Source organism: Carassius gibelio, chromosome A3 (genome assembly GCF_023724105.1).
Source record: "Carassius gibelio isolate Cgi1373 ecotype wild population from Czech Republic chromosome A3, carGib1.2-hapl.c, whole genome shotgun sequence".
NCBI lineage: Eukaryota > Metazoa > Chordata > Actinopteri > Cypriniformes > Cyprinidae > Carassius > Carassius gibelio.
The window spans coordinates 18,996,456-19,118,351 of record NC_068373.1 but is presented as its reverse complement, the minus strand read 5'-3'; the positions used below and the strand labels follow the sequence as shown (position 1 = coordinate 19,118,351).

Here is a 121,896-nt window from a genome sequence, read left to right as displayed (position 1 = left end):
CAATAGGTGCAGAGGACTGCCAGGGATGGATACGCCATGCAAGGAGGTATTTCCCTCGGTGCATTGCAAGGGAAAACATTCAATGCGATGTTGATGAGAACCTGTGGCATAATCGTCAAGAACGAATGGACTAAATGTGAAAGATAAAATGTATATATCTTTCTTTTCTTTTTAAAAAAAAAAGGTATTTCCACCCATAAGTTTCCTTTTGTAGCTTTTTTTCCCCAGTATCCATTTGAGTTTGTAAAGTATCATATTTCATATTGATGGCTGCATTTTGTATTTTGTAGTCCATTGTGTAATGATTGATTGAAAGAATGAATTAATTTGATCACAAGTTGTGGTGTTTGATGGAAATATTTGCTTATGTTGCATGTTTTAAATGTTTTGTGAGTGTTAGAGAATTTTGCTAACAAAATGAGTCATTTGGGCCATTGAGCTTCAGTTTTATCCTGTGTGTTAACGGTTTTGAAAATGTAATGTCAGAGTGGGCAAATGTGTTTAAGCAATCGAGAAAAACTGTATTGTATAAGTGTCAGTGTAATAGAAAAAAATAACCCCTGCCATTGAGTCTATGCCAGATTGGAATCAGTTGTGGTTGGCCCAATTTACACAACATAAATTGTTTTTGAACTGATATCATCGCAGAAGCAGAGGTTTTTATACTGTATCTAAGGTTTGGAAAATTTTTTTTGCTATTGTGGGATGTTGTGTGTTAACATTTGTAAATACTACAAAAACGATCCATAATTTTGTTGGGAGGTATAGCTTGTCTGTTCAGAAAATGTAAGCATTGTGGAAATGTGTTCAATGACTCCATATTGTGTGAAAACGACATGAAATGTGTGAATGGTATGGCCACAATAGACAGAAGCTGTGCTAATTGTGTTTAGAGTTTTGAAAATGTGACAACTGCTTGGACAAATGCTTGTTAGCGACTGAAAAAACTGTAATATCTCAAGTGTGGTGAACATGCACACAGGCACACACACACATGTATATTTTTTGTGAAAAGTGGGGGCATCCCATAGGCGTAATGGTTTTTATACTGTAGAAACTGTATATTCTATCGCCCTTCACCAACCCTACCCCTAAACCTAACCCTCACAGGAAACTTTGTGCATTTTTACTTTCTCAAAAAATAAATAAATAAATAATTCTGTATGGTTTATAAGCGTTTTGAAAAATGGGGACATGGGTTATGTCCTCATAAGTCACCCTCTCCTTGTAATACCTGTGTCATACCAATGTCATTATTCAGAGTTGTGTCCTGATATGTCACACACACACACACAGGAACCAGGCAAAAAAAACACAGGTTTTCAATTTCAATATCTGTATTACAAATATAACATCTTACATATTCTCCCATAAGTACATCAATAAGCTATAACTTTAATGGTTTGTCTAGTGTCTTATCCAGTATCTACTGTATGTGTTTGTGGCTTCCAAGACCTTGCATCCTTTATCCCTGGAGCTGACCTCGAAGTCATAAACTGTTCGGCTGGCAATTAAGCAGACACTCAGTGCCTTTAAGCTAGCCAAATTCTCCCTCTAAATCACCTCGCGCTCACCCCACGCTCCACGGTGTCAACTGATATATGCCTTTTATTTCTCTTTTTGATAATTGTCCGATCGATATGCGGCAGCTTTACTTTACGGAGCGAACGGGTCTCGGACAACATTATGGGACAGCACTATCGGGCAGCCACACGGTGAGTATAAAATGAAGGCTAGTGTCACTAAGCCCAATCAAAACACTGCAACTATTCACCTCACAGAGACAGCACCGCTACACACAGCACTAAAGAGGTTAGGATCTGTACAAGAGTAGGCAGAACAGATCAATCCAGCTCCGCTTATTCAGGAGAGAGGCTATTGATTTATGTGTATCTAATCTCAAAATCGTTTCATTATTGGTTTCACAAGGGATCTCGGACATATGAAGATGTTTACATACTTAAAAAATTAATAAAAAATTAATAAAAATCAACCAAGATGATGCAAAGGACAAATTACAAGCCATTTATGTGTAGTGATAATAAATCTGAACATGCAAAACCTTAATAACGGTACGCTTTTATCTTTTAAATGAATGAGAAGAGAGCTAAGAAATACATGTTTGCTTTTTTTCATAAAGTGCTTAGTTACATTATTTACACAAAGCCTATGAGTCATCGGTGCACATAGGTGGCAGACTCGAATCACATTGCTATATATGACTGATCTATACCAAGCGTTCGGAAAAGCAAGTATGATTTTTCTGTGATTGAAAACCAGTCTTTTCACCTGAATGATAGATATATCCAAAAGTATCATGCCTAGAGGATAAACAAACTATTGCAATCATGCAAATTAAGCATTTGAAATCACAGGGATGCTGAAGTCCCTTGCAAAACGGCACATTGTGTTTCCTACACGGTGCATAGATACATAGTTAGGTACTATCTGAATTCTGTATTGCAAGACGGCGTCAGCTGCGTTTGATCTATCCGGCTGTTTCTAATCCTCATCGTCGAGGATACTGAAATATGAACTAGTAGCTTTACAAATCTCCACTCTCCCCAAAGCCAGTGATATGAATCCTTCCTGAAATGCAGCATTATGAATGATAATGACATTTTCACTTTGCAACCATCTTGACATTTTCTTTTTTCTTCTTCCCTCTCCCAGAATGTCACAATAGTGAGGACACTTCTGCCAGGGATTCAGCACTTCGCACAGGCTGCACGGGAGCGCCGGCTCAAGTCATGCGTGGGAGGTAATAATATTTTGGTATAATGGGTTAAAGCCAGTGAATTAAACATTAGCTCAGCTCAAATAGAGACCAAACAGGGGGAAAAATAATGAACCGCAAATAAATAATTGAGAGCGGCATTGTTGTTTTTCAAATTGCTCACTCGGGGTTAGTCGTGTTTGTTCCTCGTTTGTTGCATAGGCCACGTTTACCGTCATATAAACAATGAATACTGTCTCGTAAAGCTGGGGGGTTACTGGCTTTCCTGAAAGAGGGAAATATTTGAACAGGTTGTCTGAATTCTGGCCCCGTGGAAACATGTCCAAATACCTCACAGCTATATGCTGAGACGATCCACCTGAGCCCTTTGGTAAAATCCTGTTAAGGTAATACGAGTGAGCTTCCACGACCCTGAGCATACATGTCACACACATACAGGCAGACAGAGAGATACACCAGCAGCAGTCTCTAGTACGCTTGCTCGATTAACCCTGAGCAGGATTGACATACTCCGGGTTGGTGTAGGAGAACCCCAGGAACTCGTCCTGGTCCAGATTCATGATAAACAGCTTGTCGGTGGGCGTGAGATCGAGGGCCATTTTAGTGAACTCCCGGTCAAAGTTGCAAGTATCTCGACTGTTTCGCTGGAAAAGAGAAAGAAGAGAGGTGTTTAGAATAATATATACAACTTTAAAGTCTTCAGATCTTAAAGGGATAGTTCACCTAAAAATGCCAATTCTGTCATTATATACTTCTCCACATGTCGTTCCAAACCTGTTTGATGTCATTGGTTTCTAGTGAAACACAATGGAAGACATTTTTGAAGAATCTTAATGCAGCTTTTGCCATATGGCCATATCTGCCAAGCTCCAAAGAGCACCATTTAAAGGTATCACTCATATTGTCCAAGTCTAATCAGATAGCAATAACATCAAACATCATTTTCAGGTAACAAAATTATGTTATTATGTCAGATCTCCACTGTAGATGCCGTAGTTGATTTGAGAACTTTTTAAAGGAGTCTCTTATTCTCACCAAGGCTGAATTTATTTGATCAAAAATACAGTATAAACTGTAACAATATTTCACTAAATTATTAATATAATTACAATTTAAAACAGTTTTTTTTTAAAAAATGTAATTTATTCCTGTGATGCAAAGCTGAATTTTTTCTTCGGTGTCATATGATCCTTCTGAAATCACATGCTGATTTCCTGCTAAAGAAACATTTCTTATTATCTATTGTGCTGCTTAATATTTTTGATTGAAAAATAAAATCATAAAATATAAACATACCAATTTAAATATCTAAATAAATAAATATATACATATGCAATGAATGTATAAATATAAACATTTGTAAATATATTCTTAATAAAAATACAAGCATATGGCCTTGGATTAAGTAAATAAAGACAGAATGTTCATTTTCGGCTGAACTGTCCCTTAAAAAAACCACAAGGATCCACATTAAATAAGAAGCTGAAAAGAAGACTCAAAGCCCAGCTGTGTATAAAGGCTGAAGAGGAATTATGTGCCAAAGAAGAAGGGATTCCACTTCAGGAGAAGACGCTATAACACCCAAGCACTTAAAAAGACGCCCAGGCCACTGATGAGACTCATATCTCACTGACAGTCCCCATCCAGAGCTGCTGTGGGAGACGGCTCACTGCATTGACACACTGTGTGCTACCGTTTCTTTTATGAGATGCTAAAGCGTAGGCACTGCTGGCCTTTCTTTTTTACTCTATATGCCTCTCTCTCTCAGTCTCTCTCTGCAAGAGGAGTCTAAATGAAAGGGGCAGACGGTTTGTTAGGCCCACAGGCCTGTTCTTACTGGGAGAATTCCTCTCTGCTGCGCTACTGCTGCTGTGGCCTTGTGTGCCAGTGCGCCCGAGGGAAGAGCCAGCCTGGCTTAGAGGACACACACATTCAAAAACACTGAGTGGGAGGACGGCAAGGGAGAGAGAAGACTACAAGAAAGAAAAGAAGGAGGTAAGGTGGGTCGAAGTAAGCTAAGCTAAAGAGGGACGGAGGGAATATTACAGAAGGTGTGGAAGAGATGGAGAGGATGGAGAGAAAAAAACAGAGGGAAAAGGAGAGAGGATTGGGCCTTCTCTGGGGCTAGATATTGTTAATGCACTGCTTGGCAATGTAAATCCATGAAAGCAGAGGAAATGCTAGCTAGTGTGGGGGGGAAGGGTTGCACTCAATATGCTAAGCATCAATGGAGCAAGAAAGCCTCGGCGATGCAAATACTGAGTACCAATTCACAGATGTACACAAAGTGCTAAGCAATGTTGTCTTGTAGAAAAGTGTTTGATATATGATAGTGGGGCTGTCATCTTAAACTATGGGGGAGAAAAAAAAACATATTTCTGAATAAATACCACTACAATCCTGTGTTCGGTAAATTCAATATGGAAGCCCGTTTCTGCCTCAGAGTAATATAAATAAAAAATACAGTAAAAAGTAACAGATTTTCTCATACAGTTTGGTTCTCACAATTGCAACTTTGTATCTCTAGCTTGTGTTCTCATACTTGCATCTTTACATCTGAGCAATGTGACTTTCTAATAATTGTGCATTCCTTTCTCAAACTTGTGACTTTTTCTCATCATTTCAGCCTTTTACCCTACAATTGTGACAATTTCTCATAAATGCGCTTTCACACCTCACTATTGTTACTGTTTTTTTTCATAATTTTGGCTTTATATCTCAAGGTTGTTACGGTTTCTTATTATTGCAACTTCATATCTCATCATTATTTTGCCTATTTCACACATAACTGCATTCTTATCTTGAAACTGTGACTTCTCATAACTGCAACGTAATATTTGACTGCAACTGCAAATTCATGACTGTGACATCATTTCTCACTGTTGCCACTATCAACTACGATTTTGTCACAGTTATGACTATTTCTCATAATTGTGCCTTCATACTTCTTGTAATATCAACTTTATATCTCACAATGGCTACTTCTGGTAACTGCAACTTTATATCTGACAACTCTTACTTTATTCAGAATAATTGCAAGACCAACAGTATAATTGATACATGCAACTAAAATGTATTTAGATATTTTTTTTTTTTACTCTGAGGAAGAAATGGGATTACGTAAGTCAGCATGACTCTACTTACTTTCTTATTGCATGTTCCTGGTTGTATGTAAACAGTTCATCAGTGGACATTATTCTGCACCAAAATATTTTTAGTTTCATAATCTCTAATCAAAATGCAATAACTTGCTCTTATTCTGAAATTAGGTTCCCTTTTTATTGCCAACGCTGCAAGTTTTTCTGGTGGAATATCCTGTTTCACTTGAAAATATGTCACATTCTGGAAGTAAAATTGCTTGCACATGGCAATTCACATTAACTTTTAGATATTAACAGAAACACAGAGAATAGTCATGGTGGCCCAATAAAAATAAGTTTGCTACCCTTTTTCACAAATTAATCACAGTCTGTTGGATGTCTGCTTGGATAATAAAACCAAAAAGGCTGTCTTGGAAAAAACAATGCAGTTAAGTTATTATTTCCACCTTAAAAATTAAATTTTGATTAATGGTGGGCCTGAGGGAATTGTGGGAAGTGCAAGAGTTTTTTTTTAGGTAGAATAACACTCAGTATTAAAGAAACATTCAGGAAATATTGAAGGCAATAAACCAAAAACAAAAGGCAGTCTGATCTCTTTTTTCAAGGCAATGAACACAGCAACTTTAAAATGACAAAGAACAGGGACAAGTCGCTTTCAGGTGAGCAAGACAGAGAGGGATGAGAGTGCTGTCAAAGCACAGCGAAAAGGATTTACAAACAACCAGGACCATAGATGTATACAGTAGAAGACATAGGACTCCAAATATCCATATGCAGATCACATCAAACATGAGAAAACTGGAGGGAGAGAGACGGTCCAGAAGAGCGTCTGAAATCTCCTGGCACCCCACACATGGATAAACACAGACCCAGACAGGAAAAAGACAGGAAGAAGATATATGATACAACAACAGAAGCGCATTTCCTACCTTATGTCCATTTGCTGGTTCAAGCACACCACAGCACAGCGAAGCACACAAGCCACAACTCCAGAGTGATGGCCACTAGATTACCTGGGCTCTCAAGAGCCAAACAGTTCAGAGAAAAATGGCACTGGACATTGGCAGGGAAACCTCTGGACTGTAGGTCAACGCAGAATGACTAGTTTTAATTCTAGTAATTGTCCAACAGAGTTAATGAGCCTATAAATCTGCCCATTGTTGCATGGATCCATGTAAATGCGTGATACACTTTATGATACAGTGGGGTTCAAAAAGTCTGACAGCCCACAAGCCTGGGATGCACATTTTTATTTAACTCTAGAAATAAATAAAAAGTTTCTGAATTTTGAAAATGTAAAAATAAACATATGGATGAATAATATAACAATAAAAAACAAGAACATCTAATTCTAATAAAATAGAAAAATATTTAAATAAAAAATTGTAATCAGGAAATATATAAATAATTAAATTAAAAATTAATCTAGTATCAAGTTTCAGAATTTTAAAACTTAAATGCATTAATAATATACCAAAAAATATAAAAAAAATATTATAGTAGAATGTATATAATATAATATATTGAATGGCATAAAAAAGCAAACAAACAACAAAAATACAATTTTACACTATTTTTAGGTTAAATAAAAAATATTTTCACTTATATCATAGTCTTCAAAGCCCTAAAATATTACATTACAATTCACATCACTCATAAATCCACATTAAGATACCTAAATTGGCAATTGACCATTAGAGGTATGCTGGCACAGGTGTAGTGCTGGGTACCAGGAACTGAAAAAATGTGTAAACATCAGAATGGATATAACAGATCAAAGAGCGTAAAAAGAACATCCAACAAAATATTTGTCATCCTGAAGCATCACTAAATGATAAATGACACTAATTAGAGATGAATGATGGTCCAAAATGGTCTCAGTTGACAGGAATATCCATGCTAGCTTGCCATGCTGATGCAGGCCAGTGCCATTCTGTGTTGATTAGATACAGGTCTGTTTGACAAGATGAGATTGGCACGGGCGCACTGAGCAGTTCAGTTCCCATAAACAGGCTATGATACACGTGGACATAAGATAGTGGTGGATTATGGAGGAACAAGGGACTTCGGCACATTGAGAATATCACGATGAGACGTTTTTCAGCAGAGTCCATCTGAATTTATCGCCCATGGTTTCATATAACAGAGATAGGGTTCGAGATGCATGCTGTACCAAAATACCAGAAGGGAACGATAATAATAATAATAATAATAAAAAGCTCTCTGGAAAGAGAGAAAAGATGAGAGACACCCTGCTTTAAATCCAAGGTGTTCAACTTGCCAGGCTTTAATTCCGATCGTGATTCTGTAATTTTGTGCGATACTAAGGCACAGAGCTTTCTATACAGGAGCGGATTAGCAGCGAGCTGATGTCAGCGCAAGAAGAGAACAGCAGTATCAAACGCTGACCTGTTTTCAACTGATAAGCCGCACACACTTTGTGCTAACCGACTCGTTTAATTTGAGGCTGCGACATTCAGAATTAATTAATAATCTTATACTTGAGCGCCAGACTCAACTGTGTACTGCATATATGCAAAAACTAGTTTGAAAGATTTCTGAGACTATGCTGATTTTTACGGTGCTACTTACATAAGCAGGCCAACCAGCACTCCAATTTTCACAATGAATGCGAGCAGCACGTTTAATAAGGCATATAAAGCATCTCTCTAGTTTTCACCCACACCTATGTATGTTCTTCCTATATGTAATTGGCTGAATGGTGGTGGAACAGGATGAAATGTTCTCATGTTAAGTGGCAGGCATGAAATATGCAGAGCTTAGCGTGGGCACGTGCTGCGCACCGTCCAAGTTGGTTTTATACAGCGATGCTATAAGCAAATTGACAAGACTTCCTCTGCCATGCGGTTCAGAAACACATACAAATAATGATATATGTGATTGAATAAAATGTCACATCAGGGTTTTAGAAAAGAAAACCATCTTTTGTGTTTCCAGAGTTCATATTGCAGGTATGCTTGAATTTCAAGGTTATACACACTAAAAAAAAAAGTGCAGTAAGGGAAACAACGCAAAACCAAACAAATTGATTTTTCAAGTTTTATTTAAATGCATACTTGTGTGTGTGTTTTTTTTTTTGTTGTTGTTGTAGAAAATACTTTGGCACAAGAAAAGCATTGAGGATGTATGAAGCAAAGCACACAGAAAGGTCAAGAGCACTTCCTAAAACATTATAGTTCTCTGTAATTCATGCACAGAGCTTCTATGCACATTTTATGGTATAGAAAACACAAAAATCTTTTTATCTACAATACTGACCACATAGAATTCATAACATTCAAGAACATTTGACACATTTTATTTGCTTATATTATTTTAAGACACTTAAAAAATATGTCATAGCCCTACACTAAACTGCTTGCTATATTTTTGGCAGAAATGACAAATGCACATTTTATTTGTTGTATTTTGTTTTTGTTTTAACCAAAAGTGTCTTATCCGGCAAACAACATTTTTCTACAACATATCTGGAAGCCTCATATGAGAAGCCATTTTAGAGAGGTTATCCCTTCCCTGAAATCCTATGATGAAGATATGATATGAAGCCCCAGTGGTTTCCAATAAAAGCCACTGGCCGCTAGTCAGCACGGATAACCGCTCCGGGAACTCTGATGTCTGAGAAGATCTGACCCGTTTCTGTAGATGTGTGGCTCTTGTGGCCTTTCCAGTTCCATTTAGTGATACGGTATCTGTTCCACACAGGGACTTCGCTGCTGTTACCACCAACATAAACAGTGCTCACGTTTCTAGATCTACTGTCGTATCAATCGTATCGTATCGTATCGTATCATGTAATTTCAATTATGACACCGTATTAATGCAATGACCAGCCTGTGGTGTACCAATTAACACAACAACAGATAGCTTCAACGGACCCCTATTGTCACCTATGAGCAATGTTTACATGCTTGAAATGTTTTATTTCCAAAGCCACACCGTCTAATTGTGCTGCAAATTATCCGTCGTCTTTATATCCTGTTCTTCTCCTCGCCTTTAAACGCTGTGGTATTCTTTCAGGTTTTTCACGTACCAAGTTTCAGCATAATATAATGCGGCGGGTCTCTATTGATAAGCTTCAAGATGGAATCATTCAAGTGAAGTGAAGCTGTATCAATGCATCCCAACTAGATTAATTTGCTCATACACAAGCTCTTCGATGAAATCCAGGATATAATTCTGAGATATTCCCCATGGGTGACTACTCATATCTTTGTCTTCGTAAACCCCAATATTGTTGAAAAATGGTTCTTGGAGATTTCAGATCGTACCCATTAAAAAACATACATATCTAACAGTAATATATGGCCGATGGGTCTTTTAAAGGTTATTGGCTTCAACGCTAGTTCGTTTCTGATATTAGCACTTGTTCTCTCGTCCTGTCTCTAACTGTAATTGTCTCAAGCAGGAGGTAGTTGATATTTAATGTGCCTGTCAAATACCTCTCGATAAAATCCGGCTGACCTTTAAGCAGAAGTCAAGCGTTAAACAAGGAAGAGTCAACGGGAACCATCACAGGAGTCATGCTTCCTGCACATGGGTGAATGTTTGATGATGGTGTAAGATGATCAGGCAAAAAAAGCAGATCACTACCACAATCAGGCACAACCATTAAGCTCTACTGGCCCATACATACATACACGCAAACTGGATAAAAGCATCCTAAAAAGTCAGATTTACTCATGCTTCCAAAAAGAAAAAAAAGAAAAACTTTGGTCAATTTGTGTTATGTACTTGTCTGTACAATGCATGTCAGAGATTAAAACAAGACTAAGGTTCACTACAGAGCTAACTAATGACATATGTATCATAAAAGTTCGGGCAAAACGTCATGCAAAAACCTTTCGAGTTTGCATTCTTTTTGAAACAGGCAAAATGGTTTGACTATAAAATTAGCAGAATATCACAGTCACAGGCTTTAAAAGGAGAGCGACGATAGCCATTATGCATGTCATATGCGATTCATGCACCTTTAGTGCAAATGGCTGAATCTGAACACCGAAGCTGCCCGAAACACACATATCTGAGGACAGTTAAAAAGAGAGCTATGCAATACACACCACATTCCGGAAAGCTGTAGAGTACAAATAGTATAAAGACAGCCTTTAGATCTGAACGTTCCTCCAGCATGGATACACTCAATGGGATGTTGTGAAAGTCGCAGCGACCTTCAGGCTAATCTAGGAATATCAAAGTTTCGCATGCATATGTATATCGATGGTTTAGTTTCAGTGCATGGCTGTTTATATACATACACGCGCCCGTTTTACGGAGTGTATGATACATAAACGAAGAGGTGTGATGAAGAGGGGGTTAGATGGAGGGTTGGGTTAGTTTTAGAGGGTCGCCCTTAACTCTGGGCTTCCATGGCAGGGTATTCAGGGTTTATGAAGGAAAAGCCCTCAAACTCGTCTTGGTCGAGATTCATGATGACCTCCTGGTCTGGAGGGGTGAGAACCGGTGGATGGCGGGTGAAAAAGCGGTCAAAGTTCTCTGCATCCCGGCCACACTGCAGGAGGGAGAGAAGAACAAGAGAGGCATGTAATGGATGGGGGGATGATGAACATGGTCATAAAGACAAAAGCAGAACGTAAAAAAGAGAACAAATAAAAGTATGGGAATGGATGTGAATGTAAGGGCTGTGACAGGTGCTGTAGATTACTGAACAGCAGTACTGAATACATGAATGAATATCCTGTGGAATAGACCAGCATACTGTAGGCCCCTACACTTTACACTCTTAAAAATAAAGGTTCCAAAAGGGGATTTTCAAAGGGATTCCATAGAAGAACCATTTTCCCCAAAGAACTTTTTAGTGGACAGATCTTAAAATAATATTTTTTTTTTTGTAAATGACTAACTTTTTCAACTAAAATTTACATTTTGTGCAATGGAAAGCTTCCATGGATGTTAAAGGTAATTCATGGAATCATAAATGCCAAAAAAGAATCTTTATTTATAATAGTATACCCAAAAAAATAGAAGTCTGTCATGATGATGTAATTCCAAAGCTATATATAAAAAAAAAAAAAAAAAAAAAAAAAAACAATAAAACAATAAAACAAAAGCACCATAAAATAATCATACACGTGATCCATACAACTTCAGTGACGTTAAAGCCATATGAACGCAATTGCATATGAACCCATTATTCACTGAAAATCTTGACTTCATTGAAAATACTTTGAGAAGCAATGATGTCTGATTCATATATAAATAATCATTTCAGTCAGATATTTTATTTATTTTTGAAGAAAATAGAGGACAGTAGAAAACTGACAGGCTCACTGACTCAAATATCTGTTTGCAGTGGTTACCAGCTCACTGGAGTGGAAGATTATCAGTGATGACTTCAGTCTGTTCATCAAGCCATCATACTGCATCCGAAGCCATATGTAATATAGTGCATGGGTCGTATATTATTTATGGTGCTTTTGCATTTTTAATTTTTTCCCAAAGCTTCAAGATTCAGTCACCTTTCACTGCAATAGCATTGAAAATAGCAAACAGAACATTATTCAAAATTCTTATGCATTCCACAAAAAAGAAAAAAATATGAAATGATAACAGAATTAAACCTTTTAGGTAAACTGATCTGGTCTAGATCTGGTCTGGATCTAATGAAGCACAATGACCAGCATTTTTTTCACTGGTCCACACATAATTCGAATTGGAAAAAGCCTAAAGCTGGTCTTTCCATCATGGCATTGGGTGTTAACTTGGAAAATACGAATTCATGGAGACGTGTGTGAGACCTTAACACTCATACTGATGCAGAAATATGTTCCAGATGTCAATGGCATGTTAGGGTGTCTTTCATGATGCTTTTTAAAACAACAACAACAGCAGCAGCATTAATGCCACCACAAACAAATACGCTTCATTTCAAATGTCAGCTTTTGAAATTCCAATGTTCCAGTGACATTTAAATAGCTCACGCATCATAATGGTAAGAAACTGGTTAGCCCACGCAAGTGAATCTGTAAATGAGACTGAAACCCTTTGCACCGTTCACACATGCGGACACCTTTACATGGAGAGCATTGTTCAGTGGCAGTTCAGTAAGATATCAAAACTCACCTTTTGCAGCCCGTCATGTAATATTCATGAACAGGACTCAAGCAAAGTCAAAACATCTGAATATTCCAAACCTGGCCAGTTCTCTACCTCTGGCCCATGTTGAGATATCTCTGCCTCCTCACCTCTGGCAAACAATGCTGTCGGAGCAGCCACAGTGAAAGAGGAAAAATCTGGCAAGTGGTGAAAAATTAGAGCCGAGACAGCTCACAATATGATGCATATTACAATCCATGTGTCACAGTTCAACACATGCATTATTTAATAACAACATATTGTGAATGCATATTTTGTGATATAGTGTAATACTATGCAGTCATTAGCGAAAAATCAACACCAGTATTGTAGATCAGATATTATGTGCATGGATCAAACATATTATATACAGACCCACTGCACAGGACAAAATCACAAGCTTATGCAATAGACAATTATGCACAATGGATTAATTCCACAGGTGGTGCATGAACTAATGTGAATAAATTATAATTAATCCAATGTGCTCACTTCTCACCTCAGTGTGAGACATAGACTACCGTTCAGAAGATAAGATTTTAATAATGCTTTTGAAAGAAGTCTCTTATGCTTATCAAGGCCGCAATTATTTGAACAAAAAACTGTTATATTATTACAATTTAAAATAACTGTTTTCAATTATATTTTACAGTTTATCTTGTTGGTGTGATGATAAAGCAGAATTTTCAGCACCTTTGCTCCAGTTTTCAGTGTCACACGATCCTTCAGAAATCATTCTAATATGCTGAGATTTGTCATGTCTTACTATTGACATTTGCGCTGCTAATTACTTATATTCTTATTTATATACATCACACACATTTACATACATATTTAAAAATAAGATTGCAAAAAAAAAGTTAAATGATTGCTTATCTCATCCTTAAATACAGCCTGTACCTGAATTCTAGGTAAACAGAAGCATTAGTAAGTCCAAACCCTTCAAATAGACCCTCCTTACGCCACTGGGCAGCCCAACAAAAGCTTGAGCCTTTAAAAGCCCCATACAGCATGAAATGACCTCATTTTCTTGACTGTACCATTAGCCCAGAATCCTTAGCTGTACCTGGCAGCAAACACAATAGCTTTAGATCTGGCTCTGCATTTTCAGCAAGAGGCATCTGACTAGCATGTGAACGATTTACAACCAATGCATCTTAAAAAAGACAAGAGACGCAATCAAAGTTCAAACTTTCTTGGCAAGTTCACTCGCTACCTCTAAATACTAAACAGCCACGCACACACACACACACACACACACACACATGCAGAGAGTGACAGACAGTGAGAGCACTGAGGCATAACGTCTGTGTGTGGGAACCATTAAATCACTCCACGCAGCATCTGTGTACCTCTGTACCACCTGACCCCTATCATCCCGCCTCAGATGCATTAGTATTTCCAAACGTGATCAGGGGAGGATCTGCCCACTTGCCGCCATATATGTGCCCTATGCCATCTAGGCAAGTGAACCCACTGAGAACCCGTCTCTCGTCAGCCCCTGAAAATTGAGGGAAAAGCTTTTTGGTGTACTCTTAAAATCACCTGTCCACAGTCATTATCATCAGGGGGCCACATTTACTGTTAACAGTCCTTGCTATTAAAGACACACATTTGACAAGCGGCTTGACTGAAGACTGCTGTTAAACACTGCCCATTTAAAACTCTCTCTCTCTCTCACAAGTGTCCATCGCTCAGTGACGCAGACCTTTTCTCTCTGACACACACTCTGCTTTTATTTGTGAGAAAAAGTGTTTTCCCTCAGCTCGCTCATATCTCTGAGTGACTGTGGATGTGGATGAAGAGAGAGGGAATGAAAGCGAGAATAATATTCTTTAAAGCAAAAGCTTTGGAGCATCACGCCCACATAGAACACTGTTGTCATTTCTGACTACGACATGCTCTCCAACCTTCACTCTGAGCAAAGCCTGTTCCAAATGGAGTCTTCTTCTCTAGAGCAACCAGACATCACATATGCATGCACACACATGTTTTATTTTTATTTTAAATTAATGCTAGTTTACATTCACCAAGGTTGCGGTAATATTGTAAAAAATTATTACAATTCTAAATAACTGTTTTCAGATTTAATATAGTGAACGTGTAATTTATTCTTGTGATTCAAAGCTGAATTTTCAGCAGTTATTACTCCAGTCTTTAGTGTCATATGATCCTTCAGATATTATTCTAATATGCAGAGCCGATGCTCGGGAAGCATTTGTTATTATAATCAATGTTAACAACAGTTTTGCTGCTTAATGTTTTCGTGTAAACGATGATACATTTTTTTCAGGATTGTTTGATGAATTGAAAAACATAAATAAAATATATAAATATAAACCGAATCAAAATTATAATTAAGCTAATTTTAGAATTATGAATGATATTTAAATTGACAGAAAAATTATATTTTTAAAAGTTATGTCCATCTAATTGTATCTAAAACAAATTCCTTACAATTAGATTCTATTTGTTAAAAGCTTTGAAATGTATTTAAAGCTAGCAATACAAATTGGGTTAGGAATATTCTTCCAAAAATAACCATATCGATCACTGAAGATTATAAATAACCACTGATGTCTTACCTCACATACTGGCATAATGACCTGGTCCTTGTTGTTTTGTTTTTTTTTGGAGCACAACTGCATTTCCTCTCGTTCACTTTTACTTTCACTGTACAGAAAAGAACAGAACTATCTTCTCACTCCATGAAACCGCTTTTTTACTGTTTTTTCTTCTTTCTGCATTTTTACTGGTGATCATCAAAATCAACACCAGTATTTACTAGCATGGAAGCCTTCTGGTATAACCTGACTTTTCATGATGAATCTGTCACTCTCCTCACCTGGCTTTGATCCCTTTTCACCTCCACCCATCACTCCTCTGTTCCAGCATGAGCGGAGCATGATGGACAGTGTGTGTAAATGAAAGGGTGAGGTTAAGATGACTGTGTCCAATCTTCCCTGACATACAGAACGTGCCGGGTGACATACAGGAAGTGAGAGTGAGCGGTGCTGGCAGCAAAGAGACTGTCAGCATTCAGAGAGCCGGCCTCCCATGGCTAGCACACGCGAGCCACCGCTGGCGGTCTCGTACCGCACAGGCAACAACAGTCCATCTGCTGCAGATAGAGCCAGAGGCGTTCCACCTAGAGCTGGCGTGCATCCCAAGCAACAAATCAACTTCACTTCTCACCTGCCACCAGATAATTCACCAGCACCAGCAGAGAAATGAAGAGCTCCGTATGGCAGCCCTCCCGTCGTTCTGCTCCAAACCCGAGCTGTATAGTCACTCTGATGTTTCGAGGCCTGCGTCCCTCTTCGCATCCCCTGGGTCCGATTCCCTAATCCACCACATCGCAGTGATCCCTTGTCAGACAGTGCTGTCATGCTTAATTTCAGAGCCGCAGGCTGTGATGTGTAGAGGTACATGCCATCCAAATCCTATGTCAGACTACCGTGTTTCCCAGCAAAGTGAGATCTGGGCAAGGAGGAATGGGGCAGATTCTAGGGAACTGTCCTCAATGACCAGCCTCTGCCTTCAGCTCTTTAATTACAGGTTCTGGATCTTCAACGCACATAATAGCTTTGAAAACCATACCTAGTTAGCTTCCCTACTTACATAGGCTGCCTCCTTCGAAGGTTACACAAATATTGTATTTTCTGTGTAATTCTTTTTAATTTATTTTTTATTATAAGTTTATTTGGATGCTTCTGTTTTATATATTATGTCTGCCATAATTCGCTGATTTAAACGTATTATTATTATTGATTTTTAAATTTTCCACCTGATTTCACCCCAAAATTAATCATTAATATTTCACACTGTATATTAGTTTGTTTGGATGCCATGGTCATTGAAAATGTTATTGTTAATTTTATTGAAAATATTTGGCACAAAATTAGGGCTGCTCAATAATGGCAAAAATCATAATCATGGTTATTTTGGTCTATATTGTAATCATGATTATTTAACACGATTATGAGGGAGCCATATGACCAAAACTTTATACAAGTGATTTATTTAAAATATAGTGATAAATATCAAATATCTGTTTCCTGTAAATAAGGTTGCTACGACATCTACATTGCAGAGGCCAGCGGAATTTCAAACAAACTAAAAAAGTCCTCAAAATTATTGAAAATAATTAAACTGTCAGAAATAAAATCAAATACAACAAAATAAAAAGATACAAATGAAACAAACTGTGCTTTAATGTTTTTTTTATGCAAGAATCAAGCAGTATGATTATTTCATTTATTCACTATACTATTTAAAGTCTCATTTCAGTTTTAGTTTGGCTCTGATGTGTATTTATTGCAGTTTATATGAAAAGGTTCATGTAGCGTTGTACAACCTCCTACAGAAATGAATAATCAAATGTAAAATAAAAAATAGCCCGCTGTCACTTCAAGAGCCGCATGGAGGCTACAGTATATCTCTTCGTAAGGAGCAGCACAAGTTCTCTTTCACGCTTTTAAAAACATGAATAAATATACTTTGATAAATCAAGCAGGTCCCCAAATGTCACGTTACATGATTTTATTGATTTGCATGGGAAAGTGTGATTTTATGCAAAAAATGAAATCGCAGAGCTGCAAAAGGGGGCGGAATGGGGCACAATAATCATTTTATATTGATTATTGTATTTTCATAATCATTGGAGGCCAAAATTGAAATCAAATCATTTTTTCGATTAATTGCACAGCCCTAGACAAAACAGAGTTTTTAATATTGGCTTTATTGGATACTGTTATGGTGAGAAATCACACCAAATGATTCTGTTGAATAAAGTACTTTATTGAATCAAACTGAATCGCAAACTATTTTTGACATTCCTGCAAAACAGTTGGGCTGTTAGATCAAGGATTTATCAGTAATATTTTTAGTGGGGCACAGCAATATTTTACTGGGGCTCATAAAAAGGTGTCATAGCATAAAAACAACGACATGTATTGGGCAGAAATTTCAGTGTATCCATAACATAAAATTTGTAATTATTATATACATTAAAGGTAAGCGAGAACATATTACAGCAATTCTGGCCTCCCTTCACTGGCTCCCTGTTCATTTTATAATGGATTTTAAGTTTAGTTTTACTATTTAATTCTCTAAATGGACTGGCACCAAGATATCTTTATGATTTAATACAGTTGCGTAATCCATCAAGAGCACTCTGAGCATTTACTTTTGGTAGAAGAGTAGGGGGAACCGTGCCTTTGCAGTGGCAGCTCCAAATATCTGGAATAATCTGCTCCTCCATGTTAGGCAGGTCCAAACACTTTCTGCTTTTAAATCTAGTCTTTGGCATTTATCACAATATGATAGATGATTGTTTTGGTCTTGTGTTTTTCTTTTATTGATTATGCTTGTGTAGCACTTTGGTAAAACACGTTGTTTTTTAATCATGCTGGTTGCAGAGCATTCTGGTATTGCTTTTGACTTTGGACCGTGCTTATGACACCTTAAAATGCTGCTCACAAATGCCTCTTACTAAGTTTTGGAATAGAGCTAATGTCGTCTGCATAACGTGAGTCTCATTCAGATCATAATTGCCTGAGTTTGTATATCAGAGTTATTTGAATGTCCATCAAGCATGTGGCCATCGTCACGAAGAGGGTCTAAAAATCATCCGTCTTTCTGCTCAGCTAATGACACCAGCACACAAACATCCATCTGCTGCTACACAGGCAGCCAACACCGCATGAACACTCCTAATCACACACACCTGAACAGTGAGCTAATGTACCTCACTGCTGTTTCACAGCATAAGTAAGCCTGAAAACTGGGAACAGACTTACAGAATTTCAGGAACTGACACACTTGCTCACCAATGATCCTATGCAGTGAATGGGTGCCATCAGAATGAGATTCCAAACAACTGTGAAAAACATCACAATAATCTCCAAGTAAGTCTAGTCCATCATATCTTGTGAAGTGTAAATCTGTGTGTTTTCGCTTGTAAATAGTGCTTGATCTGTGCATATTTCTCTCCTGATTCAGATGACATGATGTTTTCACTGGAGAAAGCATTATTATGGAGAAATATTTTTGCTGGAAGCAATGGTCTGAAAATGTCTCGATTGACTTCTTTATTACACTTGATCTTCACAAGATGCTAGCTGATGGACTGGAGAGGTGTAGTCCAAACAAGTTTTTATGAGCTCTCTGAACTCTCATTCTGACGGCACCCATTCACTGCAGAGGATCCATAGGTGATCAAGTGAAGTAATGCTAAATTTCTCCAAATCTGTTCCAAAGAGGAAACAAACTTATCTACATCTTGGATGGCCTGAGAGAAAATAATAAAAACATTTGGGTGAACTATTCCTTTAAATTATTGTAGAAAATATTGTAAAATATTGTTTTTTTACTGAATTACAATATATGGTAGCATTGTGTTACAACTGATTAAGAGACAAGCAAGAACCATGTTTCATGTCAAAAACATTTTCTCAACCATTGGAAACCTGTTTGAAAACATAGTTTTTACTATTCTGTTTAGTGACACTAGTGGTGCAGTAATTTTGCCTCTGCCACTTCAACTACAAGTAAAAAAAAATCTTAAAAGGAAAAAAGTAAATCTTAATATTTTATGGTGAACATGAAGTAAACAGCAGCAATGAACTCGGTTTTCTAAAATCAACTAGACAATCTGTTCTCAATAAATGCACCCAGACCTCAACACCAGGGAGGCGCTGCAGGAAGAAGATCATGTTTAACAGGCCAGTCTAAGTCCGAGCGGGAGGTCAGGAGGGTCAGTGTGGAGGGAAGCAGTATGCAGCACAGTACTGCCTGGACACTGCCTGCTCCATCTGACAGTGCTCTCTCTCTCTCTCTCTCTCTCTCTCACACACACACACACAAAGAGACGCAAGAGAAGCTGTACTCATTAAGGTTCTGACTGAGGCTGACAAACAACACATCTCAGCTCGGCCGGAGCCCTGGCGCACACACTTCTGACACGTCTAAGATGCTACTGTGCCTCTTGCTGTGGTGTGTAGAGATACACCAAGCTGACCTTGCTTCAGCAGCTTAAGACCAAGAAGCTGTGCTTGACTACAGCCGACTACAAACTAACACATGTGTTCTGTACCCGTGTGAGAGGATTTATAGCTGTCTATATCAGCAGCTATCAATTGTATATATATATATTTGTCATTCAAAAGGAGAAACCGAAACAAGGATATACAAGATATACGCAGATATACTTAACGTAAACAAAGATGCGCTTGCTTACCATTTTGAATATCAGTTATGTTGATAACTTCATTTTAAGTGGCTCATGTTTTTATGAAAATATTTGCACACTCACTCTCGCCGACAGACTTCTGCAAAACTGCTGCCAACGTGAGGAACACACCAAAAACTAGCACACTCGTCGACAGGCTTTAAGAAGGACATAAAGATACTTCATTATACCTACTGTTCTCCACAGCCCTGAAAGTTTGGCTTGTCTTCTGTAACACAGTACAGCAGAATTTGACTACTTTGACACTGTCTTCAAAAACTATGTCCAGTCGGCCAGCTTGAGCTTGAGCTGTTACAGGTCGCTTAATGTGATTTACACAAGAAAGTCATTATCCTGGATCAACATCCTTTGCTGGTCCTGAGACAACATTCCTATTAACCAATCACAGCCCTCTTGCTTTAAGATTGGGTTTCTAGACTGCAGGGTTGGGTGGAATTCAGAATTTAAGAAAAAATTATTTTGAATGACATGAAGGATTTACTGTTGCAATTCAATGAAACAATAGTGTGTTGAATTTCACTTATTCCTATACAATAAATAATACACATTTGGTGACAAAACCTAAATGATTACATAATTAATGAGCAACAATGCTAACTGAAATTTTTGTTTTTACTTTTACTTTTTCTAATGTCTACCAACTTTATTTAAATAACTAAACAGATCTTAATGTTGCCATTAAAAACAAACAAAAATAAATAAGCCCACCACTACTTACCTCAAATTACCAATCTTTTAACTATATAACATATTTATATAATATTGTAGAAACGGTAGTGTTCTAGAAAAGATGCTCTTTCGCCATAAAAATAAAAGTGAATTAAGTTAAAGTTTATTTAATATAATGATTAACATATAAACATATATGTAAGTGTTTACAGTTGACATTTCAAGTACCTGTCCATAATTTAATATTTCTAGAAATATCCTGTATGTTGTATGAACATGATAATGAGCAATTCATACTAAGAAATGTATAACAAATTACACCAATAGCAGTTGTATTTTTGGAATTGAATTCCATTTCAATTCTACTTCCTGAAATTCAAATTATAATTCAGTTTAAATAGATGGAATCAAGTGAGGTTGAGGTTGGATTAGAAATAGTGGTGAGGGTTAGTGTTAAGGTAAATGAAGAATTCATATAGGATTAAGAATAACAGAAGGGTTATGTTTGTTGACAGGAATGTTTTTCCAGAAGCAACAAAGTATGTCAATGCAATGGTGTCTTTTTTTGATAAATCATGTCATGCATTATGTGTTACGTATCGGGCTGAAAAAAAAAAATAGAAAGACAATGAAACTCAAATTTAGACTCAAGTCTGAAATAACCACCAGGGTTTACAGCAACACGCAAGGAGTGAATGCAAGTTAGAGAGAGAGAATATGTGTGTGTGATAGAGGTGAGGTGGCTGGCTTGACTTACGGCTTTTGGTTTAAATGGTGGCTGAACTTCCTTGTTCTCCAGCTTCTCCCAATCCATGTAACGGAAAAAGCCGTGTTCCCTGATGTCTCGCTCACCCTCGGGACCGCAGCCCAGACGCTTGCCTGGGTGTTTGGTCATCAACTGAAACAGAGAGGACAACACAACGGTGAGAGGACCACTGGTATTTAGTATGGCTGTCAATCGATAAAAAATTCTAAATAAATGCATAATACACAGAATAATGAATCAAGTTAATCACAATTAATAGCATATCATCTATATTTTCGGACAACAGACTTGCCTTACATTACAGGATGAGCAATATTAGTTTCCACGTTGTTACAGAATTTATGTAAAACATTTTCATTTACATATTGTAAATAATATACAAGTGTACACTACATTAATGTGTCACACTAAGAACCCAAATATTAAGTTCAAAATACAGCCAGGGTGCCTGCTTGCCATACTTCAGTAGTGTTTGCTCAATCATTTTCTTTTATGGGTCAAAAATGCATTAACATTCCTGGAGGGGGTAAAACTAAATCCACAGAAAAATGAGAATGTCATTACATTTATTTTTTTTTTAAGGTCAAATAATTTTTACTTTGCCGTTTCAGCACAACTTCCTCCGCACACCCCTTTCTCTCTCTTTTTCCCCTTCACCAACAGCTGTTTTATTCCCCAGCAGAACATGCTATGTTGAATATAACAAAATCGTTTGGCTATTTTATTCCAGTGAGTGACTTTAGCGTGTGTAGGAGAGATTAGGCGAGGGGAAAAGCTCAACAACTTGCCGCTTTTTCTTCAGCGCCTCAGTGCGCATGAAAAATTGATGGCAGCAGAGAAAGTCTTCCAGGCTTTTGTAAGGCATAGGTGGAGGTGGTGGTGGAGGAGGGGGGAGATGAAGGTCTCCGCTGACTCTGAGCCTTAACCCTCACTGGATCAGGAAAGGACTGGTCTGCCCTGGCAAACCCTGACCCTCCATGCCTTCTGGCACCTGATGGCGCTTTGCAAAGAGCTGTGTGCTCCACTGCCCTCTGAAGCTTTGTCATCATTGTCATCATTAATGTGTACAGCACAGGCCATCTATCTATCCACCTACCCATTCATTCATCCATCCATTCATCATATCTAATTATCTATGTTCCTTCCATCTGTCTGTTTATCCGTCCATCCATCCATCCATCCATCAATTTCAGCATGTTTCTGTTTCTGTACAGCTGACTGCTCATATTTCACAGCTGTCCTGCTCTGAACGTCAGCGCTTCAGTGTAATCTGACAGCATGATTCAGGAGAGGCTCTAGAGGCCGAACGGAGCCAAAAACACAAGTGACCTGCAGCATCGGAGTCAAGTCAATTGCTTTATCTCTCCCTCCTGACCCTCTTCAGCTCACTACACACAAGTGTGGCAGGAGTGCTCTTCAGAGAATTCAGCACTGATGCTCTTAAACTTTAACTCGGAGTTAGTGGCGGTGGCTTGGTTGGCTACATGAAAGACAGACAGCCATAGACACCTATGGGAATTCATGCCTCATCACTGTCCTGTCAAACAAACCTAAGATGATTCATGACCGCAGGGCGAATCTTAAAATAAATGTTTATTGAACTTCCATGGCTATTCTATACTTTCATGGTTATTGGATAAGAATTCATATTGGATAATCATTATAGCATGATTGCAGTGATTTTGTTAGCATGTGAATCATATATATATATATATATATATATATATATATATATATATATATATATATATATATATATAGTATAAGTAAGTAATATAAAAATGACTTTTTACTCTGAAGACTTTTTAGAGTAAACCATTCGGGTGCTCATACTTGTTGCAATAACCAATCAAACATCCTTGTTGCTAGGTAACGCATAATGATGCGTGTATAAAACTCCAGTCGGTGTCATTAAATGCACACCAATAAAATATTATAAATCTACAAAATCTGCAAACAACTATCCCAAAAAATATGATTTTACTTATTATTTTTTTTAGATGGAAAAACTGGAAGTTTTTTTTTTTATTGCATTATTGGACGCAAGGTGCATTCTCCTCACTTGAGAATGTGAATGATGTAAATGGCAGATTCCAGCAGTGTCTTCTACTTAATGAGGCAAACTCAATAAACAGCACAAATAAAAAGACAAAAGATCTGTCTCCTCTTTTAAATTAGCTACGTGCACCATGTTCTACACTCAGATGGCTTGACAGATGGTTTGAGATACCATTGCACTGTTAGTGTATGGTTACAGGCTCTTACACAATAAAGCATATGCAAAGCGAAAGAGGAAAGGAGCCGGAGAAAGAAAGTGAGCGAGAGTCTGTGTGCGAGCTCTAGATTGGCCTTAGTCATGGGGTATCAGTCTGTATCAGGCGTGCGTCCCAAGCCTCTCTCGGTGGTGTGCTGGGCTGTGTTCCATATCAAAGAACCACAGCATCCCACTTTAATCCTCCCATATCAGAGCTGTACACTCCATCAACACTGATAATACTCTTCAATTAGCACTCAGAGCACCGCAGTAGCACATATCTGCTGTTACTGCTGCTGCACGAGCGCTTCCTGCAGTACGCCATCCTCTGCCTCTGTCAGCTTCATTAAACGAGTCCTTAAACGCATCCAGCAGCTTTCAGCTTCTTTAGCATCCTCAGATGCTGTGTTTCAAAATGCAGTGAGCTTTTTATCTGTACTTGCCAAAATGTGCAGTGATGGTCCCATAGCATAATTATGGTCTGAACCTTTATGCACTAACAGACACTTTTATCTTTGCATTGCATTCAAACATATTTTATCAGTGAATTACCTGGGAATTGAACTCAAGGGATTGGTGTTACTATGCCATTCTCTACTGTCTCAAGTAGAGGAACACTTTTTTTTCTTAATTTGGGATTAGGAATTTGTTTTTAGTTTATTTTAAAGAAATGTATACTTTTGTTTATCAAGAATTAAATTAGGATTACATTGATCAAAAGTTACAGAGCACATATAATATTGTCAATATTATGATATAATGTTACAAACGATTTCAAATAAATGCTGTTCTTTTGAACTTTCATCAAAGAATCCTGACAAAATTGTCAGAAATGTTTCCACAAAATATAAAAAAAATTGAAATTAAATTGAATTGAAAAAAATAACTGTTTTCTACACTGATAACGATAATAAATGTTTCTTAAGCATCAAATCAGCATATCAGAATGATTTCTGAAGGATCATGTGACACTGAAGACTGGAGTAATGGCTGCCGAAAATTCAAAAGAATAAATTATATTTTAAAATACATTACAATAGAAAGTGGTTCTTATGAATTGTAACAATATTACTGTTTTTATGGTAATTTTGATCCAATGAATACTTAATGAGTATCAAGACATTCTTTAAAAAAAAATAAAACATTCTTACCGAACCCACATTTTATAGTGTATACAATGGTAATAAATGTTCACGGAATTAATTTGCCATTTAAGACTGTCATGGTATTACCATGGTACCTTGGTAAGCTATTTCTTAGCAGGAGAATGTCCAAATGAAATATCAAACGCTAAATGCTATCAAACGATAGCAACCTTTTGACTCTCCTTGCTACGGTCTTCAAGATATGAGCCATTACTTTTGTGTATGTCACTCAGAAAAAAACATCAACTTTAGTGAGGCAAAAATGCCCTCAGGGCTTAAAGGGTTAATACACTCACTGTGCTGTTCTCTGCAATCTGTCGATGCAAGCGTCACAAATGAATATTCCCTCAGCTGATGTTCTGAGCATAAAAGCCTACATCCCCTAAAACTAAAACCCCAGGCTCTACAGAAGCGAAGGGGAGGATTTCTTCTGCTTTTTTATGGCAGAATAAGGCATCAACATTTTGATTACGACAGGTTCAATTTATCCATCTGTCCTCTGAAAGTCACAAGGCCAGACTAAATTAATCATTCAATTACTGTGCTGGAAGAACGATTGATCCGCTTGGTTAAGGGAAATACCTCATTTATATTGCATGGCTCCATTGTCGCTTTCCCGGCAGGGCGGGTGGCAGCGCCCCTCGCCTAAAGCCGTGCTTGTCCAAACTTACAGGATTTTCCAATCGGTCTTAAATGCCAAGAATTCATTTAGTATTCCTGCTCTATTTTAGGAGATTGTTGAGGAAAGAGGCCTCCAGGATCTGACACACTTCCTGAACTGCAGAATTAAGCTATCAGAGAAGTTTTGCAAGCATCTTATGAGACTGAACTCGTCAAGACAATGAGCTCTGCAGACAAACTGAGGAGAAGACAGAGGCAGGATAAGTCAAGCAGAAGGGACGAGGGTCTATATCTATTTTGTAAAATAGCCCAAAACGAAAGAATGGAGAAAAGAGAGGCAGGAGGAGGGAACAGAGGGAGGAGGGGAAGGGGGCTTTTGTGTATCATGCTTTACCCAGCAGCATGCTGCATTTTCATGAAGCCAGTCAAAGAGGGTTAGCATTCAGATTCTAAACACAGAGGGTTGATTTATTATTTAATGTTCACATTAGCATGAATGTATTAGTGTGCAGGTCCCTCTGGATACACCTGCTCTCACATCTCTCTATATTCCAGAACTGGTTGTCCTCCCAATACCAAAGATTTCCATTGTCCTAACTTTAACAAAATGGGTCACCAGGCAGCATGCTAGCTAGAAGAGCATCAAAGTCCAGCGAAAACTGACTTGTCACATTTCAACCCAAAATCAAATGGGAAAAAGTCAAATTAAATTATGCTTTCTGTACAATTTCTATGGGTTGAGACTTTATTTGCATGCCAAATCTAGCAGCTTTATTGTACATATATATTACTGTAGTCGTCCTCTGTAATACTGGTAATTACACATATATTACACATATATCTACGTAATGCTTTAGCACAATTTTACGCAGCACAACAAATACTCCCATGATGTATAAACAATGTACTGTATATTTGAAATAATGTATATTTTTTTCATTATGTGAACTTGGGCAATAAAACACTTAAAAATGCAATTATTTGTTTTGTTTTTTTTGCATCATGGTAATGAAAACAGGGAAACTGACAATAACGCCACAATGCAAAAGAAAATCTTTAACTTTAAAATGATGTGATCACAAAAGCCTGTTTCTTTTCATTTTAAGATATTATTTTCATTATAAAGTACAGATTCAAATTAGTAATAATTATTATTCTACGCCTCCCATGATATGCTCTCACGCTCCACACACAATCCGCTTGCATCCATTCATGTGCTGGGTTGAGATGAAGAGGTGATCCCGTCTGGTAGTGTGATTTATATAGTGTTCTTTCTAATCATATATGGGGTCATATAATCACCCAGCAGACCCAGACACTTTTACTCTGAGTACTGGCAACATGTCAGGAGCGCCGGAATGCACTAAAAAGTGCAGGTACTCTAAAGGCTAAGTAACGGCCCACTGCAAGCACAGAGTATGGGTGTGTGTATTGTAGGAGCTAGACTTGTATGATAAAGTGTGACAAATAGTAGTGGTTTCCCAATTTTCAGGGGAATATTTACACCCCTACCCCTTGACACTCAAGGGACAAGGCGAAGGTGTAGGTGAAGGGGTATAAAATAGAATTGGGATTGGGCCTAAGAATGTACCCATGCACAAGCCTGGCTTTCATTCTTCTACAAAGCTTTTTTCTCCTGTTCTCAGCAGCCATATGCTCCACTCTGGCACAGCAGTGACAAGTAGAAGAACAGAAACATGCAAAGAATAAGCAAATAAAAGACAGCTCCCTTTCAAGCCCTTTTTTAGGGAATACATTATACTATTGACTAAGATGCCCCAGTCATTCTGCGGCTTTTGTCTTGTTTTGCTAGGGCAAAAAAAAAAACCATATACAAACAAACAAACTCTAAAAAAAACATTCATCCATTCAAAACCAGCCTAGCCATGCTCCAGTAAAAGCTGGCAACTAACAGTGCTGAGCTCCTGGGTCCTGCACACAGCCAGGAGTCATTGGCATTCCAACTAAGTGCTGTCTAAGGCTGTGTGTTTGTGTGTTTTTATCTACAGGAGAGAAGATCTCTCAAATAAAGAATAAGATCATGTGTACGCGCTGCTTATCTTCCCAGCACTCGAGTCTGAAGCAGCACTGGCCTCGTTATAACAAAAGACGGAGTGAATGGAAGATAGACATGGAGAGAGCCTTTTTAAAAGAGCCTTTACGTGATTATTGATAGGATAGGTCAGAGGCTGTGGTATTTTTTCAAAGCTGCTGAGAGCAAACTGCAATGACCACTGCTGCTTTTTTTTTACTTTTTACTTTTTTCATTGAAAGCCACTTACAGTAGCTCAGGACAAGTAATGATTTGTTAGCATGACCCTGTTGGTAGGTGTTATAAATACACCATTTTGCTGCATCTTTCTCTCCTTAAAAGGTGGCATGTTTTCTGATAAAATAAAACTAATGCCAGTCCCAATGGTAATGATTTTTTATGTTTTTGAAAGAAGTCTGTTTTAAATCATTGGAAACAATGATGCATTTATTTGCTCAAAATACAATAAATATGCTACTGAAATGCTATAACAATGTTACAACAATTTAAAATAAATATTTTCTATGTTGAAATATTTGAAAATATAATTGGTTCCTGGTATGGCAAAGCTGAATTTTCCGTCTTCAGTGTCACATGATCTTTCAGAAATCACTATAATATGTTGATTTGCTGTTCAAGAGTTTTTTTTACTCTCAAAACACAGTCTTATATAAGCATTTTTAATCTTAAAAAGATACTTTAAAGTCTTTAAAGTGTTCATAGATTTTTTTCTTTTGTTTTTTAGCCTACATTTGGCCAAAATCTAGAAAAGATGATGCTGTCTTGGATGTGACTAAGCGCGGGGGGTTAAGATAAGCTACCAGATTTTTTTTGTTTTCTTTTTGAGTAAAAAAACCGTTGTACTTTATTATTATTATTAGCCTATTATAACCAAAGAAAATTGTAAAAAAAAAAAAAAAAAAAAAAAAAAAAACATTATTAACTGGTATTTCTTCTTCTCAAACAGTTTTGAAACTGTAATAATGCAGAGGAACACAGGAACAGAAATGCTGAAAAATCGATTCTCCAAAAAAAAAGTGATTTCAAGCCCTGAACATTATTGAATGATAATCATCATCATCATCATAACCAAATTGTGTTTGACATGTTCTTGCAGTGTGAGACAGGATGGACATTGTTTGAGGAATGTGATGTATACTGGTTGCTCACCCCTTTGCAGATAGCCACAGCTTCCTTGGACATGGATTTAGGATAGGACACATGGTGCTCCATGATGGACTGAAACAGCTCATCCTCATCCTCACCATCAAATGGGGGCTTTGGAAAGAGATAAAGAGAGAAGAGGCCGAGAACATGAGAGGACGATGCTGTTTGGTCGACAACATTAACATGGATTATATCTCATTTGCTTGCAATTTTCCTATTTGTATCCCTTTAACAGGACATTTGAAAGTCATCAACATGAAACTGCCTTTTGTTTAAGTCTTGTTTGTTTAGCGGAGACTAGAAAAGAGAATTACAACTTCCTTTTGTCATGATAGCTCAGCAGTAGCAGTCCCCACTGGAAACAATTCAGACTTTTTTTTTTTTCTCCAGCGTTCAATGCTTGAGTTGTTTCAGAATGATTCATAAATAATTGACTGAGCCCGATAGGCATGAAATACTTGCCGTTCGTCTCGGGAGATTTGCAGAACGTAATTAATAAAAACTGACCTTGAGATAGCAAGAGGTGATTTACTGCAAGCAGCAGAGAGGAAATGAAACGGAGCGAATGAGAGAAGGCACAAACCCCTGACTTGGGCCTTCTTGATCTGGGTTATAATAATTCTTACCTGCCCAGCCAGCATCTCATAGAGCAGAACTCCAAAAGCCCACCAGTCCACTGACTTCCCATAAGGCTGGTAAGCGATGATCTGAAACAGACACATTCATGGGTGAGACTCCAAGGAAAACTGTAAATATTAATATCAATCCCAACGTGCACTCTGTCAAAAGTTCCAGAAATGTTTATAGTGTTTTCAAAATGAGTTACAAGGTGTTTTATGTACTGTACAGACACAATACGAAACAAGCAGTTTGAAGACTTGATGAACTCAAATTCCTTCACTCTTACAGTATGTTGTGTCTTGGATTAGGAGTGTGTTGTTGATATGAATCCATCTTGGAGCAGTACCATCTGGTGTTCGGAGAGATGAGCGTGAGGTATCTAATTAATGTAACTCTCTACTGCATGAGTAGACACTGCCTCTGGGTAACAAACCCATTTTCTCCAATACTAGCTCATGATGTATATGAGCTAGCAATACAATGGTTAATACTGAATGGATGACTTTTAATAAAACAATATTTATGTTATGTAAGGTTAGATGAACTTAAATCAGTCAATGTGGATATGTGTGAGACCGTGTGCAGGGACAGTAGTGAAAGTCCTGGTAGATGTGCAAACATCCACTAATCTCCTGTCTCATCCAACACTTGAGCACTCAGAACCCTTTTGGAGCACTCACCTCAGGGGCGATGTAGTCAGGGGTCCCACAGAAGGTCTTGGTGGTGATTCCTTCAACCATGTTCTCCTTGCACATGCCAAAGTCAGCAATTTTGATATGACCCTCCACGTCCAACATGACGTTATCCAACTTTAGATCTCTGATGTACAAAGATTTGAGAGGAGTCAGTGGAGAACACGAACAAGCAAGAACAAGGAACAACTGTGAGAAGAGAGGCTTTCATGGCCAATGATGTGCGAGTATGTATTAAAAAAGAAAAATAAATGAATAAAAATGTTTTCAATCTGAAAAGCTATTTAATCATCTTTCTCAAGTTGTGAAACTAGTCCAGCAATGCAGACCAAATAGCCAAAAAGAAAAGTGTTTAAATCATTGAAATATTCACTTGCTCTTTTTATTTCGCCAGCAGAATCATCCCAAGAACACCTCATTATACTGGCAAACCCTAGCAGCTTCATAAAGAGAAGCACAGATTGATGAAGGAGAAAAAAGTGCTATGTAAAGAATGAGTGTTCTCTGTTTGTATGGTGGAAAAATGTGGTGGAGGATTACAGGCCACCATCCAGGTGCTCACTCGCTACACTGGTACAATTGAAAAAATAAAAAATGCTATTATGTAATGCAAGGAAACACAAGACAATACAATACACTTTACTTTTTTGTAAAGTTGCATGTCATGTTTAATTAATCACACCACAAGATGTCTAATGTTTTTTGTGCACTAAAAAATTCTGGAAAGACTTATTGTATTGTCAATGTTTCAACTGGCTGAATGATCGTCTCTCAGTTAAACAACAGTACAATAAATTGAACGGACAGTACTTCCATCCCTCAAGGCCTTTTTTTTTTAGATTGCATCAAACTGAATACAGCATCGACTAAGTTCAATTGCTCTGTGTAAGCAAGTGTGTTTTGGTGTGTGTTGCTCTGGAAGCAAATTGTCTAATATCACAGCACCTCTAAAGACCCTTGTGGTGGCCATATTGAGCAGTCAATTGTTATCATGAAGACTCTTCTCACTTGTGTGATTGAAATGTTAGTTGCTGTCTGTGCTTCACTCACCTGTATATAATACCTTTCAAATGCAGGAAGAACAAGCCTATGGCAATTTCTGCAGCATAGAACCTAAACACACACACACACATTCGAATCAATATGAACATCTGAGCACAGGAAATGAATCCATTTAGTTGGTTTTCTTGGACAATCTTCATGGCCAGAAGTCTGGGCCAGGTGGTCATTACCAAAAAATAAACTGTCTTATCAGCGTGTCGACTGTCCAGTCAGTCCTGACTGTCCACTGATTGTTGCAGACATCTGTCTAACAAATAATATAACAGTCTGATAGAGGTGTGTTTTCTGCTGAGAGCCTGGAAACTGGAGCAAAGAGAGATAAAGCAAACCAGATATCTGTTATTAATACAAGCATGCAGTAATCTTTTATTTATCAGGTGGCGTGTTTGTCTGTTCTATATTTTAGAGTAACATTTGAAGAGAATTAGCATTCGTGTTGAATGACTAATGCAGCTGGGGGTGGAGCAGGAAACCGAGTCAGATTATATCAAAAGAGAACTTCTGTTTCCAGGCCACAGCAGCTACCAGCCTCTGGATATCACCATTCAGAGAGAGAGAAAGATAGAGGTGATTTCACTCAACATTTGCAACACTTTCACATAAATTCAGCACAAACCATTCACTAACAACCTGCAATCAGGCACTAAAGACACTGGAACAGAGCTGTATATCAGTTAGTATATCAATTACTTCACTGTCATTCTTTTCAAACATGCTTCCTTTCTTTGGGGGTCTCTTAAATGCCACCTAAAGGTATCAGTTATCAATTTATTAGTTAAAAAAATTATAAAAAATGATTAATGCATTATTTTACTGTTACATTTAAGATTTTAATCATGCATTATATAAAGAGGTCAAAATGGCAATTGATGTATTAAATGTACTTTTTTGTTACACTAAACATTTTAAATAAACAGCTGTACGTATATTTGCTAATTTGAAAAGCGGTTATTTTTATATTATGATCAGGGCCATAACTGGGGTTTTGGGAGGCCCCGGTGAAGGCTGTACCAGTGGGCCATGTTTGAAACGGTGTAATTTGTATGTTCGTTCTGTTTATTTATTTGTGCTGTTTGCACAATGTTTACGTTTTGTCAAGTTTGTAGGTGTCCAGGTACAGAAACTGAATAATACAATGTAATATAGCACTGCATAGTCTTCGCTTTAAAAATGTTATATACAATCAAACCAAAATGTATCCAGACATTTCTCACAGTTTATTTGCTATAGTTTAGAAAATGATAATAAAATATGACAAGAACTCAAAGTTAAACTGTCAGAACAAACTAATCTTGATAATGTCAGATAACTTTGATAAAAAGGTTTGTAATGGATTACAATCAACCAAAACATCAGACAAATGTTAGTCTGACAATATTTTCACAACTATCAATACTTTGTTGACCAATTACCAAACAATGCTTAATTTGGTTCAGTCTGTGTTGTGTAAAGGTTGCATTTGCAATTCAGGAAAAAAACACGTAAGCAAAACATGCTGAGGTCAAAGTGTCTGAATAATTTTTTGTCCCAATAGTTTTTTATTTCACTATTAGAACACTGTATGAAGTGTTCTAATAGTTATAGTGTCCTGCAGCTTAAAAAAAAAAATCAAAAATTATATCTGCTGTCTGAATAATTGTTGGTTTGACTGTGGATTAATTCTTATTAAAACTACAAAGTAATTCAGTCAAGAGCAGTGAGTGATTTTCTTTCTTTCAATTTCTTGAATTTGGATTAACATTACAGCAGCTAGTAGCTAAATTAGGCATGGTCACTTTAAGAGACACTGAATGCATCAAAAATCCCACTAAACACTGGACGTCGAATTATAGATCATGTCTATAATAGGTCCGTCAGTCCATGACCATTTCTGAACATCTATTCGGTGTCCAAACTAGGTCCACTATTTGGACATCCAACTATGACCTAACTTGGACGTCATCTTGACATTCAACATTTGGCCTTTGAACTGGGTAATTTTTGGACGTCATTTGGACGTCTATAACAGGTGCAGGAAATTTACATGATTAATATGTAATTTTTTTTTATAGGGCCTATCAACATGATTACATGAAGAGTTAAGATGCAAAAGCCTCTTAGTGTCATCTGAAATTTTCTTCTAGAATGATCATTTTTATCAAGCTTGTATATTTAAGTTCAATAATAAGTGAAAGTACTCTACTATACAGGCTTTATAAAAATGTATAAAATTATAGTTCAGAAAATAGTTTCATGGTAGCATGTTTTAGGCCTATCCTCCTTATTTCTAATTTAAAAAGAACCAACAGCAGCTAAAGGACAGGCAAGGACAACTATCTATCAAGGGCTTTGGATTTCAACCAAAGAGACAAAAACAGTCAACATCACTCTGATTGGTCGAGGCAGCACATCATCATAACCCAAGCAGTAAATGCCACTCTGATTGGACGAGGCAGCACATCATCATAACCCAAGTAGTAAATGCCACTCTGATTGGACGAGGCAAAACGATGCATTTCGATGAATTTCGCGCGAGTGTTCAATCATTGCAAAATGGCAGCACAGTTTTTCAGCCTGCATCACTGGTGAATTTATTTTTTAGTAAAGAAGAAAATGATGATACTGAATTGTGATTTTTTTCTGTTGTTATATCTGTAGTGTTGTATGTAGTCCCATGTTTCCAGAGTGTGCAGGACATGTTTTCTTGGCCAGTTCATTTTCCTGTAGCTTTGTTTGACTAACAGCTAGTTAAATAACTGGAGATGCATACGAAGATGTAATGCATTTCCTGTTGAAACTAGAAGTTGAGGCAAAACTACAGGAAAATTTACTGGCACAGAAAACATGTCCTCCACCCTCTGGAAACATGGGACCACGGTTATAGAAGTTATAAAAACGACGTCCAAAATAAGTTTAAATTTGATGTTGAAAAGACATCCACAAACGACCACATTTGGACTATAAATAGCGCTTACATGGAGGTCCCACAGACGTCAACATTAGACGTGCGAAAGACATTGAAAAAAGACGTTGCCTGGCGTTACAAAACAATCCCTTCAATGGACCGAATATGCACGTTCAAAAATTACATGAAAAAGATGTCACTCCGATGTCACATTGCGCAGTGGGATAATACACATCTGATTTTTTTCTCAACTGTTTACTTTCACCTAAGATTTTTAACATACTTTCCGAGATGGGTATTTTGACATATTTTGTATGTATTTGTCAGTACAAGAGCAAAAAGAGCTTTCGTGACGACACACAGTAGTGGTCTGTCAGCTGACCTGATTGTCTTTTTAGGCTGGCCTCAGCCAGACGGTTGAGATCACCGGTGGCCCCCCTCAGCCGTGGGCCGCTATAATTATCACCACCTTTCACCCTACTAGCGACAATTACTATAATTGTTTCATTCAACTTCACTTTAAATATTTTAAATGCACAGTTGTAAACGTCTATTTATTTGTCAGTTTTAAGTGGTTACTTTTATAATAATTACAGTTTTTTGTTTTTTACATAAAACGATGTTTACAAAATTTTGAAATAAACAGTTGTTAATACTGTACATATCTTTATTTGTCAGTTTTAAAAGGTAATAGTTTAATTTTAATTACTGTATGTTACATTCAACAACTTTTTAAAACATTAAATAGTTTTAAATTAAAAATAACTTAATTTACATTTTTATTTCTTGAATTAAAACATTGATAATTGATTTCTTTCTTAAAATTTTAAGCAGTATTCACAATACTCCATACATTTCTATGTAAATCAGGTTCATTCACAAAACTCAGTAATTGTCTGGCACATTTAACACTGTGTTATTACCATCTGTGCTAATAGTCACTAAATGGCTTCTCGTTTAAGACGAGACGTTTGTGTACATTTTGTGCATAGCAAATTATGGCTATACATGCATATACTGAGAAAACAAGGGAGGAGGTGCAAAGTAACAAGAAAATAATAATTGTCTCTTAGAATCAATACGACTGAATCTCATTATATCATAATACAAGCAAATCCTGAAGCACTGTGTTCCATAACCATTGTGGACTTTTGCATCTGGAAACCTGGATCTATTCCATCACCAACAGCTACAAAGTGCTGCAACTGTTCCACATCCTCCTCCCTGGCACTGGGCGCTCATAATCAACCTGACCTTTGAACTGCACTGAGCTCCATACCCAACACAATGACAACGCTGCACTCCTCCACAGAGACAGGCTAATTCTTTATGATAAAGGGCAGACAGCAAGCTGAAAGCAGAGCAAATAGACATGAAGCTTGTTAGATGTGGAAACAGAGTGTGGTTTTGAGAGGAGATTACCGCAAAGGTCAGCTCAGTCATCTACTGCCAAAGAGCCGCCCATACAGAGATCACCCTCAAACGCCTGTCTGTTTGCTGATAGTTCTTTCTTTCTTTCTTCAAATTAGTTACAGGGTGGCTCACAGGAATTTCAGCTTGGATGTGATCACTTTACTGAACTCAGGCATCAGACTATGTCAGACAGTCACTTGTAACGTGCTTTGTGAATGCAAAATGAAGTCTGAGTTCACTTTATTAGTAAGAGAACAAGTCTTATTTTAAATGCAAAAAAATATATAAAAAATACAATAATAATAATTATATGAATTCTATATATCCTCTTATTCATCTGCCTCAACTCAATACCTCATCAAACAACAGGGAGGAGAGATGAATAGATGAATAAAGTGCTACAGGGAAGACTTATTCTTGTAGGCCAAAGACACCGAAATGAGTTAGCATTTTAGCACTTCCAGGTGCATTGTCCCAAAAGTCAACAGGTTTTTAAAATCTATTTATGTTTAAATGCTTGAAGTACAGTCTGTGGTCTGTGGCTAGGTTGCAAAAAACTTTATTAACATAACATTAAATTTTCAAGAAGTGCTTGGTTGGCCTACAGAAATATGACATCACTGCAGCACTCTATAGAGCTGCAGAAATACTGCAAAAAAAAAAAAAAAGAAGTGTGAAAGAGAAAGTTAGAGATGGGCGAAACAGGTTGACCTGGCCTTCGTACACCTAATTATGAATTATGCTGAGTAGACAGCTCATATCTCCAACAGGAGGGCACTGAGGAAGAGGAAGAGAAAAAGCATCAGCAGCAGCAACAGTGGGTCAAACTACTTTGAGGTCACTTTGAAGTGACAACACAGCACAGCGGGAAACTCTTTCTGCCCTACGAAATGTCCCTCCTTTCCACCCATCATCCAATTGGGCAATAACAAGGAGAGCACCTGTTCATTCTACAGAGTGTGTTAGCTGGATAAATTCAACCACATTCACATTACACGAACTGACACGTATTGGTGAGCTCATCATGAACCAATCAATGTGCTCATCGATGAACTAATCGGTGAGCTCATGGTGAAATAATCAGCTAACTGATTGAAAGCTTGTCTGTGAGTTCAACTGTGTCAGTAACATTAGCCATTCATCTGATTTTGTATTGATGAATCTGAAAATGCCACATCTTTGCAGTGTGGCCACTATGCAGAGACAAAGATGAGAGCTTTACTCACACAGCATGGGGTTCCTTAAACTTGCCGACCTGCTGGATATGATACATGAGATCCCCACCACTGATGTATTCCATGACAAAGTACAGGCGGTCCTGTAGATACACAGAGACAGGAGGGTAAGAGACAAACACAGGACAGGTGAGAAAAAAATGACAAAGAGTAAGACGGTTGAAGTCGCTTGCAACACAGAGCCGTTCTAGAAGTTTATTTAAGTTTATTTTATTACTGTGGGGTCAAATGAGTGTAAAATAAATTTTGGAATAAAATAGGACGGAATAGTTTAGTACCAATTCAATTACGGTTTCTTAATGATTTCTTTAGTACAACAGAACGGTTTATTTTGAATTGGACATGACAAAAGTAATATACGGCAATTCAATTGTGGGGGAAGTCGTGGCCTAATGGTTAGAGAGTCGGACTAGCAATCGAAGGGTTGTGAGTTCGAGTCTCGGGCCGGCAGGAGTTGTAGGTGGGGGGAGTGCATGTACAGTGCTCTCCGCTCTCAATACCACGACTTAGGTGCCCTTGAGCAACGCACCGAATCCCCAGGCGCCGAAGCATATATGGTTGCCCACTGCTCTGTGTGTGTGTACACTGCTGTGTGTGTGCACTTTGGATGGGTTAAAGCAGAGCACGAATTCTGGGTATGGGTCACCATACTTGGCTGTATGTCACATCACTTTTTTCACTTTCAGCAACTGCTGAGCATTCTATTTGTGGTTGACTAAAAATCTGATCTGTCATAAATCACCCAGGAACTGGATTTCACTTAATGTTTTTTATTCACTAAAATATGACATATAGAAGTCATTGATTTGGGCATGTTGTATCTTTTGGGTTCATTAAAAAAAGAGTCAACTCAAAGGAGTCATTCATTTGGGTTTTTGACAGAACATGTCTGTTTCAGCGAAAATACAAATTCAGGAAACAGACTACAACAGACAAGTTGTATATTTTTTACCCGCTGCAAGAATATTTACTTTTAGTGACACAACTCTATATTACATTTTTAACATCCACAAACACACACACACACACGTGCACATCCACACACTAATACACAAAACAAATCCCAGGGCCAAAATCCGAAGATCAAAACACGCTGGACGTCTTCATATCTGCAAGTTTCAGCCACATTTTCCCTGGGCTCCATTTTATTGCCTTTCTTCCGGTAATGATGAGGCTTATTTTGCATCAGTTGCGGGTAGTGTAATTTCCTGCAGTAGTGGTGGTGGTGATGTGTGTGTGTGTGTGTGTGTGATGGTCAGGGGTATTAGAGTCAGGGAGGATTAAGAGACTGAAAGTGATGAAGAGTGTGAGGGGGAGACGGACTGCTATGCAGCAGTGCTTAAAGGAGGTCCCATCACTGTCAGGCAGGAAAGAGTCTTTACCTCACTCCACTACACACCAACTACCTAAAGCCCTACGACTTCAACACATCAGCATACACACACACACACACACATATGACTAACTCCCCATTATAGGCTTGAGGATAATCTACATGACTGCAGCTGTTTGGCTGTCAAATACCTCCTGTGACTGATCCCCCTCCATAAAGAAATCCCCTCCCAACACCCCACTCGAATATCTTGGAGCTAACCAGGCTTTATTTGCATTTAACGAATGCATGAGCGAAGGAGGAGATGATTTAGTGACGTAGCTTCGTTTGAGATCCAATGCATTTCCAGAAAAATCAGGCATAAGAGCTTCGGCTGTGTGACGTCACAACCTTTTCCTCCCCCGGAGTCTCCTCGGTTTCTGACTCGGTCCTCTCTATCCTTTAACTCTCACTTCCTCTCTCGATTTCTCCATCTCTCGCTATCTTGCTGTCGGTGACAGGGGCTCATGCGGTGCTCAGTAGGATGTTGAGAGATGGCGATGCTGCCTGTCACAGATCTGCTGTGGCCACCTATGAGTGTGTGGCGCGCTGCCCCCCGTGAGCATGTCACATTCCCATGACCACACACACACACACACACACACACACAAATCAATGTTGTCAATGTACGAATGACTGCAGTCTCTAAGCTGCTTGTGGGGGATGGGGAGGGATGAATTCAAGTGTGTGTCTGTGTGTGAGTTTGTATGTGTGTTTGGTCATGTGCTACAGTTAAAAGAACACAAAGTGACATGAGCCCAGGCTTAAGCTTATGTCAGAGGATATACATTGAGAAGAGAGGAGCAAAAAGAGATGAGTTGAGAAGAAAAAGTGAGGTGACAAGATGCTATGAATGAAGAACAGGAGAAGAGACGAGATGAGATTAAATGAGATGAGACAAGATGAGGATGAAGAAAGGAGAGGAGATAATATGAGATATGAGAAGAAGATAAAAGCAGATTAGAGGAGAACAGAAGAGGAGAGAAGGGAGAAAAGAAAAGACGACGAGGAGAGGAGAGCAAAAGAGATGACATGAGAAAAAAAGAGGCGAGATTCGTCTACATGAAACATGGAGTGAAGATCAAAATAAACAACATGAAATGAGAAGAGAGCGGCAAAGGCAAAGAGCAGAGAAATTAAGAGGAGGGAATGAGGTAAGAAGAGCAATAGAGATGACATGAGATGAAAGAAGGTGAGATGAATCTATGACATGAAATGAGATGACAGCAGAAGAGACAAGACGAGACGAGGTGAGAAGAGATGAGACAGGAAGCTGCAGTACCATGGTCTGAAAGCAGGAGTGCAGCTGAGTGAGGAAGGGTGGTTTTCCTGCCAAGGCCAACACTCGCTTCTCCACCATAGTGCATTCTACATCATCATCCTGGATCACCACATCCTTCTTCAGGATCTTTATGGCAAACAGATCATCACCTCCCTTTCTCTCGGCCAGCATCACCTAAAAAAGACAAACAGATTGAGAGAGAGACAGAAAGAGAGCGTGAAGGTTTCAGGGATGTTCACAGTTATGTAACCAAACACACAATTGAAGCATTTGAGTGAACTAGCAGGAGGAGATGAGCAAAGCAACACTGTAACACATCACATGAGCTTCATTTATTAGCAGAAGATAGACTGGCCTTTGACTGTGGATTAAGACAGTAGCGTTTACACTCATTCTTCGCATGTTTAGGGCATGTTAGGCCAGAGAAGATAGCTGCAGTTGAGGCACAGATGATATAAAAGACAAAGAGAAATGATGGACAGAAGAGATGAAGCTCTCGCACACACGTGAAGACAATAAGGAGCAGATCTGAGTGTGGCACAACGGCATGGTGAAGGAAATCTTGAGTGACGGGAGGGCAGATTTTAATTATGCTCATTTTTAGTATTGAGCCTGAAGGCGCATGTACTACAGAGAAAAGACAACCAGAGAGAGAGGGATAAAAATTGAAGAAAAAGAGAGAGAGAAAGTTCAAAGAGTAAAGTAAAAAGACTGCACTGAGTCAAAGAGCAATAGAACTGGAGGAAGATTAAATAAATAAGTGAAAGATTAATATCATAAACATTAAAAAGTATAACTATTTATATATATAACACAATTTATTTAACATACATTTTTATGACAATTAAAAGAAAAATAAATAAATAAATTAATTAATTAATTAAAACATAACTATAATCACAAGTATAATTCCACTTAACACAGAACAGTCAAGTCATTCAAAAACATTTCCAGTAATATTGAAACATCTGTTAAAACATCTGTTACCATACAAACATAGATGACCTAGATGAATGAAATTAAACGCTGATTTCAATCAATACCATTTAAAGGAAAACAAATACAACACTCTAAGCTTTGAGTTTTGCACGGTAGTGCTCGACTTACTACAGTATATTACATCCATATGCAAATGAAGTTTTTTTTTTTTTCAGTAGCATGACAGTAGTGCAACCATTTTCAAAACTGTGTCTCTTTTCCAATAACAAGCTACTTTTTTCAATTAATGGCAGCGTAGCACGACAAGGGAGTAAACAAACTCTCTCTTCTAAAATATCCTCTCTCTCTCTCTCTCATATATATATATATCTAGTGCCAGAAAATCTGATTCTTTGCAGTGAATTTGTTCATGTAAATAAACCAATTAAAAAAAATTATTAACCAATTTGAGCTCCCATGTGGCGTTTTAGGATGTTTTATATATACTGTACATCAATTTGATGTTTTTCAGGTTGTGGAAAGAGTAGCTTGACTGTAGCATAACTATTTACATATGTGTATCTTGTAGTTTGGAAAGCTACAGATTCAAATGAGCTCCTCAACACTTATGCGTGTGTGTGTGATGAATTTAAACCCAATCCAATATGCCTGAAACAGCCACAGTACTTCTTGTCACCAAACCAATAGCGCTTCATCAGTGTGTGAAGCATTTCTCAAATACCCTCCCTCATTCTGCGGCAAGGTCACAGAGAAAAACCTGACGGAGGAAAACTAATGCTTGAAGAAACTTTATGGACATTCTGGCTCTGCCATTTAGCTTTCTCTTGAAAATAAATGCACATATTGAAATGAGCAGAGTTATTTCAGTGTAAAGACAGCCCCAGATGGACATCTTGTGACTGGCAATGGGAAAAGAGAAGCGATTCACTTCAACATTACAGAGGACACCATCTGCTACTTTACACCCTAACACACACACACACACACACACACACACACACACACACACACACACTACTCTGGCAGAATAGCAAGCAGGTCATATCCATTCCAACGCATTCATTACCGTTGCATACCTGTTTAGAAAAACTCACATCGAACCAAAGATACACGACTGCACACAGTGCTCCAAAGTCTCAAGGACATTGTCAGTAAGTGCAGCCACACAAAAGTATCTGCTGGGCCCTGGATGAGAACTGCTCTAGGACCAGCATATTCAAGGACAGATACTGATCAATGATCATGTCTCAAACTGAGGTCTGCTTCGAACTCATAATCCCAACTGGACTGAAAGTGCACATCTGTCAGCTTCTGAAGCTCCCTCTGCTGAAGGCTCATCATCATGGAATCTACAGTCTTTTTGACAAAACACCATTTTTTTTAATCACTGAGAGCAATATCAACACTGCCAATCTCCCATTTACTATTCTAAAATATATATTTTCATAGGATCTTGGTCTTTTTTCCAATAAAAGTACCTCAACATCGCTAAAAACAAGAAAAAATACCTGAGAAGCAAAACTGCGTAAGATATTAAGACGATAAAGGGATAGTTTTGGGTGAGCTATCCCTTTAAGTTAAAATTTCCTTAGTAAATTGTAAAATCTTCTTTTTTTAAAGTGAAAATATAACAGAAGTAACAACAACAAGTAATGACATTTTGATTAAACATTACAACCACACAAATTATTTTAAATGATGAAGCATGAATGGATGAAGCATTCACAATAAATTCTATAGCATGTATTTAGAAAACAGTTTTTTTAATGCTTTCTTTTAACCTCACTTACTTTTTTTTATCTCTAAAAAAACTCTGCCAATCGTAAGGCTTCTCTTTTAAAGTTTTCATGTTCATTTTCAAACAGTTAAAATTGAACAATTACTTATGATTCAGTGAGGGAGTCAGAAATGACGATTCACTGACTGATGGAGTCTGATTCAAACTGATAACTGACAGGCAAGTTTAAGGCGAATTCTTTAATATTTTTGACTGCTTCATTAGAAAGAACTGCGTCTTTTTTCGTTTTTTTCTTAAATCAGACATCACAGCTTGTGTTATGCTTACTGTTGCCTACACCGGAATGAGGCAAGAAATCAAGGTCTTAATATCATATGAAGAGTTAATAAATCCATTTTGATTAATTTGAGAAAAAAAAATTGTTTCCTTTACCAGAAGGCAAGAAGAGATAAACACTATTTTCTGTTTCAAACTCTCACATAGACGGTTTAGGCTATAAAAACATGCAAAATTTAAATCCTGGTTTTGATTTTCAAAGATTTATTATAAAATTTTATTATTATTTTTCCCAAAATGCAATTACAGCAATAAAATAAAATGTAATCATGAACAAGAACATGAGCAACAATATCACATTAAACCACAGAAATTACAAAATGATATTTCTCTTACATTCAGCTTCCAGAAGAGCATTCATCTTTGCCATGTTACATTCATTTAGTTGACAAGTGCTATGTGCTGTATTAATAAAAACATAAATGGCATTAATAAAAACACTAACACTGACAAGCCATGCAATATCAGTGATCTACGGCTCTGTGTATTAAATTAATCTGAATAATTTCCATCTGAAAGCACGTGATGGAGATTTACCGGTACTATTAATCAAAGAACCGGCTTTGCTGACTATATGGGCATGACAATCACATGTAATTTTTCGTGCAGCCCTTGTTAGTTGATCACAAAGTACAAAGTAGTCGAGAAAAACTAGGATGCAGGGTGTATTCAGAGTGCCACCATTACTGTCTAGAGTGCATGGAATGGTGCGCTGTGATTGGTTGAGAGGATATATCGCATTCTGCAAAAAAGGGAGACTGGCGTTTGTCGTGGTTTTTAAAATTTTAAACTGACTTTTCAATACTGACCAGATATAATACTGATTTTGGCGGAAACTCATATGATGCTGCTAAAAATAATATTATCTGGTGTAATAAAATGTGTTTATCTAGTTTAAGGTAAAAAAAAAAAAAACACGTTATTTTCCACATAATGTACATTATTGTTTCTCCTCAATGCCCTGCCTTCTGACACACGTAGATTTTTACAAAGCTCTGGTCTGCTCTGATTGGGCAGCTATCCAGTGTGTTGTTATTGGCCGAATACCTCAAGCGTGTGCTGGAAATGTTACGGCCCATAACATATTGTGATGCCCTGTCCAGCCGGAGCGACAAGACATAAACAAACAAACAAACAAACAAAAACATTATAAATGTGATATAAACATGATTTCTAGTCGTGTCCTCTTTTGGAAGGCCAATCAAAGTAGTTTCGTTTTCTCAATGAAACAGCATCACACAACACGACCTTGAGTAAGCAGAGGCAGCTGGCTATGAGAACGCGTGGGCGGCAGATTCTACGAATGACCGTAGATGCAAATCTTCCCACACAGTGATGTAGACATGTGGGGGTGTGTTTGAATGAGCCATTTTAGGGGGGTGTGGATGAGTCTTAACTTTTATAAAAAATATCTCTTTGAATTTGAGAAAGGAAAAAATTGAAATCGCATCATATTACCCCTTTAAAATGGTTTAAATTGCATTTTGGAACCAAACTCTTCATTTGCTTAAGGATCTGTCAAAATTTTCACTGGAAAACAAATACCCATTAAATCACTATTTGTTTTCAGAATGCAAGTTCTGGCAGACTTCAGCACGGACCTTGCTCTCTGAACACAAATCTATGAGCCTGCAGAGAACCTCAGAGTCACGCACAGACATTTGTTTGGTAGCCTCTGAGAATGAAGATGCAGCACTGAAATGGACAGGTCAGTCTGTCAGATGCAACAGAGAGGCTGACATTTCATTTGTGGTGATGTGGACGACATCAAACAGTCTTGGCTAATGATGCTGACAGAGGTCTAGCACTACACATCAACATATCAATATCATTTTAAAATCCTGTTGCCATGGCAACTGGCAGCAACTGGAACATGAGCCCACTCACCCTCCTATTTCCCCTCTCTCTGTCTTTTAGCCTGCGCTCCAGTAATCTTAGTTGTTTAGAGTGACCTCACGGTGAGACTACCTGCTGCTTCAAGCACCAGTGAGGGAAAGAACAGGGCGAGAGTTACCTTTCCAAAGCTGCCCTTGCCCAACACCATGAGAAAATTGAAGTCGGACAGTTTCATGCGGTCCCGGTTGCCATTGCTGTCAAATTTGGAGATGGTGTTGGAGGAAGAGCCTTCTATTTTGCTGGGACCAATTTTAGCTCTCTGTAGGGAAAGAGCAAAAGGAGACAGTAAGCTGGTGTTAGAGCGGGGTCAGAGACAACACAGACACGTTTGTTTTTCTAGCACTCTGGCGACTTTCATTTGACTGAGCTAATGATATTTTATTAAATCCTACTCCAAAAACCAACATTACAGAAACCTACACTCTCAGACAAAAAGAGAAAAAAAGTATAGAAGCTGTCCCCGGGGCAGTGCCCTTTGAAAAGGCATGAATCTGTACCATTTAGGTACCCCTTGACGGTAAATAAGGTACAGAGGTGTACTTTTCGAAAGAGTATTGCCCCTGTGAAAGCTTTAGTATTTTTTTTTTTCTGAGAGTGTAGAGACACACCAATATTAAATTTCTGGCTTGCATTCTTTGCAATAAGCTGATAATTATTTTCATGTTATGGCTGTAAACAGATAAAGGACAATATTAGAAATACTATAATATACTGTCTAAATAAACACAATGACTACTTAAAAGCAAGTTAATTTAGGCATCACAACTTTACAATATTCAGTATGAGAAATGAATATTGATTTTGATTATATTTAATAGTGTTAATCTTGAATATAAGCCAATAACTAATAAAATATACTATTAATTCCTAAAATATAAATGCATTAAAAAAAGACCAACATTTTTTATATATGTTGGTATATAATACTGATAAAATAAAAATATTTAATATTGGCCTACTGTGGTACACATATTGCACCAATTTGTACATAAAAAGTATTTTTGGGTTCACGGATTCAGTTAACAAATCATTACAAGTTGTATATACACATACTGTATATTGTACAGAAACTTGTTAGCATTTTTAGATTTTCATCAAGACATTTACTGTTTATTAAAAGCTAAGCACATTCTCCATGACTCAAGCTAATGGCTTTCATTTTTAGTCTTTAACTAGCTGACAGCGACAACTAAGCCTCAACATTACTGCAGCATATGCACTTGTGAAATAAGCTTCAAACTTTGAAATCTAGCCGTCTTGTCTTCATATATGCACACAGGTGGATGCTGCACACTGGTGGTGGATGAGGAGATACCCCCTGACAATGTAAAGCACTTCGAGTGCCTAGAAAAGTGCTATATAAATGTGAATAATAATAATAATTATTATTACTTTCTTAAAGTTTGAGAGAGCAGCAATAAGGAAAGACCAATGGAATAGTGAAAGAGCAAAAGAGTGCAAGTATACAGTGGGGAATTGGAAAGCATGAGCAAATACAAACATAACTGCTCCATATGTATACCCAACCACCATTACATCTATATTTCTAGTCTTTTTCTTATTTTCCGCCGATCGTTTAATGGTCTACAAAATGAAGGTGATTTCAGGGTTTACTATCCTTGTGGGGACAGTTATGCCACAGCCTGACATGACTGACATCTATTGTTTGTTTCTCTCTGTTGGTTGCTGAATTTCTTAAGCAGGTCCATTCATCACATCCCTGCTAAATCAGTCAAAAACACGGTTCAGCAAGCGTTGGGTAAACCTGTCATCCAGACTGCAGATTAAGCCATTTTTGGCTATTGTGTGCATGTGTGGAAAAGACAGCATGTGTCTATAATACAAAGAGAAACATTAAATATGTTTTTGGCAGCATTTGTAAAACAGCTCTAAAGTGTTTGTTAGACACAGAGGAAGTGGGTGTGTGTCGGTTAAACTGTGGCAGTTTGTGTGTGTGTATCTCTCGCTCTCTCTAGGTGAACGTTTAGTTTCTGGCAAGCATCTCACTGCCCAAGCTGGCATGCTACCGAATAACAGACGGCCTGTGTAAATGTCTGTGGTTCCTTCTGTATTAAGTGTGTGTGCGGTCACAGGGCACAGTCATTAGGCCCCGTCGGCTGCAAACTGAGGGGAAGTGTCCTGCCGATTTTCCTTGTTCACCAACATTCTCCTTCACAGTCCACTGAGAACTGATCCATTATCTACAGCTGTGAGCCAATCACACCTACAGCAGCCTAGCAACAGGTCACACATGCACGCGCACACACACACACACACACACACACACAGTCTCACACACACAAATGCACTAAAAGCTTTTCTCATTCACGAGACATATAAACACAGCGCTTGGGCTGACACACAAAACACAACAAGGATTACAAGACTCCGGACTTATTTAGCTTTTTATGCACTGCAGACACTGTTTTAACTGGTATCTCTCTTATTTAATTCAGATATCTGTTTTATAAAAAATGGTTTTTTATTTAAATATCTATGTATGTTTTTACCTAACATTATTATTACATTATTATAAGTTGTAGATGTAATAAGAATAGCTCACCTCTCTTTTAAATATCTGCTCTGCTTGAATATATATATATTCTGTTTATATATATATATATATATATATATATATATATATTCTGTTTATATATATATATATATATATATATATATATATATATATATAAAATAAATTTCTTTAAATATCTGCCATTTTAAATATTTATCTAAATATCTATTATTTGTATAAATATGTATTTAAATATGTCTATGTTTTATTAGAATATTCATTTAAAATAGGGCTTTATATGAGTGATTTATTTAAATAAAGTGATACATATCAAATATGTATTTTCTGTAAATAAGGTTGCTTTGACATCTACATTGCAGAGACCAGTGGAATTTCAAACAACCAAAAAGTCCACAAAATTATTGACAATTATTGAAAATAATTAAACTGTCAGTAATAAAAACAAAGGGTTAATAACAATAGAATAAAAATATACAAATGAAACAAACTGTGCTTTAATGTTTATTTTATGCAAGTCTCAAGCAGTTTACAGCCTACTACAGAAATGAATAATCAAATTTAAAATAAAACAGCAGTCTTCACTGTAAGAATTAAACTTTTTTTGTTTCTTAAAGCTACAAAATTCCTTCACTCAAGAGCAGTGTGTGATTATTTATCTTTTGTTGTTTGATTAATAAGCACACAGTCGCAGCAGGAAAAAAGCCCGCTGTTACTGTAAGAGCCGCACGGATCCAAATGACCATAACACACGTATTTTCATTCTCAACTCTTTACATTCATTTATTACATGACCGACGAAGGTATACACGATTAATCACTAAGCACAGCATTTTGACACATTTTTGTGTGTATTTGAGCTAAAAGAAGACTTTACATGTCTGTGTTCCGTTCCGTCAAGCGCATATCTCTATTCCTGAGGAGCAACGAAAGTTTTCTTTCATGCTTTTAAAAACATGAATAAATATACTTTTATAAATAAAGCATGTCCCATTATGCAAATGTCACATAACATGATTTTACTGATTTGCACGGGAAACTGGGCTTTTATGGAGGAACGAAAGCGCAGCGCTGCAAAAAGGGGGCGGAATGGGGCGCAATAATCGCTTTATCAGCCCTTATTTGCAACATATCGGTTTCTTTTCTTTTTTTTATATATATTAGCTTTATATCCATTTTTATTCAAATATCTGTATATGTTATAACAATTTTTGTTAAAAATCTATTATTTAAATTAATAAATAATTTGTTTATTTATTTATTTATTTTTACATAATTAGTGAATATAAAATAAAATGTGATTTTTCACCTTTAAAGAGATACTCCACCCAAAATGAACATTTCTGTCTCTCGACATCACCTTAGTGCCATTTTGTAGAATATCCGCTGAATGCAAGCAGCTTACACAAAGTATTGTTGTTGCTTTAAAACGTTACATTTGAACCACTGATGGCAGATGGACTATTCTGACGATGTTGAACTTGGCCGTCTATGAGACAGTCACAAGCCTCCCGGTTTTCATCCAAAAATATCTTAAATTGTGTTCCAAAGATGAACAAAACTTTCACAGGTTTGAAACGACATGGGGGTAAGTGATTAATGACAACTATTTTATTTTGGGGTGGAGTATCCCTTTAATTGATGGGTCAGAACTGATAGGAAACAACAGAAGGGATGTTATCTAGAACCTATCCAAGTAAGATTTTATGTAAATGCCACCCTCCAACATGTCAGAGTATGTGTTTTGTCCACTGTCTCTGAAAAAACTTGTATTATATTATTTGTTAATTTCAACCCACCATTTTATGCAGTTCACACACATTTCTTAAATTGCACATGCCACTGAGATCCTGTGATATTTACAGAAGGTGACTGTAATTAAAAATACGCTGAGCTGATTTCAATTCCGACACCTTTACAATCATTCCAAATGAATTTCTGCATTTCTCTCACTTTTCCCATGATTCCATTACTATTTTCCAGCAGAATGCATGTGTAGGATTGCCTGGGTCCCTTCGGCCCATCCTACACGTGCCTGTCTCGCTGCCCTCTCTCTCACAGCCTTTTGGAGTACATTCAATTTTAATTTCCAAACTGCTGCCATATTGTGAGGCTGGCAAGCAGCTCAGTCTAGCATAGAATTACATTAACCCACTCCCTACTGTTCAGACGCCACACTTCACACTGTCCCTGCAGACAAACACACGGCCCAGTGCTCAGCCTCACTCACACATCTCTGCCTCTTTTTCTAGCTGTCTGCTTCCCTTTATCTCATTTAAAGCGGTCATTATTTACCCACCTTCATGACATCCCAAACCTGCATGACTGACTCGGTCTGTAGAACATAAAATGAGAAATTTAGAAAAATGTGCTGGCTGCCCCTTTTCAAAAGTGACAATGAATAGGGACGGAAGTCATCAAGCTTTTAAAAGCACTCAAAAGTATCTTAAAACCAGATGACTCGTGTGCTATATACTGAATAGCACAAACTTGAAGCAGTCATTCAATGAAAACATTGGTCAAAGGTTTTTATAAAATATTTATTTTCTGAAAGATTATTGCTGGCTGTTACTTGAAATGCTCTGGCTCTATTTTGGTGTGTTCCTCACACTACCATAACACTTTAGAAGATTTTGAAAATACTGCATGTCATATGTTCCATTTTTATGATCCTTTTATGAGGATTTGTCTCCATTTTGAACCATTTTGAAGGGTCCAGTTCCTATTCTTAGCAAATAGAAAAGAGCAACCAGCACATTATTCAAAATTTCTCCTTTTGCCCTCCACAGGAGAAAAGATAGGGACACAAGTTTGGAACAAAATGAGGGTGAGCACGTGATGACAGAATCTTCATTTGTGGCTTACAATCCCTCTAATCTTCATACCTCATAGAGTTTTTCCCCATCTCTCACTCTGAATGTTGTGGTTCTGTAGATATGTGGGCAGGGACTGCGGCCTCTGGGGAAAAGCCATCTGAGAAGCTCTGTCTCAGCGCCAAAACCACGAGTTGAGTGGCGGCATTGATCTCTGCACACGCATACACACACACATACCATAAAAATGCTCTCCACCTCCTACTCCTCCATCGATTGCTGGGCGTGAACGAGCGATTAGCTCTGTAGCCAACTAAGAGCCTCATCACTGGACCAAGGCAGTGTTTCTTTTGTAAAAGACAAACAATTCAGCCATATTCTGTTCAGCATAAAACCAATGCACACACACTCACACAGACATACAGCATCAACCGCTCTGCCCGACGACCCAGTGGCGACAACTTTTATTTGTCTGATCCAGAATAGACAGGAAGGATGCTAGAGAGGAGGATAGCGAATGAGAAGGGAGGGATAAAAAGGAATGGAGACAAATGCTAATGTGGGTAGATTTCCACTGAGCTGAATGCGTCGCTTTCACCGCGCTTCACTGCACACAAATACCGTCATTTCTGCACGGCAGTGTGGAGGGTGGAGTGAGAAAGAAGAAAAAAATAATGAGCTAAACAGTGACAGGAAGTCATTTGTTCATTGTGGTGAGATGTAGAGGGAGGTGGTCACGTCTTGACAGGTCAAATTACAGGTGAATAAGAGTTGAGGAGATGCTATCAACAGGAGGACGGCTATTAGAAGAGACGACTTAACTGATCTGATCACACCCTCTGACACACACACACATACAGAAAAACAATGTTGAAAATGAACAAAAGGTGTCTGAACAGAAATGCTGAAATATGTGGAAATACCATACTTTAAAAAGAGATGTATTTATTGGTGTGTTATGTCTTATTATGTCGTATTATGTCGCTAACACTTTACAATAAGGTTCCATTAGTTATTGTTGGTTAATGTATTAACTAATATGAACAAACAATGAACAATACATTTATTACAGTATTTATTCATCTTTGATAATGTTGGTTAATAGAAAAAAATATAGTTGATCGTTGTTAGTTCATGTAAATTCACAGTGCATTAACTAATGTTAACAAGCACAACTTTTGATTTTAATAATGCATTAGTAAATGTTGAAACTAACATTAACTGAGATTAATAAAAGCGGTATCTGTATTGTTCATGTTTAGCTCAATCGTTTTAGTTTTATAAATATTTAGTGTACCTATATATTGCTCTAAAAGTTTGGATTTCACTATAAGTTTCAAAGTGGTGTTTTGGACAATATTACGCTTTTTGTGTATAAATGAATAGTAACTTGCTATCGTTTATCATATTGCTATATAATAGTTCTTCATTTTGATAATATAATACACTGGTTTTGATATGATGATATATGATATGATATTATATATGATATGATATATGATATTTGATATGATATATGATATAATATGATGATATATGATATGATATGATAGATATATATATGATATGATATATGACATGATATGATTATATATGATACAATACAATACTCTTTTGCTAATAAAATGATAATTATTTCTACAATATAATATCTAATATATTGCCCCTATGAGTAGCTTAGTTGGTGACTTTTTGTGATTAACTTGTAGTGTGGTAAACAACTTTATGAACAGTTCTTAACTTTATGTTAATGAGTGTGCAGCTTTGTCAAAATACAGTTTGAAAGTAAGTAATTTGTGCGAGAAACTTCTACTTGAATAATGTAAAGGATTTGGATAAAAAAAAAAAAAAGTATGTCGCGTTATTGACCCCTGGGCACGTCCATGGAAAATTTTTTATCCATATAAAGCAGGAGTTGATCCAAAATGAGTGTGAGATAATGAGTCATCTCCCCATCTCTGTTTTCATGCTGAGCCAAATCTGGCTATAGCCCATGACGCAGGAACAAAAGTTGACATGAGGCTACAGCTCTGAGCGTTTCGTGATGTGGGCGCTCTGGTCCTACAGCACAGGAACAGGAGTGACCAGCACTGTGTTACTAACACTGATCCTGAGGGAGGCCTGCTGGTCAGTCTGTGTGCGCAAGTGTGATGGAGCTGCTGGCAGGTAGCTTGATTTAGCCTCGGCCGTAATGAGCTCAATATGAGTGCCAACAGGCCAATCCTTTATCTGCCCCCTCTGCCCTGACTGCAAAGACCCCATAGCAAGGAACTGACTCGCTAACCTTTCCTACATCTCCTGTCCTGATGCTCTCAAATAGAGCCTAAGCATTTTCCCCTCACAACCACTCAGTCTCAAAGCATATAGGAATGCTGCGTTATTCATTCTTAGCCGGCAACAATCGAACAGCATACAACTGAGCAAGACACCAGATGTGATGCTGATCTATGAGAGAATTACTCAAAAGCTATACTGCCTACAGAGCCAGTGTTTTAAGGCATAACAGACACAAAGGCTGCTCCATAATTCCAAAACAACTTTATTATATTGCCTTGTAAGTTTGAGTTTATGTAGTAATAATAAAAGTAGTAGTAGTAGTAGTAGTAGTAGTAGTAATAATAATAGTTTGACATAATCAAAATAAATAGTTATAAATAGTTTTAGTTTACAAATAAACTAAAAATAAAGTTATTATGACTATTAACAATTTATTTTTACATATCCCAACAAAGACTATTATTATTTTATTATTGTTATTTTGTGATGTTTAAAATTATGTTTAAAAAAGTACAATAAAAAATAAGAGTTTTGTTAAAATAGGTGTGTGTAATATGTGTAATATGTAAAAAATAAATAAACTGTTAATATAATATTAATACCAATAATAATTACTAGTACTATTATTATTTTGCAATACTGAAATCAAGTTACTTGAAAAAGTGCACATTTGTTTTTATAGTAATATCAAATTATAAAATGTATACAATTATATAATTGTATTATTTATATAATATTATACAATTTGTCTATAGAGCTGTAAGGTTTTCAAATGAGTCTTGAAAGCGTTATAATTTATTTTACAATAATACTCCTACTAATAATAAACTCTGGGTTTAAAACAAACATTTCTGGGTTATTTGGCAACCCAGCGCTGGGTAAATGTTGGACAGAACACATGCTGGGTTAATTACATTTTATACATTATCCCATTTGCTGGGTTGTTTTTTGAAATGGTGCTGGGTCAGTCAACCTACTGAATGTTTTTTCATTTTAAATCATAAAAATGCACTCTTTTACCATCATAAAATCTTCAAAAACATTTTAGGACATTTAGGCCAGTTTCAATTGGTTTGGCACAGGCTACCCAACATTGGGTTACACTGACCCAGCACTGGGTAGGTATGTGAGGGGGTTGACTTAAACTGATGAGTTAAGAAGTTTTTCCGACATGATGTGTGAAATCAGCCCACCAGATGAGATACAGATTGACCATTTCTCACATTTTGCATTATGCATCACACCATGTGTAGGAAAACTGCCAGCTCAGACACAAACACCCACTCCGTGCTGCTCTGAGCTTAGCATTGGGCTGTTCATAAATAATACCATCATGCTCTGGGTCCACAGCTGGGTCTGCCCGCGGGACCGTTTGAATTATGCAGAGACTTGCACAGTTTGTGCCCCTTCATACACACACACAAACACAAAAAGCATCCAACATACATGCCACACACATCACATGCATCCCCCGACTGGCACAAACTGACTGTCGAGACCATTTCACCAAACAAACTTATTGGGAACCATGTCTGAACTACTAGCCACTGTATGCTCTCAAAAGAAACAGGAAACCAGAGGAAACATTAGGAGACATTAAACTTTGCCCGAAACAATCAGTGGTGAAAAAAGGCCAGGGATCAAGAGCTTCGTGCTGGTACCTCTCAGTCAGATGTATTCTGTATTCAAATTGGGACGTGTGGAGCAGAATGCAGGTTGACATGAGTGTGATTACTCTAGGAGGATGCTGGGATTTGCCAATGTGTTATTTATGCCAGAATTGTCAGTGAGTGATATATGCTTCATGCACAAAGACCTCTCTCTCTCTTTCACTTTACCTGCTCACACCCAGTTAGGAGAGTCAAATTAAATTAAAATCAAAATTGGCTCTATTTCCTTTTTTGGTGTTTTTCTTTTTTTTTTTACATTTCTGGTCTTATTAGGCATGATTCAAGTGCATGTTATTCAAATTGTTGAAATTTTTGTCTCCGTAATATTTTATCCAAATATAATAACTAACTTTACTAAATTTGCCAAAATTGACATTCCTCTTACGTTTCAAACTCCAACCACCTGACTCCATTCTGTAAAATAGAAATAATGACTTTGATGTTGATTTTAATCGTATGCAGAAAAAAGAAAAGAATTCCACAGCCCCAGTACTGTACATGAGTACAAGAAACAAAACAGTGCCAGTGATGGAAAAAGAAAAACATAAAACAAAATCAAATTTACAAAACTAATATAAAACCAAAACACAAAACAAACCAAAACCAAAACAAACAGGAAAACTATCACAAATAAACAAAACAAAGCAAAAAACACAAAATGAAACCCAACACAAAAACAAATAATCCAAACACAAAATGAAACAAAAAACAAAACAAAACAAACAAAAAAACTTAACTAAAACAGCACTGTTCTCTAGGGGCTTATCTTTTGTTAAATAAAATGAAACTAATGTTTACTTGTGTGTGCATACATACACTATATATGTATGCAAATACAAACACATAATTTCTGACACACCCAAAAAAGCAGGTGAACACACATACTCTCACCTCAAACTTTTGCCGGAGTTCCTCATTGCCTTCTTCACCTTCAGGTGGGACAGGAACATTGAAGTACTCGCCCTCTTCCTGACTGAGCAGCTTAAACCTGCATGTGTGTGTGTGTGCATGTGTTTGACAGACAGAAAATAAGGGACAGTTTGGTTAGTGCAGTATCACATATGCTTCAGAAACAGAGACATTAAATCCTCTGATAATGGTTCCATCTGGCCACTATTGGAATTGCACACTTCCCTGAAATGGCACATTTTGTCAAATTACCTCAGCTCATTTAAACCATTCATACACTTACAGTTTCCCTCTCAGCTGGGAAGACCTTGACTATGATCATTCGTGAAGAGGAATCCAACCGGGTGGAGATGCCCCCCAATCAGCTTTCAAATGTCTGAGGGACAGCATGATGCCTCATCTCATATTTAGCTCTTCTAACATCTGTGCTTCCAGATAGCAAAAAATCAGCTTCCTGTTTAACGGTGTGAGGTGACCATTGCTGGGATCCGACGAGATGACATGTTCAAAAATCAACAGACCTAGAGCAGCACGCTGGGTTTCCACATCCTTTATTGCTACTGATGTGATAGGAGGCCCTGTGTTCATCTTGCCTCTGGTCTGCGTGGGTGTGTGTGTGTGTTTATGACTGCAGATGAGTCATGGCTGCAGTACTCCCCCCCCCCCCCCCCAACACTCCTTCCTTCCACATCTAGACCTCCAGAGGCTTTAGTGTGTGTGAGCATCATCCTCATCACATTCACAGAAAACGGAAAGCGCAGAAGAATGGCAGTTAGCATGAAAAGATCTTATAGTCTATATGTTGGTCAGAGACTTTTATGAGTCATAGTCATGGCCATGGGCAGTTAATGATCACTACATGCAGAATAGAGGTCATAAATGAGCTCACAGTGACTTTCAAAAGTGTTCAACCTAGACTTAATATCATCAAATTAATATGCATGAGCCAAAGACAGTATATATAGTTGAAAACACAGTTTTACTTTTGCCAAGCTATAATATTTCTTTAATTATCAATTAATCCAGATATCTGAATAGAGCTGAAATGTCAGCAATTTAATATCAAGATACAATTAAAAATAAAATGAAGAAAATTATTTAAACAATTAAATTAATCAACAGTCAACTGATTAACTATTTATTTAAAAAGTGTAGAGGTTTGAATATCTAATATAATATAAGGAAAAAAGAATGTATAATTCATACAAGTACTGTTATCTGACACCGGAGTGTTGCAAATAAATGAAAAATAAAAAAAATATATTTGTTTTATATCCTGAACATTAAAAAACAATAACAAAGACTTCCTGTTCTCAATCCCAGTTCTCAGACTCTATGTCCTTTTGCAAACATGATTGAGTGTTGTGCTGAGACAGTGACAGCTTTGACAATGAGATTGTGATCAGTATGTCCTGACTGAAGCTCCACTGGGGAGCTGAAACATCTCGCCTCTAATCTAACACTGTGCTTTTCTGTCAGGTGGCAGGAAGCAGCCATCGCGGTCAAAAAAAGAGGCCCATAACTGCTACAAATCCTCTGAAACACCCTCAAAAAACACGTACACGCATCTCATCCAACCATCTGATAAAAGTCACATCTGTAGAGCGAAACACACAGAGAGAGGAGACACTAGCTGCAGTAGCCAGTGGGGATGTGTACTGTCAGCACAACCACTGAAATATCAAAACTAAAAATAAGAAACAAAAACATAAAACGAGTTGACTTCACTTTCTTTGTGTTTCCATTGTGAACACACTGTACTAGTCAATACATTTATGCTTGAAAACGGTCTCTTCAAACAGGAGTCATAAGGCAAGCTGAACGTTATTTTAAGGTTAGCATAACATTTTGAAAAGCATTATTTGGACCTTATCTGTAATTCACTGAAGATTAACTTTATGGTTATTATTATTATTAAATAGTGGGTTGTACTCCTGAATAGATGTAAACTTAATAGCATACGTATTTTAACAGTAAGAAATAAACAAATACATTTTTTCCATATACCACTACTTCTTTGCCAAGTATTTATGTTCATAAACAGTTTATGTAAATTTTAATCTTTCACCGCCTTCTTTAGCTTGCAAAAAAGTTGTCTGTCCCTATGTTCTGTTCAGCTGCTTTGGAACAATATTAATAGTAAAAATACTATTTAAAAAAATTGATTCATTTAATGTAATTATTTATATTATTAATAAATTGTATATATTTATAAAATTATAAATGTAATACCAAATACATATTTTCTTCATATTATTCTAATAATCTGTTTTGGCTTTAATATTAGAACCAAAAAGTTTATTGTTTATTAATATTGTTCTCACATAGTATAAATACGCATTTAAAATCTGCATTTAAATTCAAGGAAAGGGATCTTTTGCAATGAGAGCATTATATTTGGGGTTCCTTGGCATATAAAAACCCCACTGCAGAAATTAATATATTTTGAACATGCCTTTTCATAAAGTGATCTCATGACTGTGGGAATTATCTGTTAGCTGGGAAAGAACTACTAGACACTTCAATCACTAGATACTTGTACTGACTAGACAAAATAACTGACAGAGAGAGAACATGAAGGAGAGAGCAAAGGCTTCTGTGAAAGTGGGTCTGACCTTTCTCTTTTAACTCAGTTCTGTCAAATTACCTGCACGTTTATGCATTCACTGCGGCCTCATGACAAGAGATGTGTTTAGAGGTGTTCGAGAAGGGATGGGACTGTGTGTGTGTGTGTGTGTGTGTGAGCGGAGAGCTCTTAGATGAAGAGCACTACTGAAGAGGGAGAAAAGACAGGCTGAGGACTTCTGAAAGAGCAGTAGGGACGGCTGAACCAGACGTGTACAGACTGCTGCATGTCTGTGAATTCCAGTGATATGTAATGCGGTTTAGTTGACACAAACCTTTTAATATTAGCGTGTACACAATCTATTTGAACGTGGGGACTTGCTCATTTTTATTGATGTATATATATATATATATATATGTGTGTGTGTGTGTCAGTAGGTCTCCTCACCATCCGTCCACCCCTTGCTTCTGAAGCTCCGAGATGCCGAAAGACAGAGAGCCCATAAAGTCGTTCCGGCTGGTCAAGTCCCAGTCCCAGATCTCCACAGACAGCCTGCGGTCCTTGTCAGACTCCTTCAGATTACTGTAAGACACAGAGCGCAGGAGGGAGGAGGACAGAGACAAAGAAATCAAGCTCAGCATTTGATTCTGCATTTCTCATTCAAACAAATGACTGCTCTTTCGGCTGTGCTACTGATAAAGCTTCCATACAATGTGAAGGTCTCGTTCCACGTGGGATTCAGGCAGCACTTGATGGTCTTGGTCTTTTGTTTGCTCTCGCTCTTGGGGTCAGGGATGAGTTTTAGTTTGACGTAGGGGTCAGAGAGGCCATTGGGGTCCATGGGCACCAGGTTCTTCGCCTCTTTAACTGTAACAGAATAAATCAGACACATAAGGACCAAGATTTCCCTACTTTCACTCTGCATAGTGTGCAATCAATGCCAAGTGAACCTTTACATTAAATAAAAACATACTACAGCCTGCATCAAATTTTTGTTGGAGTTTTGATCAAATACATATTACAGTTAAGCACTGTTTGTGTTATGCATAAAAAGCAACAATGCAAAGTTATTTTCCTGCCTTCTAATACTGTTGAAGTGTCAGTTTAAGAAGCATTTCATTCTTTGGACCTACTGATTGTGCAAAGCACCATATTCAAGAACAAGGATATGTTGACTGACTGAATGAGACGTTCGTTCAAGTGGACGTCAATCTCACAATTAAAATGATCAAAATATGTTACTCAAACTCATCATTTACTTATTTACTCAACTGTTGATGACTTTTTGATACGCTACCATTCAAAGGTTTTTATAAAATAGAATACTTTTAGCAAAACACACATTAAATTGGTCAAAAGAGACATGCACTTGTTATTAATTTATTATGTTAATACTGAAACAGTTACTTTAAATTGTAAGAATATTTCATCAAATAAATGCAGCCGTAGCAAGATATTGAGACCGGATTCAGTCTTAAACAACTCCATGTTAGTGGATTTACAAAACAAATCAATGATTCACTCATAACACGCATAAAAAACTTGCTCAGTTGTCATCATCTCCTGATAATTCATCAATCCTGCAAAAAGAATATCTAAACTAACCAGTGAATGAATTGTTGAACTGATTTAAAAGAGAAAAAAAAGTCACTGGATTTAATCAAAGTTACTTAAATTTAAAAAATACTTTATATAATTTATATAAATATTAAATAAAACAAATCTTTCTATTTAGAAAACATATTTTTGGAAATATATTGATATTATAATAAATACCAACACAATTCTCATGTAATTTAATCATATTTTTGGGAGGTCAAGATCTTTTTACTAGAAAAATGAAAAGATATTGAATTACAAGAAAGTTCTGTTTAGGATGACATTGTCTGATAAAATCTTTACTGCTCAAAAACAATAACTAGAGACCCTAGACGCGAGTGAATAGCTGTCATACATTTATACTTGCATCTTATGAGCCCTCATGGCCTTGTGGGGCTATGAATGCACACACACTATCCCAGTAATTGGGGTTGACCTCAGCACTTGACCAGGACAACAATTAATGCTGGAGGATGCTGTGGCCTTGTGATTTGTGGCTAGTGTAATTTCCATAATGAGTGGTGTGTGAAGGTAGGCTTAGCTGTTCATTAAGACAGCGGTGTACTGCAGCACGAAGACGGGAAGAGAGAGACCGCTTCTGCGTGAACCGTTGTGCTCACGAAGCAGGGTTTATTTCTCCAGCTAATAAATGTTATGCACAACATGTTCGTTCTGAAAGCCCTCCACACAGAGCAATTAAGAAAGCGAGATCACTGACCATGTAAGGATATTTGCATGAAGATATCAAAAGCTTTGACCTACAAGATACACTCAGTTTTGTGGCTCAGAGATGTGGGAAGCTCATTATGTTGATTAAAAAATACTGATCTCATTTACATAGTAGCGTATAACACAGTTGATCAATCAAACAGTCACAGGTGTAAAAGACTGTAGGAATATAATTAATGTTTTTGCAAATAATTAAACAGCACTGCCCTCTCTAGGTGAAAAATAGCACTGCAACTCAATAGCAAATGGTCTTCTGAAGAGATCCAGAACTGACTGGAACCATTAAAGGGATAGTTGATTAGTTAACAGAAGCTGATTTAATGGCAAGATTTAAGGCTTCGTTCACAAAATGAAGCTGCATAACAAGAACTGACAACAACGCAAATCATGGTCACCCAGTTTGCCTCACTATTATTTATCAACCTGCAAGTGCTCCGGTGGTCAAATCGAGTGCGAGTGTGAGAAAGATGAGGTGGAAAGGACCTTTTAAAGGCAGAGCGGCCGCCCCATTTCCATCCAGGTATTGGTCAATTCATTAGCTTTAAGTGACAGGTCTTAGAAATGCACGACAGGAAGTGGCCTCATTCATCTTACTGTACGCTCAGCCGATCTGCGGCACTGTCGCGTGACATTAAATTATAAAGGACAGCGTGATGGATTAAAAATGTCTTTTGCGCTCAGGGCTGTCTGCGCCTCGGTTCTTTACATGGTGCAGCTCAGCTCATTAGCCGCTAGCGAGCTAAAGGCTGTTAGTCAGTTCTAAGGGAAAATGGGAGCTGAGGCTCGCGGGGTGAAATGGCCCTGGATTGAGCTTGAAAAGAGGGACGCATGGCTGAATATAGAGCAGTGTGTTGAGGCTAATGTCACATACACACACCCGCTGCTACACAGATCCAGGCCTACAGCCTCCAGAAAGCATTAAAGTGATAGCTCTGTACGCACCCTCACGTCGTTGCAAAACAGTATGACTCTCTTTCTTCTGTGGAACACAAAACAAGATATTTAGAAGAAAGCTTCTGTGTTTTTTATTCCACATAATGAAAGTCAATGGGGTTCAATGTTTTGGACTTTTAAATAAAAAAATAAAAAATATATCTCCTTTTGTGTTCTGTCCAGAAGAAAAAAAGTGTTTATACAGGTTTGGAACAACATGAGGGCGAGTCTCTGACAGATTTTTCATTTTTGGGTCATCAATTCTTTTAACGGTACTTTGATAAATCTTCTCTTCCAGAAATCTCATTTAACTGAGCTCATCTTCTGCTCCGAAAGTACGACTAAGCGGAACTTTAGAACCAAATTAGAACCAAGTGCAAATTCCTCATGGATATAACGTTTTATATCATAGATATAATAACAATTAAGTGGAAATTCATCATGGATATAATTTAATAAACTGTTTGAAAAGCTATTATCATATAAAATAATCTGTGTAGAGGGTTTACAAAGGGTCAAGATAAAGGGATAAATCACACAAAAAATGACAATTCTTTCATGACGTTCCAAACCTTTTTTTTTTTCTCATTTGGAACACAAATTGATAATATTGAAGAATCTTTAAACTACATTTTCCAAAAAGCGCTATAATCGCATTATTAAACATAATTAATGTCTCCTGGAATCATACAACAGCTCTGTATACGAACAGACTAAAATGTAAAGTTTACACATGCTCTCAAATCAAACATTTGCAGGCCACCAGGTGTCAATGTCATGAAGTGCAACTGTTTTTTGTTTGATTTGATAGCAACGTTAATGTTTGATGAAGTGAATAATGAACTATGAATTGTTGGTATATGGAAACAGATGAGTGAAGACTCTTCAAAACAAATTCAACTTCTGTTTTCCAGTAGAAAGACAGCATACAGTTTGGGAACTATTGTGTGAACTATCATTGAGTGAACAAGCGCAGAGTCTTTGCTCAGTCGGTTTGTGCTAAGAGAATGAGAATAACGCCCTCTGCTGGACACTGAAAGCATCACCATATTTACAGTCCTGGTTGCAACTAAAGACGGTTACCTCAGTGTGCTTGTGTTTTTGTTTTGGAGGCGTGTTTGCACTGATGTCAAAGAGAGACAGGAAGACTTGGTGTGCTTTCTTGTGTTGCCATGGACACGTGTAACATAATACAGGTTTACAAGAATTTCACAATGAGCTGGAATGCACTTTATCACTGTCACAAACTGCGTTTTAGACATCAGGGCTATTTTGTTGTTCTTTGTCTCCTTTTCTTACTGCTGTCATACATTTTAGATTTTTAGCTTTTAACTTTTTACATGGACTAGACCAGTGGTTCCCAAAGGTTTTCAACTCGCGGCCCACACAAACAAAAACACATGTTTGCACGGCCCACTGCTTTTGTCTTGACAGACAATACACAATTTGAAAGCTTAATATCTATAACCTGTTTGTGCTCAGATTACTACAGCAATCCTGTAATTACAGATATATATATATATATTTTTTGATTATGCTCAAGAACATTGGCCTAGCAGTCAATGCTTGTGTTTAGACACATGAGACTATGAGGTTATGCTAATGTAAAATGAAACAAACTTTTTTTTATTTTTGGTTATTTTGGTTATTTTTTAAGTCTGCATAATGCAATATTACATATACGTCTGTCACACCACAGAAAAAAAATATTTACTAACCAGCCAAATTTTAATGAAAAAAAAAAAAAAACACAAGGTATATAAAATAAGTATCAAAATCTTGAAAAATAAGCAGTATTCTCTGCTCTCAGATGCTGGGGGTGTGTCTGATGTCAGCACTGAAACCACACCCACTCACGGGAAAACTGCCATCTCTCTCAACTGTCAAATAGTGCTACAACCTGAATGGATGCTCCCTCTAGATAGTTAATTTACATAAGGTGACCGAGCTGCTTTGTAAATTATCGCAACTAGGTAGACAAAGGCAAAGCTAGCTAGCTAACTGTAAGCTGTAATAACTAAAGGTAATGACAGTAACTCATATTTAGTGGGCAAACCACTAATGCTAATGTGCTCTATTTATTAGGAGTGTGCGGCTTGAAGCGGCGCTGTGCAGACCGATCAGTGTTTAAAGTGGGGATCTAATGCTATTATAATGCATCTAATGCATACTGAGTTATTTACATTGTTAAACAGTTACATTCTCATGCTAAACACGGCCAAAGTTCATTTCTGTGCCAAATACACTCCTTCCGGGTTCGAATACGTTTCTGAAAGTGTTTTTCAGGCTTGGCTCTTCATGACGTCACAGAGAGCATAATTCCTTGTACGGGCACTTCTCCCGGAAGAGCGTGTGTACACAGGAAATAGAGCGAGAGCGCGCACTCCTCACCATGCTTGATTTGGGTTCAGGGAGTCGTCACAGCACTGCACAGGACTTGATTGAGAAGAATGTCTCCAAAGAAGTGTGTTTTTGGATGTGAGGGAAAGATAACCTTGTTCAGCTTCCCAATGAAGAAAATTTTCTGTTTTGTTGCCAATCGACCTGTGACTATTAAGCTCCGCCCATGGCACACCTCCAGGATCTTGGATGTTTTCAGAGAGAATCATAAAGCTGTATCTTTCTATTATAAATCTCATAAAACTAAAGTGTGACGAGTGGGGCAGGGCCGAGAGCTGTGGGAACGGAGCGAGGCCGTTGCAGTGACACCTGCTCCACTCACTCACGTCTCGAGTCCCACGGAGGAGATCGGAAGGATATAAAAGAGGAGCGACGACAGTGAAGGACGAGAGAGGACCAGGCCTGTTTTGTGTTTTGCTTTTGTTTGTGCGTGACAATCATCCGCGAGGGGCTGTCGCGCTGTTTTGTGTTTATTTTATTATTAAAGCTTCATTTTGATTGTCCGTCGGTTCCCGCCTCCTTCTTCTCGTGATGATGAAGTTTGTATACTGTTACATAAAGACTCTTCAGAAATATGAAGGAATCAATGCTACTATAAAGCCACTCCAGATTAACATAAGATTGGTGAAAATGTAAGTTTTGTGTCTCAAAGTATCACAAAAGCGATTGGAAAGCAAAAGGAGAAAAACTATTTTACGTCCCCACAATTCAGTGCTACATAATTCACACTTCTTCATCACTTGTTTCAGCAATGCATTTCTAACATTTATAATGTGTTGAGAAACAATTCTCTGAATTGCCTTTACACAGACTTTAAAAGCAGCTGGGTATTTCCATTACAATAAGCACCTGTTCAAAAGCCCTGCAATGGTGCATACAAGTCTAAACATATCCTAGCTTTGGATTCACCACTAGGAGGAATCAGACACAAGGAAATTCCCACAAGACTCGAGAGCAGCACACTTCATGCCTCAACTGAAAGTATTCATGCAAGATTTGCCTTTAAAGTGCATTTTTGGCTGTTCTTCAAGGGTCAAACGAAGGCATGTGTGTGGTAACGAGAGGTTCAGGATCCACCAGCGAGTGGTGCACGGTTTAGGAAGGCGTGAGTGAGTGTTTGCTTCCATGCACATGTGTGCAGCAGTGATGTGTGTGAGTGGGCAGCGGTGACTCACTGCTGACGGTGAGCACATTGTTCTTGATCTCTGCGGTGATTTGGATGCGGCCCCTCCTCTCAGTGTGGTCAGTCCCACACAGACTCGGCACGTTGGCCACACAGCGCTTATGGATGTTCATCAAGCAGTCTGCATGGAGGGAGACAAAAAGGGGGAGAGATGTTAACCCACAACCCCAACTTACAGATGCACATTGTATAAAAGATGAGACATGAATCTATATATGTGTGACCTTTTAAAAGCTAGACGGAAAGGGAAAGTGTTTTCCTTCTACCAAAGACCTGTTGAGCAAATTCTGTAACTATGAATGGCAGCTCCGCAATGACTCATAAGTCTCCTACCAACATGTAGACTGCATCAAATGTATCCTTTGCAAGTAAAGGCAATCCCTGAAAGCAAATTTAAAGCGACGTTTTTATAGACCTAATTTTATCCAGGAGAGATGCATTAAATTGATCAAAAGTGACAGAAATGTATTCCAAAAAAAAAAAAAAACTAAAATTACTTTTTATGAAATTTTGAACGAAACTAGTAAGCAGAACAATTGTTTTCAATGCTGATCATAAATAAATTCACTGAGCACAAAATCAGCGAATTACAATGACTTCTAAAGCATAATGTGACACTGAAGACTGGTATAATTGTTGAAAATTGTCATCAAATTAACAAATATAAAAATATACATAAAAAAGAAAACATTTAATTTTTTATTAAAATCTCTCAAAATATTGCTGTTTTTACTCTTTTTTTTTTTTTTTTTTTTTTTGTTAAATACAGTTTGGTGAAACTTTTTTTGTATCTTATTTATGCCTAAAGGTGACTATTACTACCTTCAAGTTACATAAGTGTACATACAGATAAACGGGTAGCACTTTATTTTACAGTCCTGTTCCTCATGTACATACTATGTACTTATTATAGTAATTACAATAACTATGTAATAACTAGGTACTAACCCTGAACCTACCCCTAATCCTAACCCTACCCCATGTAGTTACCTTGTGTTACCAGAACTTTCTTAGATAAATACACTGCAAGTACACTATAAGTACATGTTTGTACACGTACTGTAAAATAAAGTGCAACCGATAAATGGTACATATAATTTTTTTTTTTAAAAAGGTCAAAGGCAAAGAGACAAATTCTGCATTATTATTATTTATTTGAATTTTTTTTCTGATACCAAATTGCACATTGTATATTTCAGTTGCTGTCCTAGAAGATTCCTGCTATGTATGCAATAGACCGGAAGCTGAATTTTGAAAGAAAGGAACAGTGTTTTATGGTTCTATGATCTGACCAGGAACAAACGAGTCTCCCCTGCTAAAAACATCACCAGCATGTGTGTTTTGGATGCTAGTAAACTTCTTATCAAGCGAGGCCATCCAGCTCCATCAGAAATAAATAGGCTGCTTGACTACTCTACAGTAAACTGATCATTACAGCAGTAGCAAAGATGCTAATCACAGTTATGATGCTTTTGTTGCGTTGGAGGCCCCAAGCCAAAGAGAAGCAGGTGGACTCAACATAAGTTTACATATCAAATAGCCAAACATGAACATGACTGTGAAACAAGCAAACACCCAAGAACACACTCACACACACTGTACTCCGTCGTGCACTGCAGCACTTCTCCACAGTTCAGTCAGAAGTGTGACAGTGCAAGCCATAGCTGGAGTGTAAACAGTGTAGAGGGCCCCAGAGAAGACGATGCACACATTGGAAACTAAACAGAGGTAATTATAGCTCTCCCTGTCTGCAACCAGAACAATTTGTGTCATGTTTCAGGTGAAGATGCTAAGCGCCTCATCTTTACACCACCTGTCTGCTCACTTGCCTACCTGCCTGTCATGCATTAATAAGAGTAAAGAGCTGCTGGAAAATATGCTGTTATGTCAATGAATATTTTTTAGCCAACAATCAGGTATGTGGTGGTGAATATCTGTGCCCCGGAGGCTTGGACAGTTGCTAAGTGAACATTTTGAATTTTTTATGTATTGGACACTGGATAAGAGGTAGATGACTGTGAGATGGAAAATCTCTTTTTAGTCAGGTACTTTGTTAGCGGGACTTCATACGGCCTGGTTATGTTCCCAGGATATTCGTCTCGCAGGGATCACCCAACCATTATACTAGGGTTGCATGGTATACAGTACAAATGGTATCATAAAAAACATTATGGGTAGTAACACGCATTTTGAATTTAAACAAAGTGCAGCTATTCAGTACAATTTGGCAGTTCAAATTGTATGTGTGACGTAAAATGGGAACGCTGATGTTAAGTTAATGGTGTCTGTATGCATCAATGCATGATTTGAGAATGAAAAGGTTCAATGCATTTATTATAGAACTTATAGAATAATTGATTATCATTCCCATAATATGTGGGTCAATGTGCCGATGCAGGTATTAAAATAGATGCAGAGCATATGAGACTGGGAAAAAGAAAGTTCATGCTGCCTGCACTACCGTTCAGAAGTTTGGAGTTGGGAAGATTTTTTTGTGTGTTTTTGAAAGAAGTCTCTTAAACTCACTAAGCCTGCATTTTTATGAGTAACCAAAGAGCAACCAAATGTGCAGGTGCAGTTCACAGAGCAGTATATATACACCATCTGAGGACCAGCTTTCAGTCAGTAGTGTTCGGTGTCAGAATGGGAAAAGCTGGCGATTTATCACAGTTTAATAAAGGACACAGTTCACCACAGCCTTCTGCGTATGGGCCTGTGTAGCTGACGACCCAGGTGGGTCCCCTTGCTAACTGCACACCATTGCCAAGATCCCAAGATCATCGAGATTGAATCGCAACAGATTGATATCAACAGAGGCTATGGCACCTGGATTTACTTTTGGGCAGACACTGGCCGGTTATGCTGTTGGGACACTTTAGGCACCATTATATCATTACAGAAGTGAAGTGACGTTATATTCAGCCAAGTATGGTGACCCATACTCAGAATTCGTGCTCTGCATTTAACCCATCCAAAGTGCACACACACAGAGCAGTGAACACACACACACTGTGAACACACACCCGGAGCAGTGGGCCGGCCTTCATGCTGCGGCACCCGGGGAGCAGTTGGGGGTTTGATGCCTTGCTCAAGGGCACCTAAGTCCTGGTATTGAAGGTGGAGAGAGCACTGTACATGCACAACATTAACAACATTAAGTGCCCTGGATTCGAACCCATGACCTCAGAAGCTCAGAACCAAGGGCTTAACAGACTGCACCACTGAGTCGCTATTAGCACAGTTCCTGGCAGCTGTCAGGTATCCAAAACATTATTGCAGACCAAGTGCACACACTGATGGCAACTGTGTTCCCTGCCAGTGATGGACATTACCAACAGGATAATGCAATGTAGGCTCATTCGAAATACGTGCCTCTAAATACATTTCTGCAAAACTGAAACCCACTTACACATGAATCGCTGCAGTTTCCAGTTAAGAATAAACACTGGAGACAATAAAACTCCAACAAATTTTATTACTTTTCACACAAAGTATGATTTCAGGTCCACAGTTTTGATTAATAAAGCCTATTTCTCGCACAATTACTTGAGGAATATTATGTTATATATTCAAAACAATTTTAGCATCCTGCGAGATATCAAAACTGATACTTTTGAACATTAGCATCACATATCCAGCTTCATATGTATGGGGTTTCATATTCAGTAGGTTTGTTCGGTAGCTAACGCAGTAGCTAACGCAGTATGGCGTTGCACTTACGGTAAGTGGTGAAGAGCTCCGGTAAGAATCCCGTGAAACTATTCTTCGACAAAAGAATTAATAGTTAACACTGTCGGGTAGGTTTAGGGTTGTGTTTGATGTAGGGGATATTTCCAACATTATAGATCATTAACTTTTAGCGACAGTTATATACAGATATTTGAATTATGAACCGCCACAATACATAAGATATGTAATAAAAAGACAGCATTGTGTGCCTATATCAGCGTAAAAAAACATGCGAGAGTCACGTATTGAACGTATTGTTTTAACGCCACTCACTGGACATTTCACTTTGAAACTGCCGGGAAACATGCAGTAAGGTACGTAATAATGTTGCAGAAATGTATCTAGAGGCACGTATTTTGAATGAGCCTGGGTTGGGATAATGCGCCATGCCACACTGCCAGAACGTTCAAGGAGTGGTTCGAGGTGGTTCCAAACTCATCTAATCAAACATTTGTGGTTTGACTTCGAAAAGCGGATTTGTGCTCCATCACCACCACTCTGCAATGTATGGGATCTGAAGGACCTGCTGTTGACATTAATGTACCACATACCCCAAGAGACCTATAGCCACCTCGTTCAATTTAAAACCTCCTCACGTGGCCACTGTTTTGTGGGCTAAAGGAGGTCCCACAGGTTATTAGATGGATGGTCACAATGTTATGGCTCATCGGTGTGTAACATATAGAAAACTGTTCTTTTGAATTGTTTTTGATCATATAAATGCAACCTTGGTGAGTGGTGTATATTAATATAATTTAGTCCTGTGATGGGAAAGCTGAATTTTCAGCAGTCATTACTCCAGTTTTCAGTGTCACTTGATCCTTCAGAAAACCTTTCTAATGTGTTGAATTACTTGCTCATGAAACATTATTATCAAATGCTGAAAACTGTTTTTTTCTCTCTCTCTCTCCAAGATTCTATGATGAATAAAGTAAAAAACAAATCAGCATTTGTCACTTTTTGATCAATTTAATGCACCCTTGCTGAATAAAAGTACACATTTCTTTAATTTAAAAAAACGTACTGACTTCAAACCTTTGTAGTTTATCGGTTTCCCTTTGAACAAAATAATTTAGTTTTTGTTATTTACTATAATATTCCAGTACATACGTTTAAACTGTTAATTCTATGATCCCACTTGATTTAAATTGCACCTATTCTGACAGATTCAGTTTATTAAATGTTCCTGTAACAAAATGCAACTCTCTTTATCTTAATTAATATGCTAAATCACAAAGAGATTCATAAAGAACCTGCAGCAGGGGCTGGTATCAGACCGAATCCTAAATTTTGATATCCAGCCAACCCTACAACATCTACACCAAAACAAGAACTTGCACTCTTGCACTTTGAAACTATCAAAGTATGTAAAAACTTTTTTTCAAAAGGTTGATTGGTTGATTATGTGTTATTGAGCGCCTGAGTGGAAATCAAGGAAAGTGAGAGATACCCACGGTCACATCTCATGCCCTGGTGGATGAGTCCATACAGCAGAGAGCCGCAGTGGTCACAGAAGGTGGGGCTGGAGTACGTGTGGACCTTGAACTTGTGCTTACTGCGCGGGTCCTTCAGAAAGACACAAAAAGAGAGCAGTCAGCCACATTAGCCTTAAATAAGCATTACCAAAAATAACCTGGGAGTTAATGCAATAACTCAAATACACAGTGCAAAAATTCCTAAAGGGGAAGTACATTTGAAACAAGCAGAAGAGAAATTAGTCGGGTGTATTCACGGTCACAGAGGAATTAAAACAGGTATTTTACATGGTAAAAGCACAGGTGTGGCAAGGAGAAGTGAGAAAGAAATGTAGCTCATAGCTTTACAATATTTAAATGCTAACTTTTTTTGCTACTGTTAAAAAGAAGGAAACGGAAATCAGAATGTAAAAAAAAAAAACGGTTTAAAAGCAGTTGGATTGTGTGTACAACACATTTCAAACTACAGATGTGCAATAGGAAATACTGTATTATATAAATGTATAAATACAACCACCATTGAAAAGTAAGATTTCAGTAAGGCAAGACAAATATTTTCAACAAGCATGCATTAAATTATTAAAAAGTAACAGACTTTTACATTATCACACACACAAAACTTTTTTTAATTGAACTTAATTATGTTTTTTTATCTTTTCATCACAATTTCATCCATTTATCAAATAATTATTTTTAAAAACTATATACCATATATATATATATATATATATATATATATATATATATATATATATATACAGTATATATACCATCGGTTTTCACAAGAATATTTAGTTCATAAAAATCTATTATATAGAATAAAATCATATAATAATAATAATAATAGCAATTTACATTATATACATCATAAACATAATATTAAAATACTTTAATCGTATATAGATTATATAATGATGCAGTACGACACCGGAGTGATACTGGATCGCCAGGTCAGTAGGGCACTGCCAGTCAGCTGAAATACTGGCACACCAGAATACCCTTCATGTTCGCCTCCCCCAAAGTGATTCATCCATTATTCATTTAGCAGGGACTCTTTTATGATTTTCTATTCATAAGAAGCGGTTTTAATATTCTCCCTCTGAATACAGCTCATGGTAGCATTGACACTTACACACAAAGAGAGCAGCTTCCACACGGCCTGTGTCCTGGGCGCACAGAAGCACCCCGGTGAGCATATGCAGCACACACAAAGCCCACAGGACTGTGTTACATACTCTTACAGAAGAGGAATACGCAATGAGAAGAGGTCAGAGTCTCACATCCAAGAGCACACCGTGTAGGGAAGCAGAGGTGATGAAATGATAGAGGGAGTAGGTGGAAGAGACGAGAGTGAGAAAGAGAGTAAGGCTACATGATAATATTAAAAGAAAAATCACAGTAAGTACTTGCAAAGGGGTCAAAGTTTGGCAAAGCCCGTTAGCCTCTGCTAGTGCATACTGCAACTACATGCTCTCCAGGCTAAAAGTGTTTTTATTCATTGAAGGCCATTTAAAAACAGCCATTTATTCTGGGAAATGCTTTTGCATGCATACATTTGCCTTACTATTATAATTAGGGCTGGGAAATATGGCCAAACAAATTATCTCAATACAAAATTGACTATCAGTCGATATAGATAATTCCCGCTCCATTTCAAATCTTTATTTATTTCAAGTTAAAAGGTTAAAACGTTTATTGTGGTTTTAAATGACTTTTTACAGTCAGAATACTTTTCCAGTCATTTTTCCTTAACAAAACAAATATCTGCATGTTCTAAAGAGAGATAATTTTTTTTTTTTTTGGTTTCTTAGAAACGCACATTTGACAGTAGCTTGAGTGGACAGTAGTAGTAGCTTAAGTTAGGACGCAGATGTAAATTTATATTCATTATCAAATTAAATTATTATTACTGTTTGAGTTTTATTTAAATTAACCATTGGTCTTTTGCATACATTTTGATCATTATAACCACAGTTAAAATCATACATGCTCAGTACCATGGTAAAAATGTAACTATATGGTTTCTAAGTATTTGTGTGAAAACAGTAGTCTAAATACATTAAGTATAAATTCACAAACACTATAACTTAATCACAGAAAATACTGTAATTATCAGAAACAGAATCAGAGCTTTATTGCCAGGTATGTTTACACATATGTTCACATAATTTGTTTTGTTGACAATCTTCCACAGCACAAACCGACAGTGACAAGCCACAGATAATAAAAATAATAAATATAGAATTAGTAAACTGGAAAAAATATATACATTATATATATTTATATACAAAAATGTACATTATATTCAACATTTATCGAACTCTTGTTATTATTTTATTAAGGAAATCATTGTTTTATCGCCAGGCCCTAATTCTAATAATAATAATGATTTTCTATTTCATTTTTTTTTTTTTTACTCCAGTCTTCAGTGTCTGATTGTGCTGCTTATTATTTTTGTGGAAACCCTGATATATTATTTTTTCAAGATTCTTTGATGAATAGAAAACACAAAAGAATAGCATTTGCTTGTGATGGAAATAAGGGATGCACGATCATGATTTTATTTTGCAGATTCTGATACCGATTTTTTTACAAGCAAACTGGCCGATTCCGATACCGATTTCCGATTTTTTTTTATCTTTAAGCAACAAACAAGAAATAAGGAAAGTGTGCATACACAAGATGTTTTTTTTTCTTTATTTAATAGGCCAAACTGGCTTTTGGCTATTGAAAACAATAACCGTAACCATCTGAAATAAACGGCAATAACTGCGAAGTAAGTAGCCTACATTCAATACAAACATAGATGGTATAGACATCAGCATTTAGCTTTTGTTTTTGAATTGGGTTGAAACTACAGAGAATTGGCCTTAAATTAAAAGATTAACTCTCTGTAACCAAATTAAAGGCAACAACTGCATAGTTCTTAAGTCCAATCAACACACATTCAATAAGAGGTTTCTTAATCAGCATTCAGTATTTTAGTTTTTAAATTTGGTTTTAAATTTTAAAAAGGTCTTTACCAGTTAGACAATAAAAGTATGCTATATAAATACTTTATTCCAAAATGTTAAAATCAAATAATGTTGATGCGAATAAAACAAAGATGCAAAGTGTTAATAGATGTGAATCATTACCCTAAAATGTTTTAATTGGATGAATGAAACACTTTTTTTCAGTGTGCTACAGCAGGAGATTTTTTTTTAATTAAATTAAGTCGATGTAATTTTAAGGTAAAATAAAAATAATCATCCTATACAGAACTGATGATTACTTCTGTCATGTATGTCGTCTATGCAAGTTCTACTTAACAAAAAAACAAAAACAAAAAAAAACATTTCAGTTTTGTCACAGTTGAGTCCTTTTCGTTTCTCATCCAACACGCGAGAAGTTGAGCTGAACATCACTTCACTGTCTCTGCTTGTGCAGGGACAGGTACAGAACACTCGCAGCTTCAGTGCGCGCAGGAAAGGGACTCATATTTTGTGCGCCAGTACAACAACGGCTGTTCGCTTCCTGTTATTTGTGCCTCAGACATGTAGCTCTGCACTTCCAGATTTCGAAATACTTCCCAAATGACATAGCGAATGATTACAATGTAGTTTGTGCACGCGGACGCACTTCCGGAAAAATTGGACCAAAAACCGGCCGATTGCCGATCTCGTATTTTAAGGAAAAACCGTCCGGTTCCGATTTATGGCCGGTCAATCGGTGCATCCCTAATGGAAATATTTTGTAAGATTATAGACTAAATATTTAAATCAAAGTAAGTTAAGATTGTCCATTTAATGCATCCTTCCTTGCTGAATAAAAGCACTAATTTCTATAAAAATACAAAATCTTCCTGACCCCAAACTTAATTACATATTACTTGTTAGTTTATCATTGCTTGAAAACAATATGTTTGTTTTTGGCCTAATTATTATACACTTCAAATGTGTGACAAAACTACTACTACTCAACCAAATCATGCAGCACGGGCCGATTCTGTGCAACATCCAGTGGATATATTTTCTGTATTTCACCAGACCAATTGTGAAAATATCAATTTGGATAGCACTTTACAAACAATCAAACCTTAGCAACTCATTAAACAATATAAACAGCACTGAGCAAACCACAAAACCTACTTGACCACCCAGTGGGCAATTTGGACAGAAATATGCAAACCGCTAGAGCAGTGCACTTTCAAAGCTCAATGGAAAGCAGTTAAGTGCTTAATTCAAATTATATTAACCATCCCAGACATATTAAACAACATTGAACAAGCTTTTGGAAACAGAAGATGTCAGGGCCTCTGTGAATTATGGACCAATAATAAGTAAATTTTCTTCTTGTGTTTGCCGGCAAATGTTACAACCAACGTCAAATGTTTTGCCGGCAAATGTTAAATGCACTGAGATGTACGTAGCCCATGAGTTTATTTAGAAAATGCATGCTTTGCAACTCAATACTTTGCAACTCAAATACAATATTTCATATTTTTTCCAGGTACACTTACTACAAAAGGGTACTACAAAAACAGTATCTGTTACGTATAACTGAGCGGAACTACATATTTTCAAAATCATATTTTAAGTGTGTTGAGTAAATTACCATTCAAATAACCTTTTGTAGAATATTTCAAAAGTTCTGGTCTATAGAATTAACTTCAATGGAGTCTAAGACAATTGTTTTATTTATATTTATTTTTTTATTTTTGAGTGAACTATGCCTTTAAAAAAAAGCCCTCACATGAATAGATTTTCTAGCATTCAGAAACGGTTCATAATCGAGATACTGGTGGACCTCATGGCACCACAAACAATTTGCAGCAGCACAGAGAACAATATGACGTGCTCATCTCTGTGAAGGTCCATTCAAACCAATGAAGGCACATCAGAAGAGGGCTGTGAAATGCAGAGTATGTGCAGATGTGAAGGGCCTTTTGTAGACTCATCTGAATAGTCTGATGACAATGTCACCCCTGTAGCGCTGGCCCTTGCGACAAAACACAGATTCACTCATAATAAAGAGAACAGACACAGTATAATTCATTTGTATTATAATTCCCTGTCAACCAATACAGATGGGACACAGTGAGCAGCATACAAACAATAACAAACAACGAAAGCCGGTAGATGAAATTAAGCCCAACATATGGGTGCCTGGCCAAACAGAGATCCACAGACAGGATAATCAACAAGTGACAGAGTCAAATAAAATCATAGCACCATCTTTGTGCAACTAGTATTTTTAATTTATTACAAAAACATTTAATTCCCAATTGTATATATATTTAACTACACAGTATTATACAAACAACCCGTCAGTTTTGTAGCTGATTTCAGGTCTTATTATCTGTATGGGGGCATTCAATCCCCAATAATTTAAGCACAACCTGAGCCACACACTTTTTTTTTTTTTTTAAATGACCAAACAAGACAATTTTCAATATTCAATATTATAATTATAAATCCTATACTATGTGCTTCAGACAACTTCATAAACAAAACCATGCACTGGACAAGGTTTTCTTTTGTCTGTTCTTTTTAAATGACTCCAACAAACATGCATCCTTTTGCACAAAGCAATCTGAGACATTTTACAGTTCGCCCCCCACTGTGGTTTGTAGATCAACCTCTATACAAGTCACAGACTGGTAGACTGAAAAAGAGCTCAGCTTGTGGTTGCAGAGAAAAGATCTTTAAGAGATCTTTTAATATTTTCCACCGTTATGTGCGATCACATAAAAAGAGTGAGAAAAAGGCCATAACCACCATAGGCACAACCCCCGAATATTCAGATTAGTGCTCAAAAAATTCAGATTTATACAAACACAGATAGGTTTATTCTTATTACAAACTGAATATGTTACATCCTGAAGTGTGACAAAGTGAAATGAAGCTTCTTCAGAGTGGGGGAGTGGTGTGTTTGGATTGGCTGAACTTGTCATGCAAGAAGTTCACAGTTCCCTCAGACTAATGCAGGTGTTTGGGAAACCAAGAAAACCCCCCACAAAGCTGTTCACAGGAAACAGCAAGTGTTACACAGGAAAGCCACAGATTAAACTGTGACATATCAAGCAGCTTGTTTGACAACTGAGTACTCTCCTGTCACACCCCTCTAGAAACTCCATCACTAAAAGCTCTTTCATAAGTAAGTGCCTTAAAATACGATTCATTTGTCTCCTTGTACAATAAAAATGGCTGGCTCATGGTTTTATATAAATATATTTGACTAAATCAAATCAAATCACAAACTTAAACTTGCCCCTGTATAAATGATGCAAAAAAAATTTTTTAGCACCCTTCAAAGGGTCAAAGTTAATCAGTTTGTACTCTGAATGGTGCATTGAAATGCTTAAAGTTTTCTTTTCTCTTTAGAGTGTTGCAAGCTGTTTGTGCATAGATAAGATCCCTAAAGTTGCATAGACTAAAGTCTCAACAAGCCCAAAGATATATTCTTTAGAAAAATTAAGACTCGCCTTCCAAAAACAGCTAATTTACCCACCCCCACGTCTACGTCACTGTTGTGGGAAGATTATCATAACACTGCCCAAATGTTCAATAAAAGAAAAAAGGCATGACTTTGATTCTCGCTGTAGTATTGTAACAGCCGCCTTGTTGTGGAGATGCTGTGTGTTTCATTGTGAAAGGGAAACTACTTTGTTTGGCCTTCCAAAAGAGGACACAACTAGAAACTAGTGGTTAAGTTGAGAACTGTTCAACTCAAATATTCAGATGTGTGCTGCAAATTTTACGAATGACTTTTTCCTGAAGGCTGTTCACAAAGGTTGTTTCTATAAAGTGGGGCAATTCCAACTTTGCAAGGAAGTTTGGTGCTTCTGACTCACAGACTGTAAGTACGTTTTCATATTTAAAGAATTTGCCACTGATGATTCAAACGTGAGCTTTGAGCAGTGTAGAGTAGCGCTTGCTGTTTGTAGTTTCTCCAATTACAAATGCAGACATGGTTTTATGTTTATGCGGTGTGATACACAACGTGTAAAAAGACAGTATAAGTCATTATAATCAGTAATTATGTCCTCACTGGATGCCAGGGGCGTAGCAAGCTTTTCAAAAGTGTGGGGGATGGATGTGGTTTGTTTATAAACAATAAAAATAAAAAAACGCTGAATACAGTGACAGAGGGGTACAAAATGCAGGGCTTAAAGTTTGGCTGAAAAAAAAATGATCCTACATTAAAAAAAAAAAATTAGAAAAGGGGAGAAAAAAAAAACGCCCACACAGAGCTTTTTCTCTGGTGGTATAAATAATGTAACAATTTACTGTTTTTAAACATTAAAATAATATACATTTTTTTTTCATAATTCTTCAACAGGTAGGCAAACAATGTCATCATTTCTCACTTTTTTCTACTCAACAGGTAACATTACAATCAAACACTCAGTAAGTATCCACAAAAGTATTCAGCTAATCAACAAACAATGCTCAAAATATCAAAATCAGTTGCACTGGCAATGAACCCATAAATACACTGCTTAACAATGCCAGTTTGTCCACCCTCCTTGGCAATTCCCTGCCTTCTTCATCACAGTTATGTTATACATTGCATGCCACATAACGTTACATAACCAAATTTAGCTAGCTGCTGAACAATATCCCAATAATATAAATTAGCATTAGTCTAAAAAACGAAATATAATACCGAAAACACTCGACATGTCAACAAAAACGATAACAGAACATCTTCCCAATCCCAAACTCTTCCCGCCTAGGTTCCCGCCTCCTCAGCACGAGCTGACCAATAACACCCCAAGAGAGGCGGGACTTAAGGCAGAACAGCCAATCATCAGCCGGTCAGGCTCAAAGCAGGTGTCATGAGAGGGAGGGGGGAGGAGGCAGCCGCGGCGAGCGCAGACACAGAGCGGCCAGAGAAACGGAGGAGCGACTGTAGTAAGGTGTTTGTGCAAAACTGCGGAAAAACTGCAGAAAACGTGTGGGTGTTGAACCCTCTCACCGGGAAAAGTGTGGGTGTTAAAACACCCACATCCCCCACGGGTGCGACGCCCCTGCTGGATGCAACAAATGCCACATTTGTAATGGGTTTTATTGGTTTTGTCTCGTCACAACGGGACGCACAGCATCACAGTATGTTAAGGGGTGTAACACTTCCGTCACACGCTTGAGGCATTTGGCCAATCACAATGCACTGGATAGCTTGCCAATCAGCATACACCTCACTTTTCAGAACAATGAGCTTTGTAAAAATGTACATGTTTCAGAAAGGTGGGGCATAGAGGAGCAACAATAATGTATAGTATGTATGTGTAAAATAATGTTTTTTTTTTAACCTTAAAACACATAAACACAATGCATTACACCAAACACACCAAATAATGTTCTTTTTAGCAACGTCATATGATCCCTTTAAGATACCATGCCTCACTCCATAGTCTAATGCAGGGGTTTTCAACCTGTGAGGCGGCTCCTGTCAAGGGGGGCGTGAGCATCAGTTAATTCAGACATTCCCTTGAGGATTTATGAATATGAGTTAGCAAATCTTTAGCCATCCACTAGGGGGCAATCTGACTCCCACTGCTAGTCGACAGGTAGAGCAGAGTTGGCTCGAGTATCAGTCACGCTTATTGACAGTGTACGATGATTTAAGTTCAGCCATCACATTGAATCAGGTAAACTGGTTATATATTTATGTTTCAGTATAATTTCGCACACTATACCAGGGGCGATTCTAAACTCTTTTTAGGTGGGTTTCAGCCCCACCATCTGTCAACTTAGACCCTAAAAACGGTCTTAACGATCAGGCCAGTGTTGCTTCCTCAAAGTTTTTCATTGTCACGTGTTTTAAGCCTTGTCAGTTTAAACACTGAAGTAATTTTAAGACATTTTAGCCCAAGACATCTCAATGCAGTACTCACGTGCTGTGATAAAGCTGTTCTTATGGCGTTATTTTTTGGACAAATGTCGAGAGCGCATTATTGTAACGCGAAAGCACAGATTTTATTTGTTCTCGCACAAAACCGGACACGTGAGGCATGGAAATGGCAAAAACTGCATACAAAACTAAATACAAAAAAAAAAGAAAGATATAGTAAAACAAAGTACCTACAATAACCAATTTATGTTAAAACAAAAATACAACAATAAAAAAATACCAATGGTTGTCTTGACAAGTCTCCTTGTAAGCGCAGTCAGTTGTTTTAGGTGAACGTAAACAAGTAAAGAAAATGTTAAATTTATGTGTAACAGATCCGTGCATTTCTTACATAAATAATACTAATGAAAAAGCGTGAATGAAATTAGACAAACTTGGGGGGGGGGGGGGGGCGCATTTCCTAAAAGGTTGAAAACCCCTGGTCTTATGCACTGAGCAACACTGATGTGAGTCATTAGAAAGGACCTTAATACTTGATAATCATCTCACCTAAGCTACCGTAAATTGTGTACAAATGCTATTATGTCTGTCATAGAGGAAAACGCTGCTGTTTTTCTACAAAGCAACAAAGATTCTTTTCAGAGAGAGCGCATGCACAATCCTCCCACTTAAATGCTTCTATCACACAGCGCACTGAGTCATCCAATAATCAGTACTGAATAAGAAGATGCAGGCAGTTCTGTACAAAAAGAGTTCAAATGGAAGACGGAAGGCAGAGGAGACGCAATAGAAATATAGAGCCCTCGCACCCGGTGGCCTTCAGAGGGTTCCCATGGTGATGGCCAAAGCCCAATGCCCAGCAACAGGCTAGTACCTGTCACAGCAAGAGTTCATGATGCGTCTGGCTAAAGGACAAAAATATACACTTGAGCAAGCCGAACATTTCTGTGTGAAGACATACAAACACATACTTTCACACTTCCATTTCCTCTTTTTCTCCAACTACTGCACTATTTATGAGGCATGTTTTACTTCAGTAGCAGCTGTAGATTATGATCGTGTCGAAGACGGGGGTTTTGGGTAGCATTTATCACAGTTGTCAGTACCACTGAGTTATGCAAAGTGCAGTTTCTGTGGTTTGCTACAAGAAAGAGTCATGACCAAAAAGTTGAAGGTTACAGTTGATCATGCAATAGTAATAATTCTAAAAATAATATGTTTTATTTATATAGTGCCATTCAAAAACCCAAGGATGATTAACAAAGTTGATCGATAACATGAACATAAATACAAATATATAGTTACATGATCAAACAATTCATAAGACAGAGGTCTTATAGTGTACAAGATTATAATTAATAACAATAAATGTAAAATAATCTCAATTATTACATACTAAATGTACACGTAATAAAAAAATATGAAACTAAAATAAAAAAATAAAAAAAATAATGGATGCACATTTTTAGCTGAGCATTATCAGAATTGTCCAATAATGACTTAAAATGTTGACACAAATAACAAGTTAAGTTTACTGCGTTTAAGGTAAGTTTGCACAATTGAATTAAGTAAACTGAACAAATTTCTATTTACATTGTATATATAATAAACGGTAATAATACACAATAATTTGGTCTGAGGGACAGTGATGTGGTCAAATGGATTTTTCACACACAGACATGTTTGCTTTTTAATGCTTTGTGACAAGCAAACAGCCACACTCCTCAGCAACAGAGTGACGTTTGGTTTCTCCTTGAAACTGCTCTTTAAATAACTGCACATATTGCATACTGCATATTCACACAGAGAACAGCACATCCAAACAAACAGCTTACATTTGAATACACTTCTACGCTCTTTATACCTTCATGCCTACAAGCATAAAAGGTAAATCATCCAATCAGAGAAAAGTGTGACTGGTGCAGGAAACATGTTTATGCAAATGCCTGGCTGGCCTTATTAAATCAGCGCCTCATGGGAGCATGCAACCAGTGTGAGAGGGGTATTTATAGATATCACCCACCTCTGGTAGAGCATGTGGGCGCATCCATGACTATCCCAGCGGGATTTCACATAATGACAGTGGGGAGTGGGAGGTGGGGTGGAAATTTCTAGAAAGGGTTAAGTTTTGTGAATGGAAGAAGATGAAAAGAGAGCCTAAGGGGGTCTTTATGTGTTTCTCAAAAACATTTATTCAGCTCACAATATTTCCAAACCGGTTATGGTACAGGTAGTTATTGATCTATAAATTGTTATGTGAATAAATATATATACACACACAGTGCCCTCCATAAGTATTGGAACAGTAAAGACAAAATTGATTTCTCTGCTGTGGAGTCAATACATTTGAAATCATCAATATCACATTTTATTATCAGGTCTTTCTACACACACATGTTTTACCAAATAAAAAGCACAGCACTTTTAGACTTCATCCCACTATTTGATGTGAGCATACGTATTGGAACAGATGAATTTAAGGCAGATGTAAAAGATTGCAAGCTAATGTTTAGTTGCAGATCCCTTGCATGCAATCAGAGCAGTGAGTCTGCAACCCATAGACATCACCTGACTCTTGGTCTTATGCTTTGAAATGCTTTTCCCCAGTCTTTAATGCAGCCAATTCCAACTGTTGCTTGTTTTGGGGAGTTTCTGTCTTTAGTCTCCTCTTCAGCTGGTGAAATTAAAGTTCAATCGGATTTAAATCTGGAGATTGACTCGGGCAATCAAAGACTTTACATTCCTTTGCCCTGATAAAGTCCTTGACTGAACTGGCAGGATGTTTTGGGTCATTGTCCTGATCCAATATGAAGTGCTTTCTAATGAGTTCGGTGGCATTTTCTTGAATATTGGTAGCCAAGATGATTTTGTACCCTTCCAAATTCATTCTGCTACTGCCTTCATACATTAAGTCATCATTAAAATGAAAAGGTCCTGTTCTAGAGTACAGACCCATGCCATGCACTCACCAGCCACTTTATTAGGTACACCTGTTCAATTGCTTGGTAACACAAATTGCTTCAATAGTAGTGTATTGAGCACTTTTTTCATTTAAAAGTAGGCATACTGCTATATAAACAAAAGTAATAACATGGTTTGGTTTGCAAACGGTTAAACAAATAAGGCGATTTTTAAAGCAGTGTTCCTTTTACATAATAGCAGTTAAAATGTTTATTTTAGCCTAAATTTCAACTTATAGCATTAATGTTATTAAATTAAATATAAAACAAGCCATTTGTCACTACCAGGACATTAACGCTTTTATAGAAAATATTTTATAGTTTGTTATAGAAAAAACTGTTATGCTCAGAGACCAGAGCCTCGATCATAACATTATAACAAGCAGCTTCCTATTAGAGACCTGCATGATCGCGGAACCCATTGCAGGGGAGTGCGGCACTGGACAACACTTGATGGGTGGATAGAGACTTGTGTGTGCAGGATGCGGGAGAATAATTAGGGTGTGCTGACACTAGGTTATCTTAACCATGCCAGAGCACATTTGGCCCCCAAAGCCTGGTTTGTTTGGAAGAGGTGGGCAAGAGTGCGGTTCAGTTATATATAGATCAGTGAGTGTTAGCGCTAGCAGAGCATGAGTGCAGCTGATACGTGCTGCATGACTGTGCGAATATTTCTGAGTGGCAAAAGCAATAGATTTGTAAAGAAATATATTGTGAGAGGGACGTGTGTTACCATGTCCCATATGACTCAAAATAATAAAACAAAATGTTAACAAAACGATTCACTCTACTGTGTTGAGCGAGAGTTTTTTTCTGCTGTCTTCACATGCTATCAGAAACTTCCTATTTCCAACTTATAAAGTCATGATTACAAGCTCGTTGCGTTCTTTTCTTTTGGTTTGTGAATGTTGATGCTTAGCCTAAATAAGTGGATTGAAAGCATCCCCTCCTGTCACCCGTGGTTTGTCTGTATGTGTATAGTTTGTACGTTTTCATTGTGTTTGTGGGTGTGGGTATAATGTATACACATACATATGAAATACATAAATACATATTTATAAATATAATTTAAACTTTAACAAATAAAACATTTAAACTTAACGTGAACTTTTACAAATTATTAATAACTATATACTAATATGTATTACATTTATTTACATTTATTTAATAGATTAATGTATTAGACTGACAGCCCTAAATCCTTCACTTTTCAGAAATCTCCATTTTAATTGCTTGTGTTTATTTTGTTAGAAATGGCTTGACCTCTGTAGGGACAGGGCATTTTTTTGTGTGTATATATGTATACATATATATGTTTGTGTGCTTGTATACATCTCCACTGTTGCTCATGCCAGACAGGCAGCAATGCAGCTAACAAGCTCTGCTCTTGTGGCAAACGACAGCACTGGAACAAATGGCTTGTCTACTGGAGCCAATTATTCCAGTGAAGCTGTGTGTCTCTGTCTGTAACATTTTTAAGAGGTGACAATCATAAAGATAAACTGGGAAACTCTTTCTCACTATTTGACAATGCCTTATGTGCAACATAACCTGACCACAGCAATGCTAATATATCATTGATTTCAATTATTTATTAAGAAAGTGAATTGATCAAACATGAGAGTGAGGGCTGAGATTTAGATTGAGAAAAAAAGGTAGATATTAAATATGGGTGTTAAACACCCTTGATCGAAGGTGCTAAAACCCTTACTGATCCAAGCCAACAGTCCTTGTCACATTTGACAAATTCCCTTTATTGCAAAAAAACAGATTATGGAATATGACTTGCAAGCAAAAGCAAACATAGGCTCACATGACTATGAACCCACCTAAAGTCTGGTTTGGTCTGGTTTTTGTTGCACAACTGAGTTTCAATCCGATATAGAGTTCTTATGATGTGAATGAGAGTTTAATGAGACTACCGGTACAGAAATCCCTTGGTGAACGTCTAATTAGCCCAGTTCTATAATTGAAGCCTAAAACGAGCCTCTTCGAAAACATCTTTGAGTTCGCCTTGCTTGGCTGTCTTTGACATTGACTATATTTATACCTACAATCCCCTTTAGTTGCTCTGCTGAGACTACCTAGTAGATTTACACAGGAAAAAAACTAATGACAATGTCACAAGGCCAAGGCTTCATCAAAAAGAAATCGAGGCTAGATTAATGACACGCCGATGTCTAGAGCGCACATGGTTTTGGCGGCACTTTTAGAGCGGTGGAGAACAAACGTGAAAACAGAATTAAGCGTGAACCTCATCAAAGTGGCTCTGGAGGAAGATGAAAGGGTGCATTTCTTCTGCATGAAGGAGATGAATGGCGAGGCTTCTTCGAGAAGTGGTGGGACAGCGCCAGATCACTAATGTGGATTGAGGCATGGAAATATGCTAACGACATCCCAGCAACGTTCTCCATTTTAGATCACTCTGAATCCCTTTGAGGAGCGTCTGCCAGCCGTGTCATATTGCCTGGTCCTGCTGGGCACACTGTGTAAATATTAAAGTATTCTAGGCAGGGGAGCCGACCCAGGACTTCTAGTGTGCTCCTCTGAGAACTAGGGATTCACGATCATGATTTTTCATGGCCAATTCCGATACCGATTTTTTTACAAGCAAACTGGCCGATTCCGATACCAGTTTCCGATGTTTTTTTTTTTTAATCTTTAAGCAACAAATAAGAAAGAAGAAAATTGCGCATAAACAAGATGTTTATTTGGTTTTTAATAGGCCAAACTGGCTTTTGGCTATTGAAAACAATAACCATAACCATCTGAAATCAACAGCAGTAACGGTCCAGTAAGTAGCCTGCATTCAATACAAACATAGATGGTACAGACATCAGCATTTAGATTTTGTTTTTGAATTGGGTTGAAACTACATAGAACTGGCCTTAAATTAAAAGATTAACTGTAACCATGTGAAAATAAAGGCAACAACTGCATAGTTCTACAATCCAAACAACACAATCAACACACATTCAAAGATGTTTCTTAATGAGCATTCAGTATTTGTTTTAGTTTTTAAATTTGGTTTTAAATTAAAAAAAGGTCCTAACCAGTGAGTCTAAATAATAGTATGCTATATAAATAAATGATTCCAAAGTGTTTAAATCAAATGATGTTGGTGCGAATAAAACAAAGATGCAAAGTGTTTCATTCATCCAATAAAAAAAAAAAAAATTCAAAATACTACCACACAATTGACATGATAGCAAATGATTACAATGTAGTGTGTGCACGCGGGCACACTTCCGGAAAAATCAGCCAAAAAAGGACCAAAAACCGGCCGATTGCCGATCGCGTATTTTAAGCAAAAACCGTCCAGTTCCGATTTATGGCCAGTCAACCCGTGCACCCCTACTGAGAACTGAAGGTACGTTTGACTGAGGGAAGGAAGCTGTGAAGGACTATCAAGTCTGCAAGGCACTTTTGAGAATGTGAAAGAATACAGCATCTTATCTCACGGCAGAGCAGTCTAGTTCACTGACAAGCTACGTAATATCACGTTCATTATCGCAGATGAATCACCTTTGATAATGAACACGATATTGCGTAGCTTGTCAGTGATCTGTGTTCTGTATATTAAATGGTGCTCCATTTGAAAACAAGTGATGGCGATTTAGCGTTATCAGGTAACCGGCTTTACTGACAATCACATGCGATATATTGCCCATCCCTAAAATGAAGGCTGAAGCACAAAACAGTTCCCATATATGGTTTATATGGTTTTACTGATGTAGGTAACATAAGTAGTGTGTGCTGAAAATTCACCTTTACCATCACCTTCAAAATGTCATCAAAATGTTGCATTTTAAAATAGTATTGTTAATTACATTGTAATAACATTTAACAATGTAATTTTGTAGCATAAGTCTATGTGACCCTGGACCACAAGCCCAGTCATAAGGGTAAATTTTTCAAAATGTAGACTTAGACATAATCTGAAAGCTGAATAAATATGCTTTTTTTTAGGTTTGTTAGGACAGGACAATATTTGACCGAGATAAAAACTATTTGAAAATCTGGAGTCTGAGGGTGCAGAAAAATCTAAATATTATGAAAATCACCTTTAAAGTTTTCCAAATTAAGTTCTTAGCAATACATATTACTAATCAAAAATTAATATATTGATTTGATATATTTACAGTAGGAAACTTACAAAATATTTTAATGGAACATGATCTTTACTTAATATCCTAATGATTTTTAAAAGATAAAAGAAAAATCTAAGATTTTGACCCATACAGTGTATTTTTGGCTATTGACTTAAGACTGGTTTTGTCCTCCAGGGTCACATATATTACATTTACTTTCCCATGAGGCCAAAGGAGAAGAGTCATGCATGCATAAATAGCAGAGCATATAGCCCATGATAATGATAATATCACGATACACGATACACAATTGTGCGACAACCGATATATTGCTAGACAATCCTATAATGATACATTACGATATATAAATATGAAAACAAAATGCCTTTTAAAAAGTTAAGAGCAGGTTTTCTCTCTTTATTCAAGTACAAACTGCTGAAAAATGTTTTTTTTAATTCTGTAATCATTTACTTTTAAAACTTTTATCACTTTAAGAGCTGCATGCATCTAATATACAACTGTTTACATTCACTTTAGACATAACTTGCTGTGTTTATAAATAAACCATGTGTGTTTTTGACAGTATTAGCACACTCAGACGTGAAAGATAACTTAGTCCAGTAATCCGGTGCTATTTGACAGGCTTTTTAGTGTGCGCGCGCACATGCTCAAAAATAGAGCATGTCAAAACAGCAGACAAATGAAATGTTTCACTGGCAAGACATTAAAACACATTCAAATAATACAGTTCTTGCATATGGCATACTCTTTGTTGATTTTGTTTGTCCCATCAATGGTATGAAAGCTGAAGTGGGTCCAGACTTTGGACTTCTACATGGATGGGGGATCTATGATTTGTCCACCAGTCTGTTAAAAAACTATTTTTCTTAGGTTAGTTAACTTATGTTCACATTTCCCTCATTCGTGTGTGGAGCACCACTTTAAAGTAGTGATGCTGGGAGCAGGGAAATCTGTTAAGAGCACCTTATTTCATTAATTAAAATATCAATATTTAGCTCCAAAATATTATTTATCATATCGCATTGAGAAGGACAATGATATATTGCTCTATATCGATATTTTATGGGGGTTTTTTATTCATATGCCTATTGATTTCTGGATGATGCAGTAAAATGATTGCTTGCTATGGTTTTGCCGTGAGAGTTTTGTTCACAATTCAGATTTTCTTTTTATGTAACCCCTGGTGAAAAATGCTAGTTTAGACAAACAGAGCAGGGCCTGAATTTCGTTTTTTAAACTGGGGGGGAATTCCCCCCTTACATGGGTCACATGGGGGGGATCTAAAGATTATGGGGGGGAGAATAACTTTTGATGCATCGGTCTAATTTAATCATGTTCATTTATTAATATCTACAGATTTGTATGCATGAATTGTGCATTTCCAGTTCTCAAATCAGTTAACAAAAAAAAAAAAAAAAAAAAACTTTATACAAAATACATCATGCTCTTCAAATTGACATTAAGACCTCTGTTTAAACTAGGCCTATGCTATATATTAATGTCTATTTCAGTTCATGTGTTTCAGTTCAGTTCAATTCTTTGCTTTTTTTTTAAACTTTTGATATTGATATCGTAAATTGATATTAAGAACTCAGTTTAAACTATAAGTATTTATGTCTTTCATACATTTCAGTTCTATTTCAGTCATTTTTTTCCATTTCTTTTTTTCATGTGACTTATTCTAAGTTTCTCATCTGTCTCCTCATCTTCATTTCTTTCCATTTGATGATGGTTCTGTTGAAGTCAAACTGCTCAAGGGAAGGTCCAAGCTCTGAAATGATCATTAGATTTGTGAGACTTGTATTATTCAGTGAATTTCTGAATTTAGTTTTGATCCTGTTTTGTGTGCTGAATCCACGTTCACACGACACACTCGCTACTGGTATGACCATGGCTGTCTGAATGAGTTTCTTCATTTCAGTGAAAACTTTTTTCTTTGGATCGTGATCTGCATCATCCGAACTTGTCTTTCGCTTCAGCCAAGGGTCCATATTTAATTAAACTACTACGCTAACCAAACAATTCATTGTCTGTGGCCGTGTTTGTGCGCGCGGGAAATATGCTGCGCATAATTAATAGAAAACAAGGGGAAACGCGCAGTCACATGCTCAAACAAGTGGAAAGCTCGGGCGCGCGGGCCGCAGTCTCATTTCCACAAGCGCTTGCACTCTCGTGGCGTCTGTCGTTGCCATGCAACCAACTGCGCTCTCCATGATGACAAGAAGGATCAGCAAAATATTAATTGATTTCTAGCCCTTGCGTTAACTTTATTACTAGATATATTTATAGATATATTTATGGAGATGAAAAATAATAAAGTACAGCTATGATCAGCTGTTCGGCCGAGCATTCAATGTTGTGACGCTGTAAGCTGATCAGTTGGTTCGTTGCTGCCGCGCTCTATCACTCGCACACCATAAAGAGCAAAATGTTTTTTAATGTTTCAGTTTCGTTATTACAACGACAATTTGGAAGCGGATAATTTCTTCACAAACAGCTCATTTTGACTCAAAATGTTAGAATGCTGCACCTACACTTGATAGTGTGAATAAGATCAGCGCAACGCAGACCCGCTGCATTGACAGCGTGAAACATGATCTGTCTACAGCAGCCAGGGCTCCGCCGTTTACTGTCTATGAGCTCAGCGCTGAGACAGAAAATGCCGGTCCAGCGCTGATTGAGGAATTAAATTCGAAAATAAAAGACAATTTGACATATTTTTTCTCGCATCTGTGAATTTATTTTTTAATCATTTGCTCTGAGATGAAGCAAATATATTTGTGCGGGAATTTCTCGCACTATAAAAGCTAACCTTGCGGGAATGGTTTAAATTATGCGCAATCCCCGCATTCCCGCACCGAAATTCAAGCCCTGCAGAGAATCGAGAAGTGGCTGAGAGTGAAGCAGAAATGTATTTTTCATAATTACACCGATTCAAAGAGCAAAGCCATTTCCCGTAACTGCACAGCCCCATTCATTCCCCCTCCTGTTCCTGTGTGTAGTAATTGTAATGATGTGATTGAGCTGGCATTCTACGTTCACTCTTAACCACAATAACAAAAAAGAGCTCTGGGCCCCCGTGTGGACGTGCTTCCTGTAGCTCTCACTATAGACTGGGTAATTTGTTGATTTAAATGGTTGTATAACTCAGGGGCCAGAGACAAAATTAGCAAAAAAGAAGACGACTCCAGGAGGAAATCTGAAGCGGAGAGGGTTATCGTCATCTAACACACTTACAAAGAGAAGGAGAGACAAAAAGCAGATGAGTGGAGAAAGGAACGAAATAGAAGAGATTTTTGTACTCACATCTGATGCAGGACCCTTATCTGCTCCGGGACAGGAGAAGGTGACGAATTCATGGCAACGCTTGTGCACCACAAAGCAGCAGACTGAGAGAAGGAAGAAGAGAGAAACAGACAGATTAGATAAACAGTGAGAATCAGAGCTCATGCCGCTGACAGACATTCATCTACTATGACAAAGATCCTATTTGATTTCATGTCAGTCCGCTTGACACAACCTGAGCCAACACCCAACACCCCTCACATACATTGCATCACAATATAGCACTTTATGAGGCCTGCATTTACTACAACCATTTAACAAAAAGTGGCACTTGTGCTCCACGATTGCTTGTTTATTAAATAATTATTTGCTTTGAATTGATTCCCAGTCTGTGAGCACATCACAGTTGAAACAAAAGAGATGGGCATTTAAATGTTGCTTGGTGTAGCGTACATGTTCCACACATCACCACCGACTGCAACAATTGTTTCTGAAACAAAATAAATGGCAATTAATTCACACATTAAATTTGCTAACAAAATCATAGCATTTAATTATGTCAATTTTGGAGCTGTCAGAAATTCCCTTCATTCAATGAACCGCAATAATTCACTGCTTTTATTACAGTCTTAAATATCACACAATTTTATTCATGTATTCATGATATCAAAATGGTCCAGAAGCAAAAAATTTTTTTACTGCTACAAAAACAATGTATGATAAACTAAAATATAATTTTTGCTTATTTAACTAGCTTAACCAGCAGTACTGGATGGCAAACATTTTCTTGTCTTTCAACATAGGTTCATAAACATTCACAACTTTTGTTGGTCCACCATTTAGAACAGAACCATACCAGTATAAACCAGCATGCAATTCATGTTGGCCTAAATCTTTTCCACAAAATGAGGACGCATTTCTATTTTTGTATTTGATCTAACTATATATATTATATATATATATATATATATATTATATATATATATATATATATATATATATACACACACACACATACATGCATGCACAAAATATATATGCGTGTGTGTATATGATAACATTTAATTCTGTTTTTTTTATACAATATAATAGTGCATGTGTGACAACAATTTAGTATCACTACTGTGCTGTGTGAATGCTTATCACTGCCTATTTTTGTGCCTAGTGTTTCACTGAATATAAGTAGGCAGTAGACTGTACTGTATACACTACACTGTAAGCAGCATGCCAGTCTTCTTCAGAACTAGAAGCTGAAACAACTATGCAAATGATGTGCTGTGCTGGACTGTAAATACAGCGGCCCTCTGTTCACATTACTAATGCCCCTGGCACCTCTACAGCGTGACATAACCAGGTCATGGTAGAGACATCCTTCTTCCTGCTGCAGGTTAACAAACCTATTCACTGAAGGTCACCGTGTGTATTTGATCTTTAGTGTAAACATTGCATCGCAAGGTTAAAGGCGCTTTCATATGGGAAATGACATCATGTCTCTCACGTTCACTCTTTCAGAATCGGCACTTTTAGTCTAGTAGCTCTGGCCGAAACACAACTTCAGACAGGCTGAACAGCCATTGTCACCCACACACTCCAAATACTCCAGTGAGAAAAGAGAGATAAAGAAACTAGAACAGATTTGGAAGAGAGCTGAAGCATATGATTCACTTTGTGTCCGAAACAAGTAAAAAAAATAATAATAATTAGGCCAAGTATATCCAGAGTTAAACATTCTGGCAGGACCTTGTAACAAAAATTTTCCTCCCACTCTTTTGAGCATGTACATCTTTTTTGGATTGAGAACTGGGTAACATAACACCATATTTCACAATATTCTTGCAGTAAAAAAATTGATTAAATAATAAATGAATAAAAGAATAAATGATGGTGCTACACTTCATCAGGCCCTTGACTGGCTCTTTTGCAGATCTGTGGAAGGACCAGATCACTATAAAAACAATAATGTGTTAACGTGCAGTTTTACAGTCCATTAACCCCGCTTTTTCTTGTTACATTTTTTATTGAATAAACAGAGAAAAAAGACATATGAAACAAGCAGAATCGCATCTTTTCAGATTTTTTCTTGACAGTACTATGATACTACCAAGAATTTTTTTTAAAGAAAAAACATTTATGTGGTAAATATGACAAAGTACTTGTACAGCCGAGAGTATAACCAAGAATTTAGGGAATTTAAGTTATAAATGGTTGCCATTTATCATAGAAAGATACAGAGCTGATATTCTGAGAATATCTTCCGTCCAAACACTTTAATAGTAGATACATTTCTGTATTTGATTTTTAAACTTCTATTTAGAAGTGCATGGAATTGCTTCAACACAGAGGATTGAATCCTGTGTATCTGAGCCAAAAGCAGACAAAAACACATGATAGATTTTCATCTTGCCTTTTGGCAAACACCTCCTTTTTTGCCTTTCTTTTTAGTGCTCATACAGTTGTGATGTGCTGGCTATGATCAGCACTTGGGAACGGTCAACGCCACTTACCTTTTTACATCCTGCAGTGTAAAATTAGGCTATGAATCGGTACTTTTCACAACACAACTAGCACCGGTGCAGTCTGCATTAACATTGACAGATGGCAGTCAGTACCTTAAAACGGTTTCCAGATTGCAAACAAAAATTAAAACACTTCAATTCTGTAGCTTTGTAAATTTCCACAGCAGTGGTTGACAATCCATGTGCCTCAGTTTGAGATCAACTCTCATTCATACAAATTAATACAAAAAGAACAAGAAAAAAAAACACAAGACTGTTTATAATTAACAATAGATCTCTCATCATCTACCAAGAGGTCTAAATGTTCAGATACAGGAAGTTCCTCTTCTGCTCTTGGTGAGAGGGCAAAGATCAACACAGAGGTGAAGTGCAGACTGCCATCTCCAAGCAGCTCAGTTAAACAGCCTCTCACCGGGTCTACTGAGCATACGCTTACATAACTGCCACCCTGATGGAGAAGGATCAGGCCCAGTAGGAGTTTCCCCTCACTCGTTCTCGATCTAGCACTCTTAAAAGGTCAGAATGAGAGAAAGGCTCATGTAACAACCAACGACCCTTCACAGCGAGACTGATCTGGCCCTTCATAATTAAACAGCCCATTAAATATCCATGCCACGCTAGCGGCTCAGTGCCTATCAAACACAACCATGCCGAACACCCTTTTAAGACACCAAACATTGTCCCGGCAGATGCTGCTCAGAGACAAATTCAATTAGCTCAGAAAATCAGGAGCATTAGTCCTCTCCTGCTAATCAGTCGGTCGCTCACAGACAAAGAGCAACAGTGCGCACCCACGTACTCGCACGCTCAAACGCGCACACATACATGAGCACGCCCACACAAACACACAAGCACTCGACTTCCAAGCATATCTGCCTTCTGGACAACTGCAAACCTTTAAAAAGAGCCTCCAGTTATAGCAAGCCGCGTCTGGCCAGAGAAGCCGTGATTTGAATTCACGGGCACGAGAGATGTGCGAGTGATCCCGGAGATGACTGGGAACATTCAACTTGATATCGAAATTGACTTTGCTGTCAGGGAGGTGCAGATGAGGAGGAAGGGGTGCTTGTTTACTAGAGCTGGAACAGCATGCAACAGATATTCCTAATGGTGCAACATCATTAAGGCTTCATGAACACAGCAAGGTGTTAGAGCTGCTAAATTGAATCGAGCTGAAGGAAGGGAAAGACGAACGCTTAAAAACAACTTGACTTTCATCTTAAAAGTCAACTTGACATATTCATCAATGACAATGAATAGATTTTTTTCCTTTCAAAAGCATAAATGATGTTTTTACGAAACTTTCAGTTTTCACAAACTTGTGGCAATGTCAAAAGCACATACACTGAACCGCAGAGGATGGATGTTAGCGGTGACATTAACTGGATTCGCTGGGCTGATCCTGCACTCAGTGCTGATGGGACTGTTAAAAGTGAGGCTTCAACCAAAATTAACACATCTGAACATCACAGCAGCACACTCACTCACTCACACACACTCACACACACACACACACACACTCACTCCTGCTGTCCACCACACAAAATCAACAACAGATGCATCTTACACAGCCATTACTTAGACTGTTCATTTACACTCAGTAATACTGCACACACACTCCACTGATGAAGTGTCTGCCAGTGGACTGGAGTGGAGCCATTCCTGACAACAATCCGCTAAATGAGAGGATGACCGGCATGGAGGAGCTGGACATTTAGTAATGCACGTTTGTCTTTTGCAAATCCCTAAGAGGTGAATTCTGGAATTAAAATATTATAATATACAGGATAAAAAATTATTTTAATTTTGACAATTGCTAAAGATAATATTTGGCAGTTTTGCATTTAACACTATTAGATGATGGCAAAGGTAATGTATAAAAAATGAGAAATAAGTATGAGCAGTTAATTAACCAATATCAGACAAAACGACCAACTGGGAAGATCCCAGAACTTTAAGCAGTATAATTACACCACCTCAAATCTCAATCTCAAACGTGACACCTCTTAGGGATTTGCAAAAGACAAACGTGCATTACTAAATGTCCAGCTCCTCCATGCCGGTCATCCTCTGATTTAGCGGATTGTTGTCAGGAATGGCTCTACTCCAGTCCACTGGCAGACACTTCATCAGTGGAGTGTGTGTGCAGTATTACTGAGAGTGTAAATGAACAGTCTAAGTAATGGCTGTGTAAGATGCATCTGTTGTTGATTTTGTGTGGTGGACAGCAGGAGTGTGTGTGTGTGTGTGTGTGAAGTGATGGCTGTGTAAGAAGCATCTGTGGGAAGTCGTGGCCTAGTGGTTAGAGAGTTTGACTCCTAACCCTAGGGTTTCGGTATAAATACATATATATAATATTTCAGATAAATTATTATCATTTAATAAAACCCTATAAACTAAAGGAATAGGGATATATATTGCACTTCTTCCAAGTATTGTAATGTTTTCAAATGTTTATGTGGTGTTTCTGCAACATGACATCTCAGTGTTTCTGTTATTAGTGTCACAAAGCTCTTGAGGGTTTCCTGTGTTTGATGTTTGCAGTAGTGCAGTCCTGCACATTCACACATCACCTTAACCCACCAGCGAGTGGGTGGATCTCACACACACACACACACACACACACACACACAGTGTGTGTCTATAATTTTTCTGATATCCCTTCAATCCCATATGGCCTTTATATAATTCAGCTGCAGAGAACTCAATCAGTGAGGCTTCCACCCACCAAACATTAGGCCACTCAATAAAGGAGCAGAACAGTTGCGAAAGAGAAATACTTTCGATTTCATTCTCCTTCTCTTTCTTTCTCATCCCCTCTCTTCAATCTACTCACAGGCTGGCGCTTGCTTTGCCATTCCAGCTTTACACTGCCCTGGCAGCGGTGGCCGCATGGCGAATCAGTCGCATGCCAATTAAACCTGGCGTTCGTTCCTTTTCTCCCTCTCGCTGTCTTTCTAATCTTTTTCATTTCGGAGACATTACAGAGAAAGACAGATCCACACACACACCTCATCCAGTCTTCAGCCAAGGCGGCGCTCCCACCAGCCTCGGCGCTCCTTCTTCCTGAAATCTAGATAATGAGAAAGAATGGCTTTCACTGCTAATGACTCTCTGGCAGCTGATGTCTGTCACAGCCTTGGCAGAGTGGGTTGAGCTGGCTGAGAGGGAAGTGGAGCCCAGGGCTTCCTGTTAGAACAGGATATACACGCCAGAGACACTGCAAGCACCTGCGTCTCTCAGCTCAGGAGAACAGGTTTTCATCTGAAGATCTGGGGCTACAATATCATAGCTGATGACTGTGGCTCTTGGTTATGTTTTTAAAACAGGTTATATAAATATACCCCTAGAAGCAATGTTTTTTATTATACTGTGCACATGGCACAGACAGCCTTTCTCTGAAAGGAAGTATATTATGACTATAGCTAGCATGATGGATGAGACAGCTACAGAGAGTTATACCTTCGGTTTTTGTTTGATTCCTCTTTCTGTTTCTGAATCATCTGCTTGAATTCCTCCAGAAGGTCCAACAAGTATTAAATGACAATAAGGAAGTAAGACAAGTTTTTACTGCATTTTTGATTACTTATATGCAGGCCTTAATGAGGATAAAATACTTTTTTTTTTATTTTTATTAATAATGTGAAACACTTCTTTATGATCCGGAATAAACTGAAAATGACCAAGCTTCATAATGACAGATAAGAACACTCTAGGAAAGCATTGCCTACCAGTTTAGTACAGCCTTTATCAAATTTACTGGATCTTGATCTGAATAACATAGTAGGACTCAATGCACTAAACAAAGCAAAGTTGTCTTTTGAAAGTTAATTGGGGTCATGGCATCCCTTCAGCAACGTGTGATCACACACGGAATGAGAGATTCTCACAGAGGAGAAGAAACCTTTCAACTGACCTTCCATCCACTAAAACAAGTGATTCTCACTCAAGCTCGGGAACATTAAGTCAAATAACAGAACAACAATGATGGAGAGAGAGAGAGAAAGAGAGAGAGAGAGAGAGAAGTAGAAAGGGAGCGCAAGCACCGGTAGACAGGAGATACGAGTGATTGTTCACAAAGAAAAAAAGATATTTGATTTTCACCTTTTCTGCCTGTGGTAATGGGAGTTATGCAAGTGAGTAGGGCCAGCCTACGCACAAAATAAAAATACCACGGCCCGCTGAGCGCTACGCTGAGCTGACTTACAGAGATGCAGGGATGAGGTCAGTGAGTCAGCCGTCAATCCACAGCTGTCCTCAACTTCTCCTCTCTCACCACACACACACACACACACACCAGCCTCCACCTCCTCTGTGCTGCGGCCTGCAGCTAAACACACTTCGAGTGCTGTAAACATGGTGTAGTGCACTAGCACTCTGCCCTGCACTAGATGATGCCAGTTACAAACGTGATAAATGAATCTGAATAATTTCTGAAGTTAACAGAATGATGACTAAGTTCGCTATCGGCAAGTTTAATGAGGTTACATGTGGAATGTGCTTCACTGTACAAGTACTATAAGAAAACTAAGCTAAAGCAAAAACTAAGAGTAAGCTAAACTGTTTTGATGTTTATAATACACTTAATAATAATAAAACAAATGATTACCTTTGCTGAAAAGACTAGCATATACTCTGTTTTGGATACTAGACCCGAACATGGGATACTGGTGCTCTTAACTAGTTTCACTGGCAACACTTCACAGTATTGAACATGTTGGTTGGTCAACATTTGTGATAGCGTACGACATGTCTGTGCTTCCCCATCAGCCGAACCACCACCAAATCATCACAGACCAGCATAAGCCACCTGGTCTGAGCTGGTGTTTCTAGCTGGGACGTCTCAAAAACTTTTAAGCAACATTTAAGCATTGTTGGGCATCACAGGAGAGGTTTACTTATCAGTGTATGCTGTTAGCTAAAATGACTAGGCAGTGGGAGTAACATGTTAAGTAAACGAGAGATTACTCAGGTTTCCAGGCTTAAAGGGTTAGTTCACCCAAAAATGAAAATGACACCATAGATTACCCACTTTGAAGTCATCTTAGATGTATATGACTTTCTTCTTTCAGACGAATCCAGTCTGAGTTATTAAAAAAAATTGTATTTGATCTTTCAAGCTGTTTGAAAGACAAATGTATTTTAACAGGAGCAAAGATTTCTTACTTTAGAAGAGGAAAACCAGTCTCCTCTTGGCTTATATTGAAATCTTCCGACATTCTTCTTTACAGAAGTTTTGATCTCTCCGTTGTGTTTCAGCGTGCGTCACTTCTGAGCGGCGCATGCACAAAGCTGACCTCCATACGTCATTCCCCAAGAACTGCTTCATTTACAACAGTGAGTGCAAGCTAGATTAAAGTCATTATTATGTTTTGAATATGGATATATTTCTTACAAAAACAAATCGATTTGCTACAGGAGGCCTTTGTTCACCCCCCGGAGCCATGTGAGACACTTTTTAATCAATGCATAAGCTCTTTATTAAACTTCTCAAGGACTGATGCAGTGCAACACTCGCTGAGTGCCATCAAACTGCTTGAAAGATCAAAGACAATTTTTTAAATAACACCGACTGGATTTGTCTGAAAGAAGAAAGTCATATACACCTATAGGATTTATTTCAGGGTGAGTAATATATGGCTTAATTTTCATTTTTGGGTGAACTAACCCTTTAATATATGACTAAAATTATGTACATGACTTCAAATTAAGCATTCCATTTAGGAACAGGTTACTAGCAAAGATTAGTACAGATTCATTTGATATACTGTTGTGAAGTTGCACTGCTGTTCATCATCCAGTTCAGTTTTGAGAAAAAAAAATCATCCTTTAAACAATAAAATTGTGCATGTTGTTTTTTTATTTATTTACATTTTTAATATTTCTTCCATCTTCCACTTCTTCAAATCACAGACTTTCCATCAGACACAGGTCTTGCTTGATTTAAATCAGCATGAAATGAAAACTTGTCCTATATATTTTATAAATGCATGCTATTGATCTTATTTTCTTTTATTTATTATTCCTCCAAGCATACGTTTATTTAGACTGATAACTCTTGACTGAAGTTATCTAGATGAGCTCATAAAAAACGTTTTTAAATAAGTACGAAGCACTGTCTTTCTATTTAATTAAATTTACATAAAAATAGATCAGAAATCTCTCTCTTTCCTGTTACATGAAGTCACAAACATGACAAAAGAACATTTCTCCACTCTTAATCAACATTGATGTCTATATGCTAAGTGGACAAACACTTGCCCACAGCACAAAATTGTACATAACACACAAAAGACAAAAACTAATGCAATTAAAACAAAACTGCTATACAGTGAGACGAAAATGTACAAAAGGATAACAGCTAAAATGAGCATTTCAACAAATCACTCATCTCACCATGAACAGTTTCTATCTATTCAACACTGTAGCATAAAACATTTTTACACTGGAGTCACAGGGTTGAGTTCTGAGGGAGTGTGTGTATGGTTTGTGTGTTTGCCCCGTGACAGGCCCGTGTCTCCACTCTACCCATCCCATCTGTTTGAAGAAGCCTCTCCACTGACTGCTTGTGTATCCGCTGAAGAGTCTCTCTGCAGCTCACCGCCCCCTCCGGACCACGACCCCCCGCTATACCTGTCCCCCACACAACCCTTCCCCCGCCACCCACACACACACACACACACACACACACACACACACACACACAGAGACAGCGAAATGGACAGAAGCAAACACACGACAGATGGACGGATGATAATGCAGAAGTGAGAAACAGCAAAAAGAATTCAAATAATACAAAAATCTCTGTAAAACATTCCATTAGCTGATGTAACAAGAACAAACAATGAATAATGTATTTATTAATCTCTGTTAAAGTTCATGCAAATGTAATTATTCTTTGTTAGTTCATGTTAATTCATAGTGCATTAACTAATATTAACAAGCACAAAGTTTGGTTTTAATAATGCATTAGTAATTTGAAAATGTCAGTGTTCTGTTCAAAAAGGTTTTACATAATTGAAGCCATAAAACAAATACAATTAAATTAATTATAAATAAATTTAATTCAAATAATGGAATAAAAAAATAAAAATTTAAATAGCCCAATTAATCAATCAACCAGTCATACAAACACATAAAATTAAAATACTTTATTATAAGACTACTCTAATCATTTAGCACAATGAAACAAATCAAAGTATCATGCATACTATTACCCTTTGATAAAAATCATTTTACCAATTAAAGGAAGGAAGAAAGAAAGAGAGAATATAAGGAAGAGAGATGAGCAATTATTGAAAACGAGAACGATTTAAAGAGAAGGAACAGGAATAATCTCCATGGAATCTAATCACACATGCAGTGTAACCTCCAAACAACCCACAGATCCTGGCTCAGTCCTCCAACTGCTCTAATATCATCAGTTTGACCCAGCAGCACTTGGCTACAGTGACAACAGCAGCTTTCAGTACAGCGTGTGTGCTCAGTCTACAGTCAGTGGTGACAGAGGCCCAAGTAAATCTCTCTTCATAAACAGAGCTGATTACTGATCAGGCAACGATGACTGACAACGATAGGTTGTGTGCATGTGTGTGTGTAGAATCCAGTTAAAATCCAGCAGTTTCTCACTTTTAACTGATCCAGGATCAGAGGACAGCCAATGCCAGGCACAAAGATCTGTGCTCTGATTTATTTAAATTCACTGTACATGTGCTAAAAGCCCTCTTCAGACAAAACTAGTTTACCTGGTCTAGTTAGTTCAATTTGTGTTTGACAGACATACTTATAATTTTGTTCCTGTCTGAAGTGACCATATGTTCTACACAAGCATACAAATACATACACTAAATAATAATAAAAAAAAAATTATACAGTATAGTATACAGATAATATATTCACAAATGTCTGCAGAAAACTGACAAGGTGCCGATTTTGAATTATTATTTTTTTTTCTGAATAAAATAACAGTTGGTGGTTCAAGTACAGCTGGCACCTCATCTTACAGAAAAAAGAAAATTACATTCAATCAAAATAAAATCACTGACTGCTCAGAACAGCTACTATAGCATTTTTAATATTGTATCCCTTCCCTATAATAATTCTAATAATCTATATATAATATACAGAGATCCCAATCCAGTCTGAATTAGTACATAAAATCACAATGCCGCCTTCACTAAATGGTCAATTAAAAGAATATCCTTGACCAAATATTACAATAACTACTACTCTAATGACTGTGGCATCATGGGAGATATGATTTTGGTCACAGTTTTACTTCAGATTATCTGAATCAAATGCTTCCTTTTTTATGAAATTGAAGCTGTGATTAAAATAATAACAAGTGGAAGCTAAAACTGAAGCTACAACAGCTTGAATCCACCAAAGGGAAGTTCAGTTGTCTTTGATACATCACTTTTCTGCATGCTGACCCAAGAACAATTCTATTTAATGGAGTATAATCTCAAGAAGCAATGATATTTGGGACAGTGTATCCACAAGAGTGACAGAGAGAAATAGTGAGAAAAAGAGAGATACAGTGCTTCATAAGTAGTCATGTATTGAGGCTACCCATCTCCTGTTGCCTAGCAACTGCAGCAAGCAGTTAAATGGTCCTATGGGTTAAATGGGTTTGAGGAGCACTGCAGCACTTTTACTGAAGCCTTCTTACAGGTCTTTACTTCACCAATCATCATCAGCAGTACCATACACACCCTACCTACTGGCATTCAAGCCAGTTCATGTAGAACATAATGTAGGATTATGCATAAATAGAGTACAATATGAATCAGTGCGACACTATGAATCAAAAGTGAGACGTTTCTTGTTCCATCCGCATTTAGCAGAAGTATAGACAGCTCATCATAGATGAACAGAAACCTGAAGCATTTCAAAATTCTTTCATATTTAAGGCAGTTCTGGCAGTTTGGTATCAGCTGAACTGAACAAGAACATTCAGAATTGATTTATTCATTTATTTATTAATAATTGATTTATTCCCAGAGTTTGGTATTTTGAAGCTTAAGAAAAAGCAAGATCTAAAAAAAAAAAAAAAAAAAAAAAAAAGCTAAGAAAATGCAGCTCACATCATGTGTTAAAGTACGTGAAAGCTTTAAATTTACTTCACATTTAACTTCAATCATAACTTTCTCCTTTCAGTCCAAAACTTGGCTGAGTGAGTGGAAAGCATATGCATATTCCAATGTGTTTTACAGCAGAAGACCAATTAAATTGCTGGCCAGAGGGAATTCACTGCATTAACATCGATCAGACTCATACAATAGCATCAATACCCAGTAAGGTCAATACTGAAAAAACTTCAGCCATAGTTCCACTGGGCTGCCTAAAAAAGGGGTCTGCCCTGACCCTGACGCCTTTCTGTGCACTTCAAGAAAAGAGAACCTGATGTGTTTCAAGTGGTTTGTAAAACATCTCATATCATGAATGAAGTCATTGAGATAAAGTTTCCGGTAGTGACTGTTCATTCTTTACCAACTCTGTTTCATTTGTAATAAGTCTTGTGAAATATTGTTACAATTTAAAATAACTGTTTTCTATTTTAATGCAATTTAAAATGTAATTTATTCCTGTGGTGTTAAAGCTGAATTTTTAGCATCATTACTCCAGTCTTCGATGTCACATGATCCTTCAGAAATCATTATAATATACTGATTTGCGGTTTAAGAAATATTTATCATTATCAGTGTTGATAATTAAACTTTGTGCTTAATATTACTTTTCAGGATTATTTGATGAATAAAAAGTTCAAATGAATAGAATTTATATTTGAATTTTATTACCTTTCTAAATGTCTTTAAAATGTCTTATATATATATATATATATATATATATATCTTACAAACCCCAAACTTTTGACCTGCATCACATAAAAATATACTGTCAGGTAAAGTAGGCTAATTGTACACCACACTGCTTTTTTGATATATATTTTTTAGTATTTATGAGTATCCTGTCTTTATCAACTCAGGTAAGGCCAGTAGCTGGCTTAAAAAGAGCCCTTGTGTCCTAACATACTTGCATTTCAATTAAAAAGTGTGACTGATAGCCTGGGGAAGCTTTTAACCTAGCTGGCTCACTCTGAGATTGCCCATTTTTTAATATGCGACTGACAGTGTTCCCAGTGGTGAACCTGACTTCACTTTAATACCTAAACACCTGCAGATTCGCCTCTCTCACTTCACCCTGTGCAGCTCAGCAGCACTGATTCGGCCTCCACTCACAGCTGGACCATCTGTGAATATTTCAGTCTGAAGCTAAAAATGATCTTAAAAGAGACACTTCACCCCAAAATGAAATTCTGTCAGAGCCCTAGTTCTCCAATCTCATTCATGTTTTTGAACATTTCTTCTTCCTGTAAGCGGGTTTAGTGTGTTACATTTCTGATACTTCTCATGTCAACAATTATTTGAGAGGGTCTGTTCTAGGGATGCACAATATATCTGTAGCTTTTCGGTTATAGGCCATATTGAATTTAATACAGAGGCTATGAAAGATAGACAGTCCTTACAACATACTGTATAAAGGTACTTGATTAAAGTTTTTATTTTTTCAGCTGAACACTTGTATAGTTAAACTAGGGTACAGTCAATTAGATAGACTACACTTCTACCCCTCAAAAAAAAAAAATGTTTTTTTTCCTGTTTAAAGTTTATTGGCAGATATTAGAGATTGTTAATTAATCAGTACAAGTCTCTAATGGATATTTAATTGCTCTAGTTTACTTACTCTAGTTTTACATTTAAAAGTGCCTCCTCATCTAATGGTCACTTTAAATCTTTAAAAACACTGATTATTTAATAACACTAGTAAATCTTTAGCATAGCTCAAAAATATATATTATTTTTTTCATAATTAACATTATTAAGTGATGTTAACTGAACTTGCTTGTAGCAATTGGATTTATTTTTTAGACAAAATAGTATAAACTTTTATTATCATCCATGACTTAATGGAATATTTACTGTAATATAATATCAGCATATTTTTATATTAGTGTGCGTTAGTCTGTTCCTTACACAAGCTACAGGTATTTTTATAGTTATATAGCAGTAATATAGCAGTTGTATTGGCCAGTCCAATTAATCTCTGAATATTTAGCCAATTTTAGATTAGCTGGATCACCCTGTAACCAGGACAAATTGATAGACTGTTAAAGAAAAACACACGCTTTCTATTTTCAACTGCTTCAGTATATGTTTTGGCAATTTCATTTAAGTTTAGCAAACACTAAGGCTGTATATAAGACAGCTCATTCATATTACTATGAATGGGAGAAAGTGCTATGTACAATATGGCAGAAGTCCCGCCTCCTAAATAAAAGAGCCAAACTGGAACTGGTATTGCATCACTACCTAGGCTCTGTTTCCAATAAAAACAGATCGCATAATATGCGACTTGGCAGGGGCAACCTGAAATACATGCTTTTTAACGCTGTTGAACATGAGAAACAACATTTATGAAACGGTTCATGTCAGATTTTGTTGGTGATTTGAAATATATTTCAGTATTTCCCCATTCAAGTAAACAGGAGTTGGTCTTTCATGCCTGAAATAGCTGTCTGGAGGAGTTGCAAATATGGCCACCAAGTGAAATTACCTCCCTTGAAAAGGTTTTTGGTATCTTTTATTTGATAATATTGCCACTCTGCTTTTTAGATAATGTCATGACTCACAAGGCATTAAAAAAAACGACAGATCACAGAATTTTTATTTTAGGGTGAACTATGTAGACTATTGGAAAGAAGAAATGCCCAGTCTAAAAGCATGGCAGAACTACTTAGTATGTGGAAGTTGTCAGCAAGATTGATATTTGGACAGCGCAGCTCGGGTTGGTTTTTCCTGGAGAAAGGGCTGCACTCTTGTGTTCTCTGTACTGACAGCACTCTCAGACTGTGGTCTTTGAATCATTGTCAGACATCATGATAACGCTGAGAACCCAAACACAGGGATACAAGGAGGAATTCGACATGTTGATAGATTTGTGACAGGATCCCGCACTCAAAGAACTAGCACAGTTAAGTGGAGGCCTAGGTAGTTGACATACATTGCAGGTAAATGTTGATATCTCAGATTTACAGATCCCCTTGAAATTCTCTTAAGTTCTCACAGATGTGGGCGACCAAGATGGAAAAGGCAGAGACTGTTTACATAAAAACAGATGATGAACTAAAGTAGTCCTAACACCGCTCCTACTATGATCTATATAAAGCAGAGTGAGTTTCTTCTGCCCATTTAAACGATGTTAACTTTCATTTGAATTCAGCATAACATAAAAATCTTACTGCATAAGAGGCTAGAAAAAACTGCTAAAATAAGACCAAGAGCAATTAACATATACAAATTCTTTAAAATAGTCTTTATTCTCAAATTCACTTGCAATACGCCAGGATTGCTGGTCCACGTCAAAAGAGTCTTTACGAAATTCTCAGCTATGCCACAGGCCACATGATTTGAAGTATCATTTAGGTGCCTTAGCAAGCCATGGCCTAATGGTTAGAGTCAGACTTGTAACCTAAAGTCTGAGTAGGGATTGCAGGTGGGAGTAAATGACTAGTGTTCACTTCCACCCTCAATACCAAGACTTTGGCAAGGCACCGAACCCCCCTGCTCCCTGGGCACCAGTCCTACTCAGTATGGGACATGATACTTGGCTAAACGTCACTTTCTCTTAGCAAGCACCATTAAACACTTTGAGTCCTTGAAGTGTCTATCTAACTGCAGCTCACTGATGGAGTGAGATCTCTCTTGTTATTGCCCATTTAAAAGTAAGGCCAACTAAAACAAGCCAGTTTCAGATGCTCAGTTGGTGGCTGCCTCTCCTGTCTTCCTAACCCTCTTTCCAACTTCCAACAGATGCTTCAACCGGCAGACACACATCAAATTCAGTGCTGGCTATCATCAAACAAAGAGAACCTGAACTGCCAGCTCATGGGGTGAAGGTCAAAACTCTTCTAGAAACCATCTCATTTAGCTTGAGTATTTTCAGGCCATCGACACTGAAAACTGACAATGGCATAAATATTGAAAGGACTGAAGTTTTAATTTAGGGGATAGAGTGAATAAGGTCCAGCAGAAGGGAATATCAAGCCTCATGCATCTTGTCCTTGAGGACACTGGAGTCACAAAGGTCAGACATGTTTATTCTAAACAAAAGGATCCTGTTCTGCAGTAAACAATCTTGAAGTGTCAATAGAGCAGGAACCCTCCCTCGGGTGGCTTGGAAAACACCGCCATGATCTAATCTTGTTGAAAGCACTGGGAGAGGCTAACAGCATTCAGGACTAAATTGAGTTTCAAATGTACTTGCTTAACATGGAGGCCCTTTTACAGGCAGTTGAATGTCCTTATTGCATTATTTCACACATTCTCTTCCTGCAATGTGGCTCTCGGCAGACCTTTTTATTAGGTCCCATAAGCTGAGCAGATGGCCCTTGTAGGGCTCTTCTATCCATGTATAATTGGCTCTCAACATTCATTAGCTGGTTGAAACATCACCAATCACCTATTGACTATTCAGATCAAACTTCTAACACAAATGGATTCCAAACGAAATTAGATCATTGCTACAATAAGACTTCTGGGGAATATTATTATTATTTTTATTTCTATTTATATGATAGGTAAAAATTGATAGCCTGATAGAACTGTAAGTCGCTTTGGATAAAATCGTCTGCTAAATGAATTTCTATTTGATTAATTTCTATTTGAGTTGATGATAAAAGAACAGATTGTGATAGTGACAGAGGCTAGAAAAATTGGAAATATGACTGGACCACATTCACACAGTCAGTGTTGACTTGTACCTACTAACAGATATGAATTTCAATTGGTCCTTTGATGTAAATTATTATTTTCCAATCTGGGACCCAAGCAAGAATCAGTTGATTCTCAAAATGCAGGTGTGTGTCCTAAAAACTGAAGAGAGTCAGTTTGGTTATTGAATGTGGTTGTCAGTCCAATGTGTAACCAAAATATGCATGAACAGAAGCATATTAAGCATTCTTAAGAAGAAGTCATGTAGTGAAACTAAAAAGCTCAGAATAATGTTTTTGGGTAAAAATTAAAACATTTTTTAAATAGTTTAAAAAAACATCTCATTAAGAAACCACAACCAGATCCTAGTAAACTGGCAAAAAACAAACGCATTTCAAATCTTCTTATGTCTAAAATTTTATAAAAAGTTCTTTAGTCCTTCCTGAAAAATCTATGAACAATTTCAGTCATGTTTCAGACCTCATCATTGCACAGAAACTGCACTTGTTAAAATTACAAATGCCCTGCTTCATGCATCAGTGGCTTAGATCCTACTTGTCGGACTGTTACCACATTGTTTACTTAAACGTGGAATCATGTCAACTAATGTCAACAAAGTTTGGAGTGCCACAAGGATCTGTCTTAGGCCTGCAGCTATTTTATATATACATGTTGCCCCTTGTTAATATTGTGAGAAAATTTGGGGTTAGTTTCCATTGTTATGCTGATGATACTCAACTATACATTTCAACAAAACCAGATGAAGCTTCTAATTTATCTAAGCTAACAAGAGTTCATTCATTCATGACCTCAACACTGGACTATTGTAATGCATGCACTGCTAGGTGGTTGTCCTGCATCTTCAATAAACAAGCTACAGGTAGTCTAAAATGCAGCTGCTATAGTCCTTACCAGGTCAAGAAAATATGATCATATTACCCCAGTTTGTAACAATCTCTACACTGGCTACATATTAAGTTCTGTATCAGTTACAAAATATTACTTCTTATAAGGCCATAAATGGTTTAGCTCCTGCATGCCTAACTAGTTTTCTATCATGCTACAATCCATCACACTCCTTAAGGTCTCAAACCTCTGGACTTTTGGTAGTATCCATCACAGCAAAGTCCACTAAAGGAGGTAGAGCTTTTTTACATTTGTCTTCCAAACTCTGATCGCAACATATAATCTTTGCTGTTAATTAGTGCTGCCCAAAATTTTTTTTTTGAATTTCGAATATTCGTTGAATTTCAAATAAAAATCCACATTCGAAATTTTTGCCGCGTCCACACAACTTTCAGAGGCGGACGAGCTCGACACATTCACCTTGTATTTGCGCACGTGAAATAAATGACATAATGTGGATGGTGTGCGGACAGCCGCAGTATACTTTATCAGTGGTGCACGAGATGCGATGACGATTTAAGTGTCATTGCATTATAAGGTTTTTGTTAGCCTATCCAGTTGAAGCCACAAGAAAAAAAGAGAACATCAATGTGGAGAAGATCTTGACTCGCGTCTCGCACAAGAGAGCCGCATGTTTAGAAAGCCATGTTAAATTAATGTAATTTAAACTTTTTTAAAACATATCTCGAGACTTTATGGTGGGGTTTTTTTGTTCCCCATCCCACTACATCTCAAGTTTTTAAATACATGACGCCGTTTTGTTTATAGTTGTTTAAGCAACTTAATTAATTGTAATTGGTTTATTATTTTAAAACATTATTTTTAAAATTATGTATTTTTATGTTTTTAAAAAATGTGCATTAGTAATATTTTGTTCGATTCGCCATCTTGTGGCCTCAGGAGAGAATCAAAAAGCTTTTCTTCACCCTAACTGAAATTGTGCATTTTAAATTTGAATATAATTCGAATTATGATAATATTTAAGTACCAAATTCAAATTTAGTTTTTCAGCTATTTTGACAGACCTACTGTTAATATTGTTCAACGTTTGTTTGAATACGCCATTAACTAACTGCATGATTTTTACTATACATTTCTGCCATATGGGCATCACATTGACAAACTGAACAACTACTCCTAAATGTAACATAGAAACTTTTCTGTGAAGCTGCTTTGCAATGACTTGTTTGATGAAAATCACTGTACAAATAAACGTGAATTGAACTGAAAAATTCTTATGAATCCTTCTCCAGAAAACCAATCCACCAGGAGTCATTTGGCCTCTGAATATGGTTAAGAACATAAAATATTTGAACGATTAAATACACAAATATAGTTTGAATAATCAAATAGTGCTGTGGAAATTTAATATCTGAAGGATTAAATAGGTCACAAATCACTTCTGCAAGTGTACAACGCTGTGGTAAATTGCACTGGTTTCTACACGACCAATGCAATTTCAGTGGGACTATTTACATTACACTTATAAAAAAAAAATTTATTGTAGAGGTGGGCATAGATTATTTTTTTTTAATCTAGATTAATCTCACTGTGATCTTGAAATTAATCTAGATTGATCTAGATTAAAATGGCTCATTCAAATTCTGCTGACAGCATTCAGAATATGTGTGTTACCCAAATAAAAGTCTTTTAGAAGGGGTTTATCAAGCTAGATGGTGCATTGGAAATGTACATCTCCGGTTTCCAAAATGCATCACAAACTGCTTGAAAAAGCTGTAAACTAATTCCACATTGCACAAGCGGGGACCCGGTGAAGTTTTTACCAGTGTGCCCTGTTTGAAATTGTTTAATTTGTATGTTCGTTTATTTTTATTTATTTGTGCTATTTACACAATGTTTAAGATTTTTTCAAGTTTGTAGGTGTCAAGGTACAGAAACTAAATAATTAAAATGTAAAAAAGCACTGGAGAGTCTTCAATGTAAAAATTAAATATACAATGAAACCTACATTTATTCAGACACCTTCAACATTTCTCACATTATTACAGTTTTGCTATATAGATCAAAAAATATATCTGGTGTCTGAATAATTTTTGGTTTGACTGTTAAAACTACAAAGTAGTCAAGAGCAGTGAGTGATTTTCATTTTCATTTTCTTGGATTAACATTACAGCAGCCAGCAGCTAAATTAGGCGCGGTCACTTTAAGAGACGATGAACGCATTCAATATAATACACATCCCATTTTTCCTCAACTGTTTACTTTCACTTAAGAAATAACTGACAGTTTTTTCGAGCATAATTTCCAAGGTGGATATTTTGACATATTTCGTATGTATTTGTCGACACTAGAGCAAAAATAAGCAAATTCGATGTTCAAGTGTTTTGATCAAAACACTTGAAAACGTTTATTTTTTGCTTCTCGAGTCGCCTTTCTCTGCGTTAGCCCTGAACACCGCGAGTACTGAATCGGGCTCTTTCACATCTTGTTGTTTGTTTCAAACTGCGATTTGTTTTTGTTCGTTCCAGTGCAGGAGGGACTTTGAGGAGAACTTCGCAAAATAGAGCTCGGTTCAAGCTGAAAGTCATCATAGCTTGCTTAGTATAGACCCAGCTCCCAACCCAACTTTGAAAACAGATTAACGGCGATATTTTTCTTTATCGCCCGATAAGAGTCTGGCGTTAACGCAGCACGTTAACGCAGATAACGGCCCACCACTAGTTTATTGACACTTGACTTATTGTTTTATTCTGAAATCTATTCTGACTAAAATCAAACTTTAGAAAGTGCATTGTAAATGTACTTAATGTGATATCACAGAGGGCAAATGGAGATGTCTGCCTCTCACATTTTTCTCCTGAAGGAAAACAGCAGTCTCTAATGAGCATCCTCTAGAGTCTCAGAAAAGATCTCAGTGTTTCAAATTGTACTGAGAATTGCTACGATATCAAAGTCTGCAATTAAAGGTCAAACATTTTAATAAGAAAACAAACATATCTCATCAAAAATTTTCTAAAACGTAAAATATGCTAACTATATTATATATAGCTGTACTCTTACTGATTGTCAACAATTTTCTAATTTGTCCCATATAGTTGATATTTCAATTGTAAATTACTAAAAACTAACTCTTCTTAGAAGCCTCACAGCAATAAAATCTTACTCGTGGCTGATACACACAGCTTCACTCATCTCTACAGTAGAGCACAGCAGTGCCTTGTGTCACTATTGATCATTTATATTTTTCCCCTATCAAAATGAGGCTACGGTCTAAAACATGCCATTCCAAAGCTGCTAAAATGGAGCAAACACATAAATTATTCTCGCAAGAACAGGGTGATGACGTATATGAACTGATGCCATGTTCTTTAATGATTGAGGTTCTTCTATGCGTTTTCATAAACTACTGATCTCCCTGAACACCCACACATACCCCCCCCCCCCCAAACCTTATTTAAGCACTGCTTCATGGAACACTTATGCTATTTATAGAGGCTTTAAAGACCTACACCTTCAGATGTGGTTATGTTCTGCCTTTCCACCGAACATAGCGAGGTGTGAGACACCCCCTGCATCACAAATATATAAATGCAATCACAGTCTGCTTTGATTTACAAGGGCATTTAGACAGAAGGTGAGTGGTTGGAGATACAAGTGAAATCATCAGGGTGATTTTGAAAGGTGTTAGGTGTACAAATAATGATAACTGCTGTTAAAGAGACTTTCTGTAAGTCTCTGTAAATGATTGGTCAATCGCTAAAACTATAATATCATATCAATCATCACACATATCACTACTGTCTTTCTTCTCACATAATAGTTTTAAACCAAAAACCAATATTTTATATCAATTTACTTTTTTGGTTAAATAGGCATTCAATTGCAGAAATGACTGACCGAGCAGAGGTGGGTAGTAACGAGTTACATTTACTTCGTTACATTTACTTGAGTAATTTTTCGGGGTAACGAATACTTTTCGGAGTATATTTAAAGATGGGTACTTTATACTCTTACTTGAGTACATTTTTTGGGAAAAATCTGTACTTTTACTTCGTTACTGTGGGCGACGCCCCTCTCGTTACTTTATCTTAATGCAATAAATGCTTCAGTTTATTCCAAACGCGCCGTCTACTTTTCTCTGGACAATGAGCGATGCCCATTCGCGAATGATTCATTCTTTTGAGTCAACTCTGTTCAAAGGCTTGATCAAACCAATTGGCAAACGAGTGAATTGGTTCATGAATCAGTTTGATTGAGTCGTTCAGTTCCATGCTGCACGCGCTGAGCTCTGAAGCGGTTCACTCAGAGTTGTAACGTTTAAGAATATTAGCAGCGTTGAAAACAGGGCTATGGAACTGCACTGAATTGAAAGCTAATCTGCAAAGGCTATTCTTTGCTTGCGATGGAGATCCTTATTAGATGAACGCGTGTGCTGTCTACTGTTTAACAGGTAATAACTTGAGCTACATTCGATTACAGTACACGATACCACTGTGACATTAGTTTGTTGTACGTGTGTGGCTTATAACAGGTTGAATGCAGCTTCCAAAAGACAAAGAATAGTCGATTAAGATTTTATTAATTTTAATACAATCACACCAGTGCGAGTACGTTCAGCAAGTCATATCATCAGCTGCTAAATTCAGATCTGTGATCGCTTGCTGGCGCTGAGCCAGAGACAGACGCGTTTTTACAGCGCTGCGCATTAACCAATCACACACGGTTCTGTTGAGCTTTTGAATGCAATGGCCAATCAGAGGTGTTCCGATGAGTCATCGCTGAAATGCCGGTGCTTCCTTCACTCGCTCACTTACTGAATACCTCTTTCTGCCGAATTCTCTCGTCAGAAACAACAAAGTGCAGATGTGTGTACGAATCTATAATTAAGATATTGATTTCACAGTGTTAACAGTTTCAGTGATTGTAATGGTAGTTTCTGAGAGTGAATGAAATCTAGACTGTCAGTGAAAATTATGTTTAATAATGTAAATGTTATTTGCTCTCTTTCTGAACAATGAAAGATTAGTAGCAATATTTATATCACATTAACTTTCAATGTTAAATTCACATTTAAAATAAAGTCAGTCGTATTAAAAATATGTTATGGCATGACACCTATATTTGTTACTTAAATAAACAGACAGGGTTTTATAATAAATTACATAAATTGGATTAAAGGCTGATGAAATATATACATTTATACACACACACATACATTACATACATTTTTTGTCTATATATCTATATAAAAAAAGGCTCCGTATATATGACCCAAAGTAACTAGTAACTAACTACTTGAGTAGATTTTTTATCCGATACTCTTTTACTCTTACTCAAGTAACTATTCAAGACTAGTACTTTTACTTTTACTTGAGTAAATATTTCTAGAATTACTTTTACTTTTACTTGAGTAAAGTTTTTGGGTACTCTACCCACCTCTGTGACCGAGTGTACATTAATGATTACTTCAATCCTTCACTCTTAAATATTGTCATTCAACAAAAAACTCTTACACTTATTGATTTCTCACTTTTTCTGCTGACCCTGTTGCTCCCTTATCATTATGTATGCACTTCTTCATCTGTCTGTTCCTCTCTTTCTCAGCTCCATCCAGCTCTTTCCTCAAACTTGTAATTTTGCAATTAAGACTGAGGAGGCAAAAGAGGCTCTCCTAAGCAGCTGGCTCACCATCAAGCTGACAGCAAGAGGAAATCCTCTTTTATTATTTACTCACAGTTTTCCACATGATTAAGAAAGAACCAGATCACAGCCTTGCCTGTATTCCATAGGAATATGTAAACCTTCCTCATAGTCTCTTTTGTTTTTTTGAATGCACACAAAAATTGCCAGTGAGCGAACAGCTTGTTATTTGTGCTTAATAGCAGATGGAGTCACTGTTACATTAAAAAGTCTTGAATGCAAAATAATTTATTATTTCCTTTGATGTAGGCTACGCAATGACATTTTTCATGGGGAAAATTAGAAAAGAAATCCATGCAATTGGATGAAAATTTTGCACTAGAGAATTCACAATATCCCCACATTCAATGTCCACACCTTATATGTGACCCTGGACAACAAAACCAGGCTGAAGTGTAAATTTTTCGAAATTACTGAGAAAATCACCTGCATTCTTAGCAATGCATATTACTAAAAAATTAAGTGTCGATATATTTACAGTAGGAAATTTACTCGATATCTTCATTGAACATGATCTTTACTTAATATCTTAATGATTTTGGCATAAAAGAAAAATCTATAATTTTGACCCATACAATGTTTTTTTGGCTAATGCTAGAAATAAGTCCCACCGACTAAAGTTTTGTGGTCCAGGGTAACACATCTCGAGTCAGGGTGACTTAGGAGCTGTAAATATTCAGTGTTGGGGGTAACGCAATAAAAAACGCGAGTTACATAATCAGATTTCTTCTTTAAAGTAACTAGTAAAGTAACTCCTTACTGTTATATTTATGTTAAAATATCTGTTACTTTTTCAGATGAGTTATTCCCATTTTTTCACTGACACCTCTCCTGTCCTCATGTTGAGAGTCGTCCAAAACTTCAGAAGTGTATTTTGGTCTTTATGATTAGTCACAATGTTCTGGAATGTTCCAGAAAGCACTAGAACATAGGTCTTCAACCCTCTTCCAGGGGACTCAATGTCCTGCAGAATTCAGCTCCAAACCTAATCAAACACACCTGAACCAGCAAATCAAGGTCTTCAGGACCTTGAAAAGTCACAGGCCAGGTGAACTTTGCAGGACTGTGGGTCTTCAGGAGCAGGGTTGAGGACCTATGAACTAGAATATTACTGAATATTTCGGAATGTTACAGAAACCATCCTTGGAAAAGTAAAATATCTGTCTAATCTAAATCTAAGTGCAACTGACATATTCACATATGCCAAAACAAACTGAACAAAGGGAAAAAACATCAGACATCAGTTTCCGAAACAAACACCTGCACCAAGCTAGGTATGAAAGCTCCCTTATAGGAACACTTCACCCAAAGCTCTCTACTATTCAACTAAAGTGAATGGAACTGCCAAGATGAAAAAAAAGACAAAAATAGCATAAACATTTAGTGCAGTATTGTTTCACAATACACACCAAAAGGAGGAGAAGAAACTGCACAAACTACAATAAACTAATTATGAACAAGATGTATAGTTCCCACACTGTTCTAACAGAGCTTTACTCTTCTAGGCATAATCTTCAGGAGGCACAGACAGCTTTGCTCTCCAGCAGAGAACCTCAGGTTTCAGCATGTCTGAGCATTGCCTTGCAGAAACATTCACTATCTCCCTCAGCTCCTATTGGGTCCGGTATTCCAGATACAGTCAGGGCTGTTCTTGCAAATCAATAGAGGGTTTCAACCGGTTTAGAGAAGATGTGAATAGATAAAGAGCATGTCTGAGAGAAAAAAAAACTAGGAACAGAGGGAGAGAGGAGAAAGATTGAGCAGTGGGTAAAGTCATCATAAACTCAACTGTGCACCTGTAATTAGAACAAGAGCTGAAAACTGCGGTGAAAAACTAAAAGTGCAGAACCGCAGAGGCTGTTATTGACCTACCGTGACCTGTAATTGCAGTCACCTTAAAGAACATCCAGTGTCTTTAGTGCGTAAGAGTGAAGCAGGAATTAAAATTACTTTCCCAGGGTAATTTAGCCTCATACAGTGAAGAACACAGCTAGCCACAGGTCTACAGGTACAAATTGCAATGTTAGAAAATGTGCCAAAACGTCACACTTCCAATTCATACTGCTCGTGCAGGAGTTGGAAAAAAGCTATCCGGATGGCCTCTTTGTATTTTCACCATGATTTCATATGAGAAATGCCTAACGTGTTCGTACTCCAATGTGAAAGCCGTCATGCGGAAATTTGATAATTATATTCATGAGACAAATGGGAGGCATGAACATCTGCAATCAGGATATCATATGCTTCAAATCTGAACAAGTGGGCATGTAGAATCAGATTTCTGTTGTCAAAATGATTAGAAAATCTAATTTAAATGAGATATGTACATATTGAAGATTGCCTAATAAGAATATCTGCAGGATCATCTATTTTACCAGTGTGAAAATTTCTGGGTTATTAAACCTTCTAAAGTAATTTCCATTTTACTGTCAAGATGCTTTGTATAATACCATAATATCTACTCTATAAAAATGTACTTGAGGCACCATTGTGAGATTCTCAAGAAAATCACACTGGTGGAAACCTCTGGAAAACTCAAGGCATCCTTCAGAATGGAACTTATAAGTTCATGCAAGACTCTAAACACTGTCAGCGTGTCCTCCAGTAACAACATCACAACAAAAAAGCTCTGATACACGTCAAATATACAATACCGATAGTCCTGGAAAAGGATTTACTGTTGCTGCAAGACACTTACAAATACAACCAAAGGCACTTTACACTTTCAAAGATCTTTCAAAATCTTTAATGAATAAATTCCTACCTTGACACTGAAATCCTTGTTTCCCAAAACCCCTGAAAGAAAAAAAAAAACAAGGGTTCATTGAAAAAAATATAAAACCATAGTTTTTAAACATTTAGACTTGAACTACATCACTTTGTGGTTTGGCTGTTGCCTCATGTAGTATGACTCATTTCTTATTTCTTGTATTGTCTTATACTCTTGTATTGTCTTGCAACTACATTTTTCATTCATATTTTTACATTTAATTGAACTTTTTACTTTGCATACTTTACTTTGGGAAATCAATAAAGCAGTGGCTCGAAACCAAGTGAGCTCCTACCAAAAGCATTTTGGCCATTCTAGGCTTGTTTAGAGTCAGCCGAGTCTACATATGATGCTGTCTAGATAGACAGCACATTAGGTCTTGATACAGTGCACACTTGATCTCCAACAGTAACAGGTACATATCTATGGAATGCTATTTTAACATTTATTCCTTAAATTAACTAGAATCTGTTTTTATTTTACTGTGCCTATTTTTTTGTATTATTCATTTATTAGACAAAAGTGTATTTTCCATTGCATTTTTACTAGAAAAGTTTCAAAGTCAATTAATAATAAGACATTTAAATTAACAGCAAACGAGCAGTCCTGGCAAGTCATTGCGTATAAGAATACATTTTAATACATATACTAGTGCCACATATAAGGATACTAGCATCTCTCTATTAATAAAAAGAAAATGTTATAGCAACAGGGATATAAAGCACCAGATTTGTTACTACTAACTAATGAAAAGAGCTCTAAAAGTATCTGTTTAATACGTACACGCATTTCTAAAAAAAAGTTGCATGTAAATTTGAAGGCTACTGGTTACTACTGGATTATTTCCGAGCAATAAAAAAATAAGAACTAGCAACAGAATAATACTTAGTTTTAATGAATGAATGTTAAAACAGCCTGCCATACACTTCAGTGGGGAATTAACCTAGAGCGCACAAACTCTCTTACCAGATAAAGTCCGTGCAGTGGCTGCAGAAAGTAGGCTGCTTGAAGAAGCGAGCGATAAACTTGTGGTCCTTAACTTCGTGAACGTTTTTCTGTCTCAGGGCACCTTGTCGGGCGAAGCCCCTCATGGGTGCGCTGCTCTCCTCTCCATCGCTGTTCGATTGCTCTGCCATTCTCAACAAGGGGAAAGTTTGCGCGAGCCTGTACACTGGAGAGAGTTGTGCGGAGTGCGAACATGTAATGCAAAGCTCCAGACTGCGATGAACTCTGGCGCGATGCTTTGCTTCCCTCCTTACGCACCGGTACACGCACACATACACTGACGCGCTGTTACAAGACTCCTCCCACCCTCCCACGTATTTACATTTGGCAAGCAGAGCTAATTGATTGAGATTCTATCAAACCTCTCTCACATTTACATGAAAAACCTTAATAGCATAATGAGAATGAGACAATGGGAAACACTTATGAATAGGTAATGAAACGCGATGCTCATGAAAATGTATACTTCAAGAAAAGTGTCAATAATTTTGATACGGATACTGTACAAGAATTAGAACACCTACTCTAAATGATGAAACTTAAATGTGCACTGGGTATATATATATATATATATATATATATTCTAAATAGTTTTTTCATACTATAAGAAATAGCTTTTTACAGAAATATTATTATAATCATTTACAGCCATAAGTCTTGAAAAAGCGATTTATTCTGCATGGAGCCGGTCGCCCCCTCATGGGCACTAACATGTTGACATCACATGACCAGCTGTACTGAACGAACACAAATGTTTCTAAGATTTAATTTGAAAAATAATAAATAAATAAAAAAAGTAAAATAGCTTCGTGTTGATAGATGTCAGTTCACAACCACTGTTAAATTTGGGATGAATATGAGCCAGTTAAAAATAGAAATTACAGAGTGCACCTTCAATATTTAATTAATTTAAGCACTGCATATTCATACCTGAGGACTGATTAGACCATATCAAGATAATTAGGAAATCAGTCCTACATTTAATTAACCTGTATTTAATTACATATATCAAATGATAAAATGTGGTAAAATAAGAAAGAATAATTATGTTATACAGGGGTGGAAACACTACAGACAATATGTGGTTTTCAACGGCTGATTCTTATATATTTTTGTTCATCAGAATCCTGAATATGTGGTTAAATCGGACTATATGCATGAAAATGGCTCTTAAAGCAAATCTGTCATTACCTAATATGTAGTACAATGTTGTGAACAAACCCTCAAGATAAAAAACCCATTAATGATGAAACAGTTACAGTTGTCTCAAAGCATTTTCTTAAGGGGTTTTGATGCAGCAGGCCACAGGTTCTCTGATGTCCCCAAAGTCTGAAGCTGCACAGGGAGCCAAGTTATTTCAGCGACTGCTCACATAAATTGACGTCTAAGCTTTGTTACATAAATTTTTGTGTTATGCCCCAGCTGACTCTTTTCAGCAGTTATTTCTTTCCTGTTCTGTGACGCACTGACAAGTAGGAGGCAAGGACAACCAGCGGCTAAGAGTGCACCATGCACTTACCAAGAGAGACTACTGTAAAACCCTCAGAAGGGAGCTTCGACTTCTTGTGCAGATGCTGTCATATATACCTGTTGATCATATCGTGTGATTCTTGCTTGTTGCTGAACTGCTGCACATCAGGGATGCTGCTATCGATTGTATCGGTAATTGACTGTTTCGATGATGAATTGTGAATTTTATAATAAAAACAAGACCAGCATTATTTTATTATGTATTTTTAATGTTTTCAAAATGTTTTAATCCAATTAATTACACAATGTGCAATCGGATTAATCTCAATTAATCTCAAATGAATTAGATTTAATAATTGGTACATCGTGTGCCAATGGTACACTTAAGTCATTATTGTTTTAAATTAAAAAAGCACTGAATAGACATTGCAACAACAACAAAAAAGTAGCTTAAAGTGTTGAAAATGAAAATGATGTCATTAATAACTCACCCTCATGTCGTTCCAAACCCGTAAGACCTCCGTTCACCTTCGGAACACAGTTTAAGATATTTTAGATTTAGTCCGAGAGCTTTCTGTCCCTCCATTGAAACTGTGTGTACGGTATACTGTCCATGTCCAGAAAGATAATAAAACATCATCAGAGTAGGCCGTGTGACATCAGAGGATCAATTAGAATTTGTTGAAGAATCGAAAATACATTTTGGTCCAAAAATAACAAAAATTACGACTATTAAATATTTAGAAATATTTAGATTCAACATTCAAAAACACAAATATATTATAATATACTACTCTAAATATAAACTAAAATAGCCAGTAGGGGGAGGCTAATCACTGGTTTAAAGAGTGAGCCATTCAGTCTCACTGAATCATTAGCTCAGTCGATTCGTTCAAAACCACGGATTCATTCACTAATGAAACAAGCAGTGCAAATAATTAATTAGATTGCAAAAAATAAATAAAAAAAGAAATAAATAAAAAAATAATAATAATTAATTAGATTGCAATAGAATTATTATTATTATAATTGCGATAACATGATTTGTAACTAGTTAGAATTAAATACTTTACATTTTACAAAAATGTTTATTTTTTTTTTATTAATGAGATCTGTACAGTTTGGTCTTTTTTTTTTGTAGTAGTAGACAAATGTGATATTTATTGTTATTTATTTTGAATTTTTTTTAACAACTTAAAACATAGGCTACCATTGGTATTTTCACAATATTTCGAAAACATTTTATTTTGATTAAAAGAAAACATGGAAGCAAATGAAATACCTAGAACGTGGCAAGTAGGCTAAAAGGTTGCAAGGAGAGATGGTAATGTGATAAATACGTTATAAATAGGCTACGTTTCAGCAACATGGTGTAAAACGTATTTATAATAAAATAAAAAGAAACCGGCATTTGTCATATTAAATATGTCAGATAATAACGTTATCACAACCTTTTCACTATGTAAAAAAAAAAGAAAAAAAAAGTTTTTACAACATAGGCTAGTTGTATTTGGTGGGTTATGGCTTTTACAACACTGCAGAAATAGTTCACCCAGATACTAACCATGTCTTTTGAAGCCTGGGTGACTTACTTTCAGCTGTGGAACATAAAATGAGATATTTATAGCAGATTGTCCCAAATGTGTTCCTTGAAAGAAAGAAGTTGATTGAGTTTGTAATGACATGATGATAATGTGTAAATTATGAAATATTTTTTATTAATTTTAGTCAACTATCCCTTTAACACCATCTTCACATTCTCTTGTAAATGTACTCTTTGAATATGCTTTAGATTCTTTAAAACGATGCAGCAAAAATTCATCTTTGCTGCAGATGAATTTGCTTATTTTTGCTTCCAGAGCTGTTGTGAAGATCATGTTAAATAGGCCTATATTTTCTCTTGGTTGACAACAGTCTTTTCCTGTGTTAAAGGAGTCAGAGGAAACCGTTAAATGCACTGCAGCATGTGAGATGGACAGAGATCCAACCACTGGTGTCATATGTATTCACATTCATTGTAGAAGTATAGATACTAGGGTTTAAAAAGACTTTTGTAGAGGTTGAAGTATAAACACAAGCTTTTTACTCAAGTAAAAGTGTAAAAGTATTGGTTTAAAAATTCCATTAAGAACAAAAGCTTAGGCCGCACCACCTCCTCAAAAAAACAGTTTTCTAAAGGCCATAGTGCCATAATGACTATAATGATATATTAAAATGTTCAGGTTGAAAAATTTGGGATGCACTAGGCTACCTGTTTCAGCCGGATATATGCCCATTGAAAATGAACGCACTTTAGTACAATGCAAATGCATTAAAGAACTAGAGATGGGATGACTAGTTGCCTAGCATTGTAATGATGCAAAAAGTCAGACTTCAGAGGCATGTCATTAATAACCTTTAATGTAATGTAAATGTACATCCAAACTGCAGGAATCTGCGAGGGCAATAGACAACATTGGTGTACCTAGGGCAGACTGTATGGTTTTCCTATTTACAATAAACATTAGTGCTGTCAAAATGAATGATTAATCCAAGTGAAAAAATAAAAATGAAAAATAACCCTGATACCTTCTTGATTGATAGCTTCCTGTATGGGTGTCCATATGTCCAGTGTTTGGTGGTAAGGAGTTATAAATTTGGTATAGCCTACTTATCACAACATTGTCAATCGCGTTGTCAATCGCAAACGCTAATTTATTAAAACATCTCGCTACCGAACTACCAACAGTAGCTTAATTTGTGGAGGAAAAAGAGAAAGCATCCATTTGGTGAATGAGCCAGTGAGAAATAATAACTTTTAAGTAGGGTCCGGTGCCATTTAGATATTTTTAAAATGGTACCGGTGCCTGAATCGATACCATATTTTTCTGACTATAAGTCGCACCTAAGTATAAGTTGCATCAGTCCAAAAATATGTCATGACGAGGAAAAAAAACATATATAAGTTGCTCTCGACTGTAAATCACATTTATTTAGACCCAAAGAACCAAGAAAAAACATTACCGTCTCCAGCCGCGAGAGGGTGCTCTATGTTTTCAGTGTAGATTACAGGAGAACTGAGCAGCATCTCCTCCCTCTGGCGGCTGGAGACGGTAATGTTTCTCTTGGTTCATTTCTCTTGGTTCATGTTAAATAAATTTTTATAAATAAGTCGCACCTGACTATAAGTCACAGGACCAGATAAACTATGAAAAAAGTGCGACTTATAGTCTGGAAAATACGGTACTTAAAAAAAAAGAGCCACAAAAAAAAAAAAAAAAAAACTATGGATAACATTAAAGAACATTACAGATATTTAAAATAAATCCATAGCTTTCACCTAAGGTGCTCTCATTTCCCAAGTTGTGCTTCCCTCACTCTAAGGCTAATAAATGTATTTCACAATCTGGGTCATTATTTAATACAAAACCACACATAATGTTTCTACTGTATCTCTGTCAATCTCTCTGATATTTAGTTAAAGTAAGTGCTGTCTGTCACTGTCTTTAATCAGTTCTGTAAATTACTGTAGGCTCATTCTTTATAAAGTAGCAACAATGTCGTTTGTAAAGTACAGTACTATGCTAAAGTCTTAGGCACATTAGTATTTTCACCCCAAAAAAAGGGTTTTATGCCAGTTATTTATATCTTTTGCTGTAGTGTGTCAGAAGGAAATATCAGTTTGCCATTAATTTTAATAACAATCTAGTGCGATTTTGAATGCACAAGTTGTCTGACAACGGCAAAATGAATGTTTGGAAATGTAAACTGATATTTTCTACTGACACACTTCAGCAAAATATATAAATAACTGGCCGAACACCATTCTTTTGGGTGAAAATACTAACGTGACGAAGACTTTTGCACAGTTGTGTATGTTTAAAGTACGCATGATTAAATTAAATATATTTAAGTTCAATTTAAGTATGTGTTCTTTCATATGTTAGTGTTAAGGGCTCGATTGTCGCAGGAGGAAACAGCTGGGTTAAATGGTTAAATTTAATGTAAATGTTAAATGTCCACATAATGTGCATGATTGTTTCACCTCTATGCCCCGCCTTTCTGAAATGTACAATTTTTACAAAGCTCGTATCTCTGAAAAGAAATGTGTGCTCTGATTGGCCAGCTATCCAGTGCGTTGTGATTGGCCAAATGTTTCAAGCGTCTGACGGAAATGTTACTCCCCTCAACTGTAATGGCGTGTCCCAGGACAAAAACAATAAAAACCCATTACAAACGAGGCAGTAGTTGCATCCAGTGGGAACATAATTACTGATTATAATGACTTATACTGTCTTTTTACGTGTTGCGTCGCGCCGCGTAAACATAAAACCATATCTGCATTTGTGATCAGACAAATAACAAACAACCAACTGAAAAAAAAAAAAATTGGTGCAACCAACAAAATAGTCTCACTTTTACAATGAAACACACAGCTTTTCCATGAAATGGCGCCTGCGGAAACAGAGAGCATAAAATATTTGCCTTCTTTCTTTGCGAACATTTGGGCGGCATTTTGCAAATCTTCCCACATCGTGACATAGACATGTGGGGGGGTATTTAAATGAGCTGTTGTAGGGAGACGTGGCAGAGTCTTAACTTTGATAAAGAATATCTCTTTGCATTTGAGACTTTAGTCTTTGTAACTCTTCAGATCTTTTTCATGAACCAAGAGTTGTAACACTTCAAAGAAAAAGAAAAAATTGAAATCGCATCATATGACCCCTTAAAAAAAAAAAAAAAAAAAACTGTAATTTACTCCCTCTGATGTTCCAAACCTTAATGTATTTATATCTGTTGCGTAGCATAAAATAAGATATTTCAAGAAACAAATCTTTTTTTTTTTTTCTACAATGATCACCAAAATTGTTCTTCAAAATATCTTCCTTTTATGTACCATGGAAGAAAGTAAGTCATACAGGTTTGGAATAAAAAAATAAAAAAAAGGTGTAGAAATTCTACTACACATTATTATACTTAAACTGACACCGAGATTAATGATAATTCAGTACTCTGAGATATAGAGCTATTGTTTCTAATAAGGTCTCATAGCCATTTTTAGTGCCATATCTCTGCCTCTCTGCAGTGCCCTGGAGTTAAATGAAATAAGGAGAGTGTAGGTCTTTTCCCTATGGTTGCTTTGGAAATGTCTTTACATAATGATAAATATAGGTTTATCACATCCTTTAAGGCACTTGAGATTTCTGTTCCGTTACGTGAAGAAAAATATCTTCAAAGAATAAGGCACTGATTTGTTCATTCAGATATTTTATGTTTCCTGTACAGTACTTGTTTTCAAATACTTTTTTTTGTGTACTCTCTGCATATAATATAAATTATATATATTGGCAATAATAACATTGCCAATATGTACAGTGTTGACCCTTGTTCTTCATAACCTCTGCAGTTGACTCTGGTATGCTGGATATTAGATTCTGGGCCGAATCCTGACTGGTGGCGAGCCATTCTTGCCTTAGTAATT

General features: G+C 37.1%; 1 protein-coding gene across 2 annotated transcripts; it reads right to left on the bottom strand.

The window, feature by feature from the left end:
- Positions 1–1,319: 1,319 nt before the first annotated feature.
- On the bottom strand, positions 1,320–115,232 carry LOC127950904 (protein kinase C beta type). 2 transcript variants are annotated; one of them, XM_052548317.1, is made up of 17 exons: positions 114,927–115,232; positions 113,955–113,986; positions 88,357–88,439; positions 69,120–69,231; positions 63,929–64,057; positions 57,803–57,959; positions 57,540–57,674; positions 54,509–54,605; positions 44,443–44,583; positions 39,416–39,589; positions 36,753–36,844; positions 31,218–31,280; positions 30,156–30,294; positions 29,481–29,561; positions 28,858–28,965; positions 21,627–21,767; positions 1,320–3,381 (listed from the first exon to the last, which is right to left on the bottom strand). In XM_052548317.1, exons 1-17 carry the CDS (start codon positions 115,094–115,096, stop codon positions 3,223–3,225), a joined length of 2,013 nt encoding a protein of 670 aa, XP_052404277.1. In that variant the 5' UTR covers positions 115,097–115,232; the 3' UTR covers positions 1,320–3,222. The 2 variants fall into 2 exon arrangements, with proteins under 2 accessions (XP_052404277.1, XP_052404266.1); XM_052548306.1 differs by lacking the exon at positions 1,320–3,381 and adding an exon at positions 8,885–11,365 and having other exon boundaries at positions 114,927–115,231.
- Between the last annotated feature and the right edge of the window lie 6,664 nt (positions 115,233–121,896).

Excerpts from the sequence above, each read along its gene's own strand:
- LOC127950904 (XM_052548317.1), bottom strand. The coding sequence starts at position 115,096 with ATGGCAGAGCAATCGAACAGCGATGGAGAGGAGAGCAGCGCACCCATG. Across the intron at positions 39,590-44,442 it reads GCAAGGGCAGCTTTGGAAAG|GTGATGCTGGCCGAGAGAAA; the intron begins GTAACTCTCGCC and ends TGTCTTTTTTAG. Across the intron at positions 36,845-39,415 it reads ACTCCTGCTTTCAGACCATG|GACCGCCTGTACTTTGTCAT; the intron begins GTACTGCAGCTT and ends GTGTATCTACAG.